The sequence below is a fragment of the Carcharhinus amblyrhynchos genome, chromosome 19, assembly GCF_965287045.1.
Source record: "Carcharhinus amblyrhynchos chromosome 19, sCarAmb.v2.hapA, whole genome shotgun sequence".
Lineage (NCBI taxonomy): Eukaryota > Metazoa > Chordata > Chondrichthyes > Carcharhiniformes > Carcharhinidae > Carcharhinus > Carcharhinus amblyrhynchos.
Window position 1 is genome coordinate 23,714,044 of NC_137342.1, and position 144,179 is coordinate 23,858,222.

The window sequence follows — 144,179 nt, forward strand, 5'->3', positions numbered from 1 at the left end:
TTTATTTAAATCAGTTCTATTTTCTCTCCCTTGCTCTCTCTCTCTCTCTTGCTCTCTGATTAGTCTGTTTGTGCTTCAGAATGAAATGCCTTTATTCCAGCTCTGACAACCAATATCAGCAGAAGCATTCTCAAGGCCACATATGGCACTCCCACATGTGCTCTTTACGTGGAAACTTATCTCATTACAATTAGTGCAATGCGTACAGCGTGCGTATGTCACTAACTTTGATTGGGTAGATCTTTAGAGGTTCCTCTTTACTCCCACACCCACACTACCTCCCACACTAATCGGAAAGTGAATAACTCTTCAGTACGTGATCGGATGATCCTTCATGGTCAGTCAAGAGCCAGAGTTGACTTGCCTGGTTAGAATTTGAAGAAAAGCTTGGTAGTTAACTGTTCTCTGCTGCATTCTCCATGGCAATGCCTCCACCAATCAGAATTCCCTTGGCAACCAATCAGCACTGTCTTCTCATGCAGTATAAATTGTTGTTCCCTTTACTGTTTGTTTATCTTGTGAGTTGCCCTGATGAGTACAAGAAGAAAAGTTTTGATAGCATGATTCTTTTTTTCAGCAATATCTAGGCAGGATTCTCTCATCCTGCTGCAGTGAATGGAGATTTGGTTGAGGGGCTAGAAAATGATTGGGTTGGAGCCTGAGGAGGGGTCATGAAGTCATGAAGAGGGGAATCATGAAAAGGGGGGGGGGTCATGAAAGGGTGTGTCATAAGGGGGGTCATGAAAGGGGGTATGGAGGGAGGGGTTATGAAAAGGGCCATGAAGGAGAACCCATGGGAGGGCCCCAGTGCCGGCGATCTTTGTTGGGGAGGGGTGTGGGTAAACATCCCCTCAATGAGGGGAGAGGGTGTCCCCAGTGTCCATGGGAGAGGGATGGGCATCCACAATATCAATTTGAAATTGGGACGCCCTTTAAACAGGGTGCCCAATCTTTGTGAATGCATATTCGGACCTCACCCCTTTCAGATACAGTGCAAAACTCACCACTCTAAAAAAAAAGACCAAGTGTGGGAAAATTGCAATCTTATTTGTGATGGACGCATCAACTTTCACACCTGAAATTACACTTACCTCGGAATTCTCCAACCTCATCCACGGCTGGAATTTTCCAGTCCCACTGCTGGGAATAGAGATTTGACTGAGCGCCAAATTGGCAGCGGTATGAGGCCAGAGATTTCCAGCCTTAGTAAATTTTTTTGGGAAAATTGCACCTTAAGTACTTGAACTGTATTTGTGAAAAGGGTTACAGATTTATAAGTTTACACTTCTTCCTTTTTAATCATGGATATTATTTAGCATTTATTTTATTTATTTACTGCTCAATGTAATATTTTATTAGTTTATCGTATCCAAAATAAATACATACAAATAATAATAAAAAAAATTGAACTAGTTTGGTGGCGATCTGCAAATCCAAATTTGGAATTTAAATTTTTGAGAGTGAGTATTCAATGCCCATGCCTGTGGGTGCACTTGGTTTAGCATATGCTTTCATTTAAAATAAAACCTAAATAATTATAGAACTAGGCAGTGAACCTGAGTTGTGATAGATTTACCAAACAGTGATTTGTTTGTAATTGAAACAAGCCAAGATGAAATATCTCCTCCTACTCATGACTGCCAAGAGGCACAAGTCAAGCTAATTTGGCAATCCAGTGCACATTCTGCATGGAAATAGAATAAATTCAAGTTGTGCGGATTGTTAATCTGCTGTCCCTCAATTCAAGGATGATGTGAGCTTCTGCCATTGGAAAGATGGTAATCCCCCACAGTCTGGCTCCCCAGCCAAGAGAAAGTTGCACACAGTGTATTTTTATGACAACTTTTCTAGTCTCCTCCCAATTTGGGAATGAAGAGGGCATCGTGGAGTCTGCTGAGTCATAGGTGCTTCTGCCCAACAACAACTCTGTCCCAACATAAGTATCCAATGACCTTCTTGCATCTATCGCCTGCATGCATGTTGTTGACTAGAGGTTCCCAGGCTCACCAACCCTGTCCCTGCTGCCAATTCTGCATTGCCATAGGGCTTGGAAAATGGACTATGTTAGAAACCTGCAATGCCATTGTTTAAATGTGGGATCTTGGGATGCCATCATTGTCGGCACTAACTTCACCAGTTGGTAGTCAGATTTTGGTGAAGTGTTGAATAACGATGTCCAGGACCACCTGGTGCAGCAGCCACCTTCTGTCCTCGCAGCCGATGAGATAGGGGCTGGAGCTTTCTGGCTGTAGACGCTTGAGGGATCTTTTCATCCCCCACCTATCGCACAATCCCGTTGACAATGGCGGGACCACAAGATACTGCCGCAGGCTAATGGCGTGCCACATCTGCCACCGTGAAACACATGGTGGGTTGCACAGAAAATCCTACCCATGTTCTTTTGGCTTTGTTGGTCTAAGCTGCAACTTTAGTGTTAGAAGCGTACAACATTGCCATTGTTATGTATGATATTTGAGCTGGGAATGTTGCCAGCAGCTTCAAACTGAGTAAGTGGCCCATTCAGCACACATCAGGGTATTTTTATTAAGATTTAATGGTTGTGTTTTTTTCGTTTTACTGTCCTTCAACACATTATTGAAATACCTGATTCCTACATTTTTTATGGCATGCTAGATCTGAATTTATTGAATCTTCTAGATCTAGTTCACAATGATGTGAAACATGACATTGTTTTAGGCAATATTTAAACATTTCTATTTGTTCAGGAGGATTCACTTTAATGATGAAATAAATACAGTAAAGATAAGTTCATTTTTTTTCCATATAGTTATAGATATCTGCGCTAAATAAAGAAATTCAAATCTTAATGATATTTACTCTATTTTAACCACAGCAGAATCAACACAATATTTAAGGCCAATGGGTTAGAGTACATGAGGCTGTAAAGATTTTTGAATTAAAAAGGCTTGTCAAGTTTGAAGCTTCCAGTTAAATTAAATACCACTTTAGCAAAGTCAATCAATGTTAACACAATGGCCAGTCATTAATATGCAATATTTATCTATTATGTATTAAAGCTCAAACTTTGATAAAGTTTTATAGAAATTGTAATCTTGTTTTTTTATAGAAACCATTACAATAAATCTATCTAGACATTTATTTCACCGACACAAAGTGAATTAAATCCAAAAATTCAGCGAAGCGTCTTAGTCAAGCTGATGGTGCACTATTTGGAGACCATCTTTCAACCCGAGAATTGAATTAATTGAAATATGGGGTAGAACTTTGCTTTTCAACTCAGGACCCTGACATTATGATTACCTGGGGGCCGAATACCACATGGTGTTAGGAGCTGTCACCTGGCAGGCAGCAGTCAGAGGGTATGCCCACCATTTGGATAAAGATGGTGATTGAGCTTTTTTAAAAGGTTGAGTATTAAGCTGGCTTTCATTTAATTACAGCTCAGCTAACACAAAGACTCGTGGAGACAGTATTCTGGTTAAAGGCATTTCTTTAGTTTCCAGGCCTGATCAACATATGGACAAGAGAGCGATTTGAGACGACTCCAAATCACTCTAAAATTATATTACTTTCAGTATTACAATTGTACAATTTTTGAAAGTCATTTTCTTGCCCCTTGCCAACCTCAGCCGGGTATGAGCCAATCGTTATTAATGGAGGTTATTAACCTTGGCCAATAACATTTACCCTCTGACAGCATGGAAATATGTGAGTTTCTGGATTTTGAGAGTCTTTCTCACAGTTTCCTAATATTCCTGAGACCTTTTTGTCTGATGTAATGTATAATCTAGTCATTGACCAGTCTGAGATTGCTAGTGCTGTCCTCAGCTAATGAATATTCTATTCATGAGGACTGTCTGAAGACACTGATAAGAATTGCCTTTCCCTTCTTTCAGTAGCTGCATTGTTCTGAAGAATGTGGTTTTTTTTACTTGACTACATCCCATCATACCTTACAGCAGTGAGTGTCATTAACCAAGATGTATGCTTTTAATACAGAATATAATATCTTTTCACAAATGCATGTTTAAATTCTCTCACAGTAGTTATATGTGTCTCTATACAAACATACCTTTGTCAAATATATTCCAAGCACTTTGTGACTTCACTCTAAATTAATCTACCCTGATCTGATAGTCTTTAAGTCCCAAGTTATTCTAAACTCCCTCTTACAGACAGTAAGCTGATTCTTGAAGCTGGAAGGCCAGTAGGAGGCTCTCCAACACAGAAGGAGCTACAGCTTCCAGTCGCAGGTAAAGGAAGAAGAAGACATGTTCATCTTGAAGCAAGTTTTAAGCAAATTTAAACAAGTTGCAACAATAATTGACCACAGCTGCTGGGCCACCATTGTGGAGAAAGAAGACTTCCACGGGATGATAAGGGAAGGTCTTAAAGCCTGCCTGGAGTCCCCCAGTCTGTCACCTGGAGGCCTGTTCAAAATTCTGGGGTGGAGGACAAAGATCAACTGAACTATGTAGCTGTTCTCTGCTAATAGGCCTTAATTGTCTTAGTACTTACCTTTATTGGCTACCTACTGCTTGTAGGCTTGAAACTACACACTTGCCTCTGGTCTTACCATTGTATCAGGACAAAAAGCCAGCCCTTGGACTCAGCATCAGTTTTATTATATTCATCTCCATCGCGGCGTAAGCCTCAATTTTTCCATCTCACATTACATGCCTTTAATCTCAATATCGCAAATATATCTACAGCCCTGTCAGTGGGGCAGTATGGTGGCACAGTAACATTGCTTCCTCACAGCACCAGGAACCCAGGTTCAATTCTGGCCTCGGATGACTGTGTGGAGTTTCCCCTGTATCTGGGTGGGTTTTCTTTGGGTTTCTCCCACAGTTCAAAGATGTGTGAGTTGGGTGATTGGCCGTGCTAAATTTCCCCTTAGTGTCAGGAGGATTAGCAGGGTAAAGACTTAGGGTTATGGGGACGGAGCCTGGGTGGGATTGTTGTTGATGGGCCTAATGGCTTTCTGCACTGTAGGGATTCTATGATTCTAATCCTTCTCATTACTTTTATGACGTGTGTATGTCGAAGAGAGAATCAAAAATGCTGACGAGACAGAAATTGTTGTTCCTTTCCACTGAAGGTTATCGGGGAGGCCCTCAGTGACTGGGATGTACAAACACTTATTAACACTGAGCTGCAAATGCATACTGATATTCCACCATTAGATTTTACTAGCACGTTAAGTATCCTATCTTTATAGAGCACATTGAAGATATTGTTAAGAGCAATGTTATCGTTACTTCAATTATTGCAGTCGTAAGAGTTGTGCAATGATGTCTGAATGGATTCTGTCGAGCTCGAACAGCTATGCTGAGTTGCAAAAACAACTGGCTTGTAAAGAAACAACATTTTTGTGAGTTGTAAAAAGGTTATTTAAAATTACCAGCACATGCATTCAGAAACAGCTCTAGGAGAGTAACACGTGGAAGGAAGAGCTTGGCAGCGTGCAACAGTATTCACTTGTCATTGAAACATCCTTCACAGTGCAACCAAGGTAATTCCTTTATGTACAGAAGAGTGCATTTCAACATTACATTTGGTCTAAGGCATACCTGCTGACATATCAGCAATTTCCTTATATAACTACTTGGATTGAAGAACAGCAAAGGCTTGAGATAATTAGGGCACTTCAGTCACAGCCTTTTGATGCAATTTATCTGAAAGATTGATCTTCATGCTTCAGTTGCGCTCCAACAGTGCTGGATGCATTTCTGCTGAAATTAGCATATGAATGAGATCAGGGAAAATACTCAGGTCCTGAGCTGTTTATCACCAGATTTCTGCACGAATTGTGTTTCAGGAAGTTATTTTTGGGCACTCACAGCCTGTCACGCTGGCAAAACATACAATCAGCAAAAAGAGACTCTTGGTCAGTTACCCCTGGAAATAATGGTGAAAAAAACAGGATCAGATCAGAAAACGGGTGCGTCATGATGTGCAATGAAACTGTAGCAAGGCAGGCAGCACACAAAACTTATACTGCCTGCTAATTTCAGTGGAAATGGAATGCAGTCCAGCACTAATTGTGCTGTTCAGGTCTACAGCATCAGAGTAGGAAATGGAGTGGACACAGGTGCAACTGGCCAGATAAGGTGCTCCCAGGTTCTCTGTGGCAACTGCAGGACTTGGTTCAGCAGTTAGATAGAAGGAAGGAAAGAGGTTATTCTCCCTCAGGGGCTAGGCAGTCCTTCAAACAGATGCTATGGACACACTGACAGCAGGTAACCATAAGAGTCAGTGCCAGTGGTCCAGCTCAGAGGACTTGATTCAAATGGTCAAGATCAGGTGAATACTTCTTCATGTGCCATATAAATGAACTGTTAGACTCCCACATGACTCCATTCACCACGCCACTCTTCCACTCTCCTCTCAACATTCTCTGCCAACCATAATTTATAGCTAACATTCATAACCGCATCTTGCCTCCCAGATTTAGCACTGCTGCAAGTCTAACACAGATGTATGTTACAGCTTGAAAATATTGCCATCTATACACTGCAACTATAAAATAGACACATCACAGCACACTCACTAACACACCTCCCTCCCTGTTGCAGGACAATGTGGCCCATAACTGGAGGCAGCAGAACCTTACAGCGCTGATTCAGACATGGCAGCAAGGACATGATGCTCGTCATCAGTGGAGTGGCCACAATTGAGTCTGTGTCCAGCAACATGACGAAACCAGAGTATGCTCCTGCATCCTTCTTTCCCCTCCATAGAACTACAAAATTCCTACCGTGCAGGAGGACATTCAGGCCATCTGCACTGACCCTCCAAAAGAGCATCTCATCCAGGTCCTCTTTTCTGCCCTAACACTGTAACCCCATGCATTTTACCATTGTTAATCCATTTAATCTGCACATCTTTGGACACCAGAGGGCAATTTAGCATGGCTAATCCATCTAACCTACATATCTTTGGACCGTGGGAAGGAAACCAGAGCACCCAGAGGAAATCCACATAGACATGAGGAGGATGTACAAACTCCACACAGTCACCCAAGACAGGAATTGAACTGGGTCCCAGACGCTGTGAGGCAGCAGTGCTAACCACTGTGCCACTGTCAACTTACATCTCTTCTGATTTACGTGCTGCAGCGATCTCTTGCTTTCCCCATCCTTTCTTCATCAAGCTTATCAAATACCACCACAACATCTACCCAGCAATATGGAAAATTGTCTAGGTATGCCCTGTGCACGAATCCAACCCGGCTAATTACCGCCTATCAATCTACTCAATCAGCAAAATGACGGAAGGGGACTTTGTTAGAGATATCAAGTGGCACCTGCTCAAGAGAAAACCTACCCACTGATGCTCAATTTGGATTCTGCCAGGCAAAACATACAATCAGCAAAACGAAACTCATGGTTAGTTAGCCCTGGAAATAATGATGAAAAAATGGGATCAGATCAGAAAACAGGTGCGAGGATCATGAAGTGCAATTAAACTGTAGCAATGCCAGCAGCACTTAGCTCATGACTTTATTACAGCCTTAGTGCAAATATGGACAAAAGAGCTAAAGTGAGAGTTACTAAGAGAAGTTGCATTTGACTTGAGTGCTGCATCAAGGAGCCCTAGCAAAACTGGAATGAATGGGAATCAAATGGGAAAGTGTCTGCTGGTTGGAGTCATACCTGGCACTGGAGGTCAATCATTTCAGTCCTATGACATTACTGCAGGAGTTTCTCAAGTTCCTAAGCCTTCAGTTGCTTCATCAATGGCTTCATTCTATCATGAAGATCATCAATGTGGATATTCACAGATGATTGCACAATGTTCAGCACCATTTGGAACTGACTCCTTAAGACACTGAAGCAATCCATGTCCAAATGCAACAAGACTTGTACAATATTCAGGCTTGGTGTGCCAACCGGCAAGTAACATTATACCACACAAGTGCCAGGCAATGACTATCCCCAAGCAAATTGTTCAACATCATGAGAAATCAGTCTTTGACCAACTCTTCTTTCATTTGCTATCTCTTGGCTTCCACTGTATCACAAACTTTCTTTTGCGCTTGTGTCATCCACTCCTTGCTCAAAATCCATAACATCTCGAACCTTCCCCAGTTCTGCTGAAAAGCCATCAACATGGAACATCAACTCCCTGACTTGCTGTGTGGTTGGCTATTTCTGTTCACCTTTCAATCTTTTAGGTATACTTGCTACTGAATTGTGATTTCCATTGTTGGAAAAAGTTCCCCCTGAAAGTCTGTCCTTGAACTGTGTCTGAACTGGAGTTCCACAGATCATTACTACAAGTTTTTCATAAGGGTCAAGCATGTATCAAAACCTGCATAGAGGAAACATTTTGACAAGACTGAAGAAACAAATAATTCAGAACAGATCAAGACTCTCCCTTATTTTGAAAGGTCAAAGCAACATAGATTTATATGGTGCTTTTAATGTCATAAAAAATGAATTCAAAGCACTTCACTGAGGAAGAATGGGATGGATACAAACGTTTGAAAGACAATCAAATGATCTGGCACAAAAAAAATACTTGCATTGATTTAGCAATTTTCATGATCGCAGGACATACTTTACAGCTAATGAAGGACTCCTGAAGTGCAGTTACAGTTCCAATGTAAGAAACACAGCAGTCAATTGGTAGACTACAAATTCCCATAAGCTACAACGTGATAATCACACCATCTGATTTTATGATGCTGATAGCTTTTTCCCAGGGTGGAAGAGTCAATTACTAGGGAGCAAGGTTTATGGAGATGTATGAGGCAAGCTTTACCGAGGGTGGTGGGTGCTTGAAACTCACTGCCTGGGGAGGTAGTGGAACGAGATACAATAGTGAGTTTTAAGCAACATCTGGACAAATACATGAATAGGATGGGAATAGAGGGATACTATCCCTGGAAGGGTAGGGTGTTTTAATTCAGTCAGGCACCATGGTCAATGCAGGTTTGGAGGCCCGAAGGGCCTGTTCTTGTGCTATAATTTTTTTTTGTTCTCTGATCAAAAATATTGGCCAGGACAGTGGGGTAACTCTCCTGTTCTTTAAAATTGTGCTGTGGGATGTTTTACATCTGCGGAACAGGAAGATTACCTCTTCTCATCTCATTTGAAAGGTAGCACTTCCAACAACTCCTACATACTGCATTGGAGCATCAGTCTTGATCGTTGTGCTGAAGCTCTGGAATGGGACTTGAACCTGAAACTTTGCGACTTGAGAATAGTAGCAACTGAAAACGCATCTAGTCTTTTGGAGGTGTAGAGGGAAAGAAAAATGATGGCTTTTGGGGTGGGATAGGGATATGATCCACCAAATGTAAAGCAGCAAGTAAATGAATGCAGAGGTCTAAGAAAATCAGGAACACATAAGGCTTTGGGGGGGGGGGGGGGGGCGTCGTGCGGTCACAGATGTAGATAGGCAATATTTGCAAAGGATTTTCAGATGAAGAAAATTTGAAGTTCAATATATCTCATACCCTAAAATAGTTGGGCAGCACAGTTGCACTCAGTGCCAGTGACCTATACTCAATTCCTGGCTTGGGTCATTCTCTGTGCAAAGTCAGCGTGGGTTTCCTCCCAGTCTAAAACATGTGCTGGTTAGGTGAGTTCGCAATACTAAATTCTCCCTGTTTATCCAAACAAGTGATTGGAGGATTTTCAGTGATTTCATTTCAGTGTTAATGTGAGCATATTTTTAACACTATTATTAATAAATAAACAAGTTACAAAATGAAAGTGGTTATTTTGCCCAAACAGTATGTCCATACATATAGTCCAAGTCACATTTACCTGTCCAAATCTATATTTTTCATCAATGTTTCCAATCTACAAATTCTGTAATTTCTGCCTCAACCAGTAACCACAAAATGAATTCCAGCTTTCATTCGCTTACGGAGAGGTGGTGGTACAGTGGTAGTGTCACTGGACTAGTAATCTAGAGATACAGGGTGATGTTCTGGGGAATTGGGTTCAAATCACACCAGAGCAGATGGTGAAATTTGAATTAAATAAAAATCTGGAATTAGAAGTCTCATGACCATGAAATCACTGTCGATTGTTGTGGAAACTTAAGTGGTTCACTGAAGTCCTTTCAGGAAGGAAATCCACTGTCCTTTGGCCTGTATATGACTCCAGGCCCACAACAATGTGGTTGACTCTTAAAAATGCCCTCTGGAATGATCAGAAATTAGGGACAGGCAATAAATGCTGGCTCAGCCAATGATACCCACATCCCATGAATTTTTAAAAACTACTTTTACTTTATGTTCTACATCATGTCCATTTAATCCTTTTAGATTTATCAAGCAGAAAACTCTGCTTCTACATTGTTTCCTTCCTAGTATTGCAACAGAATCAGTGTTGCTTTAAATGCAAAAATCATACCAGGCCATCATAAGGGTAAATCTACACTGTGCCATCTAAACTCTCAACAGCATTTATGTTGCATGGAACCTAACACTACATACAATACTGTAACGGAACACCCAGGATTCTAAAAAGTCTTACTACTGGTCTCAATCAGATTAATCGTTCTCTACTTTACTCAGGTCACTCTTGCAATGAGTAATTGATTTTCAGATCTCGGTTAGTGGCACCCAGAGAGCAAAAATCCACATGGCCATGGTTCTCATATGAGCAGCCTATTTACGCTGTCTGGGCCTTAGTCACCTTGGTGCTGGAAATACTATTAAGTCTGCTATTACCTGACATTTTGCAAGTTTTCTTCTACTTTTACAATGTCATGGGGAAAACAAGATATCGACATGGTCTTCAACAACACACATCTTTTAAACGTTCATATTATGGTTAGGCAATTCATCTGATTTTTCACCTGCTTTTTGATAGAAGTAGCTAGCTCCTGCTCTATGCCTCCCTTTGTCAGTCACAATGCATAACATTTTCAGTGCTGTCCTTTAACAACCTAAAATGACACATGTCATGGAAACAGGATCTATTGTATTATCTATAAACTCATCTTCCAGAGTTGCATGTCAGGATACAATGCTGCACTGTGCAAAGGTGACAAACCATATCTTATTCAAAAGTTTGGCCAAATGCCACTGACTGATTAATTGCACACTGGCGATGGAAGGCCACTCCCTACTCATTTTGCAAAATTACACCAATGATACATTCACCAATCCTACATTAATAGGCTCTGAAGTGTTTATTACCAGATTTGCCAATCCTCTACACTTGCTCAGGAGCCTCCCAGGACTGACGGTAGCTCCCCTGGATGCAGCTGTTAGCCTCCGAAAAAGCACTTTACAGCTACGGAGTGAAGAATTTTATGGCAATAAAATTGTGATGTACAATTACACCACCCTCACCTACATTAATAGCTTGAGAAAGCTGCTTGACTGCCTCAGCTACTCTTGCTTGCCTCCCAACATCAGCCCAAATTTCTTCAGTTGGTCCTGTGTCATAAGCTTATTTTACAGCGTAAAACATAACTAGCCCTGAGGAAATTCCCCACTTGAGAAATTTAGCTGTACCTAGCAGTCCAGCCTGCAATATTCACAGTTGGGCCATTTGATCAACAGGCCAAGGATGGGAAGCTGCCGAAAGCTAAATGTGGTTTGGTAACTTATTGAAGGATGGCAAGGAGCCACAAGCTGCGATCCCAGGGTGTACTTATCAGACTAGTAATAGTTTACAATGACATGTACTGTCAAACCTGTGCTCTGCATTTTTTCTCATCACTGTGGCTTTAATGTTGCTCCTGGAGGAAATAGGAGCTAGTGAATTGCATTAGATTTTAACTTGCTACATTCTGTTAAAAAGTTAGAAAGCCTACAGTATCTTTAGAAAGAAGTTCTCTCTATCCTTTTTTTTGTATTTGGAATTCATTTGGTGTTTCTCACTGCCGTCTGAATGATATTTATTTAAATGCTTCACTTCATGTTCTTTGATTTGTAAATTATGCTTTATATTGAGATGAATTACAAGTCAAATATTTTACATGGGAAATGATAGAGACACTCAATAAATAAAAACATGCATTTCTAAATAATGGGCAAGTACCATTATTAGAAAAAAATGCATAGAATATTGGAATCCATACAGTGCAAAAAGAGGACATTCGGCTCTTTCAGCCTGCACAGACAACAATCTCACGCAGGTCCCATCCCCACACATTCACACTGCCAATAAGGGGCAATTTATCATGGCCAATCTAACCTGCACATCTTTGGACTGAGGGGGGAAACCCATGCAGACACGTGGAGAACTTGCAAACTCTACAGTCACCCAAGGCCAGAATTGAACCAGGGTCCCTGGCACTAACAACCAACACCACCACTGTGCCACCATGATGCCCTAAATATAAATTGAATTTATATGTTGTCTTTTAGGTTGCAAAATTCACAGGAGTGTTATCAAAATGTTGACACTGAATCACAAAAGGAAATTATTAGGACAGGTGAGTCAAATTTTGGTAGGGGGGAGATTTCAAGGAACATCTGAAAAGGGGGTAGAGGATTTAGGGAGGGAATTTCAGAGCTTATGTCTTAAAAAAATAGAAAGCACAGTCGATGGTGCAGTGATTAAGATCTTCCAAGAGGTCACAATTGCAGAGATCTGGAAACAAGGAAGCAGCGTTTAATAAATGCATTGCTGGACCAAGAGCTTTCAGGATTAAGCATGAGCAATATTGCATCATCAAATGTCACATTCACACCACCAGGAATGTCAAATAACTAAAATTATCTGTTTTTATATTGTGTACCTCAATAAAACCTAGAATTCCTTCAGTATTTTTGTATGGCTTTAGCTGACTCATTTTCTGCATTAAATGCCCTGTGGGCCAATCCCTAAATCTCTCTGCTCTTTCACAGAATGCTGGATCAAGATCAACAGAACAGGTTCCTTCGAGTATCTTTTCTTTATGCATTAGCCTGACAGTGAACATTAACTGCCTATCTGGCAACTACGCGAGGGGCATTATGGCTAAGCCAAATCTTATTAATATGTACAACCATTTTCAGCATGTTATTAGATAAGGTACTGGAGTGTGAACCATAGCTGATGTTCCATGTAAAAGAATGCCACTCCAATGGATTACAGAGGGAACGCAGGACCTATCCCACTTCTGTACCTCCCTATTCATCTGACCGGGCATTGAACTAATAAGCTATCAAGGCACCTTCATAACCACTAGTAACAAATGGTGTTCTGATTATTAGGGCACTGATCACCAATATTATTATGTTTTCGGTTAAGCAATACCATTCGTTTCTTTAGAGATTCCTAATCAGATTCTGCAACGGTGACAATGGTTCCAGCTTGTGACCTAATTTAGCTAGTCCTGAAATATTTAGGCGAGAAAATGTTAATTTACCTCCAGTCACTAGGGATTATTTTATGCTTCACAAAATCTAAATGCATTTTTATTTTTAAATCATAGGTTTGAAAAAAAACAATACCTGTTCTACCTCTGATGTCCCAAAAAGAAATGTTTACAGAATCAATTGAAAAGAAATATAACTTAATTAACAGACACATATCACCACAGGAAACACATTCAAAAATTCTACAGCTACCCACCTTCCCAGTGTTAGCAGAATATTACAACATTTTGTTACAAATATCCCATACAACGTGACAAATCACTGAACACAAAAACGGCAAAGCATAATTTAGGGAATATGCAACAAACAGATTGCATCACATTTATTCCTTCCCAAAGTACAGTTTTAAACTGATGTGCCTGTAGTCAACCAAACAATTTGTTCTATAGTTATAACACTTTACAAATTTCAGTTTCAAACCAGTTCAGCTGCTTATAAAAGTTACTACAAAGCAAATCTGTACACTTTCTACAATAAATTAAAAAAACACAAATGCAGGCACAAATTGTTCTTAAAAAATTGTGTACAGGTCCCATATTAAATCACAGCAGAAAAGAAATGTAATATTAAAATACTCCTCCCAAAGTAAAAAAAAGTTACAAGTTTGTTTGAAGTGAATTCATGTACAATATACACAGGCTACAAAACCACTTAGTACAACAAGCACTCCAGCATATCAGGTATTCTGGGCAATAAATGCCAACTTTTGGGGGGGTAATTTTAAAACTGAATTTCATAAATATCTGAAAATCAAACCTGCATACCAGTTTCCCTTTCAATATACCTTTAAGTATTTTAGAAGTATCACTTTAAATGGTGTTTAAGGATAATGCTATGTTTTGGTAAATCATTTTTTTCAGCACCATGAATTGAATCAAACATAAAGCAGCGATGTAAAAGGCAAGGTGTTCATTTAATATTGCACTAAACTAACAAGTTCAAGATTCAAGTGGTCAAATCTACAGCTAGAATGGCTAGGAGGAAAATACAAAATAGGTTTAAAAATTCCCGCCCACCTATTACAGGTAATAATTGTAATAGGATGCACTCTTTAAACTTACCCATCAATAGAAAAGTATTCATGTTAAGTGACTTTGATCTGCCTCATCTTCAGACTGATAAGATAATGCATCACATGGTTTTTGATAGTATAAAGTACAAGATTTCAAAAGTATTACACTTTTTGGGGAAGACAAGGATGCTTATATTCTTTTCACATGCTTTGGTTGATACTACAATTTATAGTTAGCACCAGTTCAAAATTATTGTTTTAAGGGATTTTTAAAAATAAAACCTAGAGTAATATAGGCACACTGCAGGGAAACTTTACTCTGATAAGCACGTGCTTGATTTCTAATATTATGAAACACAACCCAACTTAAAATGTACAACAAACTTGAGAATCAAAATTTCTTTTGGTAAGAAATACAAAAGCTCATTTTACTGCTCTATTGCACACCATTTAAAGTTATCTTGATTTTGACCAGATTTTCCTTTTTAACTTTTCCAGCATATTTTGCACCAAAATTACCTGCTGCATGGCACTTGGTTACATCAACAGCTTTTTTCTGTTTATTTAATAAGTTACAGAACATTCAGATTATATAAAAAAGTACCAGAAACAGATAGTAACCAATTTTGACTAACAGAATAATTTACGGTGTGCAGCAATGTACAAGTATTTACAGCTTTTTCCTGTGACCTATAAACACTATGAACAAGTTAATCCTGTCAAAAAAATTATAGCAGAAAATTTGGATGTTTACAAGAAAGATAGTGATGTATGAAAAACATAATTACAGCTGGCAGTGAGTCAGCAGGTGCCATAATTTCTTTAAGCACAGCTACTGGAACAATGATTGAGACAAAAGTGGAAAGTACATTCTTTAAGAACTGAGAAATGGTTCTGTAAAGCTTTCTTGGTTTTCAACTATGAGTATATGGCCCACGCTTAACATTTTCAGTCAATGTCACTCAAGTCACTAGTTTGTTCACCTTGGACTCTGCTTCGATGAAGCATTGCCCGCTCAAAAGCGATGCGAACAGATTTCCGAATGGAAGAAGTTCGACCTTCCATCATTTTTATTTTGTCTATGGTTTCATCAATACCAAGAGGAACCACTTTGGATTTTGGAAGCCACTGCCTGTTGATAAAGTAATAAATACATTATTTAAAAAGATAATATGTATGCTATGTCATTGTTAAAATATAAAATTTGAGATCACATCTTCTAATGTTTCCCCTTCCAAAATAATTATAGCCCCTCACCATTGACCCTGCTGATATCAACTACCACAACACAGACCAAGGAGTTATCAGTGTGGTTAGAACTGGTTCGTGAAGTGGGTATACTTGCTGAGCTATTTAGGCCAGGGCTAAACAACACAAAATATTACTGCAATTTCCAGGGCATCAAACACAGCCTGACTTTTCTCATTGCCAGAGGAATGAGCACAACTTTTGCATTCAGCAATTCAGAAGATTAATTTTAGAAGACTACCTTAGCTTGGGCATTTTCAGATGGTAATAAAATTTACTCAAAGGTTATTCAAAGACTAAAAACACTGTATACTGAGGAAATTAAGCTGTGGTAACAATGTTCTGGTATTTATTTGACTTTCATGAAATTGAGGCTTGATCCTGCAGTTTCAAGTGCCTTTGGGAATTGAATTTATTACATGTCCTCGCAGTCAACTATAAGTACAGTATTTGTGCATATTTTTATTATTCTGGACTTTGTAACTGAATGCCAGTTATGTTACTCAAATTTTATATCAATATAGTTCCAATGTGCATTTTGCACTGTAAAACATTTTTAAGTATGGTTTAGAAAGTTAAGTTCATAGTTGGGATTTCTTGGCTTATGGGGGTTGGTCAATGATGTACAACTCTGTGCAGAAACTTGTTCCTTACTGACTTTTATAGTTGAGTGATCTGAAATGAAGAACTTGCAGCTGCTAAAGCATTTAATTTATGTTAGCAAATTACAACATGGGTATGCCTGATCCATATTTTGAAACTTGTAGCTTCATCAAATTAAGTAACTCATAAAATAGTCTTCACCTACATGGCATATCCCAGTTCAACAAATTACAAAATTGCCTGGGAATTCAGTTCTACTTTTGTGCACTCAATGCAAAACAGCATGTTAAAAAAAAGGAGCATAAAATAGGTCCTCATGCCTATTCCAATATTCAATGGTTGAGCTTCCACCACAACTCCAATTTTTTGGCTGGTCCCCATATTTCTGTATCCTCAAGATCAAATCTATCTGCCTCAGCCTTGAATGTACTGAATGATGCAGCATTCACAATTCTTGAAGGAGAAAATTCCAAAGATTGACAACTGAGTAAAGAAAATTTTCATCTTGGTCTGGAATGATTAATCCTTTATTCTGACGCTGTGAGCCCATTTTCTAGATTCCTTAGCCAAAGGAAATGACCTCCTGAAGGTCTGTAAAAGTGCCATTTAAAGACAAGTTCTTTCCTTTCAAAATACTATAATGAACAAAAATGAGCAACTCGCACCAGAACAGATAAATATTTACTCTAGGAAAGAAACAAATGCATTATGGCTTCATTATTTTCTAATATATTGTGCAAGAGAAAGTGCCAAAGCATAGGTGATTTCTCCAGTATGTAAAATGCAGTTATTGTGTTAATTCATTTGAACTGCCACTTCAAATGATGTGGCTGAAATCTAACACTAACTCAAACAAGGAACTCTTTATAAATTCTAAGCTGCATGCAAAGCTAAAGTTCAAATGTTATTACTAAAAAGAGTCCCACAATGACTGCACACTTACCAGCTTCGTTTGTTATCAAAGAACAGAACAAGGTAAAGCTTCTCCCCAGCCCTCCTTTGCATCTGCTCTCCCACTTTCAGTACATCTAGAGGGGGTACAGGTATAGGCACTCCATTGTGGCGAAAACCACTTCGAGACATCTTTGGATCAATAACCTAATTTTAAAAAAAAGACCGAGGGAAAAGGTTACTTTCTCCAAGCTTTTTTCTTTTATAAAAAACTACAAATTGATTTCCAATTTCACAAATCAACATTATAAAGTAAAATTTTAAATAGGAAGCACAAGGAGTTTTAATCCTAATACAAAACCAATAAGAAAATCATAGCAGTTGAAACATCTAACACAGGTTTAAAATTAAATGTTTCATCTGGTCCTTTCAATAGTGCAAGTAGAAAAAACTTTGACGTTCAATCTCCAGTTTGATCAAAAAAACTTAGAAACTGATTTTCAAAAGTTGGTTTTCCATTCAACTGCTTTTTCAGCACGACTGTGCAGACTTGGCTGGCTATTTGAATCTCAAAAACAAAATATCTGTCAAGACTGGAACCGGTGTACATACAGTTCACAAAGCATAATTTTATATTGTGTAGAACATACAATTCAACTCACTTTTGGGTAACCCTGCTCTAAATTTTTTACCAAAATTCAAACATAGCTTTTTGAGTACAACAATGTAATACCTAAACTGACATTTCTGCATTACAAAGTCAATCATATTGTCACATGTAGGCTAGATCAGTAAAGGATAGCAGATTTTCAACTCAAAAAGACATTGGCAAACCAGGTGGGTTTTACGTCAACCTGATAGCTTCATGATTATTACCGCTACTAGAATTTTATTCCAAATTTATTAACCAAAGTTAATGGTTTTGAACTCATTTCACTGCAGCATCAATCTAGGCCTCTTGATTTCTACTCCAGCAACATCATCACTATATGCTACAATTTTCCTCTACAGATTATTAATAAAAACCCAGTAGTCTCCTAAATAGTTTATACATTATTCCAAATTGTGCATTACAGACCATTTGTTGCAGTCAAGTTTAATGCAAGTTTATCAATATCTCGTTGCGGTTTATATGCTCAAATAAACTCTTATCAATATATCAATGTGTTAATTTGGCACCAAAATATCACTTTCCCTATGGTTTGATATGCCACACATGTTCAACAGCAAGGTGAACTTACTGTTAAGCTTGTGTTCCAAATGACCAAATATAAAATGAGGTGCAAAACAAATCTAGTGAGCTTCCTTTTCAATACATTCCTATATGGGAGGTGTTAAGTTCATGTTGTTTCTGGGAAACACCAATGTACGGTGCAAAAGCAAATACTATTTTGAACCTTTATCCGAGTATTCTGACATGCTGTATTGAAACCCATATGCAGTAGACTATAATGCCATTCTTGAAGTAGACATTGTCAATTTTATTTCTACTTGTTAACTACAATAAATACAAAGAGTTTTACTCACCAATGCGGGATATGATGGATACCCGCTACACTTTGCCCAAATCAATTTTAAGGGCTCCAAAGCAGAACTGGAATCTGCAGAAGTCCACATACTGTTTTGGCCAACCTCTAGAAAAACAACAGTCTATAATAACTAAAAGCTTGAATTTCTTTGACAGCAAAAGAAAGATTTGCCCCTACAAATGTCAAAGGATTCAAGAACCGAACAGTTCAAATTCTAGTTACTGGATCTATTTAGGTGAAAATTTAATATTTCACCTTTACCTGCTGGCAGACCCAGATATGACAGAAAGGGAGTGTTTAACCACAAGAAATATTAGCAATAAATCAGCGGAACCAGTGAGCCATCTCCACCACTCAACATGATCAGGATTGATCGTCTATTTCCACTCCACTTTCCCACCTGTTCCCAATTTCCCTAGTACCTTAATATCTGTCTATCTCAGCATAAATACGTTCAACAAAGGGCAACTGCAGCCCTCTGAGAAGCAAATTGCAAAAAGTCAACAATTTGCGTGAAGATATTTCTCCTCACCTCAGGTTCCTTTTCTTGAGACAGTGACTCAGTGTTTCAGATTTCTAGCCATTGCAAACAACCTCAAGGTGTCTACCCCTGTCACGTCCTGCATTTTTTAAATAAATATCTTGATACTAATTGTAATGATGTAACATAAGAACATAAGAACATAAGAAATAGGAGCAGGAGTAGGCCATCTAGCCCTTCGAGCCTGCCCCGCCATTCAATAAGATCATGGCTGATCTGTCGTGGCTCAGTTCCACTTTCCCGCCCTCTCCCCATAACCCTCAATCCCTTCTCTTATCAAAAACCCATCAACCCGCTTCTTAAAAATATTTAGCGAGGCAGCCTCCACCACTTCAACGGGCAGAGAATTCCAGAGATTCACCACCCTTTGAGTGAAGAAGTTCCTCCTCAACTCCGTTCTAAACCGCCTCCCCTTTATCTTGAGGCTGTGCCCCCTAGTCCTACTGTCTTTTTTGAGCGGGAAGAGTCTCTCCACCTCTATCCTATCCATCCCATTCATCATCTTATACGTCTCAATGAGATCTCCCCTCATTCTTCTAAACTCTAACGAGTACAAGCCTAGTTTATTCAGCCTCTCCTCATAGCTCAATCCCCTCAACTCCGGTATCAGCCTAGTAAACCTCCTCTGCACTCACTCCAGGGCCAAAATATCCTTGCGCAGGTGCGGCGCCCAAAACTGCACACAGTACTCCAGCTGCGGCCTCACCAATGCCCTATACAGCTGCAGCAAGACCTCCCTACTTTTATATTCAATCCCCCTCGCTATGAAGGCCAGCATCCCATTCGCCTTCCTGACCACCTGCTGCACCTGCAAGCTGGGAGCAATTTAAAAATTTAATATGACAATACTTAATATTGTTTTATTTTAATCCACAAGATGATTCCCCACAGTACAGAAGGCGGCCATTTATCAACTTAGCATGTCAATCATGCTAAACGTGAGATCGCGCAAACTCCACACAGACAGCGACCCGAGGCCAGAACTGAATCTGGGTTTCTGGCGCTGTAAGACAGCAGTGCTAACCCACTGCACTGTTCTCCCCATATCTGCATGGGTTTCCTCCAGGTGCTCCAGTTTCCTCCCACAGTCCAACGATAGAACATAGTACGGGTTAGGTTGATTGGCCATGCGAATCTGACCCTAGTGTCAGGAGGGATTAGCAGGGTAAATATGTGGGTTACGGGAAAAGGCCAGGATGCAGACTCAATGGGCCAAATGGCCTCCTTCTGCACTGTAGGAATTCTATGATATTTTGTAGTATAAGAACTAGGAGCAGCAGTAGGCCATCCGGCCCCTCGAGCCTGCTCCAGTATTCAATAAGATGATGGCTGATCTTTTTGTGGACTCACCTGCCCAATCACCATAGCCCTTAATTCCTTTACTGTTCAAAAATTTATCTATCCTTGCCTTAAAAACATTTGATGAGGTAGCCTCAACTGCTTCAGGACAGGGAATTCCACAGATTCACAACCCTTGGGTGAAGAAGTTTCTCCTCAACTCAGTCCTAAATCTGCTCCCCCTTCTTTTGAGGCCATGCCCCCTAGTTCTAGTTTCACATGCCAGTGGAAACAACTTCCCTGCTTCTATCTTATCTGTTCTCTTTTATCAGAACTTCTATCATGTTTCTATCAGATCTCCCCATATTCTTCTGAATTCCAATGAGTATGGCCCCAGACTACTCAGTCTCTTCCCATAAGCCATGTTCATGCTTAACAACAATTTTCAAAAACTAATGTAGCAAACAGTTTTCAATCACTTCTTACTTTGTTTTTTAAAGTTCAGAAAACGCAACGGAATTCCCGATGAGCAAACTAATTTCTGTCTAAACATAAAATAATCAACATCCACTTATCCAATATGTTTACGTATATAAAACAAAGAAGCATTTTACATTTTCTTGATGCTATCAATGTAGAATATACATATAAAATTTACCGACTTATCACAGTTTAATTAGACTGTACTTGAACAATAAGAATGTTTTAGCATAGCTCCGTATCATTTACCTGCTGCAATTCTAGCTGCTTTGGCAAAATTACCATTTTCAATGCAAGCAATCAACTCATTTCTGTCTTCTAAGGGGTTTCTTCGAGCCAATGCTGGTTTTCCTTTGCCACATTTTGGAAGGCTTATTGTGCTGATAAAGAGGGAAAAAAATCAAATATTTTCATTGCAAGTATGCCCAAACCTGCAACGATAATGTAGCAATAAAAAAAGGCACAATATTTTAAAATGCCCATGTTTGGTGAACAAAAATAGGCAAATGTATGTTTCCATTTCGCCAACAAAATGGAGGAGAAATAATTTAATAATCACAACAGTAAATAAATGGTAAAATCTTGAAGTCTACATTTAAATTTTACAAGCACATATTGACAATCTCAACATTAAATCAAACGTAATATAGGTTTCTGAAGTCATGTTTGACTCTCACCACAGAAGTTGCCAGATCTGTTGAATATTTTCAGCACTTCATTTTTATTTCAGATTTACAACATCTGTGGTATTTTTATTTTATTGTAACATAGGTTCAGTTAGTAGCACTTGTGCTAGACTCAGAAGGTAGTGAGTCCCTACTCCAGGACTTGAGCACAAAAATCAAGGCCGACACTCCTCTACAGTACTGAGGAAGAGCTGCATATCAGAGGTGACTGAGGCACCATCTGCCCTCTCAGGTGGAGGTAAAAGGCCCATGATACACTGGGGAATTATACCCAGTGTCCTGCCGAATATTTATTCTTCAATGAACATTACAGAAACAAATTATCTGGTCTTTATCATGTTAGTATTTGTGGAAGTTTGCTGTGCACATTACAACAAATATTACACATCAAAAGTATTTAATTGATTGTAAAGTCCAGAGATGAAGGGTGCTGTTTCAATGCACTTTTTCTCTTTTCACTGTTCAAATGAAATAATGCTGCAACAATTTTAAAATAGACCAGATTTATTATACACGAATAAAAGTACCTGCCACAATGTGTGCAAATTTTCTTTACAAAATTTGTATTTTTCCATTTAAAAGACAACTTCCTTATATAAATCTGCACAAATTGGTTACTGTAGTGAGTCATTTTATCCTCTTATTCTATCAGTTCAGATGCCACAGTAAACCTCACCAAGTACAGATCCCAGTCCCTGAACCCTGACACCGAGTGCAGAGCACAGTCCCTGAACCCTGACACCGAGTGCAGAGCACAGTCCCTGAACCCTGACACCGAGTGCAGAGCACAGTCCCTGAACCCTGACACCGAGTGCAGAGCACAGTCCCTGAACCCTGACACCGAGTGCAGAGCACAGTCCCTGAACCCTGACACCGAGTGCAGAGCACAGTCCCTGAACCCTGACACCGAGTGCAGAGCACAGTCCCTGAACCCTGACACCGAGTGCAGAGCACAGTCCCTGAACCCTGACACCGAGTGCAGAGCACAGTCCCTGAACCCTGACACCGAGTGCAGAGCACAGTCCCTGAACCCTGACAACAACAAGTAACCACCATTGAAATTTTTAAATCTAAAAACTCCTTTCTTTATTAGCATTTTATTTTCCACCTGGTTATCAAATAGCACCATGCTATATCAACCTTCAGGCCTCCTTTCTACTATTGATGGTATTTTTGCTTAAGGCTGGCATTTTAGTCACATCATTCAGATATTCAAGTATAACAAATAATTAGCTTGGAATTTACATCTTTGAAGGACTGCCTCACAAATTATATTAGCCCATTAGCAAACATGCTACAAGAACAAAAGTAAAACATTCAATTTCTAAATCAAAATAACTATAAATTGAGCATTAAACAAATAATTTTGCCATTCCTTCCAAAATCAACATAAAACACCTTTTGGTTTATGAGGTAATATGTTACCTTGCATGGTTGGAAACCACACTGACACTAGTGCAGATACTTGACTCTGAAGCACAACGACGACGGTGATGATCAGTTGTATTGGTTTGTGTGGTTTCTGGTTTTTCTTCATTGCCAAATCCATTGGATAATGCTGGAGAAATAAAAATTGGTTAAGCATAAAATTAAAACATCTCAAGTCTTCATCAATTCCTGGACTGAAATTTTGTTTGAACAAAATTTTATCAAATTGAACAGTGAGATCCTGAACAAAAAGATTTATTGCACTAGAACACTTTTTACTGCTCCACATTGGATTGATTTTCTTTTGAGAAACAGTAAAGGATTATTTTGCTCAATAAATATTGCCCTTTTCACACAATTCTCAATTCTACCCAACTACTCAACTTTCCTTCAATTTCAAAAAAAACTGACTAAATTGTTTCTCCAAATCAATTCATACTATTAATAACAAAAAAAAAGCCAGATTATCAACTGAAATGATTTTGAATAAATTAGGAAAACTGACAACAACTGACTAAACCATAAAAGTGAGACTGGGGGAAGAGAATAAGTTTCTTGAGCCTTTGATAGGATGTGGGCGTCACTAGAAAGGGCCACCATTTGTTATCCATCTCTAATTGCCCTTGAACTAAGTGGTTCGCTTCAGAGTCAGCCGTAATGTTGTGGATCTGGAGACACATGCAGACAGGGCCAAGCAAGCACAGCAGATTTCCTTCTCTAAAGCACAAACTTTTTATAAGTCATGGCACACCCTATACTATATAAAAAAATTGAGGCACTGTTTTGAGATATTTTCTCTGCCTTAATTAGGACTTTGTTTTAACCACTGTGTCTCTTTCTTCTCCCAGGGATTTTGTGCCTTTTGAGTTTTGGTTGTTTGCAAGCACATGGAACTTCTGCTCCAAGTCCTGTTGATCATGCACATGGGCCTGACCAACATAAAAAAATCTAAACAACGCATATCCAGCTTTCCCAGCCTGTGCATGTGTAGGTGGTCTTGGAGATATCAACCACAGAGCTGAATAAGAAGATTAGCTTTAGTTTAATTTCATTAATTTTGAATAATTTTGAATGTTTTTTCACAGCACACTTGAGGGGAGGGGTTCTTCATGGCACACCAGTGTGCCATAAAGATGGGAAGCATTGCTCTAAAGGACATTAATGAACCAGATGAGTTTTTAAAAAAATAATTGACATTGGTTTCATGGTCATCATTACATTTTTAACTGAACTCAGATTCAGCCAGTGGCTGTAGTGGGACTGAAACCCAGGTCCCCAGAGCATTACCATAGGTATCTAGATTACTTGTCCTGAGACAATATCAATCTTAGTTACAGCCTCCTCAGAACAATAGAATACATTTTAAACCTATAATATGGATCTGATTGTACCAATGTATACTCAGTAAAATTATCACTACAATGCACAATCTCATTGCACAACCTAATTAAACCTTGTGGAGCACAAGCAAAAAAGAAAATAAATTTAAGAAAGTGAGACTAAGTTGAATGTTAACATCAAGATCAAATTTAGGAGAGATTTTGGACCTCTCACCATGCTGGAATGGAGCGCAGCTGAAAGTAGACTAGTTATTGGGTAGTTAATGTAGGAGCCCCATGCCTGTACAATCAAGATCTGCAATATGTCCCGAGAGTCTAGCGTGGAGTGTCTGCCAAATAGATTTTACAAATTGTGAATTTCTAAACTAGCTTCAGTGTTTTGACATTGTTCTTCAAAATTACTCTTTATAATCACTATCTTTGGGACCAACTTCGGACATCTATTCCATTGTGCAAGTCTATTTTGTAAACCTGATATTAGACTTGATAGACCAAGAGTATGAAGGAAGATTGCAGATGTAAACAGTATTAATTGATCTCAAAAGGTTTTTGGAAAGCAGAATTGACAGAATTAAAAAGAAATGATGAAAATATTTGGATTAGTCAGGCACCAACCGTGGAGGGAGAAAACAGACTTAACAGGTGGAATTGTCCCTTAGCCATGGGAATCGTAGTGGGTGGGGACACAGGCCATGCAAAGGTCTACTGACCTCAGGTGGGATTTTCCAGTTTTGGGGCGAACTTGGCCAGAAAATCCTGCCCAATGTTTGAAGTTAACAACAAACAAGATGTTAATGACCTTAAATTTTACTCCGTATTTCCACAGATGTTGTCTGACCTACTAAGCATTGAGGCATTTGCTGTTTTTGCTTCAGATTTCCAGTATCTGCAGTTTTTTTTATACATTTAGGAATTGAAATACACAATTAGAATGACAGCAGGTGGTAATCCTCACTGGGCCCAAAGATCTTTGCATGTTCTTGGGGAAAAAATATAGACTGGCAGTCCTTAGGGGCTTCAGAGATATCTCTGAAGGCCAAAAGACTACCTTTTTAAAAGCAACACTTTCAGGCAATAGTTGCATATATATATAAAAATAAAGGATTGTCCTAGATTAATATATTTAAAACAGCAATATTTAGAAGATTCAAATTGCAACAATTCTTAAGATTTCCAGATATTTACCTAGGTCAGGTTTTTTGAGGGGCAACTTTTCACCATCTCCCTCAGAGTCACCACACAAGCTACGTGACCTCTTCCTTGGCTGCAACAGTGTCTCTAGTCTGGGAATTACCACGGATAAGAAGGTTTTTGTTCCAAGCTGCCCCTGAAGTGGTTGAGGGTCTGCATTTTTTGTTTGTTTTTGAGAGTTCACACTTTGGGGTTTTCGGAAAAGACCAGAGGAATGCCGACCAATATCAACTGACGAATCAGCTACGGTCGTTTTTGAATTACTGACATCACCATTACTCAGGTCATCTGTAGTATGTCCATTCATTGTAACATTGTGCAGGGAAGCACTACTCACTTCACTGTCAAATTTAACTCTTTTGTGTAGTCTACCCTGGTCAGTGCTAGGTTCTATTGGTTTGAGGGTAGGTGGTTCAGATGGAGTTTCTGAAGATGGCAGAAGAGGCAAAGAATCAGATGGCTCAAGAGTAGGCGGCACTGAAGACTTTGAATCACCTGAAACAGTACATATAATATTTACAAAAATCTTTAAAATAACAGTACAAGTAGTTTAACAGTGTTATCACTTTTCTACTGTGCAAGGTCTGCCTGCACTTCTGACTGATTTCAGTGGAGTTTTTGCACAAAGAACAGCTTAGTAGGTCTTATGAGGAAAGGGTGAGGGAGCTGGGGCTTTTCTCTTTGGAGCGGAGGAGGTTGAGAGGCGACTTAGAGGTTTATAAGATGATGAGAGGGAGTGATAGAGTGGGTGTGCAGAGACTATTTCCTAGGGTGGATGTAGCTGTTACTAGGGGGCATAACAATAAGGTTCATGGTGGAAGATATAGGAGGGATGTCCGAGGTAGATTCTTCACTCAGTGGTTGGGATGTGGAATAGACTGCCTGCTGTAATAGTGGAGTCGGACACTTTAGGAACTTTCAAGCCGTTATTGGATAGGAACATGGAGCACACCAGAATTATAGCGAGTGGGATAGCACATAGCTCGGCACAACATTGAGAGCCGAAGGGCCTGTGCTGTGCTGTAATCTTCTATGCATCAGGCTTTAGTTAAATAGTGTTTGCATATGTAAAACAATGCCATCACAAAGTAGTTACATAAAAGGGTATCTCAAGGGAAACTAGCACACTGCAATTTTATTTTGTATGAATTGGTAGTTAATTCACTTCCCAGATTTGAAATGCCTAAACACAACCAAAGTTAAAATAGCAGAATAGAATTTGTGTTAACTAGGCATAATTATTCTCCACAATTCCTGGGTGCTGACTTCAGCTTTGAAGTGACTGATTTTTGTGGAGTTTTTGCGCAAAGAACAGCTTTTCCAATGGTTAATCAGCAATCTTCCTCATCCCATGTAGTAGATGGCTTTAGCAAAAGGATTAAAAGCAACTGCATCAGATGTATTCAATAGTGGTATGCATTACATTCCTCACCATCATGTTCTGTTTTTGTCCCATTTTCAACGACACTGCTTTCAGTCTGTAGCTGTTCACTTTGAGCCTTCTGGTGGCTTAATCTTAAGCGGATATTATTAATTTCTTTCCGCAATAACTTGGCACGTCTAGATCTGGCACCACAGGATTTCATCGCACACGTCATGTCCAGTTTGTCAAGCAACTCCTTGAGTTGCACTTCCAATGACATGTGCTCTCTATTTGCAGGTACTAATATTCTATCCACTACAAGGAAACAAATGATCAATTAGCAGACAATTTTAAATCAAGGGTTAACATTAAAATAATCACAGTAAGGGACAGATGTGAGGTAGAGTTTCTGCACTCAGATTCCAGTGCAATTGGTGGAACTAACAGAAGACTGGGGAATCCAAAACATTGCGCTGTGCTCAAACATGAATTGTGTTCATGTTTTCTACAATTGTTTAAACTGATTTAAAATCCAGTTTGCCTCAATTACGTCCCAGTCACACAATAGTACATCACTTGTACTCCATTTTTCCCCTAACACACAGGCAACAGCAGGCACATACTGAAGTCTTTGGCATCTTAAAAATGTTTGATTTACCTCTAAAGCAAACACCAATTAACCATCAAATAGTGCAGTACAGCTACTTTAGGTCATTTGCAGTGCATTTAAGATGGAGGATTGGACATCTTCATTAGCAACAACTACTTCAGATCATTTTCTTTTTCATTATTCTCCATTTCCTTCATTAATCTTTTCCAGCTATAAAGTTTATTCATTAGTCACAAGTAACATTCCCCTAGTCACTGCACTCCAGCACTTGTTCAGATCAAGGCAACTAGTCAGCATGTCATTCAGAATGTGGGGGGAAACTGAAGCATCAAGAGGAAACCTATGCAGAAACATGCAAACTCCACACAGTGATTCAGGGAAGCAGCAGTGCTAACCACTGTGCTACCATGCCACTATAATACTGCATCAGGTATTACTCATAAAGGATATCTCTCTCAAAAAGTTCATTTTAATGGTAAAAAGAAACAATTACATTGTACTGCACTGACCAATGGAAAATAATACATTTGAGATATTGCAAATGTTTGAAAATTTAAATTGTAATTAAACAACACAATTTCACACGCATACTGAAAATAATTCCCAATTGCAATCAAAGCAGCAACTCTACCTCATGAAGTAAACTGAAGGCTGGCATGAATACATCAATATTAACATCCCAATCTTTTTCATAATTGTAACAAATAGTTATGCCAGCACAGTTTAACCCAAATGGGACAATTCTGTGATAGAATTGGAATTTTTATTCCACATACTTTCATTTGTGAAAACAGAATAGCAAATGCACATTTTTGTTTTATTTATTGAACATATTAGTATTTGGTAATTTCTGAAGTAAAACTATCAGCAAAATGGAAGCCTTCTATATAGAGGAGATTTTACTAGTTGAACAGAGTTACTATGAATATTTGTTTTGAATTAAAAAAAAGGGCAGAAGGGCAAACTAACATTTCCTACCTAGAAGCTGCTTAGCCAGAACCTTGCTATATCCTTGATTTATTAAAATAATTCATTTCAAGAGAATGAAACATTGCAAAAATTAGTAATTCAGCCTACCACTTTTGTACTCTTCGTTAGGTAATCCAACTAATCCCATTCCCCTGCTCTTCCCCATAGCTTTGTAATTTTTTTCCCTTTCAGTTTTTAGTTAATTCCTTTCTGAAAGTTACATTTGTTTTCACTGTTTGAGGACATGAATTCCAAATCACAATTTGTATTAAAATAAATTCCTATTGCTTTTTTTGCTAATTGCCTTTAATCTACTGGCTGTCAAACCTTCTGCCACTAGAACTAGCTTCTTTATTTATTTCATAATAACCATTTATGATCCCCAGTGTTTTTCCAAACAAACCACTATCATGTCAACATACCCAGATGTAAGATAAGACACTAATAAAATTAAAATCTCCTTCCCATTGAAAATAAAATTCTAGCGTCTGAAATTTTTGTGGAGTTTTTCCACTAGTGTGCTGTAACTTCACCCAGAAATACTTATGAACAACAGAATTACTCCAAGGTTTCTGATGTACATATAACAGATAATAAGAACAAACAGCAAAATCCTTTAGCTAGATCTGTTTCTAAATTATTAGTCTTGAAATACAACTGATGTTACCTAAAAAAAGATTATGGATGAAAAGTAATTATTGTTTATACCAAGGTGACAAATGCAAGCTTAGGGCAAAGAGGAGGTTCCTTTCCATTTGCAGCAGCTTCAAAATTCTCAGTTCCAGGTCACTTATGACACATTCTCCACACTTCTGAAAGCCTTTTAGCTTTAATTATTACACACTTCCACAATGAAATTTTAGTACTTGTTGCGGTTATCGCTGCGATTTCTGTGCCTAGGTAGTTCTGTGCTGTGATTTTACATCATTAGTAGGTAACTGAGCCCTCTCATAAGATAGCACAAGTAACTGGAGCAGAAGTAGGCCAGACAGCCCATCAAGCTCGATCTACCAGTCAATTAGATCGTGGCAGATCTGATTATGGTCGTAACTCCACTTTTCTGCCTGCTCATCTTGTTGATTAAAGATCTAACTCAGCCTTTAATATATTTAATGACCTAGTCTCCACTCTTGTCTGTGAAAGTGAATTCTAAAAGTTAAAAAACACAGATATTCCTCCTCATCTCCAGTTTAACTGCTTTGAAACTGTGCCCCAGAAGAGGGAAGCTCCTTTTAGCATTGACCTTTAGAATCTTGTACATTTCAATAAGATCAAAACTCATTTCCTAAATTCTAATGACTTTGCACCCAACTACTCAACATTTCCTCATATGACAACTCCTTCATCGCAGGAATTGGCCTCAATGCAAATATACCCCTCTTTAAGCAAGGAGGCTAAAACTATACAGCACTCAAGTGTAGTCTCACCAATGTTCTGTAGAGTTGCAGCACTGCTTGCCAACTTTCTACCTCATCCCCCTTGCAATAAAGCTACTATATCACCCTAATAGTCTCTTCCACTTAGAAACCTTAATTCACAGAAATATTTCATTCAATTTCAGCCAGATCTTAAAGAGGCTCCAGGATTGAAAGGGCATTGGTTGAATTCAATTTACAGTCTAAGCCTGCCATTGCAACACATAATATTTACAATTGTGATGTTCAATCCAATCTAGGTATTGACAACTGGTGTTCCAGGTCCAGAGAAGAAACACAGATCTACTTCCGAATTACATTCTTTTCAAAAATTGACTTATTCTGGCTCTGGAGTATCTGACACTACTTTCCTGGTCATGCTAATCCTGGTTTAAATTCACATGTCAAAATGACATCAAAAAGCCACAACGTTTTAAATGTTTGGTGCCTTTATCTGCTGCTGTGAGGGGTGCAAGCCCTCTGACCCAATTTATGCCCAAAGCATGCCACGGAGATAGAGTTAAATTGGGCCATGTGTCTAAATTGGGTACTTCTCTTGGTTAAGAAACCCTGTCAAACTGAACTTTGGGAGTGTTGCTGCATTCATTCTCAAACACACCCACTAATCCTTCAAGGCAGCTTTCTGCCCAGAGACTTGTCCAGAAGGTTGTTGAAATGAAGTGCTGCCCTGTCTATCACTGGACTGAAATATGAGAAGAGCAACATATCACACTCCAGCTGCTGGGAAAATATCTGCCACCACAGTAACTTTGCAAGAATGACAGTGAACCCTTAAAAGGCATTACTTACTGCTTGATTCTTCACCCACCCACCAGCCCTGCAGAGAGATGCCAATAAACAGTTCTCTGTAGCATTAGCCCTTCAATCATGATTAAAATGAACCATGGCAACTAATTTGGTCCAGGCCTTTCACAGGCATCATTGAGCATGTTTTTCAGCTGCTACATCTGTTTTTAGCAAAAGTTGAATTTTGCAGCTATTAGGAGCTATTCACCAGAGGAGAGACAAAACGCAAGCAAAAAAAACGCTGTTTTCTTGGTCATCATATGAAATAGTAGAAAAAGCATTATAGAACTGGATCAATGTATTCCTGGAAGTAGAAATAAAAATAAATACCTTCATCCCATGTCAAAGGCTTAGTTGTTTCACACTTTGGTGGTTCAGGCAAATGCATTGAACTTTCATAGTCAAAACCAATTCGGTCAGCTTCACGACGCGCCTGTCTTAATATGACACCTCCCTGATCTCTCAGTCGCACAGCTGCTCGGTAAAATATAGTATCCTTTGCATTGTATTTCATACAATTATCTACAATGAGATTAACATCAGCTTCAAACTCATCTAGATTATTATAACCATGATCTTCTATCCTTTTTCTCATTGTGGAGAAATCCATAGGATGCGTTATATGATCTAAATAGTCCGGAACCTGAAAATTGAAAATAGGTTTTACTTAATGATGAGCTTTCAAGTGCCTTATAAAGAAATGTTTGTTAACTGCAAAGTATGCCAAAATATTTTGAATATGCATTTCTAGCAAATAAACTAGTTCAATAAACAAATTTTAGAAGACGCAAGAGGCATAAAACTCAATTTGTAGGTATTCTAGAAAGGTAGAACCCGCAGACCTTCATATGGTCAACTTTCCCCAAGCCCATCTGGCTGCAGATGGGCACTCAATCCTGTAAAGAACAAATTTATTGCTATTAACAATTGCAAATGCTGTGGCAAATACATATTCTCCTCACATCATCAATATACAAAACGTTGAATCAAGATTTTGTTGATTTTTATTGTTTGGGACAGGGAATGCAGTTAGGCAAGGTGGATGGTGAGGACTGGGGGAGTAATCAGTTTCCAAAGAAGCTGTATTAACAATGGACAGTAGCCTATATGCCCCACAAAAACAATTAGGTAATTAAGGGCATGATCTTACGATCTCATCCCACCCGCCGTTTGGCAAGGCAAGATAACGCACCTGGTTTCTCACAGTGCCCAATCATACCTGTTCTGCTGGTGAAATCGGCTTTACATCGAAGCCAATTTCAATGACATGATTTATATGTCAGTCCCAGACGCTATTGACCTGCTCGCTGGTCAAGTTGTCGCCAGCAAGAATCATAGCTGGTTTCCATCAGTGAAGACTAGACATAATCGCCTTCAAGGGATGGATAGATGGGGGTGGCTGCAGATTTCCCAGTTCACTGAAGAATTGGGATTCCTGTGTGATGGCACCCCAAGAGCTCAACAGCCGACCCGAGGCTTAGCCCCCGCTGCTGACAAGAATCACATCCTAGCAAATTTTTTGCACTTAGTGCAGTAAGATCATGACTCACAGCTCACTGAGAAAACCGGCGTGATTTTCTCTCGTTTTCTCACTCGTTTGGCACTTAAAATTTTTTCACAAGATTGTGCCCTAAAAGTCCAATGTCCGTGAAAGACTCAATTTCGTTCATCCCCCCCAACCCTGCAACATGCAAGCAATAATAGAATTTTGACTTTTCTGTTAATGTTTCCTCTTGCTATTTGTAAAAATCACCACAAAACAAGCTGTTATCTTCTTTAAAGACAAATATAACCAAAAACTCATAAGAGTTTCAACTTGCACCTAAATAGACACAAAGTGGATAGCCTGATCTTGCTGTCCAACCAATGATATTGGCAAGAGGCAGAAAATCTTCAGGGTTGCACTGAAATGCTTTATGATTAGCAAAGTCCTGGTGCAATTTTTTGACAACACACCTGTGCTGGGGGTGGTGAGCACAGGAGTGAAATATTAAACATGTGTTCATACTGCATGTATGTGAATGGAGAATAAAGTCAGAATAAAGATGGCAAGGAATCTAAGATTTTCAGAGAGCACCAGGAGGCTGCTGTGGAGAGAATCAGCAGAAGGAAGAAAGTTCTATTTTTTGCTGATGGGAAATTTGCCAAAGCAAATTTCTCAGCAGTGACAAAGCTGGCTGAGCATGCGATTGTACATGGTATCCTGAAACAATGTTAGTTATAGGGTTACCAGTTTTTCCTTGCCATCTGAAAGTATAAAATAATCCATCCCAGAAAATGTGCCAACTTTTATTACTCCCAAGAAACTGCATTAAAATTAATCTTGAGCAGTTAAATAGAAGTAATCTGATTCTGGCCAAAACAAACACTGGATTCTTACGTTCAAAACTGGGAGGTTCATACCTCTTTCAAGCTCACAGGCTGTGCAAATATGTGCGCCGTGTCCTTTTCCTGAAGCTGCTCCAAAATTGAGCGCAACATAACAGTTAATGGTGTCAGCTGGAGCTCCATAGCCACCTGGTGAACTTTGACCTGCCAATATTTAATTAAATAGGTTTAAAATAAATTATCTAAAGCTGTATTAAATCACAGAATTTAAACTCAAGTAGCACCCCTTAATTTGAAATTATCCTAGAAATTTTACAAGAATGGACATTGAACAGTACCTGTTCACGTTTTAACTTTTCACGTTTACGAATAAGTTCAACCAGTAAACGTGCTCTTTCTAGGTCATGTCGAAGCCTCTGCCAGTACTTCAGCTGTTCTTTCATGCCATTTTTCTGCTCATCATCTGTTCTCTTTTCCAATCGGGAAGGAAAGAAAGAGGGAGAGAAAACAAGCAAGAATTCAGAGTACAATTCTCTGGTTAAAAAAAATACGTATAATAGTTTCTATACAAAAATCATTATTTTCTTTCAGTTCCCCACTAATTTACTCAGTTCCCCCTTAATTCCACAAATGAAATCCTTTCTCTGTAGCAGAAAGCTACATATCTATTCACTTTTTCATGTGATCTGAGTAAAATTCCTACTCTCTCATCACCTCTTGGTATGAATCATATTTTAATTCTTCAAGTCCAAGAACTGCAGATTAAACATCTATGGTGTGCAACTGTTTTAGCCATTCATCATTAGATTTGCTTGAACCACATAAAACACCACCAGGCCTGCTTCTGCTCAACTGTCGAAACTGGTCACTAATCAGGAATCACCCTGGAATGCAAAAATACCAATCCCCTGCTCTGAGTCCTTCAAAATAAATGCATTCAAATAAAAGAAGCCAATATTTAAAAGCCCATATGTAGCACTGAAAAAAGTCCACATTATGGGACAATTTTTAGAAGCTGGCCAAACCTTGCCTCAGTATTCCAGGGAACCTTGAGACTGAACATAAAAAAAAGATGCTAATCAGACTGTTCACGTTTATAAGTTACTGATGATAAACAGCATTTGTAAGTACTGATCTAGCATAAGAGAAGCGGACTACGTATGATTGTATGCTTATCAACAAACTTCTTTTTAAAAAGCCTTGACCATTTATTCACCCAGATAGTTCAGACCAAACTTCAGCATTAGGAATACTAGAGGAGAGGGGGGCAGGTTCACATACCCACACCTCTCTTCTGCGTCCATTAAAAACTGTTAATCAGAATCTTCCTGTTTACATTAAACCCTCTTTCCTTTGCACCGAGTTAATACACACAATTAAAGATAGGCCATTCAGCTCCTTGTGTTACGCACTTCCTGATATTTTCAAGCCTATTCCCCAACCAATTTTCCTCCCCAATCCACATGCTTGTTGACATTGTGAACAACTCCCTCTTTTTCGGTAATACACTCTCCACTTTCAAATATTGTTATCACTCACTTTCCAACAAAGACACCCTTGCAGACCACCACATCTTAAAGCTGAAGTTTATTTATTAGTGTCACAAGTACCTTATATTAACATGAAGTAACATGAAACTACTGTGAAACTCCCCTAGTCGCCACACTCCAGCGTCTATTCGGGTTCGTGGAGGGAGAAGTTAGCATAGCCGTGCACCCAACATCTTCTACTGTCTTTTTTCATCCATCGTCCTCAAATGCACTGTTACCTTCCAAACTTCTAACCACTTTCCCCCAACTTCCCCTCTGCCACAGCACTGAAATGACACTGCCTCAATCAGAAATAACATTCTCTGATTAAGACTGTCTTGCACTTTCATGCCCCTACTTTGTGACAAATCTGTACCCTTTCACTTAATCACACCTCCTTCTTCAATGTCTCCCTTCCATTGTCTATCTAGTACAACTGTCCTCACCTGGTTCCACCTTACCTAACTGTAGTCAGAAAATCTTCTACAATGGATTTAATTACTGCATCAGCACTGTTACCTCTGATCCTTCTAGTACTGATTCTTGGCTTCCTTTAATTGTTTACATGCTGCCAAGGGGCAACACCTTCTGAAGACAGTGTTGTGTTCCATATATACAGCGCACAGTTCTATGCCAATTCCACTTTAAACCACCACCACCTCCCCCCACCCTCCACTAAGATTGACCTAGACAGTTTGTAAACTTGGCATCCTCAAACTGAGTTTCCAACCATATCATCACAATTACAAAGATTATCCACTTCTATCTGAATAACAGGACAACGTTATGCAACTTTTGAGATGAAAACAATTGAAGAGTAATGTGTATTTTACTAAAGTTCACTGCATGATGTTTCATAAATCCTTGGAATCACTGCCTTCCAACAGTAATTGGCGAACAACGTGCACTTCTTTCACTTGTATGTTAACATAAGAAACACAGAGACACAGACACACGCACGTAGACACAAAACGTGGACAAACACAGGTATATTTTTATATTTGAAAGATTTCCACTGACATTTTCAACAAGAATATTACATATCTTAACAGTAAGAGCATTGACTTTTCATGAAGAGCAGCCATTACAAATGGTTACTTTGTCTATTTTTAAAAAGTTTTATGGATATCTCCCCACCACGTGCATCCTGTTCAAACAGTAATTGTGGTTGAAAAGATAAGTGTACTTGAGTCTTGGCTTTTATCAAAAGCACTATTTACTAATGACAAGGTATAAATAAATAAGACAAAGTGGTTCTCATTAGAATTTTCCTTTCTTGCACAGAAATATTTGGCCTGAAGTCAGAGATTAGAAACTCAGAGCAGACAGAACAAAAATCTAATTTATGACCCAGGCATTTCACAATAGGATATGTCAAAACAACCACTTATGTAAAGAAAATTCTATTTCAATAGTGGCATATGCAGCCTGTAATGTAACACTAAATATCTTCATAGTTTAAACCCAAAATGGATTTGTGACAAGTCAAAACAGGAAAGAAAATTCAATTTTCTAGATCAGGTACCATCTCAAATCAGATGTAATCTTTTCACAAACAGTTGGTTTGAAAAGACTGAATATGGAGGAAAAGGAAAAACAAGCAATACATAATCAATACCTGCTGTGCACTTCTCGGAGTCTGCAAGTGTGACTGTAATCGTCGAAGTAGGGGTACACCATTTCTTGATTGTCGTTTAAGTGTCCAGTAAACATATAATCTCTGTATAAACTGTTTCTTTCGTGGTACTGACACCTGACACATTATTTTGTTTAGCCTGCAAAAGAAAAAGCATCTTAAAGTAAACAATCATAAAGACATTCTTGAAAACTGAAGTCCAAGTGGTGAAGATGCTTTATTTAATATTGCATCAACTTTCTCTTTGCCCATTATTTTAACTATTTTTGGTCAAAGCCTATGCTCTCCTATTTTGTTCCACAAGCAAAACAAAGATCCAAGGAAGAGTCAAAAACGTTAATTTTACTTCTCTCTCCACAAACACATCCGAACCTTCTGAGTTTTTCCAACACTTTTGTTTCTATTTCAGATTTGCAACATCCACAGTATTTTGCTTTTATACTTTGTAGATGTTTATGAATTCATTAAAACAAAGGAAAATGTCAGAGACTATGATAGTAATTTAGCAATGCTTTTGCTACAATAAAAATGTGATTAATACTTTTTTGTATAAAAATGAGTAGAAACATGAAGCAGTCCTTGTCCAACTGCAGCAAGACCTGAACAATATCCAGTTTTAGGCTGACAAGGGGCAAGCACCACACAAATGCCAGACAATGACAACATTCAACAACAGAAAATTAACCAACATCCCTTGACATTCAATGGAATTACCATCAATGAAATCTCCCACTATCAACATCCTGGGAATTACAATTGATGCAAAACTGAATTGGATTAGCCACATAAATACTGTGGCTACAAGAGCAGGTCAAAGGCTAGGAATCCTACAGTGAGTAATTCAACACCTAACTTAAGCCTACTCACCATCTATAAGGCACATGCCAGGAGTGTGATGGAATACTCTGCACTTGCCTGGATGAATGCAGCTGCAACAATACTCAAGAAGCTCGATGCCAACAAGGACAAAACAGCCTGCTTGATTGGCACCTCTTCCACAGTCACTCCACCAATGATGAACAGTGGCAGCAGTGTGTATCATTTACATGATGCACTACAGGAACTCAGCAAGGTTCCTTAGACATTTTCTTCCAAACCCATGCCCACTACCATTCGAGATGGACAAGAACAGCAGACATATGGGGAATTCCCCTCCAAGCCATATACAGCCTATCCCAGAAAGATATTGCCATTATTTCACTGTTGCTGGGTCAAAGTCCTGCAACTCTTTCCCTAACAGCACAATGGGTGTACATACACCATAAGAACTGCAGCAGTTCAAGAAGGCTTCTCCACCATCACCTTTTCAAAGGCAATTAGGGATAGGCAATAATTGCTGGCCCAGCCAGCAATGTCCACAAAAACGAAAGAAATAAGTGGGTTCTGGACAGGGGTGGACAAGGAGCTTGAAATTAAAAAAGATAGATATCTTTGCATGTTATGTTAATTCATAAATATAACTGAATGTCACTGCACATTATTTGTTTAAAAGTAGGCTCCCAAGCAACATTCTATAATATTTAACCATCTTGACGCTTTATTGCAATCTTACATGAGAAGATTTGAAAGGAAATGCAGCACAGATGTGACTGTTACAGACTAATTACAAAGACTCTTCCCTAATGTCCAAAAATAATGAAAAGTTAGTCAACCAATTTATGGGAGTGATCTTACAAAAAAAATTGGATGAGCATGAAAATGGGAGCATTTCTAATTTTTTTTGGATGAGTCCAAATCTGCGATCGTATCCACTTGGACTAAAAAAAACCATTTCTCGCCTGTCGGGGAGTGGATGCAGCTTGGTCCCTCTGTTGAGACAACAGGGATGCTGTCACTCAGCCTCTGCTACTGTCAGCCAGCCTCAACTACAGCAACCCACCCCCGCAGAGTGAGCCCCTCCCTGCTCAGACCGAACGACCTCCCCCCCCCCCCCCCCACAACTATCTCAGATCAGCCACACACCCCCACCCCAGTTTGGCCCCACTCCCTCTAGTAGGCCCTGCCCCCCTCAGATCCCACCTGATACCTGGTGGCAGTGCCAGAGTACCAGGGTAGCACTGCCCAAGGGGCACCCCACCTTTTCCCCGACATCTTCAACGGGGCCTTCATGGTCTCCAATTCTGGCCCAGATGATAATGTCCCAGGCTCATTAATTCAACACAAAATATATTTAAATTTAATTTAAATAATTTATTCAGCCTTGTGCCAGAAATGAGCATGAAACTGACACCATCAGGTATCTGGTACCTGTAAGATCCCGAAGAGCGAGAAATCAGGTACGAACCCAATTTCTCACCTCTCTTGCAATCTTACTGGCTCGCCCCACCCATCAGCTAGCAAGGTGCAACAGTAAGATTGCCCCCTATATCTGCAACATAGGCATGTATGCTATGAAATTATTTATCTCATTTTCAGTCTTGGGAAATATTCAGCAGACAAAAGCCATCATCATTGGTTCAGGACAAATTCAGTATCCTTGCCATCAACCCCACACCCATTACCCAACATGGTCACAAACTGATCCAGGTTGTCCATAATTACATTATTCTATTAAAACACGAGCTAAGCTTCCAGCCCCAAATCATCACATGAATCATCGCCTACTTTAGCACAAATATAAAGACTTAGCCTCAATACCAGCTCTCCTGCCGCTGATACCCATATCCATGTCTCCCTTCAGATGTGATTACTCCAATACTCTGCAGCTTGGCCTCCCATCCTCTTAAAAAAAAAAGTGCAGCTAGCTCATGAAAAACTCCATTGTCCAAATTTTATTCCTCACCATGACTGCTCCTCTCTTGTAATATCCTCCTTCACACCCACCTCAAAACCAGTTGTGGTCAATCAGCGTAACTCAACACCCCTATGAAGGGTTGTATAAATCCTCAACACCCCTACAAAGACACTGTATTGATGCAAATCATTACTGTAACTACATACGTGTACACTCTGTTGCAGCTTGTCAATAACGTGGCTAAAACATGCGTTTATGCTGCATTGACCAAACGAGCCCTCCTCGTTGATAACATTTTGAAATGGAGAAACATCCAATCAAAATGAAAATGCAATAGTACAGGGCTTTTAACTGTTCAATTGTGAAGCTGCTAACTTTTGTTGATGAAAGCAGTCAGTAGCTAGGAAGTACCACCAATGAGTACAGCAGATCGTAAAATGGAAAAGAATCGAATATTAAGAACAGCTGAAAGAAAGGCTTTAAGACAAACTACATTTCACCATTTCAGGACATCCAAAAACTAATTTATAGTCAATGAAGTTCTCTTAAAGTGCACTCAGATTGCAATATAGGAAATTTATCTTGGACTTCAAGTCTTCAGAGGCTGACGTGACAAACATGCAGTGACCAAGAAGATGGAATCAATATTTAAATATAATCAAAACACACTCAAAATAAGTTAGCATCTTCATAGCTGCCCAGCTTCATTTCATACAAGAATCATTCTTGAGATGAGAAACTTCAGTTATGAGGATAGGCTGGAAAAGTGGGGACCCTTCCTTGGGGAAAAAGGCTGGGAAGAGATCTGATAAAAGTATTCAAAATTATGAGGAGCCTGGATGGAGTAAACAGGGGAAACTGCTCCCACTCAAGAAAGAATCGAGAGCAACGTGGTACGAATTTAAAGTAATCTGTTTAAGAAAAAGCAAAAGTGCACGAAAAAGAGGCTTTTCACACAGCAAGTTTTAAGGAATTGGAATGCACTGCCTGAGAGTGCTGTGGATGGAAGTTCAATTGAGACATTCAGAGAATTAGATGATTATCTGAAAAGAAAAAAATCTACAGTGTTACTGGACAAAGGCAGGAGAATGACTATGGGTGAAATGGTCATTTGGAAATAGCACAGACATGGGCCAATTCTTGACCCTGCTGAACTAGCTGACCTCAGTCAGGGCACAAATACAGATACAAATGTCCTTAATCTCCAGCTAAAAAGATATATATTAGCCAAAATTCTACTTTGATTATTTTTCCATTACATGTACACTAGTTTAGTCCTGTTTGACAATAATCAATGGACTAAATAGACCATCAATTCACCCTGCCCTTTTGCCGAATTATTGAAGGACTGTCATTTATAAAGCTGAACTACAGCGAGTATGCAAATATATTTTGGTGAATTAAAAATAAGCATAAAATGCTTCTTTAAAAAACATAATGAACTAAAAAGTATATTATGAAAGCTCAAAAGCTGAAATGTAAATAGAAAATGGCAATAGTCAATATTTGAGGGATGATCTTTGCCGCAGCTGTTTTCAGGTCAATGTTCATTGCGAAACGTCAATCAGAAACATTAACTCAATTTCTCCCTCCACAAATTCTGCTCGACCTGAGGCGTTCCACTATTATGTTTTATTAATGAAATTCAGGAGAACTTTCTCCCTTGCTAAAATTAAAAGATATCCACCTGATGCAAGCACGGATGTTGTCTTAAAATAACGAACCTAGTGTTTTCTTTGTTTTATATGCAGTTGAACAATTGATCTTTGAAATATTACTGTAACTTTCTTCTCTATTAAAGAATTTGGAGGGGAGGAAATAGAACATAGAACATAGAACATTACAGCGCAGAACAGGCCCTTCGGCCCACGATGTTGCGCCGACCAGTTACAAAAACAATGACCCACTAGCCTATACCAATCCCTTTTCGTCCATAAACCTATCCAGAGATCTCTTAAACGCCCCCAAACTAGACGCATTTACAACTGCAGCAGGCAGGGCATTCCAATCCTTCACCACCCGCTGGGTAAAGAACCTACCCCTGACATCCGTCCTGTAGCTACCCCCCCTTAATTTAAAGCCATGCCCCCTCGTGCTAGCTTTCTCCATCTGAGGAAAAAGGCCATCACTATCCACCCTATCTAAACCTCTAATCATCTTATATGTTTCAATAAGATCCCCTCTTAGCCGCCTTCTTTCCAACGAAAACAACCCTAAATCCCTCAGTCTCTCCTCATAGGACCTCCCCACCATACCAGGCAACATCCTAGTAAACCTCCTCTGCACCCTCTCCAACGCCTCCACATCCTTCTTGTAATGCGGGGACCAGAACTGCACACAGTACTCCAAGTGCGGCCGCACTAGAGTAGTGTACAGTTGCAACATTACACTGCGACTCCTAAATTCAATCCCCCTACCAATAAACGCCAAGACACCGTACGCCTTCTTAACAACCTTATCTACTTGATTCCCAACTTTCAGGGATCTATGTACACACACACCTAGATCCCTCTGTTCATCCACACTATTCAAAGTCCTCCCGTTAGCCCTATACTCGACACATCTGTTGCTCCTACCAAAGTGAATTACCTCACACTTCTCCGCATTAAATTCCATCCGCCACCTCTCGGCCCAGCTCTGCAACCTATCTAAGTCTCCCTGCAGACTATGACACCCTTCCTCACAATCTACCACACCTCCAATTTTGGTGTCATCAGCAAATTTACTAATCCACCCAACTATACCCTCATCCAGATCATTAATAAAAATTACAAACAACAGTGGCCCCAAAACAGATCCCTGAGGCACACCACTCGTAACTGTACTCCATGATGAATATTTACCATCCACCACCACCCTCTGTCTCCTATCTGATAGCCAATTCCTGATCCAACTTCCTAGATTACCCACAATCCCATACATCTGCATTTTCTGCAGAAGCCTACCATGGTGAACCTTATCGAACGCCTTACTAAAATCCATGTATACCACTTTTTCCATTTTCCATTCAGCTAGTTCTGTTGATCATTACACCATCCAAATTATGCCATCTGTAATATTTATTCTGCTGAGATAAAAACAGTAGGCTGTTCAATCCACAATTTTGTCATAATTAAGCTGTGCGCTCAAATGGCACTCAGTAAGATTTTCTGACAGTCATAAAATGCAGTCTTGGCAAAAAAAATGAACTAAACCCAATGTAACAATAGTAATGAACCAGATATTTATCCAAACAAAAAAGTGAAGGTTATTTATTGTTGATAGCGTTGTCTTCCTGATGAGGTGTTTAACCAAAATCTTCATTTGTCCTCTTGTGTAGTGTAAAAGATGCCTTTGAGCAAAAAGCAGGAAGTTCTTCTCAGTGCCCTAGCTGATATCTACCCCTCAAGCAATACCTGAACGTATTATCCACTCATGATATCATTGCTTCTGGGGGCCCTTGCTGTGCAAAAGCTGGCTAGGCCTATTACGTTATAATAGTGACAGTAATTCCAAAATATTTACTAGCTCTTAAACTTTGGGATGCACCTGAGGAAGTGAATGGAACCATCACAATGCGAAACATGTTTTTTCTTTAAAAAGTTACAATTATCAAATAAGAGGCAAAGAAGTAGGAAGTCTGGTTAGTCACAAATTAAAGAATTACGACAGCATGAAAATTTAAAGATCTACATCAAGGTCTGGAATTTCCTGGATTCCTTGGGCAGAAAAGATGGAAAAAATTATGCTTGTTTCTATGCCAAACAAAGCTGCATGAATTTATGTCCAAATCTGTGGATAACTGCAGCACAGGGGCTGAGACAATCTGCAACATTTTAAACATGAAGAGGACACTTAGTAGAGTGCATATCTTCACTACGCTGTGTTAACCCAATATTATTACAATTATACAGCTCTTGATTGAGGCTTGTCCTTGTCTGGTCGATGCTCGTAACTACGAAGTTGAAAAAATTTTATTAAAAGCTTCTATTTCACTGAGCAGATTTTAGACCAGTCCACATCCAACAACCTATTTTGAAAACTCTACTCACATTTTGACAACTATGACAAATTTCACCCCACACAAAAAAAAAATCAATTCACCCTACGTTAATGGGTCTTCCAAAAATTCCAGGATTCGGATCTTCAAGAATTAATCAGTTCTTCCTTGAGCCAAACCCGAACCATGTCTGAATGCTTTTTTGCTACACTATTTACAAACAGACTAATCGGGATGAAAACATAACCTCCATTCACCTATAGTGGCAGAGATGACCAACAGGAATCAGGATAAACAATCAGTGCCTGAGGCAGATGTGAACGATATGGCAGCTTCCTTCTTTAAGCATGTATATCTTATTAATGTAATAAAAATTAAGTTTGAAGTCATCAAACCATACTTTATGCACATTAAGCAGAGCATGTTTACAAAAATGCTGCTGTAGAAGCTTCTCTCAAATATCCACATTAAAAAAAAGGAAAACAGTATAACTTCCACATGAAATACAGAGAATAAAGACATTTGTTTGAGCGAAATAACATTCCAGTAATTCAGGAATGGCATTAGTGATTGAGGACATTCACACATATGACCCTAAATCAGTAAAGAGCGAGTTTTCTTGGGGGTGGAGGGGCAATTAAAAACCAACACAATCTCACTCTTAACTGTCATTACGCTAAAATGTTGAACAAAGTCTAGGCCAGAATTTTGCTAGGAAATGAGGCAATTAGTAATATTGTGTTGTATTCTTACTTTACATTCTCGTAAAATATAATTCTACAGTAGCACAAAAGTATTAAAAGTAAAAACAAAACATTTGCATTTGACTTTTGTACCATGAGCAGATCTAATAATCCACAATTTATTTGTTTTCATCACTGGGAACTAAAAAGTACACAGTACTATATTTGCCTGGGTCTGAAGTATTTTAACAACAAGATTAATTGGATGGGATTCGGGACACTTCTACATCTCCTCCATCCATGTTTTTATTTAATAGTTTAAACAAACTATTTCACTTTGGTTTTAATTATTCAACTGCGTTTTAAATTGAAAGAAAGCATCAGAAATTCAATTCAAGATCTCTGGTATGAGATCATTGGGTGGTCGTCCATACCCCCATAAACAAAACATGATCCCTGAAAGTATCAGTGATTTGTTTCCCAGAAGTCCACATATGTACCGTGACATAAGGGCAGCACTTTGGCATAGTGGGGAGCAATGCTACCTCAGCGCCAGGGACCTGCGTTTCATTCCAGCCTTGGGAGACTGTGTGGAGTTTGCACATTCTTCCTGCATCTGCTTTGGCTTCTTCCAGGTGCTCTGGTTTCCTCCCACAATCAAAGGATGTGCAGGTTAGGTGGATTGCCCATGCTAAAGTTGCCCCTTAATGTTCCAAGATGTGTAGGTTAGGGGGATTAGTTGGTTAAATACATGGGATTATGGGCGTAGGGCCTGGGTAAAATGCTCTGTCGGAGTGAAAGTGCAAATTTAATGGGCCGAATGGCTTCCTTCTGCATTACTGGAATTCTGTGGCATGCAACACTTTTTAATTCTGGCTTAAAACATCCCAAGGAGCTTTACAGGGGTGTAAGAAAAAGTAAAAAGCGCAACAAATCAAAGATAATATCAGAAAGCTGACCAAGGCCTGGACAAAAAAACTAAAATTTAAAAGAGAATATGAAATTAGACAAGAAGTTGACAGACAGGCCTCCTGAAATGTGAACTCTAAACAGCTGAAGACATAGTGAGCCAATGGTAAAAATGTAGCACTGGAGGTAGTTACATGGCTAGGGAGCAGCAAGGCACCGCTAATGTTTATTTGTGCCCATGTTCTCCATTGTAATATCCATTTCTTGAAAGCTGTCTGTAATATTAAGAGTCAAAAGTTTGCCATCTGTTTTCATTGTACTCTCCATCTTGGCAAATCAAATGATTCCTTTCCTCAACTCATCAACCAAATCAAAGCACAGTGACTTTGCTGCATAACAATCTGGGGGAAGTGTTTCACAGACTCTGCATGGGCAATAGTAATCCAAGTGTACCTAACAAGTTTTTGCAGCCATCACCCTACATCCACTAATCTGCATTAGTTTCTGGCCTGGCAAAGCTTTAATTATAACATCCTTATTGTGTTCAAGCTCTGCAAGACCTCACACTCCCTATCTTTGCAACCTTTTCCAGTCATACAAACTTCACCCAACTCTGGCTTCTGGTGCATTTCCCATTTTCTGCACCACATCATTGACAAAAACAGCACCAGCCATCCAGACTGCAAGACTTGAAAGGTTTTCTCTCAATATCTCCCAACTAAAACCCATCTCTTCAACCAAACTTTTGGTCACATGTCCTAATGATTTTCTTCAATTTAGTATCAAATTTTGTCTATCTACTCTGGTGTACCTTTGTGGACATTTTACTATATTAGAAGTGCACTTAGCCAAATGGTAAGTTTCATACAAGTTGATTTGACATGTCTTAAAAATGTCAATTCCTTGTTACCACACTCACAATCAGGGTTTACTTGCCAAAGTATTGTTCTAAAGTGCCACCATTTACAGACGGGTGGTAAAACCTCAAGCTGGTTCAAGAATGAACCTGAACTGTTTGGACCTGAAGAAATATTGTCATCTTGGTGTGTAATTAATGACTTCAGAGCAGAGGGGAAAAAGACAATGTTTTAGGTTTTCATTGTCAGGTATGCAGTCAACTAAATGTGTTAATAATTTCTTCCATGAAATGTATTCTGCGAGAGGCATTCTTCTCCTTCATGCACTAACAGTTTCTGCATTGCTTGTTTGAGTGCAGGACCTCATTTTGCCTTTAGCCTGTTAACTTTCTATCCATTTTCAAACAAAGATCCAAACACTCAATAAATAAAAGATCTCACATCGCATTATACCAATAATTTGGGGCATAGAGCCCTGTGCAGATTACCTTCATTGGGCTGATGTTGCTATTATTAAGATCTTGCGGTGGTTTCTTGGAGTGAATGAGCACTTGGAGCTCTCAGAAATGGGCTTTGACCGACAAGATCTTGGTGCTGGAAAGCTTTGTTTTCTGGAGAGGTGTCAAGGGGATATGTCACTGCAGTGCAGCTTCTGCATGTTGGAGGTTTAAGTGTATTAGATTGAGCCAAGAGAGCTGCTTTGTGCTCAGGCATGTAAACGGCTTCTTTCAGTCTTTCCATTATACTTTAGTTTATTTCTATCCCCTAATGCTGTCACTTTCCTCCTTTTTCTCTAGTAACCTGGTCTTGTCACTATCCCTTTCTATATTTTTTCTTCCTTCAAGGAGAGTTGATTCCGGAGATGAGGAGGTTAGCTTATGAGGAGAGATTGAGTAAATTGGGCCTGTACTCATTGGAGTTTAGAAGGTTGAGGGGAGATCTTATAGAGACATATAAAATAATGAAGGGGCTAGACAGGGCAGAAGCAGCGAGGTTATTTCCACTTACAATGGAAACAAGAACTAGGGGGCATAGCCTCAAAATATGGGGGAATCGATTTAGAACAGAGTTCAGGAGGAACTTCTCCGAGAGGGTAGTGAATCTTTGGAATTCGCTGCCCAATGAAGCAGTAGAGCTACCTTGTTGAATGTGTTTAAGTCACAGATAAACGGATTTTTAACCAATAAGGGAATTAAGGATTATGGGAAGCAGGCAGGTAAGTGGAGCTGAACCCACTATCAGATCAGCCATGATCTTATTGAACAGTGGAGCAGGCTTGAGGGGCTAGGTGGCCTACTCCTGCTCCTATTTCTTATTAGTGCAGGAATGAAAATGAGGAGCAGCATTAGCCAGCAGCATAACGTAACAAGAGTGAAGTAGCTACAATGCAGGTGAGTCAGATTTACACAGCCTTTATTTTACAATCACTTCACATAATCAACATTAGTTGGGGGGAGTTCAGGACAGTGAATGGATGTGGTGCCATCTGCTAACAAAGTGCAGTGTATACACAAATTCAAGGCTTTTGATTTGTGTGGTGGGAGCAAGAAAGGTTTGAATAGAGGAAGGGCAATTTAAAAATCAGAAAGTATTACTGAATTGCCTACAAAGTTTACATGTTGTGTGACTGACTGCATATCACAGATTTTTTTTCACAGTGTGATTTGTTTGGAAAGAGACTTCATCAATTGGCTGAGCAAAAGATAGAAAGTGATTTCAGGTTTCCCAATTTATTTGGTTCAAGGAACTCTACAACACAAAACACAGGGGCATGGTAATTTTTTTTTAAACATATGATATTTTCTTTTTACTTTTCATTAAACTCATTTCAGAATCTGCAGATTTCATAACAAAGCCTAAAATGAAAACATATATTGAACAAATTTGCAAAGACACTCACCTGTCAGGCTGAATGCATGGGACAGATACTACTGGCACAGCAGTACATTTTTCAACTAAGAGTTTGCGAGCTTTCTTTGTCTTCTGCCTTGCCTTACATTTTGTTTTAGTTGCCTTGTTAGGTGAATCCTTTTTACATATGCCATTTTTCACTTCAGCTGGCTCATAAATGTTTAATGGTCTTCTCACGCATCCAGGGGGAGTGTGCACAGCACAGAAAGCAGTCTTTTTCACAGTGAATGTTGTTGTTCCATTGGATGCAGTTTCTTTAACAGGCTCCATTTTCATGTACAGACCTGCTTGTTGAGCACAAGTTACATGGAATGCTGTATAACAATTTGCCTTTTGGCACTGGATGCAAGCACCAAGCCCTTTCTGTTTGCAGAGGTAGCATGTCAACTTCCACCTGGCTGCTGGAATGTTCTTGACACCATCAATAGGCTCTATGAATACAGTGTTAGCAAATCCAACTTCAGGAACCCATAATGCACAAACAACATGACCCCACTGACCATCATCTGTCTTCTTGAAAGCACCACCCTTATTTGGGCACAAGATACAATCAACAGGTCGCGAAGGGGATTGCAAACAACGACGGCACAACCACTGTCCTTCAGGTATATAAGGAACTCCATAACATTCCTGATGCACTGCTAAGTTACACATGTCACAAAACAATATTACATTACTGTTTTGACATTCGCCATCCATGCAAATACAACAAACAGCATCTTCATCAATTAGTGACTGAGGATCACCTTGATTAGAGTTTTCAAAGTAAGATTCCTTCTCTAGTTTATCCATAAGGAACTCAAACACATTCTGCGAAACTGCACTCAAACCATCACTTTTGCGCCTTTCATTAATCATTTCCAACCATGCATAATCCTCTTCATCCATATCGTATTCAACTTCATTATTGAGCTCTTCTGGAGATTTCTCAATGAGTCTGTAATAAGATGAAGGCCGACGAGGTGCTGAAGGTGGTTCATAATCTACTATTCTAAATCTGGGTTCTGGCAATGCATTCACTTGTGTTGGAGCTCCATGTGTACTCGGAGTAGTGGCATCCTTCTTTTTCACTTTATTAGATTTGTACCTTTTAGTCTTTACAAAAACAAGAGGACGCTCACTATTTTCCTTGTTGCTGTTACATTCAACAATTTCTTGGGCAGTTAGGTCATCTTCTGAAATGATCTCCAAAGGATCATAAATACTGATCCTGTGCAGCCGACCATCAATCTCCATTTCAACCATTCGCTGTGCTTGAGCGTATGTTAGCATTTCACGGCTTGGCGAATGCTTCAGGCTGCAAGGTGAAGCTGGGCGCCTTGCTGTCCCTCGGTGGCACCTTCCTTTCCTTCTCATCGTTAATAAGGAAATCTGCTGAAAAATGATTAATCAAAAAGTCAAGAATAGCTATGCTACCAAAAGTTACAAAAGCATCACAATGACTATCCAGAAATTAGAACGGATCAAGTAATGAGACAAATAGGATGCAACTGGACAACTCCACTCCTGTGTTCCCACTGTTAAATAAATCCTCAATTTTTTTTCAGTACTGATTTTGATCGACAAAAGAGTCAAGGATTATTGGGGTGGATAGGGGACAGGTAGGAAAGTTAACACCATAATCAGATCAGCCATGACCGATTGAATGGTGAAGTAGGCTTGATGGGCCTAATGTCCTAATCTTGCTCTTAACTCTCATGCATAAATCCAGCAACACCTTTCCATAACTGCTTCCACATCAATTATTCCTCATTACTAAACAACCCAAGACTAATTTCATTGACCTTGCCCCTTCCAAGTATTTATCCATTTTCCAATAAAATATGGAATCACTGTGTTAATTACACCTTTGGTAAAACATTTAATACTCTACCAATCTGGAGTAAACCATTTTTTTTCTAACCTCCTTCTAGCTTTTCCTGTTCCTACGAATATAGCATAAACATCTCAGGATGTTGCAGTTGCTTACAATTCCTCGCATCAGCTTAGTTGAGTCTGCACTGTATACTTTTTATGGCTTTAATGACCTTTCTACAATAAGGTGCCGAAAACATTACTTGAACTGGCCTAACGAATAGTTTGTATATTTTAATATTAACTCCACTATTCTACGTCCATAAAAGCCAAAATGCTTTATTTGAAAAAAATGGTTTAAGCTAACTACAAGTCTGAAGTTCTAACATTTATCAGCTCATTTATCAATAACTGCTGAAATTATATCCAGTAAAGTAAGTAAATCTCAAAGCAAATGGTACTACTTTTGTTTCTTATACTGTAATGTATAAAATTCATAATTTAATCCCTGTACAAATTATACCCAGTGTAAATATTATTGAGATAAAGATAATCAAAGTGAATGTCTATGTTTAGTTCCAAAATGCATCCAAGATGTTGAGTTTGGATGAACTTTGCTCAATTCCTGCACTGATCACAGAAAGTGGTAAACTTCTAGTTTAAGTTTCCAAATTTCATGGTTCCTTGAGCACATCACCATTAAAGCTAAATTCTGTCATCACCAAAAAACACACATGTACTTCCCAACAGGGATCACTGGGTGATGAATAGAATGGGAACCCTCATCAATTTCTCCCTTTCTAAGCAAAGGTAGAGGCATACTGTTGTGCCCAATTACTGCCCAAGCTGAGATCAGCTAACTGATTACAAAGTGAGAATTAAAATTGGGATCTCTGAACAGTAGCACTCACTTTACCAAGTGAAACAGAGGAACCCCTGGGTATTTTTTTCTAAATGAGCCTCAATTTCACAAAAAACTTGAAGTCAACATATTTGGTTCCCGCTATATACACCAGACCAAGCCCTTACCTGTAGTAGCCTGAATTATGACTACATTCAACCCTGGCAAGCCTAATCAATATTCTAATCCAATACATGCTCCAGCACAAGAATCGCCTACTTCCATCCAACATTGCACGCATTCACTCCACTGTAGCCCAACTAGTGCTGAAACCACCACTGTGCTCTTCACTGGGCTAACAGTATGACAGTAAGAAGTCTCACAACACCAAGTTAAAGTCCAACAGGTTTATTTGGTAGCACAAGCCACAAGCTTTCAAAGCACTGCCCCTTCATCAGGTGAGTGGAAGTTCTGTTCACAAACCGGGCATATAAAGACTCAAACTCAATTTAGAAAATAATGGTTGGAATGCGAGTCTTTATAGGTAATCAAGTCAAGGTACAGACAACCTGAGTGGAGAGGGTTAAGCACAGGTTAAAGAGGTATGTATTGTCTCCAGCTAGGACAATGTGAGATTTTGCAAGCCCAGGCAAGTCGTGGGGGTCACCAAATAAACCTGCTGGACTTTAACCTGGTATGGTGAGACTTCTTACTGTGCTTACCCCAGTCCAACGCTGGCATCTCCACCTAATGATAGGATGCAGTAGAAGAGTTCTGGAGCAGCTGAATTTTGTGGAGGGAGTGTCAGCCAGAAAGGATGAGAATATCAGGACTGGAGAGTGCAAAAGCATTGATGAGTCTTAAAAAAATGCTGTGGATGGAGTCCACTACATTGCTGAATTCTGAAAATTATTCAGTTGCTATCTATCAGACAAAATACTTGAAGATGAACATTGCAATAAAGGAAAGAGATAATGTTGTTGTCTTATTATCTAGACTTTTTAAAATTTCTATTATGAACCCTGACTTAGCTTTAAAGGAAATGTGCTTACTAAGATAAAGCAGCAGGTTAAATACTAGGGAGGGAGTTGAAGAAGCTGAATCTTAATATTCATGCTCAAGAAACAATTTACACTTCAAAAGCATGTATTTAATTATCTGGCCCTGAAGAGTTTCTTTCCACAAGTCCGCAAGAAAGATGGTTTTAAGCTAGAACACAGTGGATATCAGCATTAAAGACATCTAAAATTGACTTCTGCAGGATATTACCTGCAGTGGCACTATTCTACTGAGCAAAATCTTCAGATGTTCAAGTATTTTTTTTTGGAATAAAATCTATTTGGCAAGCAGCCTTTTACAGTTAACAGTAGCTTCCTCTAATATCACTTGCTGGAATCAAACTGTCAATCTTCTTATATGGACAGACTGAAGCTTTTGCTTATCCTGGGGATTTTTCAAATGAGTCTGGACTTGGAAGCCACAAAATTACGCAGGCAGAATGAGGATCTTTGGTGCCAATGAGAACTTAAAATAAATGTAATCAAGTTAGGACGCATCTGATCTAAAATCTATCCACATTTCTTCCTCACAGCCCACAAGCAAGCCCACACTAATGATTATGTCAATTATTAATTTAAAAAAAGTTTAACGTAAAGCATAACTTAAATAGAGGGCCATTTAAAATGAACAAAGTAATTTAAGTGTTACAATGGAAAATCATGACAACCTAATAGCCTGCATTGCATCTGTGTTCCAGCCATTATTCAAAATAAAATGCTTGAGTCAAGGGCTTAGCTCACAATAGAATGTGGGAATGAATAACTTTCAGACTATATGCCCTTAAATTCTAGAGCATAAAGCCAAATAAAGGAATGTGACATCACTGTCATTAAGGTTTCAGAAATCAACAGTACAAGGAATAAAATGTGTCTTAATGACAGAAACAGACCCAGAATATATTTAGAAAATGCTGTTTCCTTTCCACGCCAAACAGACTGTGTTCCTTCTAAGTGCAGTAAGTTTAATGACCAATCTGTTGATAAAACCTACTGCACTTATCAAGGTACATCTTAAGCATGGCTAAGCAAATTCTCAGGATAAACAGAACATGATTCATATGCCAATCCTGTGCAAGATTTCACAATGCAAAAATCAACCAATGCAGCAATTTGTCCACAGAAGTGACGATTTGTTTTGAAAAGCTGAAACCAAGATTGGCAGTTAATGCGGGGAGAGATTCTTGGAAAGGTGTTCTCACCACAGGATGTGGGGCTGGGTAGAGGAAAGCACAGCCCACTTGCAGACAAGTAAAATTCCATACAGAGAGGGGGAGGGAAGGAAGCAAAATAAAAAGTGCTGGGAAAAGCTTGGCAGTTCTGACAGCAAGTGCGGAGAGAAAATAGAGCCAAGGTTTTGAGTTTGAATAACCCTTGGTCAGAGCTTGTGAATGAATGAACTAATGAATTAGGAACAAATTACTGAATCCCTAGAGTGCAAAAGGAGGCCATCAGGCCCATCAAGCCTACGCCGACAAAAATCCCATCAGGCCTTACACCCGTAACCACATGCATTTACCCTGCTAATGCTCCAACACTAATTTAGCTTGGCCAATCTAACCTGCACATCTTTGGAATATGGGAGGACACCGGAGCACCTGGAAGAAACCCATCCAGACACACTGTGTGGAGTTTGCACGTTCTCAGCCACCCAAGGCCAAAACTGAACCCAGGTCCCTGGCACTAACTATCATGTTGCTCTCTCTCCACAGATGCTGTCAGACCTGCTGTGTTTTTCCCCCCAGCATTTTCTGTTTTTTTGCAGATTCCAATATCCACACAGCACCGTGAGTCTGAAGCATTGAATAGTTTCAAGGAGATAGATATATTTATATTAAAAGGAAGATAAAGTGACATGGAGAACAGATGGATTTGATACCACTGAGAGGTCAGCCGTGATCTGACAATGTCAAAGCAGGTGCCAAAGGCTGATTTTCCTACTTCTGCTCCTAATTCCTCTGTTCCTATTTTGCTTTTATCTTAGGGGAGAGGAGGAGGCATAGAATCATATAATCCCCACAGTACCAAATGAGGGCACTCGACCCAATCGAGCTTGCACTGACAACAATCCTAGCCAGTCCCAATCCCTGTAACCTTATGCATTTACCCTAGATAGCCGCCCCCCGACACAGAGACAGTTTAGCATGGACAATCAACCTAACCTGCACACCTTTGAACCGTGGCCCACATGGACATGAGGAGAATGTGCAAACCAAGCTAACCACTGAAGCACACGTAGCCAAAGACTGAGGAAACAAGCTCCAGCTTCAGGGCGCCTGAAGTTTTTGTCAGCAAGGTATAAGTAGGAAGTAGTGGGTGGGAGTGCAATAGGGAGGGTGTATGTAGGTGTGGGGAGAGGGGAGAACCCTGAGCTGGGGGGGGGGGGGGTTGGGGGGCACTCTGAGCACGTATGTGGGGGGCTGGGGGTAGTCTGAAAACGTATGTGGAGGGCTGGCGGGGGGTGGGGGGGGGGAAGAGACATAGGAAGTGCTGAACCCGGAAGTGGCTCGAGGCCCCGTGGGGGTGACGTCAGCACGTCCCCCCCGTTTGAATGGAACGGCGGCGGTAGCGCGCGGCCCCGAGCCCCAGGGGGAGGGGGCGAGCTACGGGAGCGAGCGGGGGCCGCGGGAGTGCGCGCGCGCCCCCTCCTCCTCCTCCCGGCCACACCAACAAGTACCCGCTCCTCCCACCAACAGCTTATACGCGCCATCCATCCATCCCGCCCGTCCGCCCTGTCCTTAAAAAAACTCCCCGACACCAAACCCACCCACTCCCAGCGAAAAGATAAAACACACACAAAATAAAATGGCGTCCGACAAAAAACAAGGAGCTGGTAACAGCCTCCTTCCTTCCCTAGCCCATTTAGGTTAAAGTCACCCCCACCATTCCTCTCACATTCGAGGAAGGGGGATTTATTTTAAATAAAACATGACAAACTTACCCCCCGGCCGATTGCAGTTTTATTTCCTCTTTCCTCTCACCCCCGCGTGTGTGTGTCAGCTCCGGACGCGCCCTCTCGATGCAGGCCCCGGCTCCGATCGCCTCTCTCCCTCCCTCTCTCGAGGCCGTTCATCAAACGGACCGAGCGCGCTGCCGACGCGAATGAAAACACGGGCGGCCTCCAGCCCGCCGGCCGGCCCGCGCGCCTTTCTCCCGCTGCTCGCGTTCCACGGCCAACTGTCACGGAACGTGCCAACATTCGACAGCAACCCCCTTTCCCCTCCCCCCACACCCCAGCTATCTCCCCACTCAGGCTGCAAAAGCGCCTCTCTCTCACTCCCTGTCCCCTCCCCCTCTCTTTTTGCGTTTCTTCAACAACAATGCACCGTTTCGCTGACGCAAGACGTCGGAGGGCGTCTACGTTACACGCAGCGCGGCCCACCAGATAGAAGGCTGGCGAACAGCCCTCCTCAAAAATGGGCGGACCCGGGGCGCCTTCTCCACCAATGGACGAACGCGGGGAACCCTCTCCACCAATGGGTGAACTGGCCCGGGTTCTTTCCACCAATAGGTGAGCTGGCCCGGAATTCTCTCCACCAATGGAATGAGCTCTGGACATCCTCTCCACCAATGGGTGAGCTTGTCCGGATTTTTTCGGGGGGGTGGTGTAGCGATCCCACCGAGTGGTTGCAGCGCGCGCAGTTAAACCGCAGGGGAGGAAACCCCGTGGCTGGTCGTGAGGAGGGAGCTGGTGTGGCGGTTGGGGTTAGAAGCGCTGCCACAGCGTTTGTAGAATAGATCGGGAGGAGGGTGCCTGTTGTTATTTTTTAAAATGGTCCCTCCATGGGTGTGTGATTGTGAGCTGGTGTGCGTGGTTCTATTCGGGCCCTTTAAATATTAAACCGGCTGATACCTTGGTCAGCACTGCTTCGTCGCAGCACCAGGAAGCCGGGTTCAATTCCCAATTTGGGTCACTGTCTTTGCAGAACCCGCACATTGTCGCGGAGTTTGTACATTCTCAGTGCGTCTGCATAGGTTTCCTTCCACAGTCTGAAAGACGTGCTGGTTAGGTGCACTGGATATGCTAAGTTCTCCCTCAGTGTAATCGAACAGGTGCTGGATTGTGGCAGCTAGGGGATTTTCACAGTAACATTGCACTGTTAATGTGAACCTACTTGTGACAGCAATAAATAAACTTTCAACAACACGGGTTATATTTGGCAGCTATTTGTCAGCAGCCTCTGTCCAGTTTAAAAGGAAAAGTGGGTTTACAGGTGATTGCTATGATAGCAGGTCTGTCATATGAGAGGATAAAGTTGGTTAGGATTATATATTCATTGGAGTTTAGAAGAGTGAGAGGAAAATCTCACAAAAACTTATAAAATTCTAACGGTTAGCCATGATGTGGAGATGTTAGTGTTGGCTTGGGCTGGGCACTGTAATACGTCTTAAACACCAGGTTGTGAGACTTCTTACTGTAAGACAGGGTAGATTCAGAATGTTCCCAATGGTGGGAGGGGTCCAGAACTAGGGTGTCATAGTTTCAGGATAAGGGACTGAGATGAGAAATTTCTTCACTCAGGGTGGTGAATGTGTGGAATTTACTACCACAGAAAGTAATTGAGACCAAAACATTGTCCAGTCTCAAGAAGAAATTAGATGTAGCTCTTGGGTGTAAAGGGATCAAGGAATGTGGGGAGAAGATGGGATTAGGTTACTGAATTTGATAATCAGCCACGATCATAACGAATGGTGGAGCAAACTCAAATGGCCTCCTTTTGCTTCTAGTTTCTATGGCACTGGGTGCTGCTGTACTCTTATTCAACCTGCAGCACGGTTAAGGATGAAGTGCTGAGACGTAAGGGGTGGCTCTGCTCAGTATCAGTAAGAAATCTGGGAGAGGGATTAACTTGATCCTCGTGGCTAAAAGGGGAAAGCAAAAGATCAACTAAAACACTCTCGATATTGGTAGCTTCCACCTTCCCTTGATGTCTTTATTTGCTTTTGAGAGAACTGGTTATGGTTGATCAGGCAGATAGATAAGAAAGATATGACTATAAATGAACAGTGAGAACCATCAAAATATTAAACAAAAATGTTCATAACAAATGTATTCCATTGAAAAACAAAAACTCAGCATGAAAACTCTTGGCTCACTCGGGAATTTAATGATTGTAGATTAAAAGAAGAGGCTTTTAATTTGCAAAGTCTGGAGAATTGGGTGCATTTTAGAAATTAACAAAGGACTACCAAAAAATTGATTAAAAGTCGAAGAGGGTAAACTAGCCAAAGATGTATATTAAAAACAAAACTTAAAAAACTTTTAAAAGTCTATGAAAAGAAAGAGGAGCTAAAGTAAACTTCCATCGCTCAGGCAGGAGAAATTATCATTGAATCTCTACAGTGCAGAAGGAGGTCATTTGGTTTATTGAGTCTGCACTGACTCTTCAACAAAGCATCTTGCCCAGTCCGTGCCCTATCCTAACCCCATGTATTTATCCCACTGCTGCACACATTTTTGGACACTAACGTGCAATTTAGCATAGCCAATCCACCTAACCTGCATATCTTTAGACTGTGGGAGGAACCTAGAGGTAACCCACACTGATATGGGGGAACATGCAAATTCCACACATCATTACTGAAAGTTGGAATTGAACCCAGGTCCCTGGAGCTGTCCTTGTATATATTTAAGGCAGAGATGGAATCATGGGTTATGGAGAAAAGGCAGGAAAGTGCATGTGGGGAATATTGGATCAGCTATGATCCCATTGAATAGTGCAGCAGGCTCGAGGGACTGAATTATTCCTATTGTGGTCTTGCCCTCTTCCTAAAGCTTTGGTGTAATTCCAAGAGGTAAACACTGTATTCCAGATATGGCCTAACCATTGTTTTGTTTTATTAAAGTTTAGCATAACCTTCTCACTTGTGTGATCAACTTCTTTTATAAAAGTCAAGGATTGCGGTTTTTATTCGCCTTCTCAACATGTCCTGCCATCTGTTACAGATCTATATACATAAAATTGCTAATTCTTTGTTTCCCTTGTTACGATCAGGTGAGGAGAGATTGATTGGCTCTCTACTTTGCCCTCGCTTCATTTAATGCCAAGTTTTTTTTGTTTTCAAAAGGATATACTTGCCAATTCCGTCAATATTTAACTGTTATTACACTGTAATCATAAAAGGGCCAGTAAGATAACAGGGAAGGATAGATTGTTCAAATTAAAGTCCATAAAAATAACTTTTAAAGTTGGATTAAAAATAATTATTCAGCATGAAGCACACCGTGACACTGCACAGTTTAAAATTTGGAACTATTGGTTTACATTTCCTCTCCTCATTCCTCCTTCCAAAATGTACCAGTTTTTATTTGTGCTAAATTGCATCTGTCATGTGTTTGTCCATTTCACCTGTCTATCTTTGGCCTGAAGCTTGTTACTATTCTCCTCATTGTTAGCTGCATCTCTTATATTACTTGCCATTGGCAAAATTTGAAGTTATGCCCTGTTTACGCAAGGTCATTTACATATATCCAAAAGAGCAGCGATCCCAATGCCAATCCCTGGGAGACAGCACTATATATACACCTCTCTTAGTCTAGAAAAAAATACGACATTTACTGTATCCAAAAAAAGCACTGACCCCTTAATGCTTCAGGTTTGCTGTTCCACATTAGTCTGTATTTTATTGAACAGCTTTGGAAGCTCACATACATCACATCAAACAGATTGATATCCTTTTAATTACTTCCAGGAAATATTCCGTGGTAACATTTTTGTAGCTAACTATCTACTAAACTTATGGTTCACTTAAATTTTACTCAGACTAACCACTAGCTAGCCTTTGGCCACTTATTAGCCACAACACTTCTCCAGTCATTGATTTGCTCAATCTTTCATTCGCCTCTATCTTTGTCCTATTAAAACTTTTAAATATCTTCTACCTCTATGCAGATACTGTGACCATGTCTCTTTCCATTTTCTTGCTCATCAAGCCTCCTCTTACTTGATTCCACTTTTATCATCACAATTCTTGCAGGAGCACTTCGAGCAATTACTTCACATCCTGTCCTGGCACCCTCACATACAAGTTCACCAACTCTGATCTATTTCACCGACATCTTGATCTTTCCCAACACTCTACTACTTCCAGCAATTGAATCTATTACTGAAAGGCCACAAACCTTAGGAACATGGAGTAATTTTACTGTGTTCCCATTCAACTATACACAGGCAGTGAGTATGCATTGTAACTGTATGATGAGTAGAAAGAAAAGGGATTATCCTGGTATGTTAAGTTTGAGACACCTATATTAGTTATATGCTTCAATTCTTAAGCAAGGCAAAGATCTTTTCTAAGGAACATCTCACTCAGACACTCATCTTACCTTTTTGTTCAGGACATTTGGCCACATCTATTGATCTATGGAACGTTTCATTTGTTGCAACGAGACAAAATGCTATACTCACTGATAATATCAAATTAAAAAAATATTTTTCTATGTTCCACAGATCTAACCAAAATAACATGCATCCACTGTAATTATACAATCAGTTCAGGAAAGCGAACTTCTGTTTACTTTGGCATCTTCGGACATTTCAACATTTGCTTGTGCACAGATGTTTCATTTTCATCTTCATCCAGTTTCAGAGCTGCTTTTTGAAACTCAACTTAAAGCAGCAGCTTCTGACCACAATAATGTATGAATTAACAACGTTGCAAGTCTTAATTGCTGAAATGCTAATGTTAGAGCTCCAGCCACTTTCTGTTCTGAAGAATGTTGATTTCACTAGGAAGTTACTGTCATATTTACAGTTACAACATTCTGTATCATATGCATCGTCTCTCAGATTGCTGTGTCAATAATCCCGGACTGTGTGAGGTTTTAAATCTGACAGAGACATGAGTATACAATGCATCTTAACTGGATGAGTAACAAGATTAGGAAATACGTAAATGACATCTAACTGGGAATATTGGATTCTTTTTTATGTTCAGTGAGTCAGAAAGATTATTATTGTTCTACTTTACTAAATATCACAGGTTGACTGTGACCATGTTATCAACATCCAGAAACATTTAGAATCCTCACAGGTCAGTTTGGGTCAACTCATCTGGACTGGAGATTGATTTCACTATTCCTGAAAATGCTGAAGGGGAGTGGATGTGCAGTTGTTCAACATTTTGCTCATACTATTTATATAACTGATGGTTCAAGACATGGATAATAGTGCAAACCTCAGTCACTTGGAAAGCATGTGAATTAATATCCCTAACATTACCAAAAGCCCGTAAAATTGAAGAGGATTACTCCTAGAACTTGCTGCAAAGTTAAGAGTTGCAGAATCCATAGGTTCAGATTAAAGAGTGGCATGGTGGCACAGATTACTCCTAGAACTTGCTGCAAAGTTAAGAGTTGCAGAATTCATAGGTTCAGATTAAAGAGTGGCATGGTGGCACGGTGGTTAACAGCTGCTGCCTCACAGTGCCAGGGACCTGGGTTTCATTCCCGGCTAGGGTCACCGTGCAAAGTTTGCATGTTCTTCCCATGTCTGCATGGGTTTCCTCCTGGTTCCTTCCCGTGGCCTGAAAAACGTACTGGTTAGGTGCACTGACCATGCTAAATTCTTCCTCAGTGTTCCCGAGCAAGCGCTGGACTGTGGCGACTAGGGGATTTTCACAGTAACTTCATTGCAGTGTTAATATAAGCCTATTTTTGACACTAATAAACAAACTTTGAGAGAGAACAGCTACAGCCATACAAATAAATGAACTTTAATAATCTTGTTGCACTAGAAAAACATCCACATGTAAACATATTATATTGCATTGCAGAGGAAGTTCAACGCAAACAAAAATACAGTTTAAACTGTAACCAGCTTCACATAATTGCTGTGAATTTATTGTCAAAATATCAATTTATGTGGATGCCATAATAGATGAATGGTGGTTAATAACTTACTCTCTTCAGATTTAGTTTTCTTGAAGAAGGACCAAGTCTGCTTCACAACAGTACAAAAAACAAATAGAAAAGCCTTTAAAACTTGGACTCTCAACTATTTTTCACTGATTTTCTGAAAGATTATGTACAAAGATTATAGCAGTGATTGGTTTGGTTTCCATTCAGGCATGGTGGCACAGTAGTTAGCAATGCTGCTTCACAGCACCAGACACCCAGGTTCGATTCCTGGCTTGGGTCATTGTCTGTGCAAAGCCTGTATGTTTTCCCCATATCTGCGGATGCTCTGGTTTCCTGCCACAGTGCGAAAAACGTGCTGGTTAAGTGCGTTAGCCATGCTAAATTCTCCCTCCGTGTACCCGAATAGGCACCGGAGTGTGGTGACTGGGGGATTTTCACAGTAACTTCATTGCAGTGTTAATATGAGCCTATTTGTGACACTAATGAATAAACTCTAAGAAAAAACATTACAGGTGCAGATTATTAAAGTAACTGGCATTTTGTTCCTCTGGCAGAATTTGCTGTTTCAAATGTATGTACGGAATTCATTTTGGAAATATTAATAATAAGTGCTCAGAGTGGATATGAATAGAGCCATTAATTATTAACCTTAGAGATCAAAAGTATGAACTAGACATTCAAATCTGTCAAGTTGTCTTTTCATATAAAATTTATTGTACATGTCTGAGGTATATGGGATGGAGTCTCAAGGGTTATTTACTAAGTTTAAATCCATATAAGCTGTTGAGGATAATATTACTTTGATTTAGAATTTATTTAACACAAACCTTCTCAAATTCCAGAGTTTCAAAGTTCAAAGAGGATAATGAGATAAATATACAGCCTCAAATAGGAATGAGCTAACTAGATGTTGAGACCTGTTTTTGCAAGCTACGTTAGTTTCTAGATTCAGTATAAGATTTGACACTTTTACTTGTAAATCGGAGGGTCAATTTAGTCCAATTTGTTTAATCCTATGATTCCAAAACAACTTTAACAATTCGCAATAACTTCAGAAAGCTGCAATGAAAGTTATTTTTATCATTTCAAATTCAGCCAATAAACCCAGAAGTAGATATATCATTGCTTTTCATCCGATGAAGGCAAAAAAGAGATTGGACAGGTAAACCAATTAAACAGTCTTGTGTGCAGAATGATTTGTACAGCAGCAAGGCATAACTACCATGAAGTTATGTTGCAGTAAATGCTGAAAGTCTGAGAGATATCCAGAGGTTAAAGTTCGATTCCTGTACTCATTATTATGAAATTTTCTGGCTATTCACTTCAATGGATGGAAAATTATGGGCTGGAAACATAGAGGCACATTTCTTATCGTATGTTGTTGATTGTAAAACTGAGGAGGAAGGACATGATTCAGGTTTTAAAATCAGGAAGGAAACTGGGTCGGTGTAGAAATTCTGAGTAAAACTAGAAGTGAGTACACAAATTAGTCTATTCCATGTTTTCTAGCTTGGTGCAAGTTAAATAGCAAAATCCTCACAGTTATCTTATTCCATAAGTACCCATGTAACCTTGAGATCAAAAACTAATAAAACAGATTGTTGAATAAAGGGGAAAATGAGCAAAATGCTGTCTGTGAATTTTAAATTTTGAATAGCATGGTGGAATCAGCTGGATAATTCTTATCCTTTTCTCCTTTGTTCATTACGTGTGTGTATTTTTTCTAATACCACTAATTTTGTCTCAGTTTTAATATAAAATGGAGGTAGTTGAGATAGGTTAAATCCAATTCCACTAAAACCAGAAATATTAAACATTATCCTATGGGTATTTCTATACTGCAATACATGTCCTGGATTCACTTCCATTAGGTAGTGTGTATATGTATGGCCTTCAACATCTGGTTTAAGATCTTCCCTCTTGTCATATCTATATATCAAAAGGGGAAAGGGGGAGAAAAAAAAATCAAACTTACAATCTTTTCACACCAAAATACTAGTAAACACACTCAAATCAGGCTTCTTGGATTTCCTTATAACACTAAAACAAAATGGAGATTTTAAAGACTTACAGTTGAACCGTTTATTTTCTTCCCAAAAAAGACAATTGGCCATAACTACTTTGAAGTGGCAGAGTCAGATTATCACTGTACCTGGCTTGGGTCATTATCTGTGTTGAGGGTTGCACATTGTTGCTGTGTCTGTGTGGGTTTCCTCCTGGTGTCATAGAGTAATAGAGGTTTACAGCTCAAAGCAGGCCCTTCAGCCGCCCTTTTTTTTAAAAAAGACTCCTAAGCTAGTCCCAATTGCCCACATTTGGCCCAGATCCCTCTATACCCACCTTACGCCCGTAACTGTCTAAATGCTTTTTAAAAGACAAAATTGTATCCACCTCTACTACCACCTCTGGCAGCTTGTTCCAGACACTCATCACCTGCAGTGAAAAAATTGCCCCTCAGGACCCTTTTGTATCTCTCCCCTGTCACCTTCAATCTATGCCCTCTAGTTTTATATTCCTCTATCTTTGGGAAAAGATATTGACTTTCTAGCTGATCTATGCCCCTCATTATCACCCCTCATCCTTCTACACTAAGAGAAAAAAGTCTCGGTCTATCAAGCTTCTCCTTATAACTCAAGCATCAAGTCTCGGTAGCGTCCTAGTAAATCTCTTCTGCACTCTTTCTACTTTAACGATATCCCTTCTATAATAGGGTGACACAAACTGTACACAGCATTCCAAGTGTGACCTTACCAATGTCTTGTACAACTTCGACAAGATGTCCCAACTTCTGTATTCAACATTCTGATCAATGAAACCAAGCATGCTGAATGCCTTTATCACCACTCTGTCCACCTGTGACTCCACTTTCAAGGACCTATGAACCTGTACCCCTAGTTCTGTAACTCTCCCCAACACGTCCTGCCCCGGTTCAATCTACCAAAATGCATCATCTCGCATTTATTTAGATTAAACTCTATCTGCCATTTGTCAGCTCACTGGCCCAATTGATCAAGATCCCATTGCAATTCTAGATAAACTTTTTCACTGTCCACTATGCCACCAATCTTGGTGTCATCTGCAAACTTACTAACTATGCCTCCTATATTCTCATCTAAATCATTAATATAAATAAAAAACAACAGTGGACCCAGCACCAATCCCTGAGGTACACCGCTGGTCACAGGTCTCCAGTTTGAAAAACAACCCTCTACAACCACCCTCTAACTTCTGTCATCAAGCCAGTTTTGTATCTATTTAGCTACCTCACTGGATCCCATGAGATTTAACCTTATGCAACAACCTACCATGCAGTACCTTGTCAAAGGCCTTGCTAAAGTCTATGTAGACAACATCAATTGCACTGCCCTCATCTACTTTCTTGGTTACCTCTCCAAAAAACTCAATCAAATTTGTGAGACATGATTTTCCACTCACAAAGCCATGCTGACTGTCCCTAATCAGTCCTTGCATTTATAAATGTCTAGATCCTGTCTCTCAAAATACCTTCCAACATCTTACCCACCACAGATGTGAGGCTCACCAATGTGAGATCTGTAGTTCCCAGGCTTTTCCCTGCAGCCGTTCTTAAACAAAGGTACAACATTTGCCACTCTCCAATCTTCAGGCACTTCACCTGTGACTATTGATGATTCAAATATCTCGGCCAAGGAACCCGCAATTTTCTCTCTAGTCATCCACAATGTCCTGGGATACACTTCATCAGGTCCTGGGGATTTATCTACGTTGATGCACTTTAAGACTTCCAGTGCTCCAGTTTCTTTCCATTGTCCAAAAATGTGCATGTTAGGTACATTGGCCAGGCTAAATTATCCCTTAGTGTATCCAAACAGGTGCTGGAGCATGGCAACTAGATAATTTTCACAGTAATTTCACTGCAGATGAACATAAGCCGACTTATCACCAACTTCATCGGTGCCAGTTTTATCCAACCTTCCTGACTCCGATCCAGGCATCGCAGTTATCCACGAGGCCCAGCATTGAAGGCATAAATGGTCAGTGAAGAAGGACTCGACCCTTTTTTTTGGTCACACTTACTGCTGTAAAGCAGGCAAGTTTAAAGGCCCCATTGAAAATGACAGGCCAGGGAGAAGGTAGGGTGGGGGTGCCAGGGTGGAGAGCTGTGCTCCAGCCTGGTCATGCAGGTTGTGACGGAATTCTGCCACGATAGGTTGGGGATAAAAGTCAGGCAAGTTGGGGTGGAGGGACGGTTAGTTGTCAGGGGGTATGAAAGGAAGGGTCGGGATGTGCGGGCATGGGTCTGGGTATTTAAAACAGTTACAGAGAAGTTAGGAGAGGTTTAATTCTTACTTTTTCTGAGCACAATGCTGGCAGAACCATCTGAAGTTGGTGACTTAAATTACTTGGATGGTGCCCAGGGAAAGTTAGTGCTTCTGGACAGTTGCCACGCAAATGCTTACTTAGGAAGTTCAGAGAGGGATTGTCCAGTGTATCTTTGGGGTACCCCCTCCCCCAAATTCAATCCCTGGGAGCCCAAATGTTAACCCAATTATGACTTAGTCTTGAATTCTCACAAACATCATGGATTCTGTTCTGTTTATTATTTAGAGATATCTCTACTTGTAAAAAAAAGTATCCTACTATTTACCATTCCAATTCAGAGTCACGGAGAAATTTTCACTTCCAGCATAAGCAATTATGGATTAGCTGCGCTTCATATATGTCACTCAATTTTCCCTTTCTACTGTCTTTAAAAATCAGCCTATTTGAATCCCTCCCCCTTGTGTCAACTCACAGTTCCACTATCCATAAGCTTTTTCCAAATTGATCCATTATCAATTATCTATTGAAGACAGAATTGGGGGACACAGTTTAAGAATAAGAATACTCCCAGTTAAGATGGTATAGGCAGCATGGTGGCATAGTGGTTCGCACTGCTGCCTCACAGTACCAGGAACTTGGGTTCAAATCTCATCTTAGGTCACTGTCTATGTGGAGTCTACACGTTCTCCTCGTGGGTTTCCTCCAGTTTCCTCCCACAGTCCAAAAGACATGCTGGTTATGTGCATTGGCCATGCTAAATTCTCCCTCAATGTACCCGAATATGCATATGGCCAATGCACCTAACCAGCATGTTTTTCAGTCTGTGGGAGGAAACCAGAGTGCCCGGAGAAAACCGAGGATGCATAGGGAGAATTTGCAGACTCCGCACAGACAGTGACCCAGGGAGAATATGCAGACTCCGCACAGATACTGACCTAAGCCGGGAATCGAACCCGGGTCCCTGGTGCTGTGAGGCAGTAATCACTGGGTCACCTCTTAGATAAAATCCTAAACGGTCTTCACAAGGTGGATGTGGAGAGAATGTTTCCTCTTGTGGGACAGCACTATTTTAAAATTAGGGATCACCCTTTTAGGACAGAAGTGAGGATCATGTAACTTTGGAACCCCCTGCCTCAGAAGGCAATGGAGGCAGGGTCATTGAATATTTTTAATATGGAGGTAGATTAATTCCTTTGCCTAACAAGAATCTAAGGTTATTGTGAGTAGATTGGGTGTGGAATTCAAAACACAAACAGATCAGCTATGATCTTATTGAATGACAGAGCATGCTCGAGAGCTCAAATGGTCTATTTCTCCTATTTCACATGTACATTTGTTTGATCATTAGTTTGAGCTATTTCACGAAAGATAAAAGAAAAATGGACAGAATACAAAATGAAATGAAATGGAGGGGAACTGGAGAACAAAAGGATAGGGGGAGGTAATTAATGCAGCAGTAATGACATTATTTCAAATAAGGAAATGCCTTTCTTTCAATAAAAATTCCAATTAATACTTTAAAAAAATGTTGAATATCCATTAGAAAATAACTTACCTCCAACTTGGATTGAGTTCAAGGAATCGGGTAACACCAGTCTGTGCAGAAGCAACATCAATGTGCACGGAAACAGCTGGAGGGAAAGATGGAGGCGAGAGTGAAACTAGGAAAAATCCTCATGAAATATTCACTTGAAAATAGTTTCACAACTGTTAACAAGAATATTGTGAACAATATAGGAGAAATAGAACAAATGCAATTTAAGACACCAGTAAAAAAGTTGAGAAACAATAATTTAAAACTAAAAAGAAATATTAAGGTGTGAAAGGTAATTAACTGGAAGGATCGGTCGAATAATCGTGTTGTATGAAGTTGGCAATACTAAGCATTAAAAGTTGGGAATCTGAATGAATCTTGTCTACACTGAAATGCAAGGCATAGTATGCAGACTGGGTCAGTGCTGGACCAGAAGCTCTGGGTTTGAATACAGTTGTTGGCCACAGAAGGAGTGTTTATAATATGGACTAATAATCACCTTGGGAATTCTTCCACCCACTATCCCCAGCATTCCCCAAAGGGTATAAAACAGTGTGGGTGTGAAGATGTGCTAAAAGAAACCCAAGGCTTCAGATGAAGACTTGCTGACTGGATAAGACTTACCAAGGAATCAATGGCGTGCTCTGGCTAATGCCTGGAGACCATCTGTGTAACTGCATATGAAAATGTTCACTAAACCTTCATGGCGTGAGTGAACACTGAATTATGAAACTTCATTAGTCACATATTTGAAGTTGAGAGCCACATCTATATAGATCATGATGTAGGTCGAAAGAACATTCCTATATGCATTCAAATAATGTTCCAATTCAAATTCCCAATACAGATATTTCCTCAAAGCTGGACAATTTAAACCTGTAACTCCTACAGTCATTATATTAATAAGACTATAACTTTCCACAGGAAGTATATGATCTCCATCTTGTTCAACCAGTAGGGATGCAAAATAAAGACAAAGGAAAATCACATTTAGTCTTGCACACCTCCTACTGACCAGCCTCAGAATGGTGGCTGCATAACACAGACAACATATCGCCTAACCCCTCGCCTAAAAACCTTTAAATGACCAAGAGAAGTTGGCTTGCTTATTTAGTTAATGTGCAAATCATGCCAATAAAGCATTAATAATTCACACTAATCTGGAAAAAAATATAAATAATGCCATGTCTTTTAACCATAATAACCAAAAAAATTCATGACTAAAATAAGAACACAAGAACTAGGAGCAGGAATAAGCCATCTCGCCTCTTGAGCCTGCTCCACCATTCAGTAAGATCATGGCTGATCTTTTTCTAGACTCAGCTCCACTTACCCATCCGCTCACATAACCCTTAATCCCTTTACTGTTCAAAAAAATTATCTATCCTTGCCTTAAAAACATTCAATGAGGTAACCTCAACTGCTTCACTGGGCAGGTAATTCCACAGATTCACAACCCTTGGGTGAATCACATATCAAAAAACTCAAACCTAAGTGAATTCATGTAACTATACGATGTTGTGATAGATTCCTGATGATAATAGTGGCTCATTCCAGAAAAATAGCTGCCCTTAAATGCTTCACATATTGCTCACTATTTCACGCTAGTGAGCAAATTAGAGGCTGATTTGCCAAAACACTAAGCACATAGATGTTGTGCAACAGATCCCTATTTATCATCTGCCCAAATTCTTGGAGCACCATCTCAGTGGATAAGTTTGCCTACAACAGCAATTTTGATTATGTCTTAATTGTATATGTGGACTGGGTGTTCTTCAATTTCATTGCTAATAATTGAGGGGACTGTTCATATTGTTGCTTAGCCTCCTCCATAAAACAATGGAAGTGCCAGTACACATGTAAATGTCATCCAGCGCTTGTTTTGCCGAATCTGCCATGCTCTAATTCTTGGTAGCAAGCATGCAAATGGTTGGTTTATGGATAGGTAATATCAAATATTTGTCAGTGACAGTTCTGATATAATACATAGAACATAGGCAGCCTTTAGATAATTACTGGGAATTGGAGGCTCAATGAGCTGGCCCTTTATTTTTGTGCACCTTGACATTAGGAAAAACTTAAGCACTACAATAAAGCAATATTATTATAGTAATATTAACACAAAACTACTAAAATAAAAACACTTCAATAAAAATGCATTGTCCTTTCTTCATTTCGCTCCCTCATTATTCTCGCTCTGTTTCAACTTTTAATTTTATTAAAATTAAATGCATACTATAACCTAACAATTCTTTCTTTTGTAACATTGATTAAATAATGCTGTGTGTTGTTCTGCCTCAAGTTTATCTGTTTTGAAGACAAGATCTGAATTGAACAATTTCACCTTTGGCTATGAATCATTTTTGATATTCAAAGTTTAAAGTTTATTTATTAGTGTCACAATAATTACATTACTGTAATTATTAACACTTACATTACTAACACTGTGATGAAGCCACTGTGAAAATCCCCAAGTCACTGCACTTTGCTGCCTGTTTGGGTACACTGAGGGAGAATTTTGCATGACCAACACATCTAACCAACAAGTCTTTCGGATTGTGGGAGGAAACTAGAACACCTGGAGGAAATCCACACAGACACGGGGAGAACATGCAGACTCCACATAGACAGTGACCCAATCTGAGAACTGAACTCAGGTCCCTGGCGCTATGAGGCAACAATGCTAACCACTGTGCCACCGTGCTGCCCCAAGCTTAGATGTACGAGAAAACAATGTGGACGGAAGTGTAAAGAGCACAATTGTTGTAAATGCAAGTCAATGTTGTAATGTCAGTCTTACCACACTCAAACTTACACTGTGGTGTACCTATATCTTATTTCGCAAAGGTTGGCAAGTCACACCCTTAATGGAAGGCACTACTCATCGTAAACAAACTATCTCTAGTTAAAAGTCATTACCAATGGGCTTATTTTTACACAACTGTAAAATTTAATATCTTGCAGTGTCCGCCACCCTTCATGGAAAACAGATCGTGAACAGATGGACACCACACACTCATACGTCATGGTCAGCTGGGCATGTACTGAAGATCTAAGCATGAATAAGCAGTTGTAGAGATCATCCCCAGTCACTTTACATAACCTGTATTTTGTACGACATATTTCACAAGCTGGTTTCCTTATCAAGATATTTTAGCATAGCAGGATAACAGACCTGTTGCTGGAGGCACAGTTTCATGTAGCTTTTGCATCGCGACTCCACCAGGATAGTTGTGGTGGGACACATACAGTAGCATCCCAGTGTAGCAGGCATTTGCCAGTAGGTGCGTGATAACAACCAAGGATCCTAACTTGTACAAAAGGGACTTGCGGTAATTGATCATTCTGTGCAACAGAAGAAATATAAATAACAACGTGCTTTTACCAGTCATTATATTTCGGAACACAGGCAGAGTATGCTATTCACACCCTCAAATCCATTGGACCATGGCTGATCTGTACTTTAAATTCCCCTCTCCTGGCATTTTGCCATATCCTTTAATAATTTTACACTATCCATTTCAGTTTTTCAAATTTCAAATGACCAGAACCCACAAGCCTTTTGAGAGAGCAAGTTCCAGACTTTTTCTATCCTTCTGTGTCAAGAAGTTTTTTTGATTTCAGTTCAAAATGGCCCAGTTCCAATTTAAAGATAATGCTATTTTGGTTTGAAATCCCCAATCGGTAGAAACTGTTTCTCTATATCTATCTTACTAAGATATGAATTTCTTTATCATTTTGAGCACCCTGATTAATTAACCATTAATATTCCAAATATTCAGAAATAAAAGTCAAAAAAGCTTGAGACTAGAAATATGCTACTGAATCTACACAATACCCTCCCAATATAAGCTTTCAAGTGTATATTTCTGAATGTTTGATGATCAAAACTCAATATAGTATCCCAGATGACGTCTGACCAAGGCTGCACAAAGCATAAGTACCATTGCTTCATTGTTCACTCACCATTAGGTGACGATCCACATCCTTTTAGTTTCGTGTGCATGGACACCTAAATTCCTTTGCTTCATTATATCCCAAAATCTTTCGCCATCATTAAAATAATCTGAAACAAAAACAGAAAATGCTGGAAAATCTCAACAGGTCTGACAGCACCTCTGGTGCGAGAATAGAGCCAACGTTTTGAGTCTGGGTGACCCTTTGTCAGAGCAACATTGTTAAGTCAATCGAAACATTGGCTCCATTCTCCCTCCACAGATGCTGTCAGACCTGCTGAGATTTGCCTGCATTTTGTGTTTTTGTTTCAGATTCCAGCATCCATAGTATTTTGCTTTTATTTTAATCAAGTATTCTGTTCTGCTTCCCTCAGATCCAAAATCTGCGACCACAATGAACTTTATCTGCCACAGTTTTGCTCACTTACCAAGTGTATCGCCATTGCCACTTGTTGCTCCTGTCTATACCAACATAAGGCAGAATTTTCCCATCCCATCCACAGGAATTATAGCAGGTGGGACATGGACGATGCAAAGTTTCGCTGACCTCGTGTGGGATTTTCCAGCATCGTGGTGAGCACGGCCAGATAATCCTGCCCATAGTGTTTCCTAATTTAGTGTAATCCGCAAGGTATACAATTCTCTACTGCTTCATTCCAGGCCACTGGTACACAGGCTGAAAAGCTGAGGCCCGAGTCCAGATCCTTGGGAACGTTCCTGGTGTCACATCCCAGTAAATAGAGAATGGAAGCTTTAGCCTGTTCCTTCCACCCAACTAACCACTCTTGGCACAAGTTTACCTCTAATTTCATGCTTTAGCTTTGCACCCTTGTACAAAAGATAATGGGTCTGATCCCAGTTCATCACAAGCACAATGAAGGCAGTTACTTCATTCTGCTAAGAATAGGTTTTTATAAAGAATGAAGTTCAGGAAATTTGTCTCATTTATTTGTATATTATAAGAAAATATCACTTTGCCATTATAAAACTATTGCTGTATTAGCATATTAAAAATACAATCTAATATAATATAAATTCCCCAATAAGATCCTTGTAATTTTGTTTTCTGTCCATCTTACAGTCCTCTCTAAATTGAATTAAATGAACACACTTCTGCTATTTTGGTTTGGAAAATATACTTGGGAGGGCAATGGTTATTGGAGAAACAATAATATGAATAAATTTGCACAGACTTATTCAGTGTTGCACAGCCAGATAGCATGTGAAAATGTGGGCATAATACACCTACTAAAGCAGTACTAGTTTATGACAAATCTCTAACATCACCTGCATTTGCCTTCCAAAAAATAGTCAAATCAAACTGACTTTTTAAGTTCAATGACATTGAGTACTTACACGGACGAACACCCGATCGCTGCAATGATATTCAAGACAGGGAAAGTGTAGATAATAAAGCGCAACTCCTTGTGAGGTAGGAATGAATATAGAAAGATGAAACCAAGTGTTGGGAAGAGTAATCTCCAACTCCTTCGATCCCTGGCCCCAAGAGGCAGAAAGGTTATACTGCAGCCAAGGGCACGAGGCAGCACCGAGTAAAAATACCAGAAAAAGGGCGAGGTCTGAATAGATTCTCAGTCAAGGAAACACAAAAAAACTTAAGTCATAAAAGTAAAAGTTAAATTACATTTAGAGAGCCAGCAAGTAATGGTGCAGCCTATCAAATGGAAATCCATTGAAATTAATCAAGGATAATGAGTGATTGTCAAGCCCATAGAACTCAATTGATCCTCAAATTTCTTTCAAGAGACAACTTCCAATGCTCTCATTAATGGGTTAGATACAGAGAAAAGCTCCCTCAACTCTGTTCCAAAAACATTTTCCCCAGCCAAAGTATGTGGTAGGCAGTGGAACATTTCCCAGACCAGGCATGCAGGAGTTGAGTGAGTGACAAATCATGGATAGCTTATGTTGTGGATTCCAGGTCCATTAACAACTAGAATGGTTTCACAGATTCTGATAGCCAGAAGGTAACAGACGTTTGCAACATTAATCTGCACTGGATTTGAGCCTATACCCATCAGGGGAAAGAGCAGTGTAACCCATGGTATCAATTAGTTCCACTGGCTTCACCTCTAAAATTCAAACATTTTTTCATAAAGCCAGCTGTTTTTCAAAGCAATTTGGTGCTGAGAAGCAGAACATTTCGTTGACTTCTCTGAACAAATCACAATCTCACCATGACAATTTTATAGGGATAACTTTTACGATTATGCTTTCCTATCACAAAAAGCTCACCTGCCAGAAATGTACACTAGGAATTCTCTGTTTGTAGCTGAAAATGTTCCACCTACTAATTTTATTTGATGAAAAATCCTCAGACTCCAAAAAAGAATTCCTAAAATATGCTCTCGGCAATAGATGCTATGGCAGATGCGTGCAAATAGAACATTTTCAGGTCATAACAGAATTGTGTGACGAACATCTTAGTGAGGTGATCTAGTGTTAAGTGGTAGAAAGTGACTTCTACCACATAGCTTTTATAATTACTGGTGAACCTTAAAATCATATTAGAAACAAGAGCCTAATAATATTTTTTCCTTTGATTCTAATGCTGACAATAAATGGTGGAGATGGTATCACACAAGTTTTGTGGTTCACAACCTTCTGTTTTTCTTTATCTGTTTGCAGGATATGGATGTTGCTGGCAAGGCCAACATTTATTGCCCATTCTTAACTGTTCTGAGAAGGTAGTGGTGAGCTACCTTTTGGAACCATTGTAGTTGGGGTGGTGTAGGTGCACACACAATGCCGCGATGTAGAGTAGTCCATCTGGTTTTTGATCTTGTTATAATAATCTGATGCAATTGAGTGGCTGATGTTGTTTCAAAGGACAAAGGTCAATCAGGTTGCTGTGGATTTTGATTCCCATAGAGACCAGACTACGTAGGTGTTAATTGTATAGTAATGAGTATTTAATAATAGTCACGTGGTGGGCATTAGCTAGGGACGCACTTGTGTTCCTATTTATAATGCAGCCTGAAATTGTAGGGATGGGGTTTAGATTTATATTTTTGTAATATGTATTTCAGTAAATACAAGTTCAGAGGTTACAGATGGAAGATTAGGTTCCAGTTTTATCCTCATTGCTCGATTTCTGGATAGCAGAGTAAGACTTCACTTAAGAACACGAGGAAATCAGAAGGGATTTTATGACAACTTGATGATTAAATAAATAGGAAATTCTCTGTTCCCAACTATCATGTCTTAAGATCATTAGTCCAATAACATAACCATTAACCTAACATTCTCATTCATGCTGATTTTTCTATGCTGGCAACTGCCATTATAATAACACCGTCACCCTTTTTTTCCTCATCAATGTATGACAACACCCACACTAATAAATGAACAATTGTAGTATTTCAAAATACTAATGAAATCGAGGATTGCATGGAAATAAGACAGTCAGCATATCTCATATTTAACCTAATATGGAATGAGATCTTCAACCAGAGAGTGGTGAATCTGTGGAACTCTTTGCTGCAGAAGCCAGTGGAGGCCAGGTCATTGAATGTCCTTAAGACAGAGATAGATAGGTTCTTGATTAATAAGGGGCTCAGGGATTATGGGACAAAGGCAGGAGAATAGGGATGAGAAAAATGTCAGCCATGATTGAATGGCAGAGCAGACTCGATGGGCCAAATAGCCTAGTTTAGCTCCTATGTCTTAAGGTCTATGCAGATATAAATTATATATTCCCAGTGAAGACAATCACAATTAAAATAAACATTTTAACTTTTAAGAATTTGGTTTTTGAGTTCTTCTACAGAGATCTGAAGATCATGTAAAGGATAGTCCCCAGTTGGAGCTCTTATTCAAGACTGTGTTGTACCAAAGTACTTCTCCCTCAGGCCACAGAAGACGTCGCCAAAATATGGAATCCACACACACAGTCAGACCTGAAATGAAAACATCGGACGTTACTATTTGTGTTCATTTGATTGTATTCACAAGTCTTTCAATTCAAGTCCCTGTCAAAGAACAAACAGTAAATGACTTACCCAACCATATCAAACCAGCTGGCACTGCATGGCACAGGGTTTTGGGAATAGAAATATGATGGGTCACTAATGATAGCAGCAGCATGAGGCCCAGGAATATGCAAAGTTCAAATCGGAACACAATGATAGATAAAGCAGAAAGCCAGATAAAGGTGCCGTGGTTCTGCTTCATCCAGGCAGTAAATGCCAAGATAACTGCAACATAGATAAAATAGACAGTGTTCAAATTAATGTGCCCCCTTAAAGACTATGTGCCTATAGAAATGTTTCCCAGAGAAAATCTTCTCTGGAAGTAAAATGTTTGCAAATGAACATGTAATCATTTAGAACAATTTCAAATCTTAATTTCAGTCCAGGGCAGTTCCATTATTAGACACATTTTGAGTCATCATCTTCATTAGACAGCCTTGGCTCACCAGCAAGCAGTTAGCTCTGTCAGAAGTTCCTGAGTTCATGTCCCATTCTAACAGTTGAGTGTATAATCTAAGCTGGCACTTTGGTGCAGTTCTGAGGGAGTCCTGTGTTCTGCAAAGTTTTGACTTTCAGATAAGACATTAAGCTAAGGCCCTGTTTTCACACTCATAGGCAAAAAAGATCCCCAGGCCCAACACAAAGAAGTTCTCCCAGTTACTGCACCTCAAAGAGTACTTAATTGTTTATGAAGTGCTTTGCGAAGTTCTGAGATTATGAAAAGTGCCCTATAAATGCAGACACTTTTTATTATGTATATATTGTATATTAATTTTATATGTTTATTTTTTATTAAATATCCAATTTTAGGAAACACTGCCCCAGAGCGTGGATCAAAAACGGAGTCTGCTCCAAAATGAGCATCCAGCCTCATTATCTCCAGCCTTCTAGTAAGTTTCAGTAAGATTTGAGCCGTATGAAGGAAAACACTTCATTTTGTGCCTTCTACTATTTCAAAGTGACTCATGAATGGCACAAACTAAGTGTATTTCTATCACCACATTGCTTTATTGTATTTAAACAAGATTGTTAAGAAATATATTATAAACAGCTTACTGTTAAATACAAATATATACATATGTATTTCAGCACTCATGATATCTCCTGAACTTCGCAGAATCCATTATAGAAATGAAATACAGTTTATATATTTCCAAATTCATTAGTGTGGCAAACCTGTTTACAATAGACTGCATTTCCATAAAAAAATTAAACTAATAAAAATGGCAACACTGCACTCACCAATAGGAAATGCAAATGTATTTGGGAGAGTTCTTGAGCAATAGAAGAGAAGATGAAACTGGGTTGCTGAGATCCAACAGTAAAAAGAAGCTGTAGTTGAGCCAAACTGTTTCCTAACTTCTTTCTGAAGCATCCACAGTGCGTAAATCACACAGAGACCCAGGCATCCTCGAACTGTTAAAAAACACAGAGGAAGCTGAATACAGTTCAATATTTTTTCTTAACAGGCATCAAGATTAAATGTGTCATAAGTAGGCTTACATTAACACCGCAATGGAGTTACTGTGAAAATCCTCTGGTCGCGACACTCCGGTGCCTGTTTGGGTACACTGAGGGAGAATTTAGCATGGCCAAAGCACCTAATCAGCATGTCTTTCGGACTGTGGGAGGAAACTGCAGCACCCAGAGGAAACCAACGCAGACACGGGGTGAATGTGCAAACTCCACATGGACAGTGGCCCAAGCCAGGAACTAAACCCAGGTCCCTGGTGCTGTGAGGCAGCAGTGCTAACCACTGTGCCACCAGTGATGCTTTTTGGAAGATGGACACTTTGCTTTAAAAAAAAAGCAGTAAAGAATATGCACACTGTATCTTGATAAGGTGTACTCTAGAGGGGTCAGTTGACTTTTTTATGGTTTCTATACAGACAGGGATTAGCTTCATGCCTGGACAAATCTCTGAAAAGTCAATAAATGTAAATGGCCTTCCAAGTGCTTATGACCGCCCTATCTGTTTGAACTGAAAAGACTTAAATTAACAATGGCTGCCATACTTGCTGACACAATGAAGATGGGATTTCAAATAAAGGCATATGGAAGGCTGGAATGTTGATGGGATATTATTCATTCTCCGTTTTGTGTCAATTTCATCTGCCATACATCCATTCTGTGGACAATGAAAAGCATCAATGCTGTTGTCACATCGCTGAAACTGGCTTGAGTTAGCCAATATGTTATTAATCGATAAGGACAGTGGGTTAGTCTGGAATACAAAGACAAAAAGGAAAGCAGTTCTCCTCCAGCACAAGCTTGGACGCTGCTTCAAAAAGAAAGTAATCTCAGGTAGTGAAGTGAGGCTAATTCATTTTACCTGCAGGATCATAAATTTGTTACTACAGGAGCTAGGTCACAATTTCATCTCAAAGATCCAGAAGCCTCCAACCTCCACTGTCCTCAGTGAACCAAGAGAGAATCATTCAGGCCTGCAACATTTCAATCATCATCTTAAGGACTGTTTAAAGAAGTGATTCAATTCTTTTACCCTTTTCAGTAATTTAGATGTTACCTCCAAGCAAATAATTTTTCTTGTGCATGTGCGTATTTAGTATGTGTTGTGATTACATTTCAGGTATTGTGTGAAATAAATATTTACCCTTTCCTTTGATTTAAACTTATGTGACGCCTGCTTCCTGTCTATTCTATAAATAAAGCAGTTAAAACACTCCTTCTCAAAAATATTTTTTTTTGTGCTCAGCCCAAAGCATGAGAAAAAGCGGGAAACTATCCCACTTCTTTCCCCATACGTAACAATAACTATTACATCTCTGGTGGATTAAAAAAGCTGAAGATCACAAGGTGCACTTATTACATAGCCCGATTATAACTGGAAGCAGTCATTAATCGGAAATTATAACAACTCTTGTATTATCAATTTTCAGGTACTAAGTGGCTTCCAGTCAGATCTGTTAATGGATGGAAGATCATGGAGCATAATTTGCTGCAACAGGGTATCAAACAAGTTTGCCTTTATTCGATTCTCTTTGTATATTTTGGTTTGTGTATTTGGATGGTGATCTGAACGGATAGCTGGGACAAGAGTTATCTTACAAGGAAAGATTAAAAAGACCCAGTCTGTATCCATTGGAGTTTAGAAGATTGAGAGGAAATTTTATTGAGACATGTAGGTTCCCAAGGGGATTTGACAGAGTGGATGCTGAAAGGATGTTCCCCCCGGAGGAAGATACTAAAACAAGGGGACACAGTTTAAAAATAAGGGGTCCTCCATATAAGACAAAAATTAGAAGGTTTCTTCTCTCCGAGGGTATGAATCTTTGGAACTTTCTTCCCCAGAGAGTGTTGAGGGAGGTTTGATTAACATTTTTAAGGCAAAGGTAGATAGATTCTTGATTAACAAGGGAGTTAAACTTTAACGGAGTAGGCAAGATGTAGAATTGAGACCACAACACGATCAGCCATGATCTTGTTGAATGGCAAGAACAGGCTGGAGGGGCTAAATGGTCTAGTCCTGCTTCTAGTTCATTTATTGTACGTTGTAAGAATTTTCACCTAATGAGTGAAAAGGTAAGTTGATACTGTTGTATTGAGGGAAATAGGACATTTGGAAACTGAGTGTACAGGGAAGACAACTGTCGCTTCCTTAGCCAAATTTAAGGATTGTGAAATTATCAGCAAAAGTGCAAATTAGAGTAGTGGAATTGGCTGTGCTAAATTGACTCTTAAGTGTCCCAAGAAGTTAGGGGGATTAGCACCTGGGTAAGATAGTCAGTTAGAGTCGGTTAATGGGCTGAATGGCCTCCTGTTGCACTGTAATTATTCTATGTTTTAGGTTAGCAAGGTAAAACAACACAACTACATAAATTTAGCATCAAACACATGTGTAGTCAAACAAGATATTTTCCATTATATTTTGTTTATCAATTGTATCAATTAGAAAACTAGAATATTCCAGCTATCATCCCCTTCTTAATCTCTAGCTGATTTTTGAAAATGGAATATCTAGTCCTAAGAGGATCTCAGTGCTTTGGTCCAAAATGAGCACCAACCATTCTGGCATAGCCTGCACACTACAATATACTACTCTGCGTGAATGTGCCAATGTTGAATGTTTTGTTGGGCCACAATCAGAATCAGACCATGAAAGCCATGTTATAAGCTGAAGCAATCATTTCTATTTAGAAATAGCTCAGAAGGATTTACTAACAAGATATTCATTTACTATAATGATTCATACACTTAAATAATAAACTGGATCAACCACTGAATTTCCACTGAGGCAGGAACAGAGGGTGAAGAGAGATTCCAAATACGACAGGTGGTATTTTCCGCGCTCACCCCAAAATCCTGCTCGAGGTCAAAGGACCTTTGCAATGGTCTGCCACCCTGCCGGCTACAATTCCCGTCGTGGGTGAGATGGGAAAATGCCTGATATTAATAACACAACATTGGTCCTAATAATGTCAATAGTCAGGAGTGGGACTGTCTATGCATGGTAGCACAGTAGCTAGCACTGCTGCCTCAAAGTGCCAGGGACCTGGGTTCGATTCCCAGCTTGAGTCACTTCTGTACAGAGCCTGTATGTTCTCCCCGTGTCTGCGTGGGTTTCCTCCGGGTGCTCCAGTTTCCTCCCACAGTCCGAAAGGTGTGCTGGTTAGGTGCATTGGTTCACCATCAGTGTACTCAAAAAGGCACCAGTGTGTCGTGACTAAAGGATTAACAGTAATTTCACTTCAGTGTTAATGTAAGGTTACTTGTGATATTGATAAATAAATAGCACAGATCTCACAGATCGTTCATTCCACAGTGGAAACAAGTGATTAAAGCATTTTCTCAAAAAAAATTGAGGCAATAGGCTGCAATTATTATAACATACATGCAGTTGCAGTAAAAATATAATCTAAATGTCATGCAGCATATTCAACTATTTTTGTCAAGTTTTATGCAAAAAATATTAAATGCAGCATTTTTTTTAAAATGTGCTTCAACCATTCCCAAGATTTCTCTCCATTTCAAAATCAACTGCATAGACTAAGACTGCAGTGAAATTTAACTTAATAAAGGCAAAATACTGCATATAATGGAATCTGAAACAGAAAATGTTGGAAAAACTCAACAAGCCTGACAGCATCTGTGAAGACAGAGTAGGGCCAATGTTTCAAATCAGGATCACAACTAAAAGTAAATAAAGAGCTAAAGACATCCCCCCATAGTATAAATCCCATCCTATTTTCTTTGTCTTTAGCTCTGACTAAGGTTCATCCAGACTTGAAACATTGGGCCCTATTTTACCATTTTGATTCTAAGTGCTGGATGGACTTGAATCTAGGAGTGTTTCAGACCTGATTTTTAGACCTGTTCTCAGGATGCGCAAACGCACTCTGTCTGAAAAAAACATCAGTCATTCCAAATCGTGCTGCACAAGCCTGTGAATGGGACTTGATGCATACGAAATCCTGCAGCTCTGATCAACACCTCCAACTGCGCATGTGCAGAAAAAAAGATAGAATGCAGCTCCCCTGCCACATCTCTCCCGGGCTGAATAATGCCTCCCCCTGGCCTCCACAAACATTGCTCCACCTGCCACAACATTACTGACCCCCTTATTCCCCCAACCGCTGGCACCTAGACCGATCGCGGCCCCCCCAGCCCACGTCTCCCCACCGATCTCAGGCAGTGTGGCAGCGGACATCCCCCTCCCCTTCACCGATCACAGGCAGAGTTCCAGCTGACCCCATCCCCCCACCCCTCCACCAACGCCCCACTGATCTCAAGCAAAGAGCTCAGCACTTACCTCCTCGCTAATTGGAGCACCCGAATCGGACTTTTGTAGAGCATGTCTGTTTCGTGCCTATTCTGGATGAACGAACATGGTAAAAGGGGAAATACCAGTGAGGTTGGGCATGCAACCCATTAAGTCAATTTAAATGCATGCAAATACATTTAAATGGCTGTCATGCCAGTTTTGGGCGCAGTCCTGATTGTAGCCATTTTCAGGCCTTGGTAAAGGGGGAACTGGCGTGGAGTCGGGCACGGATCACACCACTCTCTTCACATCGGACTTTACCAAGTTTTCGTGCCCAAAAACGGGTACAATGCGATTGTAAAATCGGGCCCTCTGGCTCTATTCTCTTTGGAGATGTCCACCTGACAAAGGAACAGCCAGTTCCGAAAGCTAGTGGTGTTTGCTACCAAATAAACTTGTTGGACTTTAACCTGGTGTTGTGAGACTTCTTACTCTATTCCCTCTCCACAGATGCTGTCAGACCTGCTGAGATTTTCCAACATTTTCTGTTTAACTTAATATAAAAGTTTGTCAGACATACCTAGAAGTTGGGAGTAAAACTTGGAAGCGCCCAGTGCTGAGAGGGTGGCAGCTGCTGGAGCAGAGAGCAGTGAAATGAAAAGTGGTCCCACGAAAGTCCTGGGGACGACACCGGGAAACTCGTGGTGGTCGTACTGCGTAAAAGAGAAGCCTCAGTAAGTGAAACAGACAAGAAATGGATAGCGTGCCATTTGCAGTCTGACTAGCTGGTGAACCGGTACCTTGTCCAGATGCAGGCGGTGGTACAGCAGGTCGTGCGCCGCTTGCAGATTGAAACTTTCCTCCACTTTAGTGAAGGGACAAGCCAACAGGTGGAGAGAAGCGAGCAGAAGCAGAAGCAGCAGGAGGAACACTTCCCTTGGCGCATCCCGGCTCCCCTCAGCCATGCTGGAGTGGAAGCACAGTCACTGTACACAGTGCTGGGGGCGGGCAATGCGAGCCCCAAAGTTAGCACCAGCACCCAATAGAATGGCTGCTGTCTGCAGTCAGCAAATGTTTCAGAAGGGGATACTGTTATCGCAATCTTGTCTTCTGCGTGTTTATTACAGAGCTACTGGGTGCCCTGATATGCCACATTGCACTCTGAGGAGGAGATGGGTTTCAAGCCGGAAGCCGCATGAAGCAAAGGAAGGAAAATCAAGCAACTATCCAGCAGAGGGATCCCCTCCCCCTTCTCAATGACGGCTAACAACATCCAGTTCAAAGGAGACCTGCACAGGATGTCACGGCCCACAATGTGCGTTCTGGCTGCGATTGAGCCCGATATTCTGTTGATTATTTATCATATCATAAGTGCAGGCATTTTTTAATGCAGCTGTTGACATTTTCCGGCTTTATCAGTAATAAGACAATCTGCCTGTTGACTACATGGATTGTGTTCGCCTGCTTATTACATAGATGTGCATTTCTGCATACATTTTTGTTTGCCTTATATTGTTTAACCTGGTGTTGAGACTTCTTACTGTCTTATGCATAAGTTCCAGTTCAGTCTGTAATTATGGATTTGCATGCATAACTTTTCGTTTTGTATGTAATCATAGATCTGCATTTACGTATAAATTTCTGATTGCCTCCATATTGTGCAGAGATCTATTTATGCATAAATTAGTTTTGTCTGTAACCAGATCTGTATTTATGCATGCATTTTCGTTTTGTATATAGTTATGTATAGATCTGTGTGCTAAATGTCTATTTACCTTTATATTCTACGATTATGCATGAATCTGTGTTTATGCATACATTTTAATTTTGTATATAGTTCTGTATATAAATTTGTTTACCTTTATATTATCCAGAGATCTGTTAATGCATGAATCTGTTTGCCTGCAGCTTAATCTATTCCTCTCTGCACACATTTTCGTTTTGTGTGTACTTATGCATAGATCTGTATATTAAATTTGTATTTACCTTAACATTATCGAGCGATGTGTTAGCGCATGAATCTGTTTGCCTGCAGTTTATGCATCTATTTCCTATCTGTGTACATTTTTGTTTTGTGTTATTATGAACAGATTTGTATATTAAATTTCTATTTACCTTTTTATTGTACACAGATTTGTGTTACTGCGTGAATCTGTTTGCCTGCGGTTTATACATTTATTCCTATCTGCATTGATTCATTCCGAAGAAGCTCCACGTGGGTGCGCCACCGCTCTGAGCGTGTCGGAAGCTGATTGGCGGGTCGGGTGATGGACGGCGGCATTGACCAATGGTGGCGCGGCGGGTGGGCGGGAGGTGTGATTTGGAACGTCCGGTTGGTGCGTGCCTTGGAACGCCGGTACTGGATGGGAATGTAGCGAGTTGATCATTGTTACCTGCAGGAAGCCCTCACACTGCCAACAGGGACACTTACCTGTGACCGTTGCACTGCTGAAGCTCACCGTTACTGTACCCAGGGGGATTTCCTTCAGTCGAGTCGCAGTGAGAAGGCACCGTTAGCTTCATCCCGAACAATTGCAGTGGTCTCCTGCTACGACTTGGGACTACTGTTCGAAGAAGAAGGGACTGCTACCTGCTTACAACTTTCTAACACTCCCAGCCACCACTTCTGACATAGAAACCCAGGGCAAACGGGAACCCTGAATTAATGTTTGAATTTGCACCTTAAGAGTTTAGTAGTTGTAAATTAACCACTACCACTGGCATTTATTCTATTAGATTTTGATGCCTTTTTTTTTCAGCCTAGCCTATTTGAGATTTGTATCGTATACAGAGTAAGAAAATGGCTTGGTCCAGCCAACGTTTTCATTGTTTTCTGTTGGCTGGGTTGCTGCTATGTCGTCTGTCATCAGGGTATGACAAGCTTTCGTGCCCCACTTGCAAAAAGATAGCCAGCAATTTCTTAAAGGTGAGTGCATATCCTGTTGTTTTTTCAAAGATCCTGTTTTCACTTCCACAGCACTTTTAATGAATATTTGGGCCAGTGGCTTTTGTAGATAGACAATTACTATTAATGACATTTTAAAACTAACTGATAGGACATTAGGGTTGGTAAATCTTGATACTTGTTATTATCTGGTGCATTTCCTTGGTCACTACAAAATATCAAAATTATGAAGACAGTTAACTAGTTTAAGTGCAAAACAAAATAACTGGCACCATGGTTAGTACTACTGCCTCGCGGCCTGTGTTTGATTCCCAGCCTGAGTCACTGCCTGTGGAGCCTGCATGTTTTCCCCTATGGATTTTCTCCCATAGTCCAAAAGACGTGGGTATATTGGCTATGCTAAATTCTCCTTCTGTGTTCCTGAATAGGTGTTGAAATGCAGCAACTAGGGGATTTTCACAGTAGCTTCAATGCAGTGTTAATGTAAGCTTCCTTGTGACACTAATAAATAATCTTAAAACTTGAAATAAAAATGTTCTAGTGTCAGAAAGTTATTGTCTTCAAGAAATTCATAGATGATGTAAGAATGTTTCAACATTCTGGTGAATGCCTGGTGGAGAGATGCAGGGAGCAGAATCTGAAAGTTAGAGCTAGACTATTTAGAGGTGATGTTATCAAATACTTCAAACAAGGGATAGTTTAAAGATGGAATTCTTTACAAAAAGCTGTAGCACAATTGGTAGCACTCTTGCCCCGAATCACAAGATTCTAGATTAATGTCTAACTTCAGGGTTTGAGTATGTGAAAGTAAGGACGACTGGTGCACTTTAATATAAGACATTAAGCTAAGGTCCCACCCCATCTGCTGTTCATGGGTGGATGTGAAAGATCCCATGATGTTCTGGCTAATATCCCTTGAACAAAAAGTCATTATTACACTGTCCACATTAATAAAAAGTTTTGGTGGAGTGCAGTCTGTGATGCTGACAACAGAAGCTGGAAAATGCTATTGAGCCTATGTTAATTGAACATTGAAACAACGTGATAGTATTTTAAGTAAGTAAATTAAGGAATATATAATCGAGGTGAGCAAATTGAGTTAAGATACAGATTAACATCAATCTGATTGAATGGCATAGATTTAAGGAACTGAATGGCCTGCTGTTCTGTTTTTCGAACTCGCTGTTATGACAGGCGTTGCAAGTGTTGAAGACTAGTTATGAACTCCAAAATGAATTATAAATGTCTCTTTCTCAATGAAGTAACAGAAGATTCAGCAAACCACATTGACAGTTTTCTTTGTGATGCAATTGTGTGTAAGTTTACCTTGCTGAAGTGTTTGATTGGCTTAAGGATCAGTATTAATGAGTGGTTGCGTGTCCTGAACATTGTGATAGTGTTTCTTTGAACTAAAATTAGCCTGCTTTATATCGTTTGAGCCACATCAGTAGAATCTTGTTTAAACAGTTGTTGAACAGATGAAATACCAAGGAAACAATAGCATTTGAACTTGTCTCCAAATATTAGTTACTGATGTAGCATATATTTTAAATGCATGTGTTTTCTTAAAATAGATTTTAGCACTTATACTAGAGTTGAATTTAACACATGGTGCTTAAGACTTTTGGGGACTATTTGGCCAAAGGTTTGGTATTCCATAATATAGTTAACTAGTTATCTGTGGGATCTTAACTTTGAGAGTTATGGAGTCCATTCATTTTCTAGAGGAGTAGGAGTGTTGAATGGTTTAAAAAGGAAGCATGCAAATGTGCCACATTCTTTTGTACACCTTATAGGCGACTACTGATTTTTATTTGAGTTATGATGGTGCATTCCATTTCTGTTAACTAACTAGCCAGATTTGTATAATAATGAATGGATATGTGAGGAAAGGAAGCATCTTTGTTGAAAACATCTTTCAGCATTTCAGCACCACATCTAGCAGCAGATGCTCACTAGAGCGTCATTTACAATATGGGTCCCTCAGTATTTTAAATTCTGAGAAGTTTCTCTTTCAAGTTTCAAAAAAAAAGATTCTGGGAAAGTTATTGTATAAAACTTGGAATTGAAAAATGTGAGGTGAGCATTTCCTATCTTCATAATTCTTTAGAAATACATCTAGGAAGCTCTTTTGCATACCCAACAAGTAAACGAACTCAAATTAATTTAGGGACAAACTAGAAGGGGCAGCCCCCAAAAAGGAAGGGCGGACGGCCCGAACAAAAACCAAAGTCGAAAGGAAACTTAAAACATTAAATCAAAATGTGATTGTAAGGGTCTGTAATACACCCCAGCCCCTGTGGTGCCCAGCGGGCACGGAATGCATCAACTGTGCCTGTGGACACCGCGTGCTCCCTCTCCAGGGACATCTGGCCACGAACATAGCTGTGGTAGAGGGACAGGCAGTTGGGATGGATGGCCCCGTCGATCGCCTGCTGCCGAAACACGTCTAGGAATCTCTCTCCCTTCCCAGTGAACATGCATTGCAGATAAAATAAAAGCTAGATATGGGGTTAACGACTGAGGGCAATTGATTGCATTCTTAATCTTGAGAGTTGATTGAGAATTTGTCTGATTGAAACTTTTGTGTTTGGGATAGGAGCACGAGGTGCATAATCCCCTCATCAAGTGATTACTGCTGTGTATCAATGTGCATTGATAAACTAAAATGTGGTATTAATTTTTGTCAACAGTTAAATGCATGTGTTGTGCAACTGGGTTAAGTAAAAGAAAACTTTTGCAAATAATCAAATCATGTTTCAAAATTAGGGTGTAGAAGATACTTCGAGAAAGAATTTTGGAGGTGGAAATACAGACTGGGAAGAACGATATTTGTCAAAATATGAATTCAGGTATGTATACATACAGATTTTAACAAATGGTGTTTTGACAGTGACTGCATTTTCAATACAAACAAGTGAATTGAAGGGGTAGGAAAAGATCAGGTGGTCTGTCAAGAATGGATGTAGGTCAGTAATTCATTAACTCTCATTTTGACTATTTATGTTTTTGAAAATTGGAACTACACAAACTAACTCCTGATCTAAACAAAACCATCCTTCGCTTTTTTCTTTTTTTTTAGCCCTTTACTTAAATCTTATCAGTCCCATTTCTGTAACAATCTTTGAATGTATTTTATCCAGATCTGGTACCCAATAATCCTTGAGCTTTCCTAATCTACCAAAGATGACATTGCTATCTACTCTGATATTAATGATAATTGATACAAACCAATACCCATCTGGAACTTAAGCATCATCCAGAGGTGTGTGAACTGATGCAAAAATGTTATTGACATCACTTACATTCAATAATAGAGGTACATAGTGTCGGATGAAGCATTTCTTTTTTTTTCTCTTCTTTCATGCGATGTGGACATCGCAGGCATGGCCAGCATTGGCTCCCCATTCCTAATTGCCCTAGAACTGAGTGGCTTGCTGGGCAATTTCAAAGGACAGTTAAAGTTACCCATCTTGTTATAGGTATGGAGTTACGTGTAGGCCACACCTGGTAAGAACGGCAGATTTCTTTCCAAAAGGACATTATTGAACCAGATGGATTTTTATGACATTCGATGATAGCTTCATGATCACGATCACGAAGACTAGGTTTCAATTCCAAATTTTATTAATTAAATTTAAATTTCACTAGCTGCCGTGGTGGGATTTGAGCCAGCAGCTGGGCCGGTGGATTACTGGTCCACTAACGTTATTACTATGTCACTGTCCCTCCTACAAAATAGATTAAACAAGATCAAAAAGAACATTGTGATTGGTGTTCTCTTATATAATGGGTCTGATTTAATATATCTCCCAATCAAGCTTTTCATTATGATTGGATTTCTGTTATGTATTAGTCTGTGCTGAATGAGTGAATGATTCCAAGAACTCTTGATTTGTCTGTCCGTTTGACTGTTGCTGGAAAGATCAGTGTAATGAATTTAAAAAAAACACTGAAATGCTCAATAAATTATTTATTTATTTTGTAATGTATCCTCAATAATTCTAAAATAACTTATTCCCATCTCTTGTAAGTTCCACCTATGCCTTCTTTCAATCTTGTCTTGACTGTTCACAGTCTCTCTCAGCCCTCCAACAACTGGCTTTTCATATCTCTTGTTCCCATGCAATCTACTTAGTTTTTGCTGTTAATCTGACTGTTCATATACAGTTGTTGAATTTAATAGGAAACAGCAACGATATAGCACCTCTCACGCAGGATGATGGCTGAATGCTTTGCAGGATGGGATATATGTAAATATAAACCATGGGGAAAGGGGAGGAAGAAAATGAATAGGAAACTGAAGACAGGGTTATCGATTTTTGACAGCAAGGGAGGTTCAAGGAACTGGGGAGAATGTGCCAGAAGACTGGAATGTCGTCATTGAAAAACTGGCTGCTATTGACAGAACACAGGGAACAAGAGATGTGACACGGCAGTTGTTGGAGAAGCTGAGAGAGTCTGCGAATGGTTAAGACAAGTTTGAAAGATGGCGTGGGTGGGGCTATCAAGAGATTGGAAAAACAATCTGTGTGTTTATCAGGTTGACAAGTTGAGCCAGTGGAGTTTGGCGAGGATGGGATTGCAGGACTTGGCTTGGATCAAGGAGGTTGCTGGAACCAGATTATTAGATAATTTGAGTCTGGAATTGAATGTCTGGACTAGATTTCTAGCAGAGAAGATACAAGAAAGCTGTCTTGGTAATGTGTGGGAGAAAAGCTGAGCTTGAAGTTGAGTGAGATATCATGGTTCCACATCACTCTTTGTGTCTAAGGTCGGAGTCCGGAAGTTGATGAAATTCAGGCCTGAGGTACTGAGATGCTGACTGGAGCTGAAAGGGATGGTCCCCATTTTGCTCATCTTCTAAGGGAAGATTTGCCAGTTCAATCTGGTTCCTAATATTGGTCGAGCAATTTGAGACTATGGTAACAACCTTTGGGTTAGTGAAGGTGGCATTGAAGTAGTACTATGTCATCACTAATATGGGAGTGGCATAGTGGTTAGCTCTGCTGCCTCACAGTGCCAGGGACCCAGTTCGATTCCTGGCTTGGTTGCTGTCTGTGCGGAATCTGCAAATTCTCTCCATGGGTTTCCTCTGGGTGCTTCGGTTTCTTCCCACAGACCGAAAGATGTGCTGGTTAGGTGCATAGGCCATGCTAAATTCTCACTCAGCATATCCAAACAGGCACCAGAGTGTGGCAACTAGGGGATTTTCACAGTAACTTCATTGTAGTGTTAACGTAAACCTACTTGTGACACTAACAAATAAACTTTAAACATTTCTAGATAATCTACTACAGATATCACGTAGACAGGAAAGACGATTCTGTATTTTTTAGTTGGTGTTTTGCACATCTTAATGGTTCTTGGGTTGATTAAATACCCAACTGTGTGTTACAGATTATAATGAAGCATGTAAGCCCAACCATCTGATTTATGATGTTTTGTTGACTTGTCCTTCTAAGTCATCTCAGAAATATCTAAAATCACTTCACATATAATAAATTCCTTTGATCTTAAAAGTTGGGAAGGCTGAAGCTATTGTCTTTAGTATTTGACCCAGAGATGAGGTTTCTCCCACGTATCCAGCACACGTCACACTCATGGCTAACCTCCCACATTCTACCTTCTGTAAACTTGAGGCCATCTAGGGCTCTGCTGCCTTTGTTCTTCTTTGTGCCAAATCGTATTTTCTCGTCACCCTTGTTTTTGCAAACCTAATTTGGCTCCCAATTAAGCAGCACTTCAATTTTAAAATTCTTGCCTTTGTTTTCAAATGCTTCCATCGTTTTGTTCCCCCATCTGCGTAATTGCCTCCAGCCCAAAACTTTCCAAGGTATCTGCATTGTGATTCAGCCTCTTGAGCATTCCCAATTCTCAACACCTTAGTTATGACTGTAACGCTACATTCTACGTTCTCTCCTCTATGAATGGTATGCTTTGTCTGTATAGCATGCAAGAAACAATACTTTTCACGGTATACTAATACAATAGTATAATAATAAATTATTAGTTTGACAATAAATCAAATCAATTTTAATCACTCCTCCATTTGTGGATGTCCATTTAGCTGCCTGGGCTCAAAAACCTAGAACCCCTTCCTAAATCCCTCTGCACCTCTACCTTGCTATACTCGTTTAAGACATTCCTTAAAGACCTACCTCTTTGACCACGCTTTCAGTCATTTACCCTAATGCCTCCTTAATGTGGCTCAATTTTATATTTTGTTTTGCCTGTGAACTTGAAACGTCATAATATTCAAGGCTATAAGTCAAGTGCTGGAAAGTGGGATATGTGTAGATTGGTCGGTGCACACTCAATGGGCTGAAGCTCCTCTTCTGTACTGTATAATTCTATGACTCTGACTCTTAACTGCCTTACGACATGTAATTATATTAAAGTAAATGCAAGTTGTAGTTGAAATAATTTCTTATGTAGCATGAAGGCCTGTGCTACATAATAAGTCACTTTGTTGTCAATTAATTGGATTAATTTCACTTACAATTGAGCTCCTGTAGATGACAGGGTACGTGTGGGGGGCGGGGTTGGAGAAAGGAGTCTTGCATATAACTTGTGTAAAAGGGTGATTCATAATGTAATCTTGTATCTAGCTATCCTCTCTGTTTATGTCAAGAAGAGTATATGTTTTATAAATGTTTCTCATGAAACTCAGACTAAGATTTTTAATTGAGTAGTATTGTAGAATTATTTTTGCTCTTAACTGTTCTTTTTAATTTAGTGAGACCCGTCTTGTGGAAATTGTTGAGTCCCTGTGTGAGCACTCTGAGTTTGAATGTAATCTCATGGTGGAAACTCACGAAGAGTATATTGAGCGCTGGTGGTTCACAATGTAAGTGTCTTTTAAACCTAACTTGTTTTGTCTTTATTACTAAATATACAACATAACAAATCCAACAAATCTTTATTTTGTATTAGTTGTAACATTGGGTAGATTTTTGCAGCCCCTCCTGCTGGACAGATTATCCGGTCCTACTGAAGCCAGTGGACTTCTGAAGGACTCGCTGGATTTTACAGCCCTGCCCCTGCCATGATGGGACTGTAAAACTCTGCCCATTCTCTCGTGTGCTTCCACACGTTTTTGCTCTTTCCCCTATGAAGCTTGCCTGACTCTGCACCCCATTTATTTTCTCCCATTCTTTTCACTAATGGTTGCATGTGCAGCCATTATGCCCTCAGGAGCTTCTGAGGTAGCTACCACTTTCTTATCACTTTGCTCTCTGCTTTAACAAGGAATGTGTCTTTTGATCCATTTTACTCCATCTCTAACTCTGTATCTGCCATTTCTTATCCTAACTATAAAGTATCTTGGAATGTATTCCAGCACATGAACACTGTGGAACTGCTGTGAGGTGACACTGTCCAGCAAGCTTTTCCTTTAAGGTATCACAGCTAACCTGACCCTGTTTCTGCCTGATATCTACATGTGCTTCCTTTCACATGAGCTCATGTTCCAATAGGAATTGTTGATAGTGTTTAGGAGCAGGGATTTTGGCTGTTGTTTTTCTTTTGATTCTATTCCCTTCAGCCCAGGGAGGGTGAGGTTAATTCAAGTGATCCACAATTGATCTAATTGTGATCAGGTAACTTGAAATAACTTGAATACAATCCAATGTCCAAGTCTTCATAGAAAAGTAATACTCTCATTGTTTCTTAGTTGAAAATCTGGATTCCCTCGTAAGTTGGTTTCCTTCAAGCCAAGGCCCCAGGTGCCACAATTTCTTCCTGGATCTAAAATATCCAATTTTCAAATTAAATACAAAGGCTGTACTAATTTTTAAGTCCTTAGAAATTTATTTTTAACAGTTTCTGGGGGGGGGGGGGGGGGTGGGGAAGACAGTGTCGGAGTGAAGAAGTTGGACAGGACAGAGAGTGGTTCCCCATGTGCATGAGGAGGTGAGGGTTATTTGTATTTATTATTAATGTTGGAGAGATTTAAGAATGGCTGTCCTGCCAGCGTGGCGGTAGGGGATACACCTCCAGCATTTTCTTTACTAAGTGCTAGAAAATATGGCTCTTTCAAGTTGGTATAGGCTCAGTGAGCCGAAAGGCTCCCTTTTGTGCTGTAACATTCTGTCTAGATGAGTAATTTGTGTTGCATTCACATTTGGAAATTTGATTAAACTCAATATCATTCTTTTTAATTACAGGCAGAAAAATCACCCCAATTTCTTCCTCTGGTTCTGTGTGGATACGATTAAAGTTTGCTGTCCTGCTGGGAGCTTTGGTGCAGATTGTGTTGGTACTGTCACCCTTTTGTGAGCATTATGAATCTCATTGCATGTAACATATGTGACAGTGTATATATGAAAAGCAGTACAACAGTGTCAGGTGACAGAATGTTGATGGATGGCTGTGTTAAACAATGTCTTAATTTAGTGGATTTTGTTTCTCCCAGAAATAAAACTCCTGCGCTTTATAAGAGGCTTCTTTTACAGTGTTAATGCACTAATTAAACTAGTGTATAATTTTGGGTAATAAGGTTATCAAGCACCCTTTGATTATCTTGAGTTGTATGCAAAACATGATGCTGACTGTCAAACACTATACTTGACCAAAGTAATGACCATACACTACTAAAAGCAACAATGGATCAGTCACATTCAGCCAGTAACAATTCCATGCTTTAGGCACCCAAATGAAGTTTCCGTAAAAACCTGTGAGTAAAAATTCTTCTTGACAACTGAATGGTTATCCCCCTCCCGTCCAAATTAATGGATACTTTTCAGCCTATTTTCTGTAATTTTACCTACTTCTGCAATTCATATGATATCATATCTATAGTGCAGAAGGAGACCATTCAGCCCATCAAGTCTGCACTGACAACAATCCCATCCAGGTCCTAACCCCGTAACCCCTCTCATTTACTCTGCTCGTCCCCCTGACACTAAGCACTAGGCTAATCAAACTACCCTGCATATCTATGGATTATTCTAATATAACACTAAGTATTTGCAGAATGGCATGACACCTTGTTATAAAATATGCTTTTGATGTATCACACAAAATCACTTCCAACATAATTAAAAGTGAGTGGATTTTGCAATGGGGTTATGGGGTCAAGTGCTAACATCCTGAATAAATAAAAGTGGTTCTCACTATTGAACTATTTGGAGCGGACTGACTGACATGACTGGGATGGGAGATTCCTTTTACTGTATTGTTTTTTCCCATAACATGTGACTAGCCTCCATAGTTATTTACAAATTAATTTTATTTTTCTCTTGCTTCAATTTTATTGCATCCTCTCCAGGGGCCAGTGATTCATGCTGGGGTATGGTTTCACTGATGCTGGCCGCCCTCAGTACCTCATCCAGCTTGGGCCATGTTCTCAGGTATGAGGCTTAAAATGAGTGTCACCTTGGCAATTTGACCATCTTAGCATATACCTTGCAACAGGGAAACCTGTTAAGTAGTTAACATCAGGGCTTTCCCTCCTCTTCCAGTCTAAGAGGCACTGATACCAAATGAAGCACATTCTATTGCACTCGGATCAGCTAACTCAGCAGGTTCAGAATTCACAAGAATGATCCCGGGAACGAAGTGTTCGTCACATGAGGAGCGGTTGAGGAGTCTGGGTCTATGCTTGATGGAGTTTAGAAGGATGGGTGGCGGGGAATCTAATTAAAACTTACAGAATACAGAGAGGCCTAGACAGGGTGAACATGGAGAGGATATTTCCACCAGTGGGAGAGACCAGAAATCAAGGGCACAACCTCAGAGTGAAGGGGCTGAGATGAGGTGGAATTTCTTCAGCCCAAAGGTGAACCTGCAGAACTCATTGCCACAAAGTAGTTGTGGAGGACAGGTCATTGAGTGTTTCTGAGATAGATAGATGTTTTTGAGTTTCATTGTGAAGTGGTTCAATGCCCTTTTAGGTAGGTCCATAGATAAGTGCAGTGTGTTTTTGAGTACTATGGCTAAGCAGCTGTCAGCTGGGATAGCATTGGGAGTCTAATATAGTAGGTTTCAGTGTGCATGGTCAATAACCTCTGCTTCTGCTTTATTGGCCATTGCTGGTAACCACATCTGATGTGAGGATTATGCACCAGGTCACACGTCACCAGATTATATAGTCCAACAGGTTTATATGAAATCCCAAGCTTTCGGAGTGCTGCTCCTTTGTCAGGTGAAGTCAGATTAACGAGGGAGCAGTGCTTCGAAAGCTTGTGATTTCAAATATAACCTATGACTATAACCTGGCGTCATGTGACCTCTCATCTTGTCCACCCTATTCCAACACTGGCATCTCCACGTCATGGCCACGATGTGAGGATTAGATTCAATTTAATGAATCCCACTGTCAATTAAGTTGCCATCATTCCTCTTACAGCTCACACAGCGTATTCATTAGGATGAGGTACTAGAGGCTGGTCACTAGTTGTGGAGCATTACTTCATTCTGCATCACTTCCTGTGAGGAGAGATTAAAATTATGGCAAATGTTGCTCTGAAGTCCCGGGATTACATGATTAGATCTGTATTTCTAAAGTAGTTAGTTATGTCTAATAAACTCTACTGTTTCAGAATGCCCTGGTGGTGCAGATAGACCCTGCAACGGCCATGGTTCATGTGATGGTGATGGTACACGGACGGGTGATGGCTCTTGTAGTTGCACCAGGGAGTACAAAGGAGAAGAATGTCTAGACTGTGCAGATGGCTACTACAGCGAATTTCGGAATGAAACCCATTCACTCTGCACAGGTAAGCTTCCGAGTTAAAAATATAAACCCCTTCCTTCAGTTAGTTCTTTTGCATTGCCAGAGCATCCCATTGTAGTTCAGCCTATTGATTCCTTGTTGATTTGTTATTACTAGATAAGTAAACAGACATGGAGTCAATGTGTACAATACAAGGTCTCACAAGCAGCAATGAGATAATGATCAGTTAATTTGTTTCAGTAGTGTAGCTGATACCACTTTATTTGGTACGGAAAATATTAATTAAATATTAACCAGCAGTTATCCATTTGATACTATCAAAGAAAACAACTTTTTTTATTCATTCACGCAGCAGGAGCGTCACTGGCTGACTATTGCCCATCCCTAGCTGCTCTTGAGAAAGTGGTGGTGAGCCTCCTTCTTGAATTGCTACAGTCCACGTGCTGTGGGTTGATCAATAATGCTGTTAGGGAGGAAATTCCAGGATTTTGACCCAGCAACTAAGGTTGTGGTTTGTCCCTCCTAAAAGGAAAATATTAATAGTTCCCACGTTGTGAGGAAAATGCTTCTGCTTCAACTCACTTTAAAGCTTTGTTTAAAAAAAACTTATGCTTTCTTCAAAATGGTGTGTGATTTTTCCAGGTTGTTAGAAAAAACTGTTGAGTGCAACGATTGCTTGGTTGTTATGTGTGGGAGAAATGGACCTTTGGACGTTCAGGGCTGATGCTGATGTTGCTTCTTTGCTTTACTTTGTAGAAGGGTGAATGCATTAACTTCCAAACTTAATGCTGAGCAAGCCTGTGCACTGGTTTAAAACCTTTTGTTCCCATTTTTGGTACTGTACCCAGCTGTGTCGTTAACTCCAATGCAACATTTCCCTGAACATGACTTGAGGTAGGACCCAAGATACCAAGAGTTTGGGTAGATGCATGCCTGTGCAGAAAAATGCAAGATATTGCAGCAAGAGAAGGCCTCGAGTGGACCACTAGGTGGTAGACGTAATTCAAAGTAGAAAACATTTTGGAGAAAATGAATCAAAAGCAGGTGAAATCTAGATGGTGGGATACTGAACGGAATGCAGGAAAAGGAAAACAGATTTGCATCTGTGTAGCACTTTTTATGGTCTTGGGATGCTCCAAAGCAGTTTACAGTCAAATGAGTACTTTTGAATTGTCGCTGTAATGACAAAAATGTGGAATCTAATTTACACTCTGAAGGCTCCCATGAATAGCAATGTGATAATCATAAACTGTCTTTGTGATGTTGTTTGCTGGATTTGAGGAAAAACCTTTGAGAGTGGTGATGGTTTGGAATGCACTCCAAACCAAACTTTTCTGGAAGCGTGGTGAAGTTGGGATGCTTCATATCCGTTTAAAAAGTACCTGGATGAGTACTTGGCTCACCATAACATTCAAGGTTATGGGCCTTCCATGCGTCAGAGCAGACCCGATGGGCCGAAGGGCCTACTGTAGTATTCTGTGATTTATCTTGGCCGGGGGGAATAGGTAAAGGGGTGAGGGAGTGTGAAGTGTGATATGTAGAGAGCCTGAAATCTTCCAAAACATCAAGGACAAAGTCCCCTAGAGTACTGAAGCTAGCCTTCTAACCAGCCTGCCTTAGCACTTAGCACCCCATGTCCTCCTAGCATCTGTTTCTGGTATGGGGGGAGGGGAGGAGGGAGAGAAATGTCGAAGAGTGGGCAAGCCTTGGGCAAGTCCATCCTGTAACCATGGGGTGAAAATCTAGCAATTTGTTGTGTTTTTTTTCAAGGTACTGGCAAGTTGGGAAATTTCCTGATCAAGCCACCTGCCTCGCTCACCAAAATCAGATGCTAGGGGTTGAAGGTAGTCTGGCAAAAGTGGGAAGTGATATTCATAAAGATTGGTGCTTGGAATATTGCATAAGCTACTCGGTCTGGAAGCAGAGGAAACGCAGCTTCAAAATCTGGGGTTGGCACCAAATTGGGGAAGACTAGTTAATGCAGAGGAGGACAGCAACAAGATGTAGGAAGATAATAAACTTGTAGAACGGGCACACAGTCAGCAATTGAGCTTCAATATGGATAGGGTTGAGGTGCTACATTTGATGGGAAGAGAGGGATGTCACGGGCAGACCACCAGGCATCAATCAAGGATGAGAATCGACAGTATATACCCAGCCCTATCAACCTTGAAGTTTTCCTCACTAACCTCTGGGGGCTTGTGCCAAAATTGTGAGAACAACCTCACAGACTGGCCAAGCAACAACCTAATATAGGCATACTTTTCAAATCATACCTTGCATATAATAGTTCAGTCACCACTATCACCACCTCTGGGTACGTGCTGTCCCATTGGTAGGATAGGTCTAGAAAAGGGGCATACAGTCAGGATTGATTTCTGTGGCACTACCACCATACTAAATGGGCTAGATTCCAAAGAGGTCTAGCAACTCAAAACTTGGTATCTATAAGGCACAATCTTCCAGTACCATAAAGCCAACAATTAAACCTCAATGAAGAATACAGGTGAGCATGCTAGGACCAGCACCAGGCATATGCAAAAATTAGTTGTCAACATACTGAAGCTATTACATAGCACTACTTGTATGCCAAACAGCAGATGCAGTACACAATAAACAGAGCTAAAAGGTCCCAGAATCAACGGATGCAATCTAAACTCTACAGTCCTGCCAGGCTTGAATGTGGTGGACAATTTAAGCAATCACTGGAGGAGGCTCCACAAATATCCCCATCCTTGATGATGAGGGAGCCCAGCACATCAGTGCAAAGGACAAGGTGAGGCATTTAAAACCATTATCAGCCAGTGCAGAGTGGGTGATCCATCTCAGCTTCCACCTAAGGTCCCCAGCACCAATAGATGCCAGTCTTCAGCCAATTTGATTCACTTAATGTGATATCAAGAAACAGCGTAAGGCACTGGATACTGCAAAGGTGATGGCCCCGACAACATTCCAGCAATAGTAGTAAAGACTTATGCTCCAGAACTAGTTGCACCCATAGCCAAGCTGCACTGCAACAGCTACAACAATGGCATCTATCCAGCAATGTGGTATGTTCTACCCACAAAAAGCGGGACAAATCCACTATGGTCAATTTCTGCCCCATCAGTCTCCACGGGATCATCAGCAAAGTGATGGAAGGGGTCATCAACAGGGCTATCAAGCAGCACTTATTCAGCAATAATTTCACTGATGCTCAAGTCCGGGTACTGTCAAGACCACTCAGCTTCTGACTTCATTACAACCTTGGTCCAAACATAGGCAAAAGAATGATGAGGTGACAGTGACTGTCTTTGACACTAAGGCAGCATTTGACTAAGTATGGCATCAAGGGACCTGGGAAAACTGGAGATATTGGGAATAAGAGGGAAAATGCACCCCAGGGTGGAGTCTTATCACACACAAAGAACAATGGTTGTGGTTGTTGGAGATCAATCATATTAGTCCCTGGACGATTGCTGCAAGAATTCCTCAGGATGGTGTCCTCACCACTTTGCAGCCGCTGCCACCCTCTCCTCCCAGTCTTCAGCTTCTTTGTCAGCAACCTGACCTCCATCACAAGGTCAAAAGTGAGTATCTAATCATCAGCAAACAATGCTCAGTATCATTTGCAACACCCCAGATGCTGCAGGAGTCTGTGTGTATAAGGCCTGGACAGCATTCAGGCTTGAACTGATAAATGACAAGTAACATTTTTGCCAAACAAGTATCAAGTAATGACCATCTCCAGAGAGAATCTAGCCATCTCCCGTTGGCATTTAATAGTATAACCATCTGTGTCCTGGGGACTGCCTCTGACCAAAAATAAAAATGGACCAGCCAAATAAATACTGTGACAACGAGAACCAGTCAGAGGCTGGGAATTGTGATGGGCAATTCGCCTGCTTACTCTCCAAAGCCTGTGCATCATCTACAAGGCTCCAATCAGGAGTGTAATAGAGTATTCTCCACTTGCCTGGATGAGTGTGGCTCTAACACTCAAAAGGCTCGACACCATTCAAGACAAATCAACCCACTTAATTGGAACCCCGACCACATCTTCAACATTCACTCACTCCACCGTCACCTTAGAGTGGTAGCAGTGTGTACAACCTACAAAACACCTCAAGGGCAATTAAGGATGAGCAGTAGATGCCGGTCTAGCCAGCAACACACATGTCCCATTAAATAATCAATTTTTTAAAAAATCCTTTAAAAATAAACTTCTTAACCGGGTATAGGAACAGAAGGATCTGGGGTTACAAATACATGACACAGTAAAGATAGTAATGCAGGTTAACAAGGTCACTTGATGTCAAATGATGTGCAGGGATCCTTTTCTGGAGGAATAGCTCAGAAAAGCAGAGAGAACATAGGTTAGATCTCACTTGAATACTGTGCAGAATTTTGATTTTTCACAAAGGATATAGAGATACAGCAAGGTGCTCAAAGGATTTACTACCATGATATCAAAACTGAGAGATTACATCTGTCGGGAAATTGAGGGGTGACCAAGATTATGAAAGGGTTGCATCGGAGAGCCATGAAGCTGATGGTATTGTTGAGGTGGAGACTAGCATTCGAGTCCATAAATTATAAGAGAGTTTGCAATAAATGCAATACGGATTTCAGAAGAAGGGTTTTGACTGAACAATGATTAGAATGTGGAATTCTACTGTACCACAAGAAGTAATTGAGGCAGAAAGCATAAATATGTTTGAGGGAGAAGCTGGATAAATATATGAGAGAAAGGAATAGAAGAATATATTGATAGTGTCAGATGAAGAGGAATTGCAGAGAGGTTGGTGTGTGTTGTAAATACCAAAATGGATCTTTTGTGCTGAATGGGCTGTTTCTATTTTGGTTAATACTACATAACTATGCAAAGAGTCAACAGCAATGAATTATTAGAATGAAACTGATAATGTATGTTTTGAGTTATGAATGAGATTTGAAAAATTGAAATTATTCAACTGTGGCAGTGACAATCCAATGGGGAACTAATGGAGATTTTCAAAATTCTGAACATTTATAAGATGAACAGAAAAAATGGTTGCAGAATTAGTAACAGGCTGAGCATTATCACCTGCAAGTTTCCCTCCAAATGTCTCACCATCCTTACCTGGAAATATATCACAGTTCCTTCACTTATTACATCAAAATCCTAAAACTCCCTTCCTAACAGCACTGTACCAACACCACAAAGTGCAGTGGTTCAAGAAGGCAGCTCACCATTACCCTCTTGAGGGCAATTAGGGATGAACACTAAATGCTGGCCTAGCCAATGATGCCAACATCCTGTGAAAGAATTAAAAAAAATAGAAGTGGGAGTTTTCTTTCCATGATAAGTTATTGGAATCTGGAAAGTTTTACCAGAGGTTGGTTATTGAGGCAGAGTGCAAAATGACTCTTGTATTTCCTACAGTGATTACTCTTCAAAAAGTATTTAATTGTCTGCAAAATGATTTGCAATGTCCTGAGGTTATGAAAAGTCTGTTATTTTTCTTTCTAAATGGGAGTAAAAACAAGCAAATAAAGTTAGGATAGCTCCAACTGCAAAATGATGGCAAAAGTGGTAGCCTCTTTGTGCTAATCTTTGCTGTGGACCCAAACCAACAAGGTGGTTGGGCAGATGTGGGCCACAGCAGGTAGTTTATCACCAAGGAATAAAAGTGACCTGCAGTCAGTTACATAACATATTTTGACCTCTGTGCAGCCTGTCATCCTGCCTGCAAAACGTGTAGTGGTCCATCGAGCAAGAATTGCACTGAATGTGCAAGCGGTTGGACAGAAGCTGGTCCTGATGAAGATGGACCTGTCTGTGTGGGTAAGTACACTTGTATTATTCCAGTTCGTTGTGGTACATTCCTATGTCTCTTGTGGTTTCTTTTCAGAAATACGAGAAGCCTATTCATTAGCCTCATATACGTGAACAAGCTAAATGCTTCAGTGCTGATGACAGTTGATATACTCTGTGTAAATTCAAAGGACAACAGTCCTTCTGTCAGTAAACTTCCAATTGTTCCAGCCAGTCAATTCTGTGAGCAAAATACTTTGAAGATCTCTCCAAATGTTGCTTTGTTTCACGCATGAATGATTTAGCTTTTGTTAATTGATTCCAAAGTAATGTTATGCTCTTTTTTCAACTCCCTCCCCTCCCTTCAACTATTTGGCATTTCATAAATAATTTAGGGACAGGTAGCTGAATAATCTCATTTAACATGAAGTTCCACAGACCTTATTAAATGTACGTTCAGGACAGATTTAATTTGGAATTGCCTGTAGTATCATTTTCTGCCAACAACGTCAGAAGCCATCCATATAATGTATCATAGTAATAAAATGAAGTACTCACAATATGTTTCTGTTGTACTTCTGTTCAATTTAAAGTAACATTTGTTAAATAGTAAATATCAATCACTAGATAGCTGGAAGTTTTTAAATTGAGGTAAAGGATTCTATCTCAGATTTGCTGATTGGTTTAAACTTGAAGTTGAGAGCTTCAGAACTGCAGACACTCTCGTGTGCTTTGATTCAAAGTGCCGGTGATTTCAAGTCCTGTGGATCACTTGACCTTTGAATCTTCTTGGCCATCACTGTAGACGGCATGGTGGCACAGTGGTTAACCACTACTGCAACACAGCCTGGGTTCAATTCTGGCCTTGGGTGACTGTCTCTGTGGAGTTTGCATGTTCTCCCTGTGTCTGCGTGGGTTCCCTCCCACAGTCCAGGCATGCAGGTTAGATGGATTGGCCATGATAAATTGACCCTTAGTGTCAGGGGGGACCAGCAGAGTAAATACATAGGGTTACAAGGATAGGGCCTGGGTGGGATTGTTGTCAATGCAGACTCAATGGGCCGAATGGCCTCCTCCTGCACTAAAGGGATTCAGTGATCTTCAAATTATCGTCAACATTGTCTTCAGAGGTAGACTTCCTGGATACTCCGTCCTCTTTCTGAGGTTATCTTGTTGGGATTAAGATTGTTAGGGATGAGGCCTTCAATTCAGCATATTCTTTTGACTTGATTGGATTCTTGAACAAAGGCATTTGTTGCTTTCTCATGAGCTGTTGCTCCTAATGTTGAAGACCCTAAAAGGAGAGCACTCTAATGGAACAATGACTATTATCAAAAAAATCCCTGTAAGAAATAGAAATGATCCAATTCATCACAGTTACTTTTTTTTTTATTGATCCAAGTGTCCGCCCAATTCAAAGATCAATGGAGTACAGCACAGAAACTGGCCCTTCAGCCCTCCAAGCCTGTGCCGATCATAATGCCCTAACTTTAAAGGAAGAGCTTCTGCCCTTACTTGGTCCGTATCCCTCTATTTCCTCCTTATTTTTGTACTCATCCAGATGCCTTTTAAGTGTTGCTAATGTGCCTGCTTTCGCCACCACCTCTCGCAGCACGTTCCAGGCGCCCACAACTCTCTGTGAAAAACCTCTCCCCACACATCTCCCTTAAACTTTCCCTCTCTCATCTTGAACCTGTACCCCCTTGTAATTGACACTTCGACCCTGGGGAAAAAGCCTCTGAATGTCCACCCTGTCGATGCCTCTGATAATTTTTAAACCTCTATCAGGTCTTCTCTCAGCTTTGTCTTTCCAGTGAAAATAATCCTAGTTTATTCGACCTCTCCTCATAGCCAACACTCTTGAGACCAGGCACCATCCGGATGAACTTTCTTTGCACTCTCTCTAAAATTTCCACGTCCTTCTGATAATCTGGTGACCAGAACTGCACACAATACTCCAAATGCAACCCAACCAAGGTTTTATATAGTTGCAACGATTTTCCAATTCCTGTACTCACTGCCCTGGCTGATGAAGGCAAACATACCACATGCTTTCTTAATCACCTTGGCTACCTGTGTTGCCACTTTTAGGGAACTGTGGACCTGCATGCCCAAATCCCTCTGTCTGTTCATGTTCCTAAGGATTCTGCCATTTACAATATAATTCGTACCTAAATTTGATCCTCCAAAATGCATCACCTCACACTTGTCCAGATTAAATTCCATCTGCCATTTCTGTGCTCAAGTCTCCAATCTATCGATATCCTGTTGTATCCTCTGACAATCCTTGGCACTGTCAGTAACTTCGCCCATCTTCGTGTCATCGGCAAACTTACTAATCAGACCATCCCACGTTTTCCCCTAGATCATTTGGATAGACAACAGAGGTCCCAGCACTGGTCCCTGCACTAGCTACAGATCTCCATTCTGAAAAATATCCTTCCACTGCTATTCTCTGTCTGCCATAGCCAAGTAAAAAGTCTGACAACACCAGGTTTTAGTCCAACCTATTTATTTGATAATATACTCGCAAGCTTTCGGGTTAGCCCCTTCGTCAGGTGAATGGAGAGTTCTGGCCTCAGACAGAGCATATCTGAGGCCAGAACTCTCCATTCACCTGACGAAGGGGCTAACCCGAAAGCTTGTGAGTATATTATCAAATAAATAGGTTGGACTAAAACCTGGTGTTGTCAGACTTTTTACTGTGTTTACACCAGTCCAACGCTGGCATACCCACATCATGCCATAGCCAAGCCAGTTCTGTATTCATCTAGCTGGTCCACCCCAAATCTCTTGTGATTTTAGTTTTTGTACCAATCAGCCATGTGGGACCTGGTCAAATGCCTTACTAAAGTCCATATAAACTACATCCAAAACCCTTCCCTCATCAATTTTCTTTGTCTCCTCTTCAAAAAAACTCAATCAAGTTGCTGAGACATGACCTTGCCATACATAACCACGCTGCCTGTCACTAACTAGTCCATTTTCCTGCAAATGTGCATATATATCCTGTCCCTCAGTATCTTCTCCAAAAGCTTTCCCACCGCTGATGTCAGGCTCACCGGCCTACAATTTGCTGGATTATCCCTGTTTGCTTGCTTTCTCCTACAGCTGATGTGATATTTTGCTGCATTACAGCTGCTTGCAACGTCCATGGTATTTAAATAATATTTTATACTTGGGTATTGCTGAAGAAAGAAACTTGCTATCAAAGCTTTTTGTCTTGTACTCATCAGAAAGCATGCAAAAAAAAGTACCGAAATAAAGTTGGAGCAACAGTTTATACTTCTCGAAGAGAGTACTATTTAAATTGTTGTTTATCGTTTTGCTGTTGGCAATTTCTTGTGAGCTGCCTGATGAAAAGCTTTGTGCTGATGCTTGTTAGTCACTTTCCATTTCCACACCCCTCTTCCACAAGGACCAGCTCACACACACACAACATATAATGCCTCCTATGAGCACCCTGGTTTTGTGATTTTTATCTAGGTCCTCATTACTGCCTGAAGTACTCTGGTATTTAGCTTTGTTTTAAATCTTCTCAGATGCCTAAGAATCATAAGAACTAGGAGCAGGAGTAGGCAATTTAGCCCCTCGAACCTGCTCCACCATTGAATACGAACATGGCTGATCTCATCTCGGCCTCAACTCCACTTTCCTAGTAACCGTGGCCTTTCAACTCCTTACTAATTGAACAGCTGTCCACCTTTGCCTTAAATTTACTCAAAGACCTGGCATCCACCATGTTCTGGGCTAGTGAATTCCACAGACTCATGACCCTTTGAGAGAAGTAATTCTACTAAAAAGAAGTAATTTCTATCTCTTCCCTGGCTGTAGTCAACTTATCTGCAACATCTTTCAAGAAATTGTATCATATTTATCAATTGTCAGACCATGTGATATTAATTTTATTGTGCTGTATCTTTCCACTCCCTCCTCCCTGCCCCACACAATCTATCTTTTACTTGACCTGTGTGGTGGGGAAGCTCTGAGACCACCCTAACAAGTTTGATAATGGACTATCTTGTCATTTTTAGTGTGCTTAAATGGCAGATAGAAAATAGAACATTTTTCCACGTTAGTACCGATTGTTAGGATCCAGCACACACAAGTGAGAAATAGTCTTTTTCAGCGTAGAGCACTAAAACGCGACTGACACTAGTGCAGTGGTAAGTTTTAGCATTTTCTACGTGAACCATTTGATTTAATTTATTATTTGATTTATTATGGTCATATGTATCGCAAACCAGTCTCTCGTCTATTGACTCTGTCTACGCCTTAGAAAAGCAGCCAGCATAATTAAGGACCCCATACACCCCGGACATTCTCTCTTGTGTCTTCTTCTGTCTGGAAAAAGATGCAAAATTCTGAGGTCACAAACCATCTGTCTCAAGAACAGCTTCTTCTCTGCTGCCATTGGACTTTTGAATGAACCTACCTCGTATTGAGTTGATGTTTCTCTACATTCTAGCTATGACTGTAACACTACATTCTGCATTCTCTCCTCTATGAATGGTATGCCTTTTCTGTATAGCATGCAAGAAACTGTACTTTTCACTGTGTACATGTGACAATAATAAATCAAATTATTCACAAGAAGTGAAAACTATTGTTTCTTGCATGCTTATACAGACAGGGCGTACTGTTCATAGAGAAGAAAAGGAATGTAGCATCAGTCATAGCTAGGGTGTAGAGAAAGATCTCCAATGGCAGTTGGCAGCATGTCTGCTGTGGACATGCACCAGCTAGAACTGCTGATGTCCAAGCACATTTTTTTTAATTCTTAGAACAAAATTCTTAATTGCTACTGTGCCAAGTATCCTGTTCAAATGTTTGTAAGATTAGTGTTACAAATGAGTGATTGCACCTGGCATAGGTTAAGTTATCAAGTTCTAAATTACAAGAATTGTTCATTCCTCAATCTGTATGTAACTGAACCTTTTCCACTTGTTGTAGATGTCGATGAGTGTGCAGCAGAAACCTTACCTTGCAAACAGCACAAATACTGTTCAAACACAGAAGGGTCTTACTCCTGTGAAGGTATGTCTGTGTATTTTAAGCTTCGGTTCACGATACAACACAAAAGCAAATTTTACATTTTTGAGTATCTGATAATATCTGCACAAATAACCTACATACGTTAACAATTTCGCTTCAGTGATAATGCTCAAAGTAGGCAGTGCATATAAGGATTGGAATTTGAAAAGAACAAACCACTCAGGTCTTTGACAGCATGATTACTTCTGACTATAACAAAAGCCATAACAAACTGGAGGCAGAAATAGCAACAAAGAGATTGGCCACAGTCAAAATGAATAGATAAAATCCTCTTCCCTGCACTCCTCCCCGCCCCCATGGGTTTCAGAATCACTCACTCCTAAAACAGCTTCCCAAGCTATTGAGAAAGTTTAAAGAAAACTAACATTTTTAGACTTTTTTCAAAACTTTTATACAAATCACTTATTTGCTGATTTAAGTCAATTGTTTTGGTTCCTTTGCATTCACTAGTAGTTGTCCAGGCTTCATACAAGTGAACGCTGCTGAAAAACCACTCCCAGAATGTACAGAAAGGTTTCAGTTCCTCACCTGTGGGTAGCAAGTATGCACAGGGGGAAGTCTTACCAAAAGTGGCAGAGCATTGGTTCCAGTGAGAAAAATGGTCATGGAGTCCTAGTCATAGAACCCTACAGTGCAGCAAGAGGCCATTTGGCCCATCAAATATGCGCTGACCACAATCCTACCCAGGCTCTACCCCCATATCCCTACATATTTTACCCACTAATCCCTCTAAACTATGCATCTCAAGACACTTAGGGGCAATTTTAGCATGGCCAATTAATCTAACCCGCACATTTTTGAACTGTGGGAGGAAACCGGAGCTCCCATGGGAACCCCATGCAGACAGTGACCCGAGCCAGGAATCGAACCCAGGTCCCTGGAGCTGTGAAGCAGCAGTGCTAACCACTGTGCTCCCATGCTGCCCCCACGGTTTCTCTGGTGAGAAACACACTGGTCTTCTCTCCAGATTGTACCACATGCTGGCAAAACCTGCCTGCACTGAGATTGGGACACCATGTTTAAAGTTTGCCCCAATCAAACCAAAAATTGACACCCCTGCACACTCCACCACAGAGGTCTCAGCCCCTCGCCCCAAATAAAGTCCATCATCGGCATCTCCAGCTCCTACCTCTGCTTCACCCCGCCACCACATAAATCAATCCCCTCTCCCCCATGAGGCTCCCACTGGGGTCTACCCCTGTCACAGAGTCATTATGCCACCCTGTGCCAAGAGGCAGTGTCAGGAGACATTTGGATTTCAAAATGTATATTTGTTTTTAATATTGTTCTGGAAGCAGTTCCAACAATTAATTACTTTTTGTTGAGTTCAACAACATGGAATCAAAAAAGGCACTATCCAAGACAAGAAGGTCTTTATTAGTCTCGACACTTGTTGGGTGTTGAATTGGTTGTTCAAAGAGCAATTAGGATGATGCAGTTGGCCAGGAAATCTCTGAACTGCGCAAGGGAAAGGATAATTGCTGATCATGTTCTCATTCCTGTTTCCGTAACCCATGTAGACAATGTCATCAAATGGCTATCTGAGGAGATGAGCTGTGGGTACAATGCCAAGTAGCTAATGGGCAATACTGTTTTTGTTTGTATGGGATGAATTTCAAGTTGAGCCTGCAGTGATGCCTCTTTTTATTGTAAGGAGTCAACCCTTTAAAGAGAGGGCAGAATATCAATGAACAAAGACATAATAACACCAAAAGATTATTTTAAAAGAACTTGCTGATTGCACCCAATAAAAATCAAATGGATGACAGTATGTATTTATATGCAGAGAAACGTGCAGCAACTGAGAACTTCCGATGCCCTAAAGAAGGGGATGGTCAGAAGCTTTTATTTTTACAGGCTGCATATCCTGGGGACTCAGACAATGCTGAGGTTCTTAATGTCTCCCACTTAACTTGGAAGTAAACTCCAGAGACGTGGTGGAACGACAGTTTTAAAACTGTATTTGATAAATTAAAAAAAATAGAAGCTACTGAACTACCACAGACATCACATTCACACCTAACTTTATGTCTGAGATGAACAACACCGCTCTGGCCACAGGCTTTAAAACAAAACTTTTCAAACCTTCAGGCACACAAAATAAAAACAAATCTATAAATGCAGATTGAATTAGGTGAGCAATCATTCAACTTGGGGTTGTATATGATCCGAGGGAAGCAGCATTGGACACCCTATTCAAACACATGTGCACAAAATTTGAATCATCATAGTCTTTTAAATCGCTGCCTATGAAATGAACTGCATGAGTATATTCTTAAAAGGGGAAATTTTTGTATTCCGCCTTGTGGATGAATTAGTCAGGTGGACTCGAGCCATTTTTAAAATTAAAAGCTCCGTTATAAGGCGTTCCGCGATTGCATGCCATTAGAGGTCATGCATTTAAATTAAGTTGATCTGCAATAGTGATATTCTGCCAGTTTAACTTTATTTTTCATACTCTACAGCCTGTCATTCTGCCTGTGATGCATGTACTGGAGGAGGTCCAGAAGATTGTATTAACTGTACAACTGGGTACACAATGGAGGAGCAAAAGTGCGTAGGTATGGAATGTACTCATAGCTGCTGAGATCAACTTAGAATGATTTGTATAGCAGATGCTGGAATCTGTCTTGCTGGTGATCTAGTACTCTCTATGTCCTGCACTAAGTACAGACACACATGTTACATCACAGTGGGAGGCCATTCAACCCATTGTGTCAGCACCCCATCCTCTGAACAGTTCACTGGTCATTCTGCTACCTTCTTCCAGTAACCCTCCACTTTCTTCCATTTTAGATAACTGTCTGATTCCCTTTGGAATGCTTCAGTAGAACCTTGCTTGCACCACGCTCTCAGGCAGTGCATTCCAGACCTTAACTATTCACTGCCTGAAAAAACTTTACTTCATGTCACTTTTGCTTCTTTTACCATTTACCTTAAACCTGTGCCCTCTGATTTTTGATCCTTTCACGAGTGGGAAACTTTCTTCCTATTTATTCTATCCAGACTCCTCATGATTTTGAAGACCTCTATCAAATCTCCTCTCAGCTTTTTCTTCTCTAATGAAAACAACCTTGACTTCTGCAATCAGTCTTCGTAATTAGAAGCAAAATGATGGAAATCTGAAGCAAAAAGAGGAAAGTGCTGGAAAAAAATCAGCAGAACTGGTGGCGTCTGTGGGGAGAGAAACAGAGTTAATGTTTTGAGTCAAATATGATTCTTATTCAGAAATATCTTTCATTTTATTTGTATCATCTCAAATACAGAGATCCACTCTCTTACTTTTAATTTTAAATTGGTTGTATCAAGCAGGCAATTTGGAAATTGAGGATGGAGCAGGCGAGGAGGGGGTTTGTGTATATTTTTATGTTGTGTCAGAGTATAACTCATACAGGATAATATGATTGGCTTAAAAATCAGCTAACAAAATTTATGAATGTAGCAAAGGTATTTTCAATAACACATCAATTAACGTAGGCTACTGGACCTAAGCTCACCCACTACTACCCAATTGCCATCTAAATTAGCTATAGGCCAGAAGTTAAATCAATTTTAGCAGTTATCATTTCAGGATTTTTAAAATAATTATTTCAGGATTAGACCCCTTTCAGTACAAGTAATATTATGAGACTTAGTTTACCTTTGACTGTTTGTTTTCCTTTGTCACTTAAATCTGTTCTGAGATTCTGAAATGCATAAGCTGTCAAAATATCTTTACCTTAATCCATTTCCTCTTCCAACCCATTGTTAATGCCTTATAGGATTAGGAAAATAGGAACTCATCAACAAGGAGCAGGAGTCAGCCTGCAGCTAGCAATCAATGTGCCACCTCTCACTGGTGGGGAAAAATGTGTCTGGTTGGCAGGAGAATCTCACGCTTGATCTTTGCTTGCTAGCATCCACTGAATCTTCATAAATAAACTTCTCATTGTATGAACCAAAGTCCAATCCCCAGTCCAGTGCAGAGCCTATCGGACCTATTAAGTGATAAGCTACCTTCCCCACAATTTTCAATGGGCGGGACTTTCCAGTCCCATCCACCCTGGGATCGCAAATACCTGCCCGAGGTCAACCGACCTTTGACTTGTGTGTCATATTCATCTTCCCACCCGCAATGATTCTTATGGTGGACAGGACTGGAAGATTTAAGCCTACGTTTTGTTTTACACCCCTTGCATAGGAATGGGATGCGTGCTGAATAAATTAGCTTTATCAGGGTTGACTTTGACAGATGATGCTCTAAATCCAAATCATTTAAGTCCTGATCTGTTTCGATCATCTATGTCAATTCAGCGTGGTGTTACTCATGACAGAAAACAGCATGCAGTATGAAACCAAATCTATTTAAGAGCTGAACCCCCCTCACAGGGTTATTACCCTCTAACAGGGGATAGGAGTTGAGCGAATCCTGTACTGGGCTCATTTAAAAGTTGGCTCCCAGTGTGCACTGTGCTTCCTCTTATTAAAAAATTCAGTCTTAAAATGTTTTCAATTTTTCCATGTTTAGATGTAAATGAATGTAGCCTGCCTGAGAAAGTGTGTACACGTGAAAATGAGGATTGTATCAACACTGAAGGCAGCTTTAAATGTCTTTGCTCTGAAGGCTACAAAGACCAAGATGGAGCCTGTGTAGAAATAAAAGCACCAGGTATGCTGATAAGTTTAAAATTTCACTTGCAATAATCACTATTTATATCTAATTCTGAAACTAAATGAGCAAATTGTTCAACACAGTAAGTAGAGTTAAGATACTTGTCATGGACCAAACATTGTTTAAAAAATACTGCTTTTTAAAATTCATTCACAATGTCTAAAGTCTTTTTTTCAGGTTAGAAAACATTAGAAAAGCTAATAAACAGTTAACATGTTTAATTATTCTAAACTTCTGCTTCAAAACCACCTTGGTATATTGCTGCTGTGCTGAATCCTGACAATGCCAAGGATCATTGACAGGTCTTTTCACTCCAGTTGTTTGTTATGCATTTGCTCTTCTTGTATCCATAACATTATGAAGATGCGAGGATAGGGGGAGGCCAGCAGCAATATTGATTATTACATTCATCCTGGTTTATTTGATATATTGTTTTCAATGTTTGCTAATACATGTGACAAGTATTGTTTCTTGCGCGCTATGCAAACAAAGCATTTACAGAGAAGGAAACGAGGGAGTGCAGAATGTAGTTTACAGTCATAGCTAGGGTGTAGAGAAAAATCAACTTAACGCAGGGTAGGTCCATTCAAAAGTCTGATGGCAGCAGGGAAGAAGCTGTTCTTGAGTCATTTGGTATGTGACCTCAGACGTTTGTATCTTTTGCCCAATGGAAGAAGGTGGAAGAGAATGTTCGGGGTGCTTGGGGTCCTTAATTATACTAGCTGCTTGCCAAGGCAGCGGGAAGTGTAGATATTGTCAATAGATGGGCGGCTGCAAACTCAAGAAGAGTCCAGCATTTTCTTCCACTTGTCATAAAAATACATTGTCTCACTGCTTCTACATTGCAGAACCACTTCAAGAAACTGTAATAGAAATTTTTATGTGTCTAGGTGTTTTGGATGTGAGCCTTAATTTGCTTTGACCACCTATATCCTCCTCAAGGAATGAAGGGCTATGGGAAGTCCATTCAGCCAAATCGATGAGTAAAATGCTGTGCTGGCTTGTATCAGGATGTGATAACACTCGAGTGTGCACAGAGGAGGTTCTCGAGGATGTTACCTAGGTTGGAGTATTTGAGCTATGAGGAGAGACAGGATAGGCTTGGATTGTTTTCTTTTAGAGCAGAGAAGGCTAAGGGGTGGGAGGGGAGACATGATTGAGGTGTTTCAGATTGAGGGGTATGGACAGGGTATGTAGGGAGTAGTTGTTCCCCTTGGTTGAATGCACTAGCTGGGAAGGTTGAGGTGACTGGAAATCTTACAACCTTTAAAAAATATTTGGATGAGCACTTGAAATATTGCAACATTGAAGGATCTTGGGTAAATGTAGGAAAATGGGATTAGCATGACTTCAGTGGTAGTTATTGTTGGTCCAGGTTTGATGGGCCAGAGGGCCTTTTACTGCACTGTATGACTATGACTTGAGATACCAACACAAAACGTCCTTCACTATGGTGTCGGCCTTCTTTAGTACATGGGTTTTCTCATGTTATAAGTCCTAGAATCACCCTGTAAAATAATGAAGGTAGAAAGTGGTTGGAGCTAATCAACAGAGTGTTTAACACCGCTTGGCTCAGCAGAGTGACTCTTGTCAACCAATAAAGAGCTGTCATTGTTGCAGATTTAAATGGGTAAATATTGCAAGACCCTGTTTGCAGTCAGTGCACATTCTTTATATGCCAACTGCTTGCAGAACCCTGTCAGGAGTTTTGGGCCTTGCACACTTCTATGATTTGTAATGAGGATCTTGCTATTTTTGGCCATATTACTATAATGAATCATAGAGGTTTATAGAAAGGAAACAGGTCCTTCGGCCCAACTTGTTCATGCCGCCCTTTTTTAAACCACTAAGCTAGTCTCAATTGCCTGCATTTGGCCCAGACCCCTCTATACCCATGTAACTGTACCTTACCCATATCCTTATAATGGATAGCATTGTTGCAAAACAGCAATTACATTTGCTTCAAAATGATGGTATTTCCCATCTGTATCAGGCTCAGAGTGCACCTCTACTCAGAAGGAAAATTGGGGTAAATTTAACTCTTGAAGTCAACTGAAATACAAATGAGAGATCTAAAATGGACTGCCAATTTGCTATTATCTGATTTACACTATATTACAAAGTCAAAACGACCTCCAATGACTTTATAAAGATGTCAATTACCAGTCCGAACCAGGACCAATATTGACAATGGAAACTTCAGATTGATAACGGTTCCTTTCTTTTCTGCAGTAGAAATGAAGGACTCTGAAGAGCAAGACGTGGTTGAACCAGAAGCTTTACCAGATGTCACCCTGCATGAAGACCTTTGACGCGCCGCTCAACACATTAGATTCTCTTGTACAAAAGTCTGTGGGCATATTTTGAAAAGGTCTGCTGTTTATAGAGGAGGAAGAGTTATTTTTCAACCTGAAGGTTAAACGTGTTGCCAATATGATTTGTTTACATAACCAAAAGCTAACAGTTACTGGCCTGTTTCCATTTTAAATTCCTGGGGCCAGGATGCTCCTCATTCCCCTCTTTTGTGTCACAAATATTTAGTTTCAGTTTGTCCTTTTTTTGGTGGGAACAAATGTGTCAAATCAAAAAAAGAAACTTTTTTTTGTAGTGCTTTTGATGCCAGTAAGTGTACCTGGAAGGTTAAAATGTTTTAACTTTGATACATGATCTTGATATAGTAGCACTGAATCTCCTATCTAAAGATTTATAATCTGAAAGAGTTTTCTGTTGACCTTAGTGATTGTACTTTATTGTTGTGATTGTCACTCTTCATTAGCTGAAGATTAGAGCTTTTAAAATGGACATTATAAAATGGAAATGCTGGTTTAGTCACTATACCCGCTCTGGCTTCTGATTTAAACTTGATGGTCGATTATCAACCAAACAATCTCATTGTCCTCAATGCTCACTTACCTGTTGGCCATTTCCACTATTTTCTCTCATTGCAAATGTTGTATTGTCAAGGTTTGTTGGTCCTGTTATTCTTCATGCTTGAACTTGGAGGGATCATGACATCATGTGTTAAATTTTCTCTCTGCAATCTAACCCCAAAAGGCATTGTTCATACTCCACACGCATTTATCATAGAATCCCTACAGCGCAGAAGGAGGCCATTTAGCCTGTCGAGTCTGCACCAACCACAATCCCACCATGGGCAGCACGGTAGCACAGTGGTTAGCTCTGCTGCTTCACAGGCCAGGGACCTGGATTCGATTCCTGGCTTGGGTCACTGGCTGCGTGGAGTTTGCAGGTTATTGTGTCTGCGTGGGATTCCTCCCACAGTCCAAAAATGTGTGGGTTAAGTTGGTTGGCCATGCTAAAATTGCCCCTTAGTGTCCTGAGATGCGTAGTTTAGAGAGATTACTGGGTAAATAAGTAGGGATGTGGTGGTAGGGCCTGGGTGGATTGTGGTTGGTGCAGACTCAATGGGCAAATGGCCTCTTTCTGCACTTTAGGGTTTCTATGATTCTATGAAATCCTAGCTAATCCCCCTGACACTAAGGGATAATTTGGCATGACCAGTCCACCTAACCTACACATCTTTGGACTATGGGAGGAAACTGGAGCACCCAGAAGAAACCCATGCAGACACAAGGAGAATGACAAACTCCACATAGACAGTGACCCAAGCTGGGAATTGAACCTGGGACCCTGGTGCTGTGAGGTAGCAGTGCTAATCACTGTGCCACCCTAGGGGCTATTTTTAAATTATGATCGTTGTTTCATTATTAAGATTTTCCATGTCAGAATTGTTATTTAACCATGTTTGTGACACTCCAACACTCAAATGGCATTGCCTAGTATTAAATCTGTGGGAATTGTATGAAAGATACTGTATAATATTCCAATGGGATCTTTGGGTCCTGTTAATTAGGAAGTTGTCTACTGTCCATCTTAATTTAATTTCAGATCTCTAATCAGTATTTACATTGACATCAGAAATTCGTTTGTAGGCCGGTGCAAAATGTGAATCTTAAACTTTGGATGCTCCTGCCAATTTTGTACATTTCATTGACTTACCTGTGTAAAACTGAACCTCCAGAACAATAGGCTGTATAGGGAGAGTGGAAATGATTATTGAAATTAGTGTGGTCCAGCCATTGTTGAGCTTTTTTTCTTTTGTATTCTTCCTTGCCGTTGATGTGCTTTAAAATCTTTTGTGACTCTTTGTACTTTTTAAGACGCGGGTTGATGGGTTTTTGATAGGAGAGGGGATTAAGGGTTATGGGGAGAGGGCGGGAAAGTGGAACTGAGCAGCGACAGATCAGCCATGATCTTATTGAATGGCGGGGCAGGCTCGAAGGGCTGGATGGCCTACTCCTGCTCCTATTTCTTATGTTCTTATGTACTACTGCATTTTTTTTTTACTACTGTCATTGTCATTGTGTCAAAGGATATTCTCACTGTTAATTCCCCTATTTTGGTTGACTGGAAAGGAAACAACATGGTAATGCAAGACAGGTTCTATTGCTCCTGAAGTAGTTGACATCCACTAGTCCCTCAGCCAACATCTACTGCCAGAGCTGCACGTAACTGCGATGTGCTGTGAGAGACTTGCTGTGGATGCTTCAGTTCAACAGGGAGACTGATAAATGTGGAAGAATGTTAGTCCTATGGTTATGTTAAAGTTTATTTATTAATCACAAGTAGGCTTCCATCAACACTTATTATGAAAGTCCCCTAGTTGCCATATGCCAGCATCTGTTCGGGTACATTGAGGGAGAATTTAGCATAGCTAGTGCACTTAACCAGCATATCTTCAGACCAGAGGACACCCATGCAGACACTGGGAGAACATGCAGACTCTGCACAGACAGTGACCCAATTGGAAATTGAACTTGAATAAAAGCAGCTTTGACAAAGGGTCAGCTGGACTCAATGTCAGCTCTTTTCTCTCCTTCTAGATGCTGCCAGACCTGCTGAAATTTTCTAACATTTTCTCTTGGTTAATTGTGAGGCAGCAGGGCTAACATCTGTGCCAGTGTGCCACCCGTATGTTAGTACACTGATCATCCCTGTGATTGAATTAATGATCTGGGGCCATAAGTTCTACATTGATTAATTATCTTTTCATGAAACAAATGTGGAATGGAAAAGAACCAGCACCAAAGATGACAATGAAACTGCCAGCTTGTTTGAAAAAAAGAATTCAAACTGGTTCATTAATTTTTTTTTAGGGAAGGGAATCTTTCATCCTTAAGCCAGTCTGCATGTTTGTGACTCCTGAGCTAAGCAATGCAGTTAGTTCTTCACTGTCTGCTGAAATGGCCTGGCAAGTCGCTCAGTTGTCAAGTTGGTTCACCACAACCTTCTCGAGTGTACATAGGGACGGACGATAATTGTCAGCGAGGCCCACGTTTTGTGATTAGATAATAAAACAAAACTTGGGTCAGGGTGCAAATAACCTGCCAGAAAACACTACCACAGACATGGCATTGCTGGTGCCTGTAAAATACACTCAACATTTATGTCAACATTTATGTGATGGATGAAGCAAGCTTTGCTCACAAGCACAACACAGGTTAATATTAGGCTACCTTACTTTCAATGGGCTTGTGCCAATTAGAAAAACTCCTCAGTAACAGCAATGTTCTGTTGCTGTAATATTTATAGTCATAATTGCCAAGTTAAAATACCCAGTTTGGATTTGGTGATTATTTAAGTAAAAGATTAAAACAGTGTTCCTTTGCCTTTGGCACTAGCGGGGAAACATAAGTTAGAGTGTGCTACAGGAGAACCTAGTCTCTTTATTAGGACTCAACTTATTGGTACCAATGCTGAACCACCAACTTGCTAGCCTCACTGTTTTACTCTGGGTCCCTAACCAAAATGATAGCTAAGGAAGGAAATAAAAAAGTCAACATTGCTACAGTGGAAGATAATTTTGGTGATTAGCTGAAGCAGGTGTAAACTTTTGCAGCTTTGGTCATCCAAACCTGAATTTCCAATGTTCTGTCTGTCAATTACTAGAATAAAGCTTTGTTTCTTAATTATTTTAAAAAAAACCTTGAAATTAGCCTCTGCATAACTTTCCTGTGACTATGGGTACCCATTACTGAAATACTTAATTTTTTTAAAGTTTTATTATTTAGTGTCACAAGTGGGCTTTCATTAACATTGCAATGAAAATCCTTTAGTCACCACACTCCGGTGCCTGTTCGGGTACACTGAGGGAGAATTTAGCATGGCCAATGCACCTAACCAGCACATCTTTCAGACTGAGAGGAAACCAGAACACCTGGAGGAAACCCATGCAGACACAGGGAGACCATGCAGACTCCGTACAGGCAGTGACGCAAGCTGGGAATCAAACCTGGGCCCCTGGTGTTGGGAGGCAGCAGCGATAGCCATTGTGTCGCCCCACTGCACCTTTATACAGTTATCCATGTCACTTTGGAACTGCTCAAGCCTTCCAAATAATGGTTGGTTCTGTGCTTTGCGCTCATCCTTTAGGAAGTCAATTCAATCATTTATTTTCAGTCTGGATCATAGAAATCCAGTTCTGACATAAACTTACAGGATCCTTCTGTGCATCAATTGTAGAACTGTAGATCAGGTGAGTTTTACAATGAATAGATAATATACTCTGACATACTGCATCCCAGTTAATGGAAGACAAAATCTTGCTAGATTGGCTGTAACAAATGATAAGACTTGGATGGCACAGCGGCAAAGCTTGCTCTTCCGTAACTAACCTGGTTCGATGACCCACTGCCTCCTAAGATCTGCACTTATTTTACGAAATAGGCCTCTAACGCTACTTGAATACCTGTCGCCTTTAATGGACAATTGTGTCTCGAATGTATTTTTCCCTATTTTAAGGTGAGATCACAAATAAGTGATAATTACAGAGGAAAAGTTTGTTTCTCCATACTGGTCTTGCTGAACACTTTTATCGCTACTTTAAAATTCCAGTTAATAAGTGGAGGAAAGAAAACCACATAATTTATTCTATGTCTGAAGGACCTCTGGTGGATAATACGTTGTCTATAGCTGAAGACGAGCTTGCAAAATCAAAACAATGGTGAAATGTAAGCCTCCTGTCAATGATGGAAGGTTGTACAAGCATGTACTCTACTGCACTCCTTTTGGATTTTTTTGACAGATGGCTCTTTCTTAACCAGTTCAGCAGGCATTGTGGATGTGTCAGGGTAGCCGGGTTCATCTGGTGAACATCAGTCACTTCTCAGTAGATTCTTTGGATATTGATTTTGGGGTGAGGAAGTTTAAAAATTAGACAGCATGACTCCTAATAGAAACATGTAAAATCATTGCATTTTATTGAACTTTGAAGAAAACCTACACGATACAATTACGAATCCTCGTTTAATGTGTGCTCTCATTCTCAGATCCATTTCTCTATAGATCTGTGGACTGCCATAAATGTGAAGATAATGTTTCGGGTTTTGTGAAAAATCAATGCAACATGTGCAGCTTAAAAGTATTGTCAAAATCCAGTTGCGTATTTAGTGACCCTCCACCTAGGGGTTCATTAAAAGGGCAGTGTTGCTATGGTGAAGATCTTGCAGGTTCCATTAGTTAGCACAAAGGATTGTGCTGTGACAAGAGGACAAAACTGTTTCCTATTTTACGTCTGATGAGCCAAATTATTTTTAGCATGTTTTGGTTTTCAGATTGTGAATTAGATTTAATGTGAGGTTTTGCTGTCACTTTTTCAGGAATTAAAGCTGAATAGAAACAGAGAAGATAGGAGCAGGAGGAGGCCATTCAGCCCTTCGAGCCTGCTCCATCTTCATGATCATGGCTGTTTGTCCAACTCAACAGCCTAATCCTGCTCGCTCCCCATAACTTCTGATCCCATTTGCCACAAGTGCGGAATTTATCGGGCAGAATCTTGTGCTCTCGGGGGCAGCAAGGGGAAGTGGCAGAATGGAACCCTCCTGTCTTTCAGTGTGTGCCAGAATCACATGGTCAGCCCATGGTTAACCTTCCCACGCTACAGGCTATTGAAGCCCTTAAGTGAACAAATAATGACCCAGCACTTTGGGCCCTCACTCAACCCACCACTGCTGGTATTAACCCAGTGGCAGGTGAGCCTGTTGACAGTCATTGAGCACAACAGGTAAAACTGTGACCACCTTGACACTTCTGGGTGGGGAGTGGGTCACTTGATCAAACAGATTCCACTTGATTGAGGGAATGGACCTGGAGAAGGCGAAGGTGGTTTGAAAGAGAGCCATCCCCTTCCTGCTCTTACTCCTTCCCCTACCCCAAACCCCTCTTCCCCTAACCATCATCCCCCTCTCCCCTGCATTACTTACCTGTGGACTGAGTCGCTCTGCAATTCTGCGATTCCAGTAATTTTCCTGCAGCAGCCACAGCCTCCTCTGTGGCACTGCTGACCTCTGATTGGCCAGTTGTTCTCGATAGACCGAGACTTCTTCCTGCGGATGGAGGGGGGGAGCGGAGTTGATTCCAGGGAAGTGACCACCACTGATCTTGACACTGCCTAATTGTCTTCTGGTTCAGCAACACAGAGGCAGCATAGATCTTTCACCAATTCTCCAGCCAGCAGAGGAGATACCTGATGCCTCAGTAAGATTCCACCCATTATATAGGGCGGCACAGTGGTCAGCACTGCTGCCTCACAGTGCCATGGATCTGGGTTCAACTCTGACCTTGGATCATTGTCTGTGATGAGTTTGCACACTCTCCCCATGTCTGCGTGGAGTTCCTCCAGGTGCTCCAATTCTCTCCCACAGTCCAAAGATAAGCAGGTTAGGTGGATTGGAGTTTCTAAATTGCCCCTTAGTGCCATAGGATTAACAATGCAAATACGTGGGGTTACAGGGGCTAGGCCTGGGTGGAATTTTTGTTGGCACAGACTCGATGGACCAAATGGCCTCTTGCACTGTATGGTTTCTATGATTCAATATCTAGTTGATAGCCAGTTTCAGGTGGTAAAACTAATCTAAGCAATGAAAATTCATCAATTTCAAATTAACCCTTAGTAAAATTTGTAACAAGCTAGACAAAACTGGTGGGAGTAGTTTCTAGTCTCACCTCCCCTTAATAGTAGCTATACTGGGGCAGCATGGTGGCACAGTGGTTAGCACTGCTGCTCCACAGTGCCAAGGACCTGAGTTTGATTCCTTACTTGGGTCACTGTCTGTGTAGAGTTTGCATGTGCTCCCCATGTCTGCGTGGTTTTTGTCCAGGTGCTCTGGTTTCCTCCCACAGTCTGAAAGACGTGTTGGTTAGGTGCATTGACCCAAAAAGGCGCAGAATGTGGTGACTAGGGGAATTTCACAGTAACTTCATTGCAGTGTTAGTGTAAACCTTACTTGTGACTAATGAATGAACTTTTACTTTGTTGGAATATTAGTGAAGGGAGTATAGTTGAAGGATAAGGGCGTGATCATCTATGACTGAGATGAGGAGATCTTTCCTTACTCGAGAATCTTTGTGATTCTCTGCCCCAGAAAGTTGTAGATGTTTGATTGTTGAGTATATTTAACGGAGCTGGATTGTTCTGGTATCTCAGAGAATTGACGGATTTGGGGCATACACAGGAAAGTAGAGTCGACTGTACTGAGTGGCACAGGAGTATCATACACCTGTCTGGTTTACTCTTCCTATTTCTTTGGTTCTGTTAGCTTTGCAAAGCAGGACATGCGATCAGCAGCAAAGATACTTCGCCTGTAATAGTTTAAGAAATCATCAACCACTCTTGAGCTATTGATTGATTTGTACTGGATGCTGCTGAATTAATAGAAGTGGTTGGTGCTTTGTGAGGGAGTGACGTGCCATTTGGTAAATGCTTGGTTCTGATTTAAAGGGTTTGGCTCAGATCACTTGTTGCATGTTGTGGCTACTGTTGTTTCCATCTCCTAGATCTGAAGCTTAACAGGAAATGAACAGAGGCAACACAGGAGAGGACACGCTACTGGAAGAGATAGGGGTGAAGGGCTTTGAGAAAGAGAGTGTTTCCAACTAGAGCTTCCAGGGAACAATCGCAGGACCTCATCACTCTTCCTGCCTATGTCATTAGTATCAATATAGACCACGACTTCTGCTTGTTCACCCTCCCCCTTCAGAATGCTTTCTGTCTGTTCTGAAACATTTCACAGAAGAAACATTAGAACGTGCAAACTCAGCAGAATGACCCAAGCATTAACATGTCTGTTTCTCTCAGTAAGAGACTCAGTGAAACCTTCCTCTCACCCTGGGTGAACAGCAGCCTCCAAGCACAATAAGGTCTGAATTGCAAACAGCTGAGAGGTGAGATTCATGAATATCCATGTTGGCCTCACTCCTGTCTCAAACAGGGAACATCTTACCGTTTGAATTTACTGTTGTAGAGGGAGATGACTGATGGATTTTAGGGGAACATATTACCTGTTTTTCTCCAAAAAGGGAGAAAGTGGAGCATGCAGTTTGTTTGGCCAGAATATCTGATTTTCCAATGGTATAAGATGCCATTGACTACACACAAAGGTGGCACAGATGTTAGCACTGCTGCCTCACTGTGCCAGGGACCCGGGATTGATTCCCGGCTTGGGTCACTCTGCCGAGTTTGCTAGTGTCACATGGGAGGATTTAAAGTGGTTTGGCGGAGGCGGGAGTGGGGGGGAACCCAAAGCAAAAGTGAATTAGCTGAAGGGGAACCAGAGAGTAGGGCCAGTAAGGCTCAGAGAAAGAGCAGGCAGGGTGGGACAGCTAATTGAAGAAGGTCTGCTGGACTGAAGTGCATTTGTTTCAATGCGAGAAGTGTAGCAGGTAAGGCAGATGAACTTAGAGCTTGGGTTAGTACTTGGATCTATGATGTTGGTGCTATTACAGAGACTTGGTTCAGGGAAGGACAGGATTGGGAGCTTAACATTCCAGACTACAGATGTTTCAGGCAGAATAGAGGGGGATGTAAAAGGGTGGGGGGGTTGCACTACTGGTTAAGGAGAATATCACAGCTGTACTGCAGGAGGATACCTTGGAGGGCTCATATAGCAAGACAATATGAGTAGAGCTCAGGAATAGGAAGGGTGTAGTCACAATATTGGGGGTTTGCTATAGGCTACCCAACAGCCAGCAGGAGATAGATGAAGAGATATGTAGGCAGATTTTGACAAGGTATAAAAGTAACAGAGTTCTTTTGGTGGGAGATTTTAACTTCCCCTATATTAACTGGGACTCGCTTAGTGCTAGGGGGCGTGGATGGGCCAGAGTTTGTAAGAAGCATCCAGGGCAGTTTCTTGAAACAGTATGTAGATAGTCCAACTCGGGAAGAGGCCATTCTGGACCTGGTATTGGGGAATGAACCCAGCCAGGTGGTCAACATTTCAGTAGAGGGCACAGCCTCAAGATAAGGAGGGGCAGTTTAGATCGGAGTTGAGGAGGAACTTCTTCACTCAAAGGGTGGTGAATCTCTGGAACTCTCTGCCTGTTGAAGTGGTGGAGGCTACCTCGCTAAATATATTTAAGTCACAGGTAGATAGGTTTTTGACAGACGAGGGAATTAAGGGTTATGGGGAGAAAGCAGGAAAGTGGAACTGATCCACTTCAGATCAGCCATGATCTTATTGAATGGCAGGGCAGGCTCGAAGGGCTAGATGGCCTACTCCTGCTCCTATTTCTTATGTTCTTAATAGGGAAGCAGCTAGGGAACAGTGACCACAATTCAGTAAGTTTTAAGGTACTGATAGATAAGGAAAAGCGTGGTCCCCAAGTTAAGGTGCTAAACTGGGGGAAGGCTAATTACAATATTAGGTAGGAACTGGAGCATGTAGATTGGGGGCAGATGTTCGAGGGCAAATCAACATCTGGCATGTGGGAGGCTTTCAACTGTAAGTTGATAAGGATTCAGGACCAGCACATTCCTGTAAGGATGAAGGATAAATATGGCAAGTTTTGGGAACCTTGGATAATGAGAGATATTGTGAGCCTAGTCATAGAGAAAAAGGAAGTATTAGTCAAGGTTAGAGTATGGGAACACATGAAGCAAGTATGGAATACAAGGAAAATAGAAAGAAACTTAAGCAAGGAGTAAGGAGGGCTAAAAGGGGTCATGGAAAACCATTGACCAGCAGGATTAAGGAAAATCCCAAGACTTTTTAATACATATATAAAGAGCAAGAAGGTAGCCAGGGTGAGGGTTGGCACACACAAGAACAAGGGAGGGAATCTATATGTGGAGCCAGGGGAAGTATTAAATGAGTCCTTTGCATCAGTATTCACCAAAAAGAAAGACTTGGTGGATGATGAGTCTGGGAAAGGATGTGTAGATAGTTTGAGTCATGTTGAGATCAAAACGGAGGAGGGATTGGTGTTCTTGAGAAACATTAAGGTAGACAAGTCCCCAGGGCCTGATGGGATATACCCCAAAATACTGAGAGAGGCAAGGGAGGAAATTGCTGGGGCCTTGAGGGAAATCTTTGTATCCTCACTGGCTACAGGGGAGGTCCCAGAAGATTAGAGAATAGCCAATGTTGTTCCTTTGTTTAAGAAGGGTAGCAAGAATAATCCAGGTAATTACAGGCCGCTGAGCCTTATGTCAAATTATAGGAAAATTATTGGAGAGGATTCTTTGAGACAGGTTTTACTCCCACTTTGAAATAAGTGTATGTAGTAGAGAGAGACAACATAGTTTTGTGAAGGGGAGGTCATGTCTCACTAACTTGATCGGGTTTTTTGAGGAAGTGATGAATATGATTGATGAGAGTAGGGCAGTGGATGTTGTCTACATGGACTTCAGTAAGGCCTTTGACAAGGTCCCTCATGGCAGACTGGTGCAGAAGGTGAAGTCGAATGGGATCACAGTGAGCTTGCAAGGTGGATATAGAACTGGTTCAGTCACAGAAGACAGAGGGTAGCACTGGAAGGGTGTGTTTCTGAATGGAAGATTGTAACAAGTGATGTTCCTCAGGGATCAGTGCTGGGACCTTTGCTGTTCGTAATATACATAAATGACTTGGAAGAAAACATAACTGGTTTGATTAGTAAGTTTGCGGATGACACAAAGGTTGGTGGATTTTTAGATAGAGATGAGGACCTTCAGAGGATACAGCAGGATATAGATCAGTTGGAGGTTTGGGCTGAGAGATGCAAGATGGAATTTCATCTGGACAAATGTGAGGTAATACGTTTTGGAAAGTCTATTAAAGACAGGAAATATACAGGAAATATACAGTATTGATAGGCAGAGGCATCCATGTGTACAGGTACACGGGTCACTGAAAGTGGCAATGCAGGTGGAGAAGATAGTCAAGAAGGTATACAGTATGCTTGCCTCCATCGGCTGGGGCATTGAGTTTAAAAATTGGCAAGTCATGTTATAGCTTTATAGAACCTTAGTTAGACCGCACTTGGAATATAGTGTTCAATTCTGGTCATCATACTACCAAAAGGATGTGGAGGCTTTGGACCGGGTACAGAAAAGATTTACCAGGATGTTGTCTTGCATGGAGGGCATTAGCTGTGAGGAGAGGTTGGAGAAACTCGGTTTGTTCTCATGGGAATGAAGGAGATTGAGGAATGACCTGATAGAAGTCTACAAAATTATGAGGGGCATGGACAGAGTGGATAGTCAGAAGCTTTTTCCCAGGGTGGAAGAGTCAATTACTAAGGGGCATAAGTTTAAGTACAAGGGGCAAGGTTTAAAGGAGATGTACGAGGCAAGATTTTTACACAGATGGTGATGGGTGACTGGAACTCACTGCCGGGGGAGATAGCGGAAGCAGGGATGTCTGGACAAATATATGAATAGGATGGGGTTAGAAGCTTATGCCTCTGGAAGGGAAGGGGGTTTTAATTCAGTCGGGCAGCATGGTCGGTGCAGGCTTGGAAGGCCGAAGGGCCTGTTCATGTGCTGTAATTTTCTTTGTTCTTTGTACTCTAATGCCTTTGTGAAGATGATGGTGAAATTTGCGACTGTTGTTTTGATATGTCCAGTGATGTTGTAATTCTTATTCATTATGTGTGATTTTTGATGAGCAAGCAATCATATTGTCCATTTGGAATTTCCAAATGGACAATACATTGGAATTGAGTTGAACTGAATGTTAGGTATAGGTCATGATTGACAAAGAATGGTTGGTAAGTAAGTGATGAGTGTGGCACACTGAGCATTGTGTGAGGTTAATTGATGGTGGGATATGGTATTTAAGGATGAATTTAGTGGCCTTGAGCAGTTGAGTGTGTTCATTGAATCATGTCTCAGGGAATTATTTTTATAAGCAGATATGATGGTGAGTTTTATGGGGCAGTGAGTTCCACAAATCCACCACCCTCTGCAAGAAGTAGTTCCTCCTCATCTCAGTTTTAAATCTACTGCCTCTCAACCTATACCTGTGACCTCTTGTTTGAGATTGCCCCGTAAGAGGAAACATTTGGCCTATGTTTACCTTATCAATCCCTTTCAGTACTTTATATACCTCAATCAGATCCTCTTCTAAACTCCAGTGAGTACAAGCCAAACTGTTTAATCTCTCCTCATATGTCAACCCTTTCATCCACGGAATCAATTTATGTAAAACCTCTCTCTGATTGTCAGTCTAGAATGTTCTGCTCAAGCCTCTGGTGTGAGACACACAACCTTCAGGTTGAGCCAGGGCTGATGCATATATACGCTTTTCACTTTTGTTTTCAAAGCAATATTTATCTGGGGATATCCGTTCTTGCAATGGATTCCTACAAACAACTGTTAATGTCCCAAACTGTCCCCTAATTTACCCATACAGATAGCTTTTATGAAGTTTACTAATGGCTATTTGGAGCAATTTTAGTTGTAAAAATACAAATTGTAAAAATACAAAGAAGATGAAAGCAGAGCCTATCTTTCAAAACTTTAAGGGGCGGCATGGTGGCACAGTGGTTAGAAATGCTGCCTCACAGCTCCAGGGAGCTGCGTTCGATCTCCGGCTTGGGTCACCGTCAGTAAGGAGTTTGCACGTTCTCCCCATGACAGTTTGCATTTCCTCCGGGTGCTCTGGTTTCCTCCCAGAGTCCAAAACTGTGTGGTTTAGGTGCATTGGCCATGCTAAATTGCTCCAGGATGCATAGATTAAAGTGATAAATATTTGGGGTTACAGCGATAAAGCCTGGGTGGGATTGTTGTCGGTGTAGACTCGATGGGCCAAATGGCCTCCTTCTGCACTATAGGGTTTCTATGAAATTCTAACCGCTAAGCTTGGTGAATCTGCAGAGTCTGCTAATGAACACATGGTGGGGCCCTTGTTCTACATCTGCGAGCACAGCTGCTGTGTGCATTTGCTGAGGAATAAATCCTCCTATTAATCCAGGCCAGATTCAGAGAAAGTGAGTCGAAATCTAAGCCGAACTGTAACTGGCGGGACCACCACCGAGTCACGTACATAGCTCAAGAGAATGGACCGCTACCCCTCATTACTCAGCCACTGAAAAGGGACATGCACACCAGAAAAGAAAACAGATGTTTTCACATAAACCACCATCAGAACGGATGTGTAGAACTACACTTTTACAAAATAAAATGTGTATGTATACATTAAACTCCCGCAGTGACTAAAGAACACAGGGCATTCTTCTGTTCACAGTAGTTCACATTTGCTGTCCATACTGTCACTGAAATCTCAATCCAAAAGTTTAAGTTTATTTATTGGTGTCACAAGTAATGAAGTTACTGTGGAAATCCCCTAGTCGCCATGGTCTGGTGCCTTTTGAGTACACTGAGGGAGAATTTAGCATGGCCAATGCACCTAACCAGCACAACTTTCAGATTGTGGGAGGAAACCGGAGGAAACCCACGCAGACGTGGGGAGAATGTGCACATTCCACACAGACAGTGACCCAAGCCGGGAATCAAACCTGGGTCCCTGGTGCTGTGAGGCAGCAGTGCCAACCACTGAGCCACCAAGTTGGACTTTAAAGCACAATTCATTTAGCCAGACACCAACCAGTTCAAATTTATGCTTCATCCCTGGACCACCAATGTAGAAAGAGTGCAGTTTACTTTGTGATTTTTAATTCAGAAATGGAAAGCATTTTATCATAAACATTATAAAAGAGTATGAAAGCAATTGAAAGACAAGTTTGCTTGAGGGACAGGTTTACTCTCTTGGTCCCGTTGAAATATAACAACTCTGCCACCTTTGTCCCCAGTTGCTAGTAGGTCTCCAGAGTAGTTGAATTCAACAGTTGAAATTATATCTGCTTCAGCAACATCCTCACCCACGGCACCTTTCACCTGGGAGAAACACCACTGCAGGAAACTAGCTTTGATCTTTTTTCAGTGTGATTGGGAAGATCAGCTAGGGCAGCGTTATGACTAAATTACATGCAGCTTCAACACGTACCCCCATCAAGCGAGTACGTACATCTGCCCCCATCTAATCACTGCTGATTCAAACATATTGCATTATACAGGTGGTCAAGGGCTCCCCTAGCAAGCAAATTTCCAATGTCTGTCACTACCCAGTGCCCACCTTTTTAGTCCCCTCCACATCGGGCATCAGAAATGGAATGTTGACTTGTCAGTTCTCACTGCCAAGTGCTTCCAGAGGACCTCCAAGTCCTCAGCGTCAAAGGAAGTTGTGCTGCCCACACTTCTACTCCATGCCATCTACTTCTCTGGAGCCATCGCACATTTTCCTTTAACTGTAAGAACCAATTGCTTAGAGTTAAGCAAAGTTTGTTACTAGTTGAGTCATCTGTGCAAGCTTTTGATAGGACAACAGTACATTCAAATAAGGGGGTGAGACTCCCTGTTGTGCATTACATTATATCATTAATATGACATGGAATTACATAAAATCTACATCACACACACAAGTTGTTGGGAACAACTGGTCCATGTCAGTGCTTATGCTTATCTCCCACCCATCTTTTACTAGCTACATCAGCCTGTCCTTTTATCAATTTCTCCGTCATGCATTTATTCGGCTTCCCTTTAAGTGTGTCCATGCTATTCACCTCAACAACTATACGTGATCATGAGAGTTGGAATATGCCTTTAAGGAATAGCAACATGACATTACTAGAAGGGAAATGTGTCATGTGAACCAGTGTCAGTTTCACTATTCATTTTGAGCAGAAGACACACACACATACATATACATACATGTCTTCAAGCTTTTTACCTATGTATAAATATTCCCATGTGCCTAGTCTAAATAAATGAGCCCACATGTATACATAATCCCTTGTGAGCAATTGGTGCTAATATCATTCCAACAACATAACAGTGAGTTGCTCATTTTCATCATTTGTTAGTAAATAAGTCATTTCTGAATTCTCTATTGGGTTTATCCGTTAAATTTAGTAACTGTCTTATACCTATGCCTCCTAGTTTAAGTCTTCCCCCACTAGTGCAAACATTTTGATGTTCCCTATCTTAAAACCCTTACCAAGTCACTCCGTAGTCTTTTCTTCTCCAGTGAAATAGATCCAACCTGTTCAACCTTACCTGATGAATACAATCTTTCAGTTCTGATATCATCCTTGTTAAATTATGTATCGCCCCTCCTACACTATCTTTATATTCTTCTCTTAATATTGAGCCCAGAACCGTGCATATTATTCTAAGTGTGATTTAATCAAGGCTCTATATCTCTGCAAATTTCTTCCTTTTTTAATGGCATTATTAACCTGCATTTCTGTGTCTGTTAGCATTCCTATTCCAATTAGACTTTTACAATATTTTTATTTGTTTGTTCCTGAACAGGTGCCGGAGTGTGGTGAAAAGGCGATTTTCATAGTAACTTCATTGCAATGTTAATGTAAGCTACTTGTGACACTAATAAATAAATGAAATGAAAGCTTTTTTTCAGGAAGATACATTCTTTTAGCTTGATGTCAAATATCTTCCCTTCCAAATAGTAATTGAGCCATCGTCAAAAGGAAAGTTGAGTGTTCCCTCTGCTGGTGATATCAAGCTAATGTACTGTCCTGAGAATATTTGTGACTAGCTTGAAATCATTTTAAAATAGTAATATTGATTTGAAAATGTAATAGCAAACCTGCAAGTGCTCTGTAGATCTGTCAGCCCATTACTGTAGTTGGTGCTATGTTCCTGTGATATTTAAGCCTGAATACATCCACAGGTATATGCTGTTAGCTTGCTTATTGGCCCCCTGCTCAGCACTCAGTAACAACGTGCCTGCCGCTGATAAGGCCAGCTTTGTGCGAAATAAATGGTCAATGTCTCTTACTTTGTTTGAATCTGGTGAATAGATGTTAGCCTATTAGTCTTTGTGGGTAAACACCGTGGGTGAAATTTTGTCAGGAGAATTCTGAGTGTAAAAAGGGTGAGAAAACTAGCGATTTTCTCCCCTGTTTTTCCAATGAGGTAAGTGATGGTAATTTATGGCACGCTGTACAACAAAGGCTGTCATGTAACACTCCCCACCGATCATTGCCTCGGCCAATTGCCTCCCCCAAATGCCCTGATCAGGCCCCACCTCGACTGCAGAGTTACCCCCTTCCCTCCTCTCCTATGGACCTCCCCGCCTCCCCCTACCCCTCCGTACTGGCCTAGTCCCAACAGGTCCTGCCCCCTTGACCTTGCACCTGACCACCCCCAGGGAATTCAATGGCTCCCCAGTACCACTGGTAGGGATCATTTTTGATCCCCGCCTGGTGAGGACCTCCACCAGCAAGGTCAGAAAGGCAAGCGAGTCCGGACAATTGCATCCTTTCCAGACACAAGGCTGATTTTGCCAGGATAATGGGGCCAGCAAAGTCGGGAGAGGCAAGAAATCAGGCGCGCTTCCGATTTTATGCCTCTTGCTCATATTTCCCACCTCGTTATGCTACTCGACAAGCGCAGCAGGGTGGAAAAGTCCTACCCCCTATTTCCGGATGGTTGATTTGGGGATACCCCTGCTATCACGGCTTATGGAGGGCAAATGGTACGTTGGCCTTCATTGCAAGAGGATTTGAGCTAGAAGTACGGGTGTCTTACCACAATTATACAGGGCCTTGGCGAGACCACACCTGGAGTATTACGTGCTGTTTTGGTCTCCCTACCTAAGAAAGGATATTCTTGCCATACGGGGAGTGAAATGGAGGTTCCTTAGACTGATACAGGGATTGGAGGGACAGTCCTATGAGGAGAGATTGGATTAACAGGGCCAGTATTCACTGGAATTTAGAAGGTTGAGAGGAGATCTAATTGAAACATAAAATTCTAACAGGGCTGGACAGACTAGATGCAGGGAGGATGTTTTACCTGGTTGGGGGATCTAGAAGCAGGGATATACTCTCAGGATGCGAGGAAGACCTTTTAGGATTGAGATGAGGAAAAGTTCTTCACACAGAGAGTGGTGAACTTATGGAATTCTGTACCACAGAAGGTTGTGGAGATCAAGTCACTGAATATATTCAAGAAAGAGATTTTTTTTTTGTTTTAATGGTATCAAGGAGTATGGAGAGAAAATAGGAAAATATCATTGAAATTGAGGATCAGCCATGATTATATTGAACATAGAACACTACCGCACAAACAGGCCCTTCGGCCCACAAATTGCGCCAATCTGATCCCTACCTACCAGGTCTACCTAGAACCCTCAATCCCATTAAATCCCATGTACTCATCCAGAAGTCTCTTAAGAGACCCCAACGAGTTCCCCTCCACCACCACCGACGGCAGCCGGTTCCACTCACTCACCACCCTCTGAATGAAAAACTTACCCCCCTACATCTCCTCTGTACCTGCTCCCCAGCATCTTAAACCTGCGTCCTCTCGTAGCGACCATTTCAGCCCTGGGAAATAGCCTCTGAGAATCCACCCTATCTATACCTCTCAACATCTTATAAACCTCATACTGAATGGCGGAGCAGGTTTGAAGGGCACAATGGCCTACTCCTGCTCCTAGGTTCTATCTTTCTTTAGTAAGCAGATTACAGCGGCAATGACAGGCACTCGGTTGACATGAACCAGCCCAAAGTGATGGCAAAATGGCCATTCCCAGGAAATATTTCCTGTGTGACCTGGGCCTTGGAGATACAAATGCACCCCACTTGTGCCCCACAGATGCTTTTGTCTGGTATTCTAGACAATACTCTTCTGCCAGCATAGGGAGGGTGTTGTTGTTCGTTCATCATCATCGATGAGGACCTCGAAACCATTAGTCATTTTGAGGCTGGATGTGATGTGTCCAAAGATGACTGATCAGGCCAATTCGGGCATGAAATGTCCTGGCACATATTGGACAGACTTGTGTAGACACTGTAGTTGTTACGCTGGTGGCTCTGGACTTGCCAGCTCATGCTTAAGTTGTGCTTCAGCAATGCACCTTGCTTCATAAGCTTGACAGCCCTTGTGGATGAGGCAGCGCCGGGTAGAGCGGTCTTGTGTCAGCATTTCCCAGGTAGTCGTGACTATATCAAGCAATTTCTGGGAGGCCTTGAGTGTGTCTTTGTAACATTTCTTCTGCCCTCCATGCGAGTGTCTTTCAGCAGAGAGTTTGGTAGCACACAAAGTGATACCAAATAAACCTGTTGGACTTTAATCTGGTGTTGTGAGACTTCTTACTGCCTACCCCAGTCCAATGCTGACATTTCGACATCATGGCCAGTGTTGATGGTGTGGTAGGAGGGAAATGGAGCGAGGTCTGATAAACCTAGATAAATCTGCTGGAGCACCACAATACAACCTAGGAGGACTCTCCAGGATTACAAAATGGCCCAGCATTTGCGAGAGGAGAGCAGCATCTAATGTATTCCATTTGTTGGGGGCTTCTTGCTCATTATTACTTAAGCTTGAAAATCTTTTGCACCGCAGGTTGCTGAATATACAAGGCGATAATAGTGAGGCATGGTCAATGGGACTTCTAGAATGGCAGTGAACAAACAAGAACAACACTCTCTCTCCTTCACCCAGGAGATTTATGATGTGGAGATGCCGGTGTTGGATTGAGGTGGGCACACTAGAAGTCTCACAACACCAGGTTGACACATCTGATGAAGGAGCAGTGCTCCGAAAGCTCATGATTCCAGATAAACCCATGAGATTTATGAATAGTAAGAATTGGGAATTTGAGTAAATCGTGTACGAAAAGAAAATGAAGAGAGAAGAGAGTTTGGATAAAAGATTGAGAACAGGGATACGGAAAAGATTTTTAAAGTTTCAATTTTATATCTTAAAAACTATTAGGAATAATTTACTACTTGTAGGAGTGAGATTGCATAGTTTAAATTGTTCCATTTCTGGGCTAGAGATCTTGAGTAGCAGCATAGGATAAGAACATGATTTTCAGCATGAAAAGAGCCTGTACATAATTAAATGTTAGCTGTCTTATGGCACAATGGGTAACATCCCTGCCTGTGAGCCAGGGGCTCCGTACATTTTAATGGCACAAAGCAGCAGATCCCAATTAAATGAAGGTAACAATGGCTTAGTGCAATTCAGCCATCAATTTATGGTGATTCACAACTCATTATGTAGCTCTCTCTTGTCGCAAATGGTGAATGATTTACACATTAATAATAGCGTTAGCTTGAAACTCACTGCCATTTTGTTAGCAATTGGCTACTTGCTGAAGCTGAAGAAAATGGTAATAATAGTGAAGAAACGATAGAAAATGCTGGGAATACTCAGCATCTGAGGGGAGAGGAACACAATTAATGTTTGTGGTCAAAGATACCTTAGCAAAGTGGGGAAAGATAGAAATGTAAAAGGTGTTGAGTGAAGTGGGGGGAAGAGAAGGTACTAAAAGGAAGGTCTGTGATAGGGTGGAGAGCAAGAGAGATTGTGGGAAATTATCATTTTCACATCAGGATGAAAGTTGCAGAGTTAGAAGAAATACAGCATCAATCTCATATAATGGCATTAAAATGGTTTCAGTGTAAATGGATGAGTTGATTGAGAAGTGGGCAAATTCACTACATGAACCCATAACATGCTATATAAAGTTTATCACAAATTTTGTGTATCTCTGCTACCTCACAGCGCCAGTGACCTAGGGTCAATTCCGGCCATGGGTCACTGTGTGTGTGAAGCTTGCACGTTCTTCCCGTGTCTGTGTGAGTTTCCTCCTGGTGCTCTGGCTTCCTCCCACACTCCAAAGATGTGCACATTAAGTTGATTGGCCAAGCTAAAAATTGTCTCTCAGTGTCAGGGGGATTTGCAGGGTAAACACATGGGGTTACAGGTATAGGGCCGTGTGAAATTGTCATAGGTGCAGGTTTGATGGGCCAAATGTCACAGCTTTGATAAAGGGTCATCCAGATACGAAGCATTGTCTTTATTCTCTCTCCACAGATGCTGTCTGACCTGATCAGATTTTCCAGCATTTTCTGTTTTTCTTTCAGATTCCAGCATTCGTGGTATTTGCCTTTATCTCATTCTGATATTATACAAGATGTTTCTCTGAAGTTGTCACAGCTACCGTTTGAACTTATTGTGTGATCACTTCAAAGGGGTTCCAGAATTGATTGATTGAAACACTCTGTACTCATGTATAGCCTACAGAGGCTTTTGTTCCTATTATGTTGAGAAACCAAGGGGAAGGATCAAAACCCATTGTGCAGGACATCAGAACAGTGGGAGGAATAGTGAGTATGCTCCTTCTAGACAAGTGAGACAAAATTCCTAACTTCCACTCAATGGAAACTCTACTGATGATGTAACTATTATACTAATTCCTAATTCAACTGAGTGACCAGTAACCAGATACAGAGAAAAATAAAGTTGTGGAGGAGCACACTGAATATAATTCACCTCTGGTTAGTCAGCTCAGATGTAACATTTATATTTGGTTTCCACTTCAAATTATGCATGAGACTTATATAATTGCTCATTATAAGGTGAATCAATCTGTATTAGCCTGGTAGCTTTATCCATCTTGGAAATCTGACTGTCTCCACTTTATAAATCAAGAACTAAATGTAACATACACATTCTGTTCCAACTCAGGCAGATGAGGGGAGGATAATGTGGAGAGTTGCGTATTTGCCAATGGGCAGAATTGCTTTCCCTGTGGCCTCCTTTCCACTAAGGCAAAGAGTCAGGTAGAGACACAGCAAAACCAAAGAGAGATTTGAGGGAAAATTGTTGACTTCATCCTGGCATATAAAGGGACTCATATCTGGGGAGTATTATTACTAGGCTATTAACCCAGAAACTCAGATAATGTTCTGGGGACCCAAGTTCAAATCCTGTCGTGGCAGTTGGTGGAATTTGAATTCAATTAAAAAAAATCTGGAATTAAGAATCCACTGATGACCATGAATTGATTGTCAGAAAAACCCATTTGGTTTACTAACGTCCTTCAGGGAAGGAAATCTGCTGTCCTTACCTGGTCTGGGCTACATGTGACACCAGAGCCACAGCAATATTGTTGATGCTCAACTGCCCTCCAAGGGATTAAGGATGGGTAATAAATGCTGGCCAGCCAGCGACGCCATGTCCCATGAATGAATAATAACAAAAATCATGAGGTCCCTAGCTTTCCAGGACTAATCCTGAAGAATGTGGGAGGTACCATTTCTGATCATACTTTTAGTGAGCACCAGGGAATCTTCTTCAACTATTTTCATTCCTTTAATTGAGTCTTTGATTTCTGTGCCTCAATGAATCAATAACCAATACAGACAGTCTTCGAACATACGACGCAGTTTGTTCCTGAAAACAGCACCTTAAGTTGAAATGCCATAAATTGGAATCGATTTTTCCATAAGAGCCATGTTAAATGCGGGACTGGTTTCTGAACCAAGGCCTGATAACCTATTTTCATCATATTAACTCAGAACTTCGGACTATCTCTTATGCCAGATGTATGCTTAACTGCCATTATTATTATACCCTTAATTTTAAGTAAGTGTTTGGAAAAGCAAAAACACCAAGTACTGCAAAAATGCATTGGAACAGCAACTGAATGTTGATGCACACATATCATAGCATTATACAGTGCTGAAGGGAGCCATTTGGTCCAGCAAGTCTGCACCAACCACAATCCCACCCAGGCCCTATCCCCATAACCCCAAGCATTTACCCTAGCTGATCCTCCCAACACTGAGAGGCAATTTAGCCTGGCCAATCCACCTAACGTGAACATCTTTGGACTGTGGGAGGAAACCCAAACAGACATGGGGAGAATGTGCAAACTCCACACAGACAGTGACCCAAGCCTGGAATCGAACCCGGGTCCCTGGTGCTGTGGGGCAGCAGTGCTAACCACTGTGCCACCGTGCCACCATATGAATATCGATGCACACACATCAATGTCACTGAACATCAATGTGTTTGTATGAATGCACATGTATGAACACCAGTGGCACAATGTCATGAAGTCAAAATCAATGTGGGAAAGTCAACACGGAGCCCATTTATAAACATCATTCATCGTTACTCGGCAATTGTAAAGGTGAGGAATGCCTGTTCTGTCTAAAGTTTATCTATTAATCACAAGTAAGGCTTACATTAACACTGCAATGAAGTTACTGTGAAATTCCCCTGAAGATGCGGTCACAGACTTAGAGCCTGTTTCAAAATTCATGTGTACTTTGTGTTGGCTCAGCTGGCCCACAGGTTACAAAGCGTTGTTTAGCTGGCACATTAATCATTCAACTCAATGCTGATGATAAAAATAGACAATGCTCAATGGGAAACAGTGGGATACAGAATTCACTGTGATTTATTACACACATTTCACTCATGGATAAGCTAAATACTGCAGATTTCTACTGAGTGCTCTGCTCATAATATGCATTTATATCTTTTTTTATTAACTAAGATCATTTCAATTTAAATCTAGTTTTACCTGCGATAAGAACCATTACAATAAAGCAGGCAATTTAGTATTCCTCAGTGGTTCTTGAGAGCTGCCTCTCCAGCTGTGAAGAGTCTAACCTTACGATTTCATAGCTTCATCCCTTCTCTGAAAAGAACAGTCTGCAGCAGCCTTTTAACTCCACCATTTGGTTTACATGCTTTGATGTTCTCAAGGTTTGTTTTATATAAAACAGCTCACTTGTTTGGGGGTTCATTCACTTCAGAAGGATGTCTGCTTTTGAAACAAAGAACGATATACATTCCTGATGTTGAATGCTGCATTTTCAATTGCTTTGGCGCAATCAGTGTAGATCATAGGTCATAGAATCCCAGCAGTGCAGATGGAGGCCATTTGGCCCATTGAGTCTGTACCGACCACAATTCCACCTACATCCTAACCCCATAATCCCATGAATTTACTCTGCTAGTCCCCCTGACACTACTCAAATACTCAATTCCTGCTTACAGAATAATGTGGCGCGGTGGCACTGTGGTTCGCTCTTGTGCCTCACAGTGCCAGGGATCCGGTCCAATTCTGGCCTCAGGTGTCTATGTGGAGTTTGCATGTTCTCCCCGGGTCTGTGTGGGTTTGTTCCAGGTGCCCCGGTTTCCTCCCACACTCCAAAGATGTGCACGTAATTGGACAGGTTAAATTGCCCCTTAGTGTCAGAAAGATTAACAGGGTAAAATGTGGGATTAAGGGGATAGGGCCTGGGTGGGATTGTTGTCGGTCAGGATAGAAGGACCGAATGGCCTCCTTCTACACTGTAGAGATTCTATGATTCGATAATGAACACACCGTCAGAGCTACAGTTTAAGAAGAACACTCAATCTCAATACAGAGTGTAAAGCTGAAGGTTGGTTGATGGGAGAAGTCCAATCACACTGCCTTGATCCTTGGAGCAACGTGTCATAAATTCAAGGCTTATTGAACCTTGAGCATCTGGGCAGCAAAATCCAGGAATCCTGGGAAAGGATCTCCAAATTTCTCTCTGAACTTTAGCAAGTGAGTTTCCGTCACAGAACGGGGAGCTGTTCCTGGAGGATATAGAACATAGAACATTACAGCACAAACAGGCCCTTCGGCCCACGAGTTGCGCTGATCACATCAACACCTACCAATCCATAGACCTATCTATAACCCCCAATCCCACTAAATCCCATATACTCATCCAGAGACTTGGATAGAGCAGGGTCAGGAATGGATGTTGCAGGTTCCGGGGTACAAATGCTTTAGTCGGAGTAGAGAAGAAGGTAGAAGGGGGGGTGGGGTAGCATTGCTAGTCAAGGACTGTATCACAGTGTCGGAGAGAAAGTTTGATGAGGACTTGTCAGTTGAGGTAGTATGGGCGGAGATTAGAAATAGGAGAGGAGAGGTCACCCTGTTGGGAGTCTTTTATAGACCTCCTAAAAGTTCTAGAGAGGTTGAGGAAAGGATTGCGGAGACAATCCTGGTTAGGAGTGAAAGTAATAGGGTAATTGTTATGGGGGACTTTAACTTTACGAATATTGATTGGAGTTGCTATAGTTCTAGCTCGCTAGAGGGGTCAGTGTTTGTACAAAGCGTGCAGGAAGGTTTTTTGTCTCAGTATGTAGACAGGCCAACTAGAGGTGAGGCTATATTGGATTTGGTGCTGGGAAATGAGCCAGACCAGGTGCTAGACTTGGAAGTTGGTGTGCATTTTGGTGATAGTGACCACAATTCGGTTACGTTCACCTTAGTGATGGGAAGAGATAGGCATGAACCTCGGGTCAGCAATTTTAGCTGGGGTAAGGGCGATTATGAGGCTATCAGGAGTGAATTAGGAAGCATGGATTGGATTAGGGGATTACAGGGACTGGGAACGTCTGAAATGTGGAGTTTTTTCAAGGAGCAGCTACTGCGAGTCCTTGATAGGTATGTCCCTGTCAGGCATGGTGGATTTGGTAGATCTAGGGAACCGTGGTGCACTAAAAGAGTTGAGTCGATGGTTAAAAAGAAAAAGGAGGCTTATGTTAGGATGAGATTGGAGGGCTCAGATAGTGCACTAGAAAGCTTTAGATTGGCTAGGAGGGAGTTGAAGAGTGAGTTGAGAAGGGCTAAAAGAGGACATGAGAAGACTTTGGCTGATAGGATTAAGGAGAATCCTAAGGCGTTCTATAGGTATGTCAAGAACAGAAGGTTGGTCAGGGCAAGATTAGGGCCAGTTACAGACAGCAGGGGGAAGTTGTGTGTGGAACCGGAGAAGATTGGAGAAGTATTGAACCAATATTTCTCTTCGGTGTTCACGCAGGGGGACATGAATATAGCTGAGGAGGACATTGGGTTGCAGGGGTGTAAAATAGACAGTATTACGGTTGATAAAGAGGATGTGCTGGAAATTCTTGAGGGGCTGAAAATAGATAAGTCCCCTGGTCCGGATGGGATCTACCCTAGGATTCTCTGGGAGGCTAGAGAGGTGATTGCAGAGCCTCTGGCTCAGATCTTCAGGTCGTCATTGGTCTCTGGTGTAGTCCCGGAGGATTGGAGGATAGCGAATGTTGTCCCATTGTTTAAGAAGGGGAACAGAGACTTTGCCGGGAATTATAGACCGGTGAGTCTTACTTCTGTTGTGGGCAAGGTTTTAGAAAAAATTATTAGGGATAGGATTTATAGTTATTTGGAGTGTAATGAATTGATTAGAAATAGTCAACATGGTTTTGTAGCGGGTAGGTCGTGCCTTACTAACCTTATTGAGTTTTTTGAGAAGGTGACCAAAGAGGTGGATGGGGGTAAGGCAGTTGACGTGGTATACATGGATTTTAGTAAGGCGTTCGATAAGGTTCACCATGGTAGGCTTCTGCAGAAAATGCAGATGTATGGGATTGTGGGTAATCTAGGAAGTTGGATCAGGAATTGGCTATCAGATAGGAGACAGAGGGTGGTGGTGGATGGTAAATATTCATCATGGAGTACAGTTACGAGTGGTGTGCCTCAGGGATCTGTTTTGGGGCCACTGTTGTTTGTAATTTTTATTAATGATCTGGATGAGGGTATAGTTGGGTGGATTAGTAAATTTGCTGATGACACCAAAATTGGAGGTGTGGTAGATTGTGAGGAAGGGTGTCATAGTCTGCAGGGAGACTTAGATAGGTTGCAGAGCTGGGCCGAGAGGTGGCGGATGGAATTTAATGCGGAGAAGTGTGAGGTAATTCACTTTGGTAGGAGCAACAGATGTGTCGAGTATAGGGCTAACGGGAGGACTTTGAATAGTGTGGATGAACAGAGGGATCTAGGTGTGTGTGTACATAGATCCCTGAAAGTTGGGAATCAAGTAGATAAGGTTGTTAAGAAGGCGTACGGTGTCTTGGCGTTTATTGGTAGGGGGATTGAATTTAGGAGTCGCAGTGTAATGTTGCAACTGTACACTACTCTAGTGCAGTTCTGGTCCCCGCATTACAAGAAGGATGTGGAGGCGTTGGAGAGGGTGCAGAGGAGGTTTACTAGGATGGTGCCTGGTATGGTGGGGAGGTCCTATGAGGAGAGACTGAGGGACTTAGGGTTGTTTTCGTTGGAAAGAAGGCGGCTAAGAGGGGATCTTATTGAAACATATAAGATGATTAGAGGTTTAGATAGGGTGGATAGTGATGGCCTTTTTCCTCGGATGGAGAAAGCTAGCACGAGGGGGCATGGCTTTAAATTAAGGGGGGGTAGCTACAGGACGGATGTCAGGGGTAGGTTCTTTACCCAGCGGGTGGTGAAGGATTGGAATGCCCTGCCTGCTGCAGTTGTAAATGCGTCTAGTTTGGGGGCGTTTAAGAGATCTCTGGATAGGTTTATGGACGAAAAGGGATTGGTATAGGCTAGTGGGTCATTGTTTTTGTAACTGGTCGGCGCAACATCGTGGGCCGAAGGGCCTGTTCTGCGCTGTAATGTTCTATGTTCTATGTTCTATGTAGAAGTCTTTTAAAAGACCCCAGCGAGTTCGCCTCCACCACCACTGACGGCAGCCGATTCCATTCACTCACCACCCTCTGAGTGAAAAACTTACCCCTAAGTATGATTCCAAGACAATTAAAGGGAGCACATTTTAACTGTTACCGCTGGCTAATTGCATGGGTGACGACAAATCAGTCACCTGATTTACATTTCACATGACTTCCTTTTCCATTGAAATCAATGAAGGAGAAAAATGAACAGGGTATGAATTGGTGGGGCATTCACCCATTTTCTGCCCAGCATACCTTTTGGACTGTGGAACAAAACCAGAGCACCTGGAGGAAACCCACACAGGCATGGAGAGAACGTGCACACCCTGCACAGACAGAGACCTAAGCTGGGAATCGAACCCGGGTCCCTGGCACTGGGAGGCAATAGTGCTAACCACTGTGCCACCGATTAGATAACGGTGCTCTAAAACAAAAATAACCCTTGTTCCTTGCTGCACCTCACGGGCATTTGGTCTCTGATCTTCGGGTAAGTGTTCTCCAAGGCGGCCTTCACAACACACAACAATGCAGAGTCGCTGAACAAAGACTAATAGGCAAGTTCCGCAGACATGACGACGGCCTCAACCGGGATCTTGGGTTCATGTCACACTATCTGTAACCCCCACGGCTTGCCTGGACTTGCAAAATCTCACTAACTGTCCTGTCTGGAGACAATACACATCTCTTTAACCTGTGCTTAATGCTCTCTCCACTCACATTGATTAGCTGTAAAGACTTGCATTCTAATCATTATTCTGTAAATTGAGTTTGTGTTTTTATATGCTCTGTTTGTGAGCAGATCTCCCACTCACCCAACGAAGGAGCAGCGCTCCGAAAGCTAGTGACATTTGCTACCAAATAAACCTGCTGGACTTTAACCTGGTGTTGTGAGACTTCTTACTGTGTTTACCCCAGTCCAATGCCAGCATCTCCACATCAGCTCCTCCCTCTGCCAGCTCAGTGTTACTGACAACTCCTCCTCTCAACGTGGCTCTTGGCTTCTGCTTTTATCTGCAGTTCCAAGTGCTGTGGGTATGATTTCCCATTGGACTAGGAACTTTTCTGCCCACAGTTTGTAGCAACATTCAATCCCATAGATTAACAACATGAAGTAGGAGCTGGAGAGTGGAATGAGGATGATGATGTGGGTGTGGGTTGGGGAGCCAGGAGTAGGAGCCAGGAATAGCACTGCGGAAGTAGTGAGGAGAACAGCAGCATCAAGATCAAAGAGAGGGGAATGTAAGAGCACCTACATGGACTGAAGAGTGAAGGTTGATGGGTGATGTCAGGGAAAAGAATGTCAGCATTAAATAAGATTGAGAGAGAGAGAAAAGTGTGTGAATATGAATTGGTGCAGGAAGGATGAGTGTTAACATGAATGGGAGAACATAAGGACATAAGAACTAGAAGCAGGAATTGGCCCTGTGGCCCCTCAAGATTGCACTGCTTTCAATAAGATTGATCTTTTCATGGACTCAGCTCCACTTACCCGCCCGCTCACCATAGCCCTTAATTCCTTTACTGAAAGGAAGAGGGAGGAAAGGCTGTGTCAACATTAAGGGGAAAATGAGAATGAGTTGTGGTGTCATCATTGAAGCAAGACAAAAGTTGAAGCTAATAGATCCATTCTGCAGAGGTACCTGGCAAGACCAAGGATATACAGAAGATGCCACTTGCCTTCAGATGAGTGATTTACATTGCTGTAGACACCTACACTTTCTAGGGATTTGGTATCTTACATCTGCCACATCCTCCAAAGGAATTGATGCTGCAGGGACTGGGAGGCCATCCATTGCCACTGACTCTAACAATGATCAAGATTTGGCCCATCATGTCTGCATCAGCTTTCCCAACAAGCATCATGACTTGGTGCCATTCTGCTGTCTTTTCCCCATAACCCTGGACATTGTTTGTATTCCAGTAATCATCTAACACCCTTTTGAATGGCTTGATTGAACCTGTATCCACCACAATTCCAGTGAGTGCATTCCATGCCAGCTACCCCCATCCTCATCCCCCCACCCCACTTCATTAATAAGGTGCACAATTAGTTCTCCTGGAAGAAGCCAGCCAGGCTGTGAGAGCAATGGGACTTGAAGCAATCTCCAGATTCCCACAGGTGCTGTATACCATCGACTGCTCTTATGTGGCTTTAAGAGCTCCCTGGAAACAGCCGCTACAATTCGCCAACAGGAAACGGTTCCACTCTCTTAATGTTCAGTTGGCCTGCAACCACCATTGGCAGATTATACAGGTATGTGCAAGATAGCCTGAAAGTTCCCACAACTCATGCATCTTGAGTCACTCACATGCCAAAGATCTTCCTCAGTGCATGCAGAGTTGGCTCCTCTGTAACAAAGACTGCTCACAAATAATGTGGTTGATGACAGCTCTTTGGTGTCCACAAAGTGCTTCAGAGGAGAGGTATCATGCTGCTCATTTTGTGACATGCTCATTGATTGAGCAGAGTGTTGGCATGCTGAAGATGCATTTTTGATATTTGAGCATGTCAGTTGGTGCTGTTCAGTCCTCTGCCCAGAGGGTCTCAAACATCATTGTGGCTTGCTGCATTCTACACAACCTGGCACTCCAAAGGGGAGATGCAATGTGTCATGACAGCTGACGTAATTAACTACAGGCATATCGAACTGTTTAAGGAAGATTTCTGTTTTGTTTTAAGGATTACAAGGAAAGACACTGATCAAAATGTGGCTGATACTGTAAAGGGACCATTCTAAAAATTTCTATGTGGATGACACTGACAGACATGGGGTTTCACACCTGAAGGGATGGCAATGCCAACATCAAACAGAGAAATTTGAAAGGAAGGTGTGTACAATGCAAAAGGCTGGACCTTTAAATCACTGTGTTTCTGTGCTATTCCGGTAACCCCACATGTTTACTATGGCTAATCCATCTAACATACACATCTTTGGACACCAAGGGACAATTTTTACGGCTAATCCATCTAACTTGCCCATCTTTGGATCGTGGGAGGAAACAGGAGCTCCCGGAGGAAACCCACTCAGGGCACGGGGAGAATGTACAAACTCCACACAGTCACCCAAGGCTGGAATTGAACCTGGGTCACTGGTGCTGTGAGGCAGCAGTACTAACCAGTATGCCACTGTGCCGCCCTGTCGGATTGACTTATAAGCAGTTTTTCATTAAAGCTGTGTGAAATCATTATAATTCTTAAAAATGAAACACATGATTTACTAAAAGTCCTGAACTCCCATTTCATCACTGGTGAGTATCATAGTCATCTCATTGCCACAACACATTTATTTGTTGCACCACTGCTTGTAACAAGGCAATCTCCTACCGTAGGTACAGTAGAGTTATTCATGGGTATTGATGGGTGGAGTTTATCTTTAGCTGTTGTACCTTCATAAAATTGCATTTAAATTGCAAGTGACTCTGTCCCAGTGAACTGAAAAATGATTGTATCCGTATATTGCTTACCTGATACAACAACTCAAGATCTGATGTTCTGTTTCGGACTAATGAAGCCTAACATCCTTTGAAGTTTGTAGGCAGCTACTGTTTCCTGAACATAATGTGAATTCAGCATATGAAATTCAGAAGGGTAAGACCACAATTTAAAAGAAAGAAAGCTAAATGAAGAGCTCTAAGTATTTGAGAGGTTTAGGATAGACGATGATACCTTAACTACATCAATTGAAATTGGTCATGATGTAAACAACCAGAATAATCACATTTATGAAGTGGATAAGATGTAAGCAAAGATTAAAGATGTAGGCCGCAATTCTCTGATCCTGCTGTGTTAATTCTTTGGTTCAGCAGACTGGGAGAATCCCACAGTGGCCAATTCACGGGCTTTGCACAAGCATCTGCGCCCTGCTTGTGTCTCCCAGCACTGGCTTTCCAGTGGCTTCTGGTCCATGGCAGAAATCGGCAGGGAGATGCACAATCATTTAAACGGCCTTTTACTATTATTTCAATATCATTAGGTGACCCGGGACTGAAGTCCCCTGCTACCACCTTGCAGTTGGGATTGGTGAGGGAAGGAGGAAGGCCAGTGATCAGGATGGGTTGGGGGGTGAGGGGTCTGCCAGGGGAGTGGGCAGCCTGCTGGGGCAGGGTCGGGACTGTGGGAGGGCAAGGATTGGACTGTGAGGGAGTGCTTACTGTGGGGGCACTAAGAGGCAACAGTGCTAACCATTGTACCACTGTGCTGCCCATAGAAGGTGATGATGAGCTGCTTTCTTGAATTGCTGCAGTCCATCTGTTTTAGGCATATCCACAGTGCTATTAGGCAAGGAGTTCCCAACTTCTGGCCCAGCAACAGAGAAGGAAGGGGGCAGCAATATAATTTCAAGTCAGGATGTTGTGTGGTTTGGCGGGGAACTTGCAGATGGTGGTGCTCCCATATATTTGCAATACTTGTCCTTCTGGATGGTAGGATTTGCAGTTTGGAAGGTGCTATCTCTTTGCTCCTAGTTAGTGGGGTGGGCAGTGAAGAAACCAGCACAATACCGCAGTCCAATTTTACAAAGTCACCCAAGTACCTCACCACTGAAGATCTGTGATGGGTGGGTATTGCTACAAATTGCTACAGGGGAGGTGATGGCCTAATGGCATTACCGCTAGATTATTAATCCAAAAACTCAATTGACGTTCTGGGGACCTGGGTTTGAATTCTGCCACGGCAGATGGTGGAATTTGAATTCAATAAAAAACACCTGGAATTAAGAATATATTGATAACCATGAAATGATTGTCAGAAAAACCTATCTGGTTCATTAATTAATGTCCTTTAGGAAAGGAATCTGCCTGGTCTGGCCTACACATAACTCCAGAGCCACAGCATTGTAGTTGACTCTCAACTGCACTTGATCAAGTAGGGGTGGGCAATAAATGCTGGCTAGTCAGCAACTCCCACAAATGCACAATTATTCTATGTTTTTATGATTCTAAAATTAAAATATTAATGATGTTCCTTAATGGATTCCAAATATACATTTGCTGAATTCATGTTTATCATATAAGATCAACCACAAGTCAAAAGGTAAGTTACGATCAGACCCTCTACCTGATATATTCCCAATTTGGGGGGAAATTGCTGCAAGGAACCTAGATTTTTCTGAGGTGTGGCTTTAGCAACCCCTGAACTTGCATTGACTTCCTATGAAAAACTTAAGACCCTGGAGTACATTAAATTATTTTGTGGAAATATCATCAGTGTTGCCAGATGTAGAGTATTTCCTTCTCTGTTTCCAAATAAACAATGGCTCTAAATTGGTCTGTTGACTACGTTTTGTCCCTGCTGTTTTCTGACATTTCAATAATGAAATCAGATTGTTGGATAGTTTCAAAATCAAAGTAGAATGAAGGCTTGTATTTGTTTAAATGAACATATTCCATTTGGTTGAGAATGTAGGTGGGGGGCTGGTCAGGGGATGAGAGGAACCTAAGCAGAATTGCTTGTCATTTTCCAGTATTGTCGTAATGTAGAGAACCTTATCATCTTTCGTGATATGTATCTGGAAATCCTTCTTTAAACCCCATGACTTTGCTACTTCTCTACCTGTGCTTAAAAAGCTCCTGCAAATCCATCTTTCTAAACATGCTTTCAGTTATCTCTTCCATTGATGCTCAATTCCTCATTGTGTGAGCATTCTGTGGCTTTCTTGTCTGCATCACCAGTGCAACAGCAACTGCAGTGCACACTATTTATAGAATTTCAATTACAATTCCCTTCCCATACCTAGTGGTGCACTAAGGCAGACTTTTGTCATTTTCCATAGCAATAATTCCCAGAACAGGTCACTAGACTGTCTCCAGGGGCTTATACTTTGAGGGACGCCACTCCAGATCACGCATGGCTGACCAGGTGTCTCTCCCACTCTTAGTGCCAGTCATTGGCATGTTTGAAAGGATTTACAGGTTGACACACTCAACGTACTTGATTGTGTTACCAATGAACCTTCCTTGGCCATCAAGTCCTGGGGGAAGACTTGAACCTAGGGTTATTGCTCTGAGACAAGGACGTTACCCACTGCACCACAAGACCTCCAACATTCATAGAATGCACTGCAGCAACTCATCAAGGCTCCTCACCTTCCAAACACAAGAACTTTATCTTGAATCCTGCAACTTTTACTTCAAGTAACACAGTATTGTGATTTGGAAATTGACCACTGTTCTTTCAATGCCAAACTCTGGAAATTTGCCACTTAGAAGCACTGTGAATTGTACCAGATTGAAAGGACCACAAAGGATCAAGAACGCAGCTCACCATCACCTTCTCAAGGACAACTGGGGAATGGCAATAAACACTGGCTTTGTCAGTGACACACACATCCCATTAACAAATTAAAATATATCAAAATTCCATTGTCTGTAAATCTATATTACTTACTATTCTACCCAATTCCACATTCTGGTCTTTGATATTACATCAGAGGTGACTAAAGAATGGTGAATAACCACTCTGGCTAAATTATCCAATTCTGCACTGGACAAAAGATACATCATCCACCAACATGAAAACCAAAAGATTTACTGACAGTGATCAGGCACTGTTCAGAAAATATAAATCCTTCTAAGTAGCTTTTTTTCCAATGTAACCAGATGTGGACAGTGTGTGATCAGGGCCTATTGAAGGTCCAATGAGTTGAGGTAGTAAATGTGGAAACAGAAATCTTAATCTGTGTTATAAAATAGCTTCAGGCACAAAAGTAAAATTTGTATTTCTGCAACATTAAGTCTCAATAATGTAGCCAAATATTATGGGGTAATTTTTCATCTGTGTGTAACTTTATGTAGTCATTAACTAATGTACGCCTTCAACTGTTGCCAATATGGGGATGTAACAACATGATGATTCATGGCTGACAGGAAGTTAAGCCACCCTATTAGAAGTCACCCATAACAATAACAGTCTAGCACATTCACTGTTAGGAAATGACTCTCTTCCTCACATAAAACATTAAGAGAATAGCAATCCCAGAACTATGTTGCAACATAAGAGCACATTGACCTTAAGTTTGAGTCAGCGGTGAAGAAAGGATGCTCACCACTGACCTCGAAGAAAGCTGAACTCAGAGATCTGACAACTCCTGTGGCAACAGCGTTAAGGGGGCGATTCTCCCAGCACATACGC

General features: G+C 40.8%; 3 protein-coding genes across 5 annotated transcripts; 1 reads left to right on the top strand and 2 right to left on the bottom strand.

Moving 5' to 3' along the window:
* Positions 1–13,608: 13,608 nt before the first annotated feature.
* brd1a (bromodomain containing 1a) lies at positions 13,609–54,170 on the bottom strand. Of its 2 annotated transcripts, none has more exons than XM_080207372.1 (13): positions 53,910–54,170; positions 47,268–48,649; positions 36,188–36,344; positions 33,379–33,510; positions 33,116–33,244; positions 31,043–31,355; positions 26,981–27,226; positions 25,543–26,043; positions 23,015–23,147; positions 21,153–21,283; positions 18,603–18,709; positions 17,128–17,282; positions 13,609–15,465 (listed from the first exon to the last, which is right to left on the bottom strand). In XM_080207372.1, exons 2-13 carry the CDS (start codon positions 48,632–48,634, stop codon positions 15,282–15,284), a joined length of 3,555 nt encoding a protein of 1,184 aa, XP_080063498.1. In that variant the 5' UTR covers positions 48,635–48,649; positions 53,910–54,170; the 3' UTR covers positions 13,609–15,281. The 2 variants fall into 2 exon arrangements, with proteins under 2 accessions (XP_080063498.1, XP_080063497.1); XM_080207371.1 differs by having other exon boundaries at positions 47,268–48,652.
* A 5,503-nt stretch (positions 54,171–59,673) lies between these two features.
* On the bottom strand, positions 59,674–81,606 carry alg12 (ALG12 alpha-1,6-mannosyltransferase). Its single transcript, XM_080207373.1, has 9 exons — positions 80,135–81,606; positions 79,915–80,047; positions 74,855–75,028; positions 73,643–73,837; positions 73,474–73,540; positions 70,977–71,144; positions 68,840–69,009; positions 65,686–65,761; positions 59,674–61,757 (listed from the first exon to the last, which is right to left on the bottom strand). Exons 1-9 carry the CDS (start codon positions 80,297–80,299, stop codon positions 61,511–61,513), a joined length of 1,395 nt encoding a protein of 464 aa, XP_080063499.1. The 5' UTR covers positions 80,300–81,606; the 3' UTR covers positions 59,674–61,510.
* Positions 81,607–81,680: 74 nt separating this feature from the next.
* Positions 81,681–112,599, top strand: creld2 (CRELD disulfide isomerase 2). Of its 2 annotated transcripts, none has more exons than XM_080207374.1 (10): positions 81,681–82,260; positions 85,009–85,091; positions 88,979–89,089; positions 90,408–90,499; positions 92,784–92,960; positions 98,613–98,723; positions 103,647–103,730; positions 106,214–106,309; positions 108,256–108,396; positions 110,632–112,599. In XM_080207374.1, exons 1-10 carry the CDS (start codon positions 82,135–82,137, stop codon positions 110,709–110,711), a joined length of 1,101 nt encoding a protein of 366 aa, XP_080063500.1. In that variant the 5' UTR covers positions 81,681–82,134; the 3' UTR covers positions 110,712–112,599. The 2 variants fall into 2 exon arrangements, with proteins under 2 accessions (XP_080063500.1, XP_080063501.1); XM_080207375.1 differs by having other exon boundaries at positions 110,635–112,599.
* The last annotated feature ends 31,580 nt before the right edge of the window (positions 112,600–144,179 follow it).

Excerpts from the sequence above, each read along its gene's own strand:
- brd1a (XM_080207372.1), bottom strand. The coding sequence starts at position 48,634 with ATGAGAAGGAAAGGAAGGTGCCACCGAGGGACAGCAAGGCGCCCAGCT. Across the intron at positions 36,345-47,267 it reads CCATGCATTCAGCCTGACAG|GCTAAACAAAATAATGTGTC; the intron begins GTGAGTGTCTTT and ends TTTCTTTTGCAG. Across the intron at positions 15,466-17,127 it reads TTTGATAACAAACGAAGCTG|GCAGTGGCTTCCAAAATCCA; the intron begins GTAAGTGTGCAG and ends CTTTATCAACAG.
- alg12 (XM_080207373.1), bottom strand. The coding sequence starts at position 80,299 with ATGGCTGAGGGGAGCCGGGATGCGCCAAGGGAAGTGTTCCTCCTGCTG. Across the intron at positions 71,145-73,473 it reads CCTGAGGGAGAAGTACTTTG|TATAACCTTTCTGCCTCTTG; the intron begins GTACAACACAGT and ends CCTTGGCTGCAG. Across the intron at positions 69,010-70,976 it reads GCGATCGGGTGTTCGTCCGT|AATGATCAATTACCGCAAGT; the intron begins GTAAGTACTCAA and ends TCTGTTGCACAG.
- creld2 (XM_080207374.1), top strand. The coding sequence starts at position 82,135 with ATGGCTTGGTCCAGCCAACGTTTTCATTGTTTTCTGTTGGCTGGGTTG. Across the intron at positions 90,500-92,783 it reads CTTTGGTGCAGATTGTGTTG|AATGCCCTGGTGGTGCAGAT; the intron begins GTACTGTCACCC and ends CTACTGTTTCAG. Across the intron at positions 92,961-98,612 it reads AACCCATTCACTCTGCACAG|CCTGTCATCCTGCCTGCAAA; the intron begins GTAAGCTTCCGA and ends ACCTCTGTGCAG.